Raw genomic sequence first — 144179 nt, 5'->3', positions numbered from 1 at the left:
ATTAGGGTTTAGCTTGTCGAAACCTAATTATCATGTATGGCACGTCGCATGGGGTGAGTGGCCATGTTTAGCGCGTTTCACATGTGCATCTGGCATGTGTGCCTAGTATGTGCATTTGGCATGTTTGGCATGCTGGTGCGGTTTTGGGAAGCCAATTGGCTTTGCGGCCATCTGGCGCGATTTCCTTCTTTTCAACACTGTGGCGATTTTAAAGTAACCTGATTGGTTAATGTAAGAGGGTCGTCCAGGCATGGGCGTGGCTACACTTCTGTGTGAGTGTGGCGTATTTAAAGCGACTTAATTGGTCGATGGGAAGTGGGGCCGGCAAGCTAGGGAGTGGCCACACTTCCAGTGCATTGTGGAGGATTTAATCGCCTAGTTTGGCTAAGCATAGTTTTTTCGACCAACGGGGTCTAGTTTATTGCGCGGGGCGCGAAACCCTAATTTTGCAAATTAGTCGGGTTTACGAGTTTTTTATGAGTTATCACAATAATTGGCTGGATTTCGTATCCTGCCATAAAAATCCTTATCTACAGAATGCAGTGTGCTTTCCGTTTGAGCATTTCGTGCGATGACCTTAACTTTGGTACTTGGAGGTTCATGCTACTCCGTTGCGAGTGAACACAATTCCGTCATGACATACCGATATTAAGGGTTCTGCCGGGGAATATAGCACATGAAAGTACTCAGTGAGTCTTGTATTGGCGAGGTGCCGAAATTTACAGAGTGTTTGGGATGGTTGCTACATTCGCCAGTCTGGATAAATTTCATGTAAATATATTGAATGGCTCAATAAATACGCTGGTGGAGAGGTTAGCACTCACGGCACCGTTTCCTGGAAGAGTGACGTCAGATGCAAGGTTTTTTAACCCTAAGCTAAAAACCACCATCAACATTAAGTCCCCTGCTTAGCACGTAATAGTGGCATTGTTGCGGGTAAGCATGAGATGGTGACGGACAAGAGTAAAATCGAAAGAGCAAGACGTGAAAAGATTTCCAAGGAAATTCAACTAAACTTTGGTGTAAGGCATGAGGAATCTGTGATCCTTGTGTTGGTGGATTTTGCATAAATTCGTCTTGGCCATGGGATGTTGGCACCAGTGTGGCATCTTTGGCCACTGGTTGAGGAATGGTTCATGGCACTGCTGGCTAGGCCATTGGTTAGAACGCGGTTGGAGTTGGCTTAGGCTGTGGATGGTACTTGTCAGGAGCGGAAAAGTTGGAGCTGAGAAGGATGCAGGTGCATCGGCTATCGAGCAGAGAAGCTAGCGCTGGGAGGATGCAAGTTGTTGGCGTTGGCTTGGCGTTGGCTTGGCGTGGCTTGGCCGTGACGCTGCTGGCTTGGCCGTGATGCTGCTAGCTTGGCTTGGCCGCGGAAATGATGCTGGCTTTTGCGTGGAGCCGTTGGCGCTGGCTTGGCTGTGGTGCCATTGGCTTGGGTTGGCGCGAGCTGCTAATCCACGTTCTCCACGGTCAAGGAAGCATCGTGGAACTGGCTTGGCCGTCTTCTTGCATGATTAATGCCTCTGTGGAAAGGAGAATACATTCCAGGTACGCGTCCATGCCAGGGTTCCGATCTAGGAAACGTATTCCTCCTTTGAATGTTTGACAAATTTTTTCATCTTCATTAAGGTTTCGACGAGAGATTTCAATGAGGCTGATTTTTTGGATGTCATGTAGGCTCATCGCGTTTGCTTAGCATCCGTTTCTCTCTAGGGTTTCCGCAGTATATATGCTGGTGAAACTGTACCATCCTTCCCAGTTCAAGGCAGAGGTTTCTATTGTTGAATCCATATTTCTTTCATCATGTCGAGCAGAAGTGAATCATCCTCGAGCCGGACAGATTCTTCAGTCAAGCGTAGGCGGTCTGGCTCTTGCGACAATTCCCCCATCCGGATTATCCGAGTCAAGAAGATCATACCGGTATGCTTTCGTTAACCAATAGATATTTGTTTATTATTTCTAGCGAGTGACGAAGGGAGACGTTCTTTTGTGCAGAGATATCCAACTGGGACATGTGTGACCATCGTTGATGATGATGATCTGACCGCTCCCTTTTCTTCGAACCTGAGCACACCGACCGCTGGTGATCTGAAAAATGGTGATTTGGGTATCTCTTGCCATGAATATCCAAATGCAGACTTGTCATTTGAAATCCGCATGAAGTGTTTATCTTCTAGCTACCGAAGCGTCGGCAAATTCTTAGTGCGAAAGGAATTCGTGACTCTGTATACGAAAATATGGAGAAGATATGTCCATATTTCCACCAGGATCGTGGTGAAGCATTGTTCGTCGGCTTTGGTTATCACAGTGAATTGTCTCCTGCATATGATTGTTGAAATGGAAGGCACATCCATCCGCGACGTCACAGAATCAACTATTGAAAGGTGGGAAAACATGGTGTCTACCTGTGAATCCCTTGAGTTTAATGTAAGTTGTCTGTGGCATCGCCTTGACATTGTGAAGGTTGACAGAGCCAGTATTCTTGCTAACGTCGTTCCTGCCACAAAAGCCATTTTGGAACGTGGAATCCCAAAAGGTGGGAAAGGCTATCCAGGACTTGAAGAGTAGGACTTAGAGATATCAAAACAGGTTGAAGATGATGCTTTCAAGAAATTACAATTTATTGAACGGGCTTTTCTGAGTTACGTAGTTGTGAGACGCCTGATTTTCTTTCTGGTCTCGAACATATGTATTTTTTTTTGTACTGGTTTTTGGAGAAATAAGATAATTTTCATTAATATGCTTTGACTAAATGAAATTTGATAACTGGGATGTGAAGGAAACAGAAAAATGCTTGGCTAGTTGTGCTATGAGACGGCGAGAGGTGGGGTAAGGGTTAGGCGTAATGTGCCTTGAGCCATTTTCCATTGATGACTGTTTCCAATCTGCCTCCATCTTTCTTGACAACCTTGTAGTATCCACTGTTATATGATTTGGTGACCACATAAGGCCCTTCCCATTTTGGGGAGAATTTTGGTGCTGACATATCTTGTTGGATGTGTTTGGAAGTCTTCAACACCAGATTCCCTACTTGAAAAACTCGAGGTTTTACAGCTTTGTCGTATGCTCGAGAAATTTTATTTCTGTATGCTTGCGCATGATCCTCTGCTTTAGATCTTCTGGAATCCAAAGTGTCTAGCTCCGCTACCCTGGCATTTGTTGTTTCGGCTTCATTCCATTGAACTCCGCTTTCTTTGACAATCCTAGCCGATGGGATTTCAATTTCTGCCGGGAGAATGGCGTATGCTCCGTAGACGAGGGAATAGGGGGAGGCGCCAGTAGAGCTCCTTGGTGATGTCCGATATGCCCAAAGCGTCATTGGCAGTTGTTCGTGCCATGTCCGAGGGTTATCGTGCACTGTCCGGCTGAGGATTCTAATTAGAGTCTTGTTGGTGCTTTCGGCCTGCCCATTCCCTTGGGGGTAGTAAATAGTGGAGAAGACTTGTTTAATTCCATATTCTTCAAGTAACTCCCGTACCTGCTTGTTGGCAAAAGGAGTGTCGTTGTCGGTGATGATGTGCTTGGGCACGCCAAAACGACAAATGATATATTCCTTAATGAACGCTGCAATTGTGGCTCCAGTAGTCCCTTGTAAAGGGATGACTTCGACCCATTTGGTGAAATATTCTGTTGCGGTTATTATATACTCATGATGTTTTGATGACAGCGGGTTGATTTTCCCAATGATGTCGAGTCCCCAGCTATAAACGGGCATGGACTACTTACCAAATGCAGGGGAGTAGAGGGTGCGTGGATAAGATTTCCATGAGTTTGACATTTGTGGCATCTTTGAACAAAAGAAGCCGCATCGTCTTCCATGGTCGGCCAGTAGTATCGCTCATGTATTTGGAGAAATAACTTCTTTTTCCCTTGGTGCTCGCCTTCGTGCATTTCTTTCAGCATGATTGGGATTTCTTCTTCGTCCAGGCATCATAACAAATCTCCTCCAAAAAAAATTCGATACAAGATTCCTTCATGGAGTATGAATCTCTTGGATCTTTGTTTCATCTTGGTTGCGTCTTTCTTGCTTGCAGGGAGTATTCCGTCGCGGAGATAACTGATGTACGGCTTTTGCCAGTCCCCAGCATGGTCAACAGAAAAAACTTCCAATTGATGCGGCGGTGCTTGGCAATTGGAGCAAGATCCTTGGAGCAATCGAGATTTAGTTTCCATTTCTGGCCAGTAGTAGCCAAGGCGTTGCAGGAGACGATAAAGTTTTACCACAAATATTTTTCCGCAAATCTCTCTATGAATACGGTTAAGCTGTCGTTGTGCCTCTTCTTCTCCGAGGCATCTTGACAGGGAACCATCTGAGTTCCGGTGGTACAACATCCCGTGAAGCATAAAGAAGTTTTGCAAGGTCTTGAGACTGAACTTTCCTTGGGAGAGCGAGCTGTTAAGCTCTTGGATAATCGGTATTCTCCAGTCGTTGTCTTCAGTCTCCTCAGGTTGCGAGAGCCATATCGAAGCTATGGTTCGTCTCTTCACTGTCAGGGTTTCCTCTAAACCTTCGAACTGCAGCTTCGATGCTAACGTGGCTAGGCAATTAGTTTGTTGCTGTCGCGGCCAACATGTGTTGTGGTCGCATCGGAGAAGTAATTTAGCAGCCTTTTTGCCTCGGATCTATATGGGTCCAATGTCACTTCCTTCAGTGTGTACACTCCATTCATCTGGTTGACCAGTAATTTAGAATCACCTCTTATTTCCAGACGCGTGGATCCGACTTGTTTGGCTAATGACAATCCTATGAGAAATGCCTCATATTCTGCTGAATTGTTGGTGCAATGAAAGTATAGCTTAAAGGAATGCGAGAAGACTTCACCCATTGTGGATACTAGAACCACGCCTGCTCCTCTGGTATTATTGCTAGGGGTGGCAGAGCCATCAAAAAACAATATCCACGCTTCTTCTTTGACAAAAGAGATTTCCGGAAAATCTCCAGGAAAGTCCTCGTGTAGCGCTGTGGTGCTCTCTCCTGGGAAAGTACTAGCAAATCCGCAATCGCTTGTCCTTTGATATCTCTTGGGGAAGCACACGTTATATCAAAATCTGACATGTGGAAGAGCCATTTGGCTGGCCTTCTTATCAAGGCTGGTTTTGAAAGCAGGAACTTCATAGGACCAGACTTAGATATCAACACCACTTTGTTTGAGAGCAGATAATGCCTAAACTTTTGGATGGAGTGAATCATGGCTAGGCACACTTTTTCTGCTTTGGTATATCTGAGTTCGGGATCTCTCAAAGTTCGACTGAAGTAGTATATATGGTGCTCAATTCCTTCGTCATATTCTTGGGCGAGAAGAGCTCCAACAGCAGTGTCACTGAAGGAAGTGTAGAGGCACAACGGTCTTCCTTGTATCGGGGATTTCATGATGGCTGGGGATGACAATATTTGTTGAATCTTCCGAAATGCCTCTTATTGTAGTACGGTCCAGACGAAGCTGGCTCCCTTTTTCAGCAAGGGGGTAAATGAAGCGACAAGCTGAGCAAAACCCGGTATAAAATGCCGAATGTAGTTTACCTTACCCATGAAGCTCTGGAGCTCTTTCACAGTCCGCGGGGGCGGCATCGTGAGGATGGCTTTGGTTTTGACTGGATCGACTTTGATTTCCTCGGCGGTCACCTGGAAACCTAGGAATTTGCACGAAGAAACACCAAAGGCACACTTCAACGGGTTCATCTTCAGTTTGTATTCGCGACACCTTTCAAACACCTGTCGCGGCACCTTTGTATGAGCCGCCCGAGTTTTTGATTTAACCACTATATCATCTACATAATCTTCAACTTGTTTGTGCATCATGTCATGGAAAATAGTGGTCATGGCGCGTTGGTAGGTGGCGCCGGCATTTTTCAAGCCGAAAGGCATCACAGTATAGTAAAGGTTTACGAGAGGAGTTCGAAAAGTTGTTTTACTTGCGTTGTGCTCGTACATCTTTATTTGATTGTATCCGATGTATCCGTCCATAAAAGAGAGCATACCGTGTCCACTGGTGGAGTCTACCAGCATGTCAATGTTTGGAATAGGAAAATCGTCCTTGGGGAAGCATTTGTTTAGGTCCCTACAATCAACACAGCACCTGATTTGGCCGCTCTTCTTCTTCACTGGAACCACGTTGGCCAACCAGGTGGGACGGTGGATGGGTTTGATGAAACCGACAGATAGCAGTTTTTGAATCTCTATCTTGATCTGTTCCTCCACCTCGCGTCTGAACTGTCTCGGAGATTGTTTGACTGGTTTGGATCCGGGTATTATATGTAGATGCTGAGTGACCAGCTTCTCATCCAAACTAGGTATTTCCTCGTATGTCCATGCGAACACATCTCAATATTCCCTAAGAAGGTCCACAAGTTTTGCGCGCTCGTCAGCACATAGAGCCGAGCTGATTGAGACAGGCTGCGGAGATTCCTCGCTTCCGATGTTGACAACTTCAAGTTCATCCGTGGTGGAGTTGGTTCCGTCTTGTAGTTGTCGAGGTGCATCTGGCACCTCCTCTTGTGGCTTGCTGCTGTGATTGCATTTTACTGGGGGGTAGTCTCTCCTGTTAATTGCTAACAGCGGCGCCGATATACGGTTTTCCCTTTTTCATCACGACTTGCGATAAAAGCCCGCTCCCGCTTGACATGAGAATGAGACAGATCTCCGCTTGACGAGGAAAAACTGGCGTGCTTTTTCTTTGGAGGGATTGCGTGAGATCGAGATTCTTTGTGAAATAATGTGAGCATGTCCTCCTCTTCGATTGACGCCCACGTCGGTAGTGGAGTGTAGCGAACCTTGCTTGTTGGACCCCGCGATTTTTTTTTTGGTTCGAACATCTCCATACCACAGATTGGTGCATAAGGAGATAATGATGCGGGGATGCGGATGAATTCTCTGTTCAACATGGTCATCAGGCACTGGTGATATGTCGAACAAATGATCATATTGTCGTGGAGCCATGGTCTTGCCAATATCATGTGGTAGTCTGGCTTTTTTTCGATTACTTCGATCTTCACCTTTGACTGCACTGGTCCCACTGAGAAATTTAGGTTGATGTATCCATACGTGCTGGTTTGGTTGCCTTCGAAATCTGTCATCATGGTAGGCTGCCGCACGACTTCGGTCGGCCGCTCCTTGGCTGTCCTGAGCGTTCTAAGGGTAATGACATTGGAGGATGCTCATGTTTCTATGAAGGCCCTTTTGAACTCCACATCCTTGATGCGGGAAGTGACGTGTAGAGCCCGGTTATGTCCTTCTTCTGCCATCATGTCGTCTTCAGTAAATGTTACATTGTTGACGGACACCTCTGACATTCTTGAAGTTTCTGGGCGTAAAGGAACCAAACACGCGTCTAGGGCTATTTGATTGATAGCAAATTTTTCTGCTCGCTGGTATTTTGAAAGGTGTAGAAGTTCACACAAGTTTTCCACCAACGCGGCTGCCTTCTGGTCTACCGGTTTCTGATTGGTGGTGAAGTTGTTAACTTGAGAGCGATCATCCGAGACGTCAGTCCCCAGTCTTGGAGTTTTCGGGATGGGCGAATCACTCAGATTCGATGTCATGCTGATAAGAAAGTTGAGTATGTTGTTGATCGCTTCCTTCATCAGGTCCATGTTCCTTGCGTGGATCTCCTGAACCCGTGCCAATTCGTCCAACCTTGGAATTTCCCTATCGGTTGCGCCATTAGGTGTCGTGTTGGGAGAGGGAACATCGCCATTCTCTAGAGCTCGAGCGGAGTTTGGGATCATGGATTCAGCTCTAAGACCGGCCATCTTCTGAGAATTGGGGTCGAAAAGTGAAATTGGGGATTGAAAATTGATATCGCAACCGAGAGATTAATCTCCCACTGTGGTCGCTAATTGTTTGTGGGTGAAAAATGTTTCTACTGGTTTTGGTAATTTTGGGTGTGTGGATGAGAAACAAATCTAAACCCAAAACAATGTACTGCACGGGAGTAATTTTGATTCGAGAGATCAATCTGTACAATCCTGGCCTAAACCAAGAAATGGCAGTTCCAGGCTTGCTTCGATGACTAAGTGAAGGAGAAGGGTTGGTCTTAGGGAGGGAAGCGAAGGAAGTATTGAGACCATAATAGTTGATTCCAGAAGTGTGGGTGTTTCATGACTTGTATCAGAAAGTTGAACTGGCTTTCTGAATGAAAAACTATCAGATGATTTGTGGATGTTGTATTGTTCTCCTGACCAAAACTTGTTGTTTGGTGGAAATAGGTGAGGCCTCTTTATACAAGTCCCAACAAAATGTACCCTAGTCTCGTAGGAAGTGGAAACGATTGAGTGGTGGAAGAATGGAGTAACGTGTAACCGTCAGACGTTATGCTTCCATGATGAGGGAAGTGAACTCGCGTAACCGTCAGTCATTACGCTTCTATGATGAAGGAAATGAATTGTTTACACCGTCACTTTTACCACCACTAACTGTTCTAATTCATGACACTCTCTTGTAACGGACGCATTGCACGCCACGTGTTGTAAACCGCCAGACCAATACCCTGATGAGTATCCCCCGGTTTATGTCATGTTTGATATCTCGAGTGTTTTCGTGGAAAACATGCAGCAGGTTGCTATGTGTGGCAAGTCAAAATCAAGATACTTCGCCATAGGAGAATAACATATGATGCTATTAGGCTTGCCTTGGTCGGCCGCCTAAAAGTTGCCACAGGTCCGTCAGCTTGGCGTCGAACTTGAATGGATGAGATTACATCTCATGAGGAAGGGTAGTCGTTGATTATGGCCGCATCTTGTTGTATGGCGAAGTGGTTGCATTGGCATAGTAACGCCTGGTGGAGCCATGGCATAACGACATGCTGGTGGCATGCCAATGGCGTATGCATGGCATAGTGGCATGCCAATGGCGTATCTGCGGTATAGCGACATGCTAGTAGCTGTGGTATGGCGGCATGCCAGGGGACGTGGCATAGCGACATGCTAGTATCTGTGGCGCGGTGGCATGCCAGTGGCCATGGCATAGCGACATGCTAGTATATGTGGCGTAGTGGCATGCCAGTGGTCGTGGCATAGCGACATGCTAGTAGCCGTGGCATGGTGGCACGCCAGTGGCCGTGGCATAGCGACATGCTAGTAGCCGTGGTATGGTGGCATTCCAGTGGCCGTGGCATAGCGACGTGCTAGTAGCCATGGCATGGCGGCATGCTAGTAGCTGTGGCATGGTGGAATGCCAGTGGCTCTGGCGTGGTGGCATGCCAGTGGCCGTGGCATAACGACATGCTAGTAGTCGTGGAATGGTGGCATACCAGTGGTCATGACATAGCGACATGCTTGTAACTGTGGCATAGCGACATGCTAGTAGTTGTGGCATAGTGTCATGCCAGTGGCTGTGGCATAGCAGCATGTCAATGGCATGGCCACGTATGTAATGTTGTAGCATGGCCAAGGTTAAGATTTGGCTCCGTGACTAAAGTTAAGGCTTGGCGGCATGGCCAAGGGTAGGGCTCGGCGTCGTGGCCAAGGCTAGGGCTTGGCGGCGTAGCCAAGGCTAGGGTTTGGCGGCATGGCCAAGGCTAGGGTTTGGCACTGTGGCCGAAATTAGGCGTCGTGTCTAAACTGGGATTTGATGTCGTGGCTAAAGTTTAGGGTTTGGCGGCATGGTCGCTCAAAAGTTACCACAAGACTGTTAGTTTGGTGGCGAACTTGGATAGCTGAGATTGCATCTCAGGAGGAAAGGTATCCGTCGGTCATGGCTACCTTTAATTGGCAGTGGCGCCTTTAACTTGCGCTAGCGTTATTGCGGCATGGCTGCTTGGCTCGTGCATGCCTTTGGCACGGTTACGCGCATAGCCATGGCCACTGAAATTTTGGCACGTTGGTGTGGAAATCATTCCTAAATTAGGGTTTAGCTTGTCGAAACCCTAATTAGCCTATATAGCACGTCACGTGGGGTGAGTGTCCATGTTTGGCGCGTTTGGCATGTGCATCTGGCATGTGTGCCTGGTATGTATGTTTGGCATGTTTGGCATGTTTGGCATGCTGCTTGGCATGCAGGTGCGTTTTTGGGAAGCCAATTGGCTTTGCGGCCATCTGGAGCAATTTCCTTCTTTTCAACACTGTGGCGATTAAAGTAACCTGATTGGTTAATGTAAGAGGGACGGCCAGGCATGGGCGTGGCTAAACTTCTGTGTGAGTGTGGCAGATTTAAAGCGACCTGATTGGTCGATGAGAAGTGGGGACGGCAAGCTAGCGCGTGGCCACACTTTAAGTGCGTTGTGGCGGATTTAATCGCCTAGTTTGTCTAAGCATAGTTTTTTCGACCGACGGGGTCTAGTGTACTGCGCGGGGCACGAAACCCTAATTTTGCAAATTAGTCGGGTTTACGAGTTTTTCGCGAGTTATCACAATAATTGGCTAGATTTCGTATGCTGCCATAAAAATCCTTATCTACAGAATGCAGTGTGCTTTCCGTCTGAGCATTTCGTGCGATGGATTAACTTTGGTACTGGGAGGTTCATGCTACTCCGCTGCGAGTGAACACAAATCCGTCATGCCATACCGATATTAAGGTTTCTGCCGGGGAACATAACACAGGAAAGTACTCAGTGAGTCTTGTATTGGCGAGGTGCCGAAATTTACAGAGTGTTTGGTATGGTTGCTACATTCGCCAGTCTGGATAAATTTCATGTAAATATTTTGAATGGCTCAATAAATACGCTGGTGCAGAGGTTAGCACTCACGGAACCGTTTCCTTGCAGAGTGACGTCATATGCAAGGTTTTAAGATTTTAACCCTAAGCTAAAAACCACCATCAACACTAGTATCACACATGAGGTGTGGGGATTAGGTTTCCCAGTTGATAGAGTTCTCCCTTATATAGTCTTCAATGGTGCACGACGAGGTCTTGGCATCGTGTTATCAAACAAGGAACGTAGTTGTCTCTGATACCAACCTGGCACAGCGTATCAACGGTAACTCAGCTCAATCTAGAAATTTAGGTTAAAATTTTCAGAGACCTGACTTCTTGAATCGAAGAATTGAATCAGATTCGATGCAAGGCTCTCGAATTGATGACAGAATCAAATCAATGCAAGGCTTTAGAGAAAAACTCTAGTTTATTATCTCTTAAAAACGGAATGACAAAAACTATCTTACAATCCCTTATTTATAATAACCTAACTTTCCTAAAAATCGAGCATCTAAAAAAGGAAATCTAAAAAAAGGCCAAAATTAGGAAAGGTATCAAGATGCTGCATCAGGTCCCGCCGGGGTAGAAGGATTCGACCACGAATCTGGAACTGGGTCTGGTGGAACAAAACGTGATAAATAACGAACATTGAAGACATCCGAAGTGTTGATGTTTGCTGGAAGTTGTAGGCGATAAGCATTGTCATTAATTCGTTCCACGACCGTGAGAGGACCTATTTTCTTTGCCTTGATTTTATTATAAGCATGAGCCGGCATTCGATCTTTAGTGAGAAATACCCAAACTTGATCACCTACTTCGAAGAGAACACGACGGCGACGAGAATCATACGCAGCTTTGTACTTTGAGGAGGATGATTCGAGATTGGCAATAACCTGCGTATGAACCTTATGAATGTTGTCTACAAAATCATCAGCTACACCATGAAGACGTGTACGGTCTGGAAGAGTAGATAAATCCAAAGGACCACGAGGGAGAAGACCATAAACGACCTGAAATGGACTGAACCCGGAACTTCTATTTAGTGAATGATTATGAGCAAACTCTGCTTGAGGAAGTTTTGAATCCCAGGTTTTAATAGAATCACCCACAAGGCAGCGAAGCAAATTCCCCAAAGATCTATTGGTCACTTCTGTTTGACCGTCCGTTTGAGGATGATAAGCGGAGCTCATGTCGAGGCTGGTTCCTAGTAATTTCCATAAAGACCTCCAAAAATGACCTAAGAAACGAGAATCCCGATCATAAACGATGGAAGTTGGGAATCCATGGAGTCTGTAAACCTCTCGAAAGAAAAGTGTTGCGACTTGGACTGCATCTGTTGTCTTTTTACATGGAATGAAGTGTACCATCTTGGAGAAACGATCAACAATGACAAAGATTGAATCGAAACCCTTTTGTGTACGACGAAGACCCATCACAAAGTCCATACTGATGTCTGTCCATGGTTGTGTTGGAATAGGGAGAGGAAGGTAGAGACTGGCATTCGTGGCATGACCTTTTGATGTCTGACACACTGTACAGCGTTCGACAAAACTCTCAACATTACGTCTCAATGCAGGCCAAAAATAAGACTGATAAAGTAAATGCAACGTCCGGTCGCGACCAATGTGACCTTCATTATGTGTTTCAGCAACAAGTTTAAGACGGAGGCTGCAGTCTGGAATGCAAAGACGACTGTCTCGAAAAAGAAAGCCATCATGCATAGTGAAATCTCGAAAAAGACCATTCTGAACGTCAAGAAGAACTCGACTAAAGAAATCATCAGACTCATACAAATCAGCAAAGGTGGAAAATCCCGGAACTGAGACATGAAGAACACTCAGCAAAGAATAGCGACGACTCAGGGCATCAGAAACTCGATTGGAAACACCTGACGTGTGTCTGATAACAAACGTAAATTGTTGAAAGTAAGATATCCATGATGCATGACGAGCTGAGACTTTATCTTGACTATTCAGGTGTTTTAAAGCATCATGATCTGTGTAGAGAACAAATTCTTTATGGAAAAGATAATGTCTCCAGTGTTTGATTTCTTGAACCACTGCATAAAATTCCACATCGTAAGTACTATAACGTAGAAGAGCTCCAGCCAGCTTTTCACTGAAGAAGGCGATAGGCCTGTTGCGTTGGCTCAAGACAGCACCAATGCCCAACTTAGAAGCATCACTATGTAGCTCAAAAACTTGAGTAAAATCTGGAAGATCTAGTATAGGTACTTATAACAATTTTGTTTTAATGATCTCAAAAGCTGTAGTTGCTTCGGTAGTCCAAGTGAAGACACTATCATGACGAATACAATCAGTGATAGGTGCCATCAAACTGCTAAATTGCGGCACAAATCTTCGATAAAAAAATGCTAGACCATGAAAACTTCGAGTTTCAGATAAAGTAGTAGGAGTAGGCCAAGATTTGATTGCTTCTACTTTGCCTGGGTCGACGGCTAGCCCTTCTGCTGAGACGATGTATCCAAGGAAGTGAACCTCAGGAGAGCCGAACTCACACTTTTTTAGTGTGGCAAATAGTTGATCTCGACGGGGAACAAGAAGTACTTCTCTCAAGTGTGCAAGATGTTCTGTTAAGGACTTACTAAATATGAGAATATCATCAAAATAAACGACTACAAACTTACCTATGAAGGGCCGAAGAGATTGATTCATAACGCGCATGAAGGTGCTTGGTGCATTGGACAAGCCAAAGGGCATGACAAGCCATTCAAAAAGTCCTTCTCGAGTTTTAAAAGTCGTCTTCCATTCATCTCCTGGACGGATTCGTATCTGATGATAACCACTTCGAAGATCCAGTTTAGAGAAAATCGTTGCAGCTCCAATTTGATCTAATAGATCGTCGAGACGGGGAATGGGAAATCTATAGCGTACTGTAATTTTATTTATAGCACGGCTATCGACACACATCCTCCAAGATCCATCCTTCTTTGGTATAAGCAAAGCTGAGACTGCACACGGACTCAGACTTTCACGTAAATATCCCTTTAACACAAGATCCTCAACTTGACGTCTAAGTTCTTCATGCTCACTCGGACTCATACGATAATGAGGTCGATTAGGAAGAACAGCTTATGGAATTAGATCAATATGGTGTTGAATGTATCTAAGGGGAGGAAGGTCGGGTGGTAACTCATTGGGAAAAACATCCTGAAACTCCTCCAATAGTCTTTGAAAGTGTTCTGGAGGTGATGGTAAAGGCTCTCTGACAACCGAATTGATCAATATTAGAACACATCCCTCTTCTCGAAGTGTTTGTTCAAAAGCCTTTTACTGCAAGAGAAGGACTGGAGCTGATGGTGTGTGATGTTTCTCGGACAAAGAAGGCTGTAGAGTGAAATGCGATTATTGTAACGAAAACTATAGATATTACGATAGCCATCGTGTTGTACTCGAAGATCAAATAACCAAGGGCGTCCTAAGAGTAGATGGAAAGCATCCATCAGAGAAACATCACAATGAATCTGATCCTTATATGAATCACCCACCGAAAAAGATATCAATGCTCGTCGAGTTATGAGTACATCGGTTTTCCGATCCAGCCATGTCAACTTGTAAGGGTTAGGATGTAGTTATGTTTATAATTGAAGCTTGTTTACAACTTCCTCAACAATGACGTTTTCGCTACTTCCAGAGTCAATTATGAATTTGCACACCTTGCCTCCAATAGTACACTTTGAATGAAAAAAATTATGTCGTTGAGGGTTGATATCTGTTCCATGCGGAGCTAAACACACACGTCGTAACATTAATGCTGGTCCACTATCAGCTGTAAGAACCTCCACTTCATCTTGTGGCTCCGCAGCTTCCTCATCGTAAATTACTTCAACGTCATTACCAGCAGTGTCAAGGAGGAGGCCTCTTCTGTTTCTAGTGGGGCAGTTAGACTGTCAGTGACCTATATCTCCACAAGAAAAGCAACGAAGTGAGTTTGGTCGAGTTTGCCGATTGTCAAGAGCTGGAACAATGGGTGTGTCTGCTTTGACAGAAACAACGTCATCTGTCGCAGTCGAAGTGTGATTTGGTCGAGAAGAACGAACAGTAGACCAGGATGAAAAGGATGATTTAGTTTGTGCCTCAATAGTCAAAGCTTGTTGATATTCTTCTGACAGTGTCAATGGATGGAAGAGATTGATTGTGTGTTGAATCTGTTGTCGTAATCCTGCTGTAAACCGTGCTACCAGTTGACGCTCAGAGTCTTGTATATCAGCTCGACTGAGAAGTAAAAAAAATTTAGTGGAGTAATCAGCCACAGATCGGGTGCCTTGGCGGATGGTATGGAGACGCTGAAACATAAGCTGGTCATAATTGTAAGGCAAGAATGTTTTCTTAAGTTTCGATGTAAGTTCATCCCATGACATGATCTTCGGTTTTCCGAGACGTGCACGAGTTGTCTTCAATTGTGTCCACCATGCAGCTGCTCTTCCACGAAAACGCATCGTTAAAACAGGAACACATCGATCCATTGGAGCTCGTTTGAACTCCAGAATTTCTTCCACCGTGACTATCCAATCGAGCAGTTCTTCAGCCGAATAATTTCCATGAAACTCTGGTATCTCGGTTTTGAATCTTGTTTCCCAATGATTATCCGCTGCTGCAATTTGGATGTTGTCTTGTGTCAGGGGACGGTTGTTGCGTAGATTTGCAAAGGGGTTATCTATTTCTGAAAACGGGTTTTCTTCGTTGTCACCATCGTTACTGTTATTATTATTTTCATGTTCAATATTTTCTCGAACTGGTGGTGGTTGTTGCTGAACAGCAAGGGCTTGGAGAGTGGTAGTGATCGTGGCCATCTGGGCTTGTAGCTCAGCAATAGCATCTCGGGTGATTTCTGCTTCAGTACGCAATGGTGCACGACGAGGTCTTGGCATCGTGTTATCAAACAAGGAACGTAGTTGTCTCTGATACCAACCTGGCACAGCGTATCAACGGTAACTCAGCTCAATCTAGAAATTTAGGTTAAAATTTCCAGAGACCTGACTTCTTGAATCGAAGAATTGAATCAGATTCGATGCAAGGCTCTCGAATTGATGACAGAATCAAATCAATGCAAGGCTTTAGAGAAAAACTCTAGTTTATTATCTCTTAAAAACTGAATGACAAAAACTATCTTACAATCCCTTATTTATAATAACCTAACTTTCCTAAAAATCGAGCATCTAAAAAAGGAAATCATAAAAGAAAAGGAAATCTAAAAAAAGGCCAAAATTAGGAAAGGTATCAAGATGCTGCATCAGATAGCTTTGAAACAAAGCAATCAATATTCATTGTTGGATGAAATCCTGATTTAAGATTCAAGCTAAGTTTGCTTAAAACTAAAGCAACATATCTCAAACGTTAGATGATCTTAGCTTGTTACCCACAAATGAAATATACCTGCATTTAGATATGGGTAACCGTACCTAAACGTGTATATTGAGTTGGCTCAACAATAGTTAACCGAAGTTAGCCATATGAACACTTTTCTATTAAACACATTCATCTAACACTTCTAGATCAAATGATAATCAAACGAATCTAATTTTTTTACTTATAGAGTTGTTCAATTGTTTATATTCAGATAGAAGCACGCAAGACACAATTGAAACAAAATTGGATTGATTCTCACTAAGCCACGATTTGGAAAGATTGCATTCCTTAATTTATATATGAGTATGAAGTCATTCTTAACCGATTTTAGAACTTAAACCAACTTAATTTGCAAACGGGTACGCAAACTTAAGTTTTGAACTTTGGTCTTGTCCGGCAGTTCGCAAACCGGTATGCATACTATCGTCCCGGACTTAACTCAGGTAGAACGTCATACTGGTATGCATACTTGGTTCTCGGACTTTAACAGTTAAAACCGTTCGCATACTGGTATGCAAACTTGGTTTCCGGACCTGAATCATCCTACAACAGTTTGCATACTGGTATGCATACTTTGTTATATCCAGACAATGGTTGATTGTTCTAAACTCCCATTTCAATCATTGAAACATCCTTAGAAGACGACAATAGCTATGTACACAAACTATTAGCTTATAAGTAATTTTCAAGTAATCAAATGATCAATACGAAACATTCCGAGTCGACATCAAATGACTATCTCACACAAATCATGTAAGATGTTTCAAGGCAATTTTCACATGATCATCTTTTGACTCATTATTTAATTTCCGACAAATAAATTGTTTCCAACTAAACTCGTCAAGAATAATGATGAATGTAGATAAATCAAAAAGCTTCCAACACATATTTCGAGAAAGATATAAGCGAGTTAAACTCAGCTCGAAATATCAAATGTGTATAATGTAAAAGTCTATAAAGCCGCACGACTTAGTTTCAATAGGAAATAGAATAGAAAAGACTTCTGAGTTATAGATAAGTTTTAGTCTCCACATACCTTTTGTTGATGAAGTTCCTCCAAGCTCTCCTTAGTAGATCTTCGTCTTCCATCGATGAACGCCGTGAAGTATAAAGCTCAACTACACATTCTATCCTAGTCAGAGACATAGCTATAAGAAGACTGGAAATCCAGACTTTTAGTTTTGATCACCTAAACTTGACAAATAAGCTTGAGATTGCAACGCTTGCGAGTTCGACCGATCAGTGCTCTAACAATCTCTCCCTTTGTCAATTTTAGTGAAAAAACTATTAATACATATAGATTATAAAATAAATAAGTTTGTAGCTTCTCATCCAACATGCTTGATTTCCTTGGTTCTTCAACATTCCTTGAATTTTTCGTCACTCCAAGTACTCCAGTGATTCTGAACGTTTTCAACTCAGCATCATTGTTGTTGAAGATCCGAAGCTATAACAATACGAAAACAATTATTCTCAAATATTGTTATACAGTGTCATAGTATTATTACACGGCATCAAAGTTCAATTGCATCACAACTTTGACAATAATACTATGGTAATATGTATCACTCCTCCTTAGTCAATACTTCATCTCACAATGAAAACCACTCTCCCTTACATAATGATCCGTAAACCATATGTATGTAATGTAAACTACAAAATAATTCTCCTTCTTTTTGTCAATATAAATTGGCAAAGGTACAAAAACTAGCGGGATCATAATGAAATTCTCAAAGAGATTATTCATGACTAAAAGAGAACATATCAACTTGGTTTCGATGATTTCACATTGTCAAAACTTAGTGAGGAGTTTATAAAGATACAAAAAAACTCTTACAATATTCCACAGCCGCACTCCCCACAAAGATTTGGCAATTAAGCACAAGTTCAATTAAGAACTATCCCCCATAAAATATAACTTCCGAAAGAACAACAAGAGCGACCCTACTTTTACAAGAAAATAAGGATTTCTTTGGACATTAACAAATCACATGATTTGTATCCGGAAAACTCGAATTAATTAATTACAATATAACCTTAATGATTAATTTAATCGGAAACACTCAATATAAGAAAACTTACGGAGTCATACAGTACTTTCACATAGAGTTGGATCAGGGAAAGATTAATACTGCAGAATATTCAAAAGTTCATTCTATCTTTTATCAATATTTGCGTAAAGACATAATAGACTTAACTTTTGACATATATGAGATAATCATAGTTCACGGACGTAAACACACATATCCCATAAATTTTTTGCAATATATAAAACCATAAAGATTAATACTGCAAAATCATCCTCCAAATAACTTAGAATTTAGATAAATAAATCTAAAACACTGCAAGATGAAAATCGTTGGCAATAGCTATATGTAATCACAATATTTGCTATTCCAAACCCTAGTTATCCTTCTTAAACCACAAGAATAAAATCTCATAAGAAGTTTCCTAGACAACAAAAAAAAAATCAAAGTACACTTCCGGAATCCTCACGGGTTTTGAGGCCTTTGAGCTTGTGATTGACAGCATTAACTGCTTCTTCGGAGAAGATATCCTCATTGAGAAGATCCTTAACATGTGTCTTCATGAGAAAAAGGTCAGAGTTAACCTTTTTCAACTCAGTACATAACACATCGAGACCTTTCATAGTATCAACGAGCTGTAGTTTTGCTTCCTCAAAGTATTTAAGAAAATCATGAACCACTTCAGCAGAAACCATTTCATCATGCTCTACATCTTTATGAGTATATACATAATAGCATCATACATCAGAATAATCTTCAGGATTTTGATCTTTGACATCGTCAGCATCCACTAGGGTTCTTTTCTTATTCCTTTTGGAACCGTAACCCATACCTTTATCAAGAAACCCACAAGTGCGAGAAGGAAACGACATTCTTGATATGAGAAAAATAACCTAAAGTAAGATAATTCAACATCATAGGATAGGTATATAAACGATTTCACAAAGAGTTACTTTAGGGTTTCTAAAAATTGGTTCATGACACGGCAATGTGGGTACCCGTACGAAAACCAATATAGTCCCATTGAAAACTTAAAAAACTGTGAAGTTCCTCTTTTCAAGGTAAAAAGAACACAACAAAATTTTTCTAAGTGAAAATTTTCTTTCACACATTTGAGGTCAATAAATTTTATATTCTCACCAAAGAAAAATTTAGAGCATAAGTGTTGCTCATAAATCAACAGTAAACAAATTTTTTCAAGAATAAAAAGTAGACACTTAAAGTGATTTACGAAATAAAAAAAAACAATACTTAGGCAAAGTTGTCCATAGGCAAAAGTTGTTAGAGCATAGATCAGTTGAACCCACCAAACGTTGGTATGTCAAGTTTGGTTGTCATATTTTAGTGAATCAAAACTCATTTAAAGAGACGCTTGATTATGTACTAGAGTCAACTTCGTATAGGTTAGCTTGAAATTATTAGGATATGAGACATTACAAGTATTGGGAAGACTTGAAGAAGTGAATAAGCAAGGAGCTATAACGACAACATCATCCTTCCACTTGAGGTTAGTGATATTTGACTTGAACGGTTTCATTCCCTAACGTATCTTTCAAGTCGTGCATATTGAAAACAAAACTGCGAAGCATGATTGAACTCTAGATAGAAATAGTATTAAGGAATACAATACGAGGTTTATTGATTAACCATTAAACTTTGTAGATAAGACATCGACATAATCGTTTAAATGCTATTGTGATTATGTATGGGTATGAGGTGAGGATTTCATCTTAGGAAACAATGTTTTACATATGTTTTAAGGAAGTAAATTCATGAACTTGTTTTTTGAATCGAAAAGAAAATTGCCAGGAATTATTGGTATTGTTATTCATTACATATCTTTTGAACAACCAATATGTGTGATTAGTATAACCTCTCATGACTTGTTTATGTTCTTGGTAAAACTATTCACAAAGGCCTGACTTTTGTATTGGTATGACTTTTATTAGTGAACCGATCTTAAGTAATCACCTGAGATGGTATGATCGAGTTTGTGATTGGTGTATGACCAACTCTGGGTAAAGGGGAACCGATCCTAGTAATAGGTGCAACACATCACAAAGGGGAATCGATCCTTGTATGAGGTGCAACAAGTTTATAGCAGAAAGGGGAACCGATCCTATGGACATGTGCAACATGTTTTTAGGCAAAGGGGAAACGATCCTATGGACATGTGCAACAAGTACAAGTTAGATACCATTTATATGTGGGGAACCGATCCTAGTACCTAGTCAACCGAATTTTGGAAATCTAGTGTGACTATGCACAGTACTAACATGGAGGTAGAACCGAAACTTATTTTGGTAGAACCGTTAAACCCATGATTTGCAATTGAGTGTTCTTGATCAATCACATAGTTCTTGAAAGTCAGATGAACCAATTCTAAACTTGTTTGGAAGTATGGCAAATCGGTTTCAAGATTGTAAGTATGAAAGAGGACTTACAAAGTAAGGATGTCGACATACTTTGAACACGTGTAGTAAATGTTTAATTGTTCAAAGTTATTCCTTATTAACTAAAGGAAGAAAATCCCAGGATCGAAACATATATAAGTTAAGAATCTTTTAATTAAGGTTGTTAATTTTATTTTAGGAAAATGAGAATTAGTAATGTGCATTTACTAGTTAGAGATTTTCCAAAGAGATTTTCGGTCAATATTTTGGACAGAGCATTTCCAGGAATTATGGAAACCGGATATGAGATTTAATGAATATCTTGAGAATATTTTCAGTTTTGGAAATTGCTTGGTGCCCAAACTTCCTTGTCAATACTTGAAGTTTGCATTAGCAAACTAACCCTTCGTGACAACAAACTTCCTCGGTTGTGTTGTTACTGGTGAAGCCGCCTATTCGGAGAGGAGAGTAACCTAATTAGACGAAATCTCTTATGGCAGCTCAGTTTAAAGTCCTCTTTGGGATTGAGAAGCTCTATTAGTACCGTTGGTGGGAAACTAGATAATTGCGGTTTATTTTTTGTTTTTGATTGATTTGATTGACTAACGGTGGTTGAACTTTGAATGCACCTAGTTTGTTTATGCTTGAGAATCTTCTATTCTGATATAAGATTCACTCAAACTATATCGAAGTTTCGACAAGGATCTTTAGACTGTTTGTAGATGTAAATACGTCTTGTGATAATCCATTGTTAACAGACTCCGTTCTTTGCGTGATTGATCACAAGAGATTCAAGTTGTTGTGTGCAGGTGTTTATTGAAGATCTAAGAAGAGTTAGAAGATTTATGATTTGGGGATCATAATCTTTGGTGTGCACAATACTTGTTTCGGTATAGATGATCCAACTATAATCGGTTTATCCTTGTGATAGATTAGATTGATTAGTTATGTATATCGGCATCAATACAATTCTTTGTGATTAAAAGTATTGATTGCAAAAATCTTAACAATTACTTCGGTAATTGAGAATAAGATAGATCTTAGAACCTGACGAAGGAGTTTATTGAGATAAACAGAAGAGCCTTTGTCGAACTCATATCACTTGGTTGAAGAGAGTTGCTACCAAACAGATTTCTTGTTCCTTTACTGTTTGGAATACGAACCAAAGGAATTGTTCCAAGTACGTAACTTATTCAACTATACGAAGTTGGTTTATTTTGTATAGCGGCTTAATCCTGAGAATATTCAATTCTGGACAAGGTCCCGGGGTTTTTCTGCATTTGCGGTTTCCTCGTTGAAAAAATCTTGCCGTGTCATTTACTTTTATTTTTCGCAATTATAATTGTCTTTATTATATTTAAAGTAAATTACACAAACGTTAATTCCTATTTACTTGATAAGTAATCCTATTGTGTTTGGTTAAATCTGAACCTTTTTATCAAGTAAACATACTTCGTTGTTGTATTGTCTCGATCTCGTATCCATAGACGATCACACAAAGTGTGAACTGATTAGTTGTATTGTCTCGACTCAGTCCATAGACAATCACTTTCGGAGAAAGGACTTATAGGTAGGAAAAGTTTTAGATTAAGGCATATTTGGGTATCCTCGTCTTTTCAAATGTCTAGCTATGAACGATAATAAAATAGCTCAACTAATCAGAATTTACCAATAAGTACACCTGATTATTAACATATCTTACTCAAGAAGATTTTTCATGAGTAAGATTTCAATCCTTGTGATTAATTAACACAAGTATAAGCTTTACGATCATCAAATGAAAATTGTTCATGGTTAGTCATCTTTTTCCTTCTAATTTTTGGAGGAAACCCTTTATGATGTGAAAAAGTATCATAAAATTTACTATCATCAAAGTATGAGACTAAGTTTGAATCCTTACCAGAAGAAGATTGTTTGGAGGATTTTGACAGCATTTTGATAAGATCCTTGTAACCTATAATTATCAGATTAAGGTTGTCCTTCATATCTCCATTGTTGTTTTCACCTACTGGTACCTTTCTCACATCATGAACATCATCCTTATCCTTGGGTTCAGAAGGACCTTTCTGAAATCTTCTTGACTGATTTGTATTAATGCTACAATTAGTCCGAACGTTATATGAGTAGATTGAACTGACCTTCTTGGAAGAATTCACAGGGTGAGTACTGAAACCAACTGGTTTAGACATCTGAATGTCAGTTACACCTTTGAGTATTAAATCTAAGGTATGTTGAAGTCGACCAAAATAGTTGTCATTCAACCTCAATTTGCTCTTCCATTGAACATGTCCTTTTGAATCATAAAAGAGACATACTTTATGATTACCGGAGTGATTAGAGTACGTAGGATTAGCAACATCATTAGAATATTTCTTCCGTAATATGTGGTGTTTCATTGATCAGAAGAACCAAGTACCTTTTTAGCAATAGGAAGGGTATGCAAATTAGCTTCTGGAACTGGTTTCATCAGAGAAGCGTGATTACATGTGGTCACATTTTCCAACATCAAAGTTGAGTATGAAGCAATTGGTGTAGTGTACTTCTTAGAACATCCTTTGCATTGAATATAAAGTTTACTCAATAGGCGTTCGATTTCCAAGGCATCCTCTTTGAGTTTAGCCTCGAGTAAAATTCGAGATGAATAAACTATGGCGTTTTCCTCACGAAGAATCCTTAATTGGGAATCACGATACTTTACCATACCAATGATCATATTGACCTTATGTTTCAGCCTATTGATTTTAACAGCCTGGATTCTAATACGACATAGAATTGCTGCACTCTCTTGGGCTACTTCCCTTTATACTTAAGAGTCAGACTCGTCAGTAACATAATCAAGGTAACACATATCAATACTTTTTTGTTTCGTAGGAACAAAATGTTCATCTATATGAGAGATCGACAAGTTTTTATCTTTAACAGATTTCAAAGAAACAGAACTTTTATTTCTGGTGATGCGTTTGTCAGAGATAGCACTTCTGTCCATAGAGTCAGATTGCTGCAAACACAGACTTATGGGGTCTTAAACGTGTTTGCCTGCTCTGATACCAATTGAAAAAACGACGGTCTAACAACCACACCTAATATTTTGTTCGGCAATCTGTATGGACTAACTCCAATATAATTCCAAGAGAATCAACTAGATAGTCAGACTCAATCAAGGAAAAACATCCAAGAGTTATATCTCAATTTCTCAATACAATCCGCAATCGAACAGATAGAAATCTGTGAGCCTGATTGATATGAGAAATAACTTGAATGGTATAAAAAACCAATGTTCAATTGTCAACCAATTTCAATCAACAACCAAAGGTTGGATTTACCAATTGATTGAACTACGCACGACCTGTGATATTTCAATCATATAAACAAAAAAAATGCATAAAAGAAATAACACAAACACCAGAAGTTTTGTTAACGAAGAAACCGCAAATACAGAAAAACCCCGGGACCTAGTCCAGATTTGAACACCATACTGTATTAAGTCGCTACAGACACTAGCCTACTACAAGTTAACTTTGTACGGGAATGTAGTTGAGCCCTAACCAAGTCTCAAACCGATTAAGGTACAGTCGCATTCCTTATGCCTCTGAATCCCAGCAGGATTCTACGCACTTGATTCTCTTAGATGATCTCACCCATAAATAAGAGTTTTTACGACCCAAAGTCGAAGACTTTATAAACAAATATGTCTCCCACAGAAAAGTCTATTCTGATAGATAAATCTGTCTCCCACAGAAATACCTACGAAGTTTTTGTTCAGTCTTTTGATAAATCAAGGTGAACAAGAATCAATTGACAATCCGATCTTATATTTTCGAAGAACAGCCTAGAAATATCAATCACCTCACAATAACTTAACTATATGGTAGTAGAGCAAGTTATTGTGGAATCACAAAGAATGAGAGGAAGATCTTTGTAATTATTTTTATATCTTACCTATAAGAAATAAATCTCGATCCAATCTTAGAGAAGATAGTACTCAATACGATAGAGAAAGTAAGAACAGAATACGCAACTACAGAGAAAATAGTTGGATCTGGCTTCAGAATCCCAATGACGTCTTTAATTCGTTAACCTATAATGGTTTCTAGAAAAACCCAGGTTAAAGGAGAATCGACTTTAGTACGCAACTAGTATCACACAGGAGGTGTGGGGATTAGGTTTCCCAGTTTCTAGAGTTCTCCTTAATATAGTCTTAAAATCAAGGTTTGATAGCTTTGAAACAAAGCAATCAATATTCATCGTTGGATGAAATCCTGATTTAAGATTCAAGCTAAGTTTGTTTAATACCAAAGAAATATCTCTCCATCGTTAGATGGTCTTAGCTTGTTACACACGAATGAAATATACCTTCATTTAGATATGGGTAACCATACGTAAACGTGTATATTGAGTTGGCTCAGTTAACCGAAGTTAGTCATATGAACACTTTTCTATTAAACACATTCATCTAACACTTCTAGATCAAATGATAATCAAATGAATCTAATTGTGTTACTCATAGAGTTGTTCAATTGTTTATATTCTCATAGAAATATACAAGACACAATTGAAACAAAATCGGATTGATTCAAGAAAATCAATTCATGAACATTAAGCCACGGATTGCAAAGATTTCATTCCTTAATTTATATATGTATTTGTTCATAAGTATGATATCATACTTAACCGATTTTATAACTTAAACCTACTTAGTTTGCAAACGGGTACGCAAACTTAAGTTCCGGACTTTGGTATTGTCCCACAGTTCGCAAACCGGTATGCATATTGTCGTCCCGGACCTAACTCAGGTAGAACCGTTCACATACTGGTATGCATACTTGGTTCCCATACTTTAACAGTTAAAATCGTTCGCATACTGGTAAGCAAACTTGGTTTCCGGACCTGAATCATACTACAACAGTTTGCACACTGGTATGCATGTCGTGCTATATCCAGACAATGGTTTATTGTTCTAAACTCCCATTTCAATAATTGAAACATCATTAGAAGACAACAATAGCTGTCTCACAAAACTATTAGCTTATAAGTAATTTTCAAGTGATCGAATGATCAATACGGAACATTCCGAGTCGACATCAATTGACTGTCTCACACAAATCATGTAAGATGTTTCAAGACAATTTTCGCATGATCATCTTTTGACTCATTATTTAGTTTCCAACAAATAAAGTGTTTTCAACTAAACTCTTTAATAATAATGATGAATGTAGCTAAAGCAAAAAGCTTCCAACACATATTTCGAGAAATATATAAGCGAGTTAAACTCATCTCGAAATATCAAATGTGTATAATATAAAAGTCTATATAGCTTTACGACTTAGTCTCAATAGGATATAGAATAGAATGGACTTCTGAGTGATAGATAAGTTTTAGTCTCCACACACCTTTAGTTGATGAAGTTCATCCAAGCGCTCCTCAGTAGATCTTCGTCTTCAATCGATGAACGTCGTGAAGTGATGTGTTTTCAAAGTTGTTGTAGTAATAAAATTCGTTCAAGACTTGTGAAAGCAGATTTTAGACTTAATTTTAAATAAAAATATAGGAAACTTAAATAAAAGTGATATGAAAAATATGGAGAAGACTGGGGCTATGGATTCCACTAATTACCGATATCAAACTGATTTTATATTCTCTAATTATAATTATGCAAATCCTTCATTCAAATTGATTCTAAATATTGCAAAAGTTGATTTTTTTAGAAATAACAATTGTAAATCGAAAGTATGGGACTCAAAACCCTAGGCTAGCATGCTCCATCAATTGAAATAACAATTGTTTAACAAAAACCATCTTTTTCTATTTATTTATCAAGGCAAATAATCATATAATAATTGCATAAATAAAATAAAATAAAATAGAGATTACCACATTTTATTGGCGAAATAGCTTCCTCCGTCGCCCCGGAGGATGGGTTTAGCTCATCATTGTATAAACTTGCTCAAAGTATTGATTCATGCTCAAAATTTGTTTCAAAGATGAAACGGAGAGAAAATAATGAAAAATCGGGTGTTTGCAACGTTTATAATTGTTGCAAAACACTGTTACAAAGAACGATAGAAAAGAACTGTTGTTGTTGTATCTCTGCGACCCTCGTGTATCTGTCGTTGTCACTGTTGATAAACGACTGCCTCTGGTGGTCTTTTTTTCTTCGTGTTCTTCCTAGCAGCAGCAGAAAAGTTTTCTCTGCAACACGATCAATCTCCTCTGTTGTTGTTCTAAACTCTCCCAAACTCTCCAGCCCCCGCTCTACTGATCCTCTACACCTTTTATAGCCTGTCATGCATAAGAAATCTCCTTCATAACTGCGAATGATTCTTCATTACTCGGCATTAAGGAAAATATTCTCGGGAATATTTTCTTACTTTTTTTTTAACTTCCGAGCCTTGATTTGATCCAAACACACTCCTTACACGCTCCAAAATATGTTTACAAGGCTGTATACCCATGCAGGGCTGATATCTTCACGCCACATCCACCAGAAAAACCGTGTTTTGTTCACTCCTCTGTTTTCTTCCACACGATATTGTAGCCAATTTTAACCGAAAATATCAATCATATCATGTCTGTTACGCTCCATAAAGTCATCCCCATGAATAACAACCATTGAATCTCTTCCTAAGATGTCTAGAAATCGAATCAAAATTATGTTCTTCACTGCCAAATTTTCCCGCCAAAACACGTTTTCAAACTGAAGAAGAAGGGGTGTCCCCCTATCCTGAACTGGTTTCCCTTTAGCACTTGCCTTATGGGGGTGCAAATAGTAATTATTGGGCGTAAATAGTAATTTTTCTGGGGTTTCTCCGGCACATTTTTGGGGTGCTTCCGGTGCATTTCTGGGGTGCCTTTAGTACTTTATCCTGGGGGTGTAAAACACCACTTTTCGAGCCAATTTTGCCGCAACAGCTTATTTCTCTATAAATACCTACAAATACATAAAATAACAAAATAAATACAAAATTGAGCACTAACAATACATACAATTGAGACATATTAGCAACATAAATGCATCTATCATAAAGTCTAAAGCTCAACTACACATTCTATCATAGTCCGAGACATAGCTATAAGTAGACTAGAAATCAAGACTTATAGTTTGATCACCTAAACTTGATAAACAAGCTTGAGATATCAACGCTTGCGAGTTCGACTGAGCAGTGCTCTAACACTATGTGTAATCACAATATTTGCTATTCCAAACACTAGTTATCCTTATTAAATACAAGAATAAATTCTCATAAGAAGTTTCCTAGACATTAAGATTCTTGAAAAAAAATTTATCGTCCCCGAACTCCTTGTTGTCAACACACATTGGAACATAAAGTTCATGAAGAAAGGAGTCAATTCCAACAAACCTTCTTGACTGATGTCGAACCAGGGCCTTCTGAATTTCAAGAGATCTTAGAAAAATATGCATTTATCTGCTGCATCTCCATCCTTGTTTCTTTTAACTCTTCAAGAACACCAGAAAACTTTGAAGATTTGAGGGGTGAGCCCTTGGTGTCTTCGTATTCTTCCTTTTTCTCTTCAAAGTTGTAGAGGAATGAGATTTACCTTTTTCCTTCATGATTTATGGCTTAACAATCATGTTAACATCTTTTCCATTAGAAGATATGATGCTTGGAGTCTCCATTCAGATATGGGATTGTGAGAGAACTACACAAAACTAGCTCCACAAGCAATCTTTTGATAAAAATAGTTTCCAGGGAAGGAAAAAGGGAATGTAGGGTTACAGAACCTATATACAGAGTAAGTATAATTCATATACAAACAACTCTCAATCCTAAAAAAGGTAGAATTTTCGATTTTAACTCTCTTTTACTAATTAAACAGGTAAACCTTTTCAATGCCATTTGAGGATATGAAAAGATCAACAAAATTCCAGGAAAAAATAAATAAAAATCTTTTCCTAAAACCCGATTGTGCATAACTCTTGTCTCTTTGAATTCGGGCATATGAGACAAGATGCACTTTCAGCACAATTAGGATGTGTTGGGGTGAACAGTAATCTGTTCACCATGTGATTTTTGTATGGAATTCTCAGTTTCTTTTTTCATATAACGTTTAGACCTAGTTCTTTTTTGTAGAGGTCTAACTTTTTCTATAGAAATTAACTTCTTCGGAGATGAGTTAAATTTTACATACCTCAGATGGATTCGACTTCAGAACAAGTTTAAGTCGGTTTGCTAATCGACTTGCTCTCCGTTGAATTTTGTTGACATATCTTGATTTATGTTTGTACTTGAAATAATTTGAGAGTTTCATGACCCTTAAAAGTACAATAAGAACATGTAAATGTGGAGGACGGTTCAGGTACCCTAGCCGAGCATGCATCTAAACAAATTGAAGTACCTGAAATATGTGAGATAGAATTTTCAATAGATAGAGTAAAATCCATTTTATCCTCCAAAGTGGTCGAAGAATTTTCTCCAGGAAGAACATCAAAATTGGTGTACGTATTGCTACAATTATCAAAATTAATATTTTCGCCAAGGAGTGCATACAACACTTGATTTTTTATGTTCATTTGAATCATAGTGCTCGGACATTTCATCAAGAGTTGCAGCAAGACCTTTGTTTCCAGTGTATTTTCTACGATTTGTACACTCATTAGCAAAATGATCAAAATCTTTACACTTGAAGCACTGTGGCATATCCTCATCATCAATATCGACAGTGTCCTTGTTTTTCGGAGGGGCACAGTCATGAGGTTTGACTGATGATCTGGGTTTATCTCTGGTGAACCGTTTACTTCTCTTCAAAAGAAGATCTCTAAACTGTCTTGTGATCAGAGAGACTGAATTTTAAAGATCCTCATCTGATGAATCATTCTCAATAGGATCATCCACAAAGTTTCCAACACTTTTACTTTTATCAAGTAATTTAGTCTTCTTTTGTGCTTTGAAAGCAATATCCTTTCCAGATTTGGATATATGATCATGATCAAAGATCTTTAACTTCCCAACAAGATTATTTCTAGAAAGTGTTTCAAGGTTATTTCCCTCAATGACGGCATGTTTCTTAGAATCGTATCTAGTTGGCAGAGACCTGAGAATTTTCATCACAATGTCCTTTTCAGGAATAGTATTACCCTAATGCAAAAGATGCATTAGCAATTTCAGACACTTTGTGATTAAACTCATCAAATGAATCTTCATCAACCATAAAAATATTTTCCCAATCAGAATTTAGGTTTTGAATCCTAGCTTCGTTTTCAGAGGTATTCCCTTCAAATACGGTTTCTAAGATATCCCAAGCATCTTTAGACCGAGTACACGTAGTCACATGGTGCTGAAGATCTGGGGTAATGACATGGATGATAACATTCAATCCGTCAGAATTTTGCTTTGCAGCAAGAATCTCGGCATGATCATACTCACCAATATCCTTTGGAATAGTTACACCGTTTACTGTAACCATCGAAGGATTATAGTCATTAACAATACGAACCCATGATTCAAAATCACGCGCTTGAAGAAAGGAACACATAACAGTTTTCCACCATAAGTAATTCGATCCATCGAAGACTGGCGGTATGTTTATAGAGATAGCACTTTTGTCCATATAGTCATATTGCTATAAACACAGACGTATGAGGTCTTCAACGTGTTTGCCTGCTCTGATACCAATTGGAAAAGCGGGGGTATAACAACCACACCCAATAATTCGTTCGGCAATATTTATGGACTAACTCCAATATAATTCAGAGAGCACTAACTTAAAAAGCGAGCTCAATTAAGAAATGTACCAAAGAGTTATATCTTAATTTCTCAATACAATCTGCAATCGAACAGATAGAAATTCGTGAGCCAGATTGATATGAGAAATAACTTGGACGGTACCAAAGACCAGTGCACAAGTGCCAATCAATTACTATCCAACAATCAAGGTCGAATTTACTAATTGATTGAACTACACACGACCTATGATATTCCAACTATATAAACAAATATAATGCGAAAAATAAATAACATAGACACCATAAGTTTTGTTAACGCAAATGCAGAAAAACCTCGGGACCTAGTACATATTTGAACACCACACTGTATTAAGCCGCTACAGACACTAGCATACTATAAGTTAACTTCAGACTGGAATGTAGTTGAGCCCTAACCAAATCTCACACCGATTAAGGTACAGTCGCGTTCCTTAAGCATCTGAATCCCAGCAGGACTTTACGCACTTGATTCCCTTAGATGATCTCACCCACAACTAAGAGTTTCTACGTCCCAAAGTCGAAGACTTGTAAACAAATCTGTCTCCCATAGGTAAGTCTATTCTGATAGATAAATATGTATCCCACAGAAGTACCTATGAAGTTTTTATTTTGTTTTTTGATAAATCAAGGTAAACAGGAACCAATTGATAATCCGGTCTTATACTTCCGAAGAGCAGTCTAGAAATATCAATCACCTCACAATAATTTAACTATATGGTAGTAGAAGAAGTTATTCTGGAATCACAAAGAATGATACGAATAGCTTTGTGATTACTTTTTATATCTTACCTATCAGATATAAATCTCGAGAAAATCTTAGAGAAGATAGAACTCAATAAGATGGAACAAGTAAGATCAGAACACACAACTACAGAGAAAATATTTGGGCTTGGCTTCACAAATCCCAAATGAAGTCTTCAAGTCGTTAAGCTATAATGGTTTTCGAAAAACCTAGGTTAAAGGAGAATCAACGCTAGTCGCAACTAGAACACAAGAAAGTGTCGGGATTAGGTTTTCCAGTTGCTAGAGTTCTCCCTTATATAGTCTTTCAAATTAGGGTTTGCTTTTAATCAAAGATAAGATAGCTTAGTAACAAAGCATTCAATATTCACCGTTTGATGAAAACCTGATTTAAGATTCAAGCTAAGTCTGCTTAAAACCAAGGAAATATCTCCCCACCGTTAGATGGTCTTAGCTTGTTACACACAAATGAAATATACCTAAACATGTATATTGAGTTGGCTCAATAAAAGTTAACCAAAGTTATCCATATGAACACTTTTGTCTTAACCACATTCACCTAACACTTCTAGATCAACTATGATGATCAATCAATCATGAAAGATAATCAAATGAATATAATTATTTTTCAAATAGAGTTGTTCAATTTTTCACTATTTCACAGAAATATGTATGAACCAATTGAATCAAGATCGGATTGATTCGTAAGAATCAATTAATGAACATTAAGCCACGGTTTGCAAAGATTGCATTCCTTAATTATTAAATGTATTTGTTCATGATTATGAAAAACATAGTTAACCGGTTTTAGAACTTTAACCACTAAGTTTTCAAAAAGGTACGCAAACTATAGCTTCAAGACTTTGGTCTTGTCCAACAGTTTGCAAACGGGTATACATACTGCTGTCCCGGACCTTAACTCAGGTAAAATCGTTCGCATACTGGTATGCAAACATGGTTCCCGGAATTTAACAGTTAAAACCGTTCGCATACTAGGTATGCAGACAAGGTTCCCGAACCTGAATCATACCAAACGAACTCGCGTACTAGGTACGCATACTACATTGTATCCAGACAAAGGTTTTTGTTTCAAACTCCCATTTCAATCATTGAAATATCCTTAGAAGACGACAATAGCTGTCTCACACCAACTATTAGCTTATAAATAATTTTCAAGTGATCGAATAATCAATACGAAACTTTCCGAGTCGACATCAAATGATTGTCTCACACAAATCATGTAAGATGTTTGAAGGAAATTTTCACATGATCATCTTTTGACTTATTATTTAGTTTCCAACAAATAAATTATTTCCAACTAAACTCGTCAAGAATATGATGAACGTAGCTAAAGCAAAAACCTTCCAACACATATTTCGAGAATAGATAACCGAGATAAACTAAGCTCGAAATATCAAATGTGTATAATATAAAAGGTTATATAGATATACGACTTAGTTTCATTAGGGGATAGAATAAAATAGACTTCTGAGTGATAAATAAGTTTTAGTCTCCACATACCTTTTATTGATGAAGTTCCTCCAAGCTCTCCTCAGTAGATCTTCATCTTCAATTGATGAACGTCGTGAAGTCTAAAGCTCAACTACACATTCTATCCTAATCCGAGACATAGCTATAAGTAGACTAGAAATCAAGACTTATAGTTTTGATCAACTAAACTTGACAAACAAGCTTGAGATAGCAACGCTTGCGAGTTCGACCGAGCTATGCTCTAACAAATCTTTTATTTTTCTCTTTTAAGTATTATATACATTTATATTGAATTAACTTACAATTGTCGTTTCATTCAATCCAGCAGGAACGTTATGATATAGTGGTATTTGTAGTGCTACAAATATTTTCACCTTCCTTTTAATTGTGGACACACGGGTTGATCATGATTTCGTAAACCGTCCATTATGATTTCCTACGGATACACTTAGCCCGCTTAACAAGCCTTTAAACTGATACGTGCCCCTAACGGACGAGTGTCGTACCGTTGTCGATGACCCCTCATAGCAAGACCACAATCATATGGGATGACATGTACAACAAGCATCACTTTAAAATATATTTTTCATATTTGTTTCTGCAAACAAATGAATTACATTTGATTAAATTTTTGAAAAAAACCTTCTCGATGTTGGGGAGTGTTATGTTTATGTAAAAGTTTGTCATCCCCGGAGAAATATTACTACATTCTTCAAAACTACTATTGCTCCCACCCTAATTTGCTTTCCATACTCCGGATATTCAACCACTTTCCGGTGGACGTTTGCTTGCATTTTACGAACACGAAATCGTGGTGATTAATTAAATGGATAACCAAATAGAAGTAGAGAATCACCTTCACCATTAAAATATAGTCTTCAAGATAAGCTCTTTGCTCCTCGACCAATAAAACCAAGCGGACAATTCCTTAGTGTGCTGGTTTCATAGACCCTAATGTGATTCTTCCATTTGCGTTAAAATTTTGTACAAGAAACCAAGGGTTACTTTGGAAATGGATATTGTTAATACCTCCAGTTTCATCCCTTGCTACTTGTTGGAGGATTTGTGTAGATACATCGGAAAATGTTGGGGTCTAACAACCCCACCCAATGTTTCGCTTAGCAATTTGTATGGACTAACTCCAATATACTTTCAAGAGAATCAACTAGACAGTCAGACTCAATCTTAAGAAAAGTATATCAAAGAGTTATATCTCGATTTCTCAATTCAATCTGCAATCAAACAAATAGGAATTTGCGATCCCGATTGAATATAAGAAATAACTTGGACGGTATCAAAAACCAATATCAAGTGTCAATCAATTTAATCACAAACCAAAGGTGGATTCACATTGATTGAATTTACGCACAACCTGTGATATTTCATTTATATAAACAAATATAATACGTAAAAGAAATAACGTGGACACCAGAAGTTTTGTTAACGAGGAAACCGCAAATGCAGAAAAACCCCGGGACCTAGTCCATATTTGAACACCACACTGTATTAAGCCGCTACAGACACTAGCATACTATAAGTTAACTTCAGACTGGAATGTAGTTGAGCCCTAACCAAATCTCACACCGATTAGGGTACAGTCGCGTTCCTTATGCATCTGAATCCCAGCAGGACTCTACGCACTTGATTCCCTTAGATGATCTCACCCACAACTAAGAGTTGCTACGTCCCAAAGTCGAAGACTTGTAAACAAATCTGTCTCCCATAGGTAAGTCTATTCTGATAGATAAATATGTATCCCACATAAGTACCTATGAAGTTTTTATTTGTTTTTTGATAAATCAAGGTAAACAGGAACCAATTGATAATCCGGTCTTATACTTCCGAAGAGCAGTCTAGAAATATCAATCACCTCACAAAAATTTAACTATATGGTAGTAGAAGAAGTTATTATGGAATCACAAAGAATGATACGAAGAGCTTTGTGATTACTTTTTATATCTTACCTATCGGATATAAATCTCGAGAAAATCTTAGAGAATATAGAACTCAATAAGATGGAACAAGTAAGATCAGAACACACAACTACAGAGAAAATATTTGGGCTTGGCTTCACAAATCCCAAATGAAGTCTTCAAGTCGTTAAGCTATAATGGTTTTCGAAAAACCTAGGTTAAAGGAGAATCAACGCTAGTCGCAACTAGAACACAAGAAAGTGTCGGGATTAGGTTTTCCAGTTGCTAGAGTTCTCCCTTATATAGTCTTTCAAATTAGGGTTTGCTTTTAATCAAAGATAAGATAGCTTAGTAACAAAGCATTCAATATTCACCGTTTGATGAAAACCTGATTTAAGATTCAAGCTAAGTCTGCTTAAAACCAAAGAAATATCTCCCCACTGTTAGATGGTCTTAGCTTGTTACACACAAATGAAATATACCTAAACATGTATATTGAGTTGGCTCAATAAAAGTTAACCAAAGTTATCCATATGAACACTTTTGTCTTAACCACATTCACCTAACACTTCTAGATCAACTATGATGATCAATCAATCATGAAAGATAATCAAATGAATATAATTATTTTTCAAATAGAGTTGTTCAATTTTTCACTATTTCACAGAAATATGTATGAACCAATTGAATCAAGATCGGATTGATTCGTAAGAATCAATTAATGAACATTAAGCCACGGTTTGCAAAGATTGCATTCCTTAATTATTAAATGTATTTGTTCATGATTATGAAAAACATAGTTAACCGGTTTTAGAACTTTAACCACTAAGTTTTCAAAAAGGTACGCAAACTATAGCTTCAAGACTTTGGTCTTGTCCAACAGTTTGCAAACGGGTATACATACTGCTGTCCCGGACCTTAACTCAGGTAAAATCGTTCGCATACTGGTATGCAAACATGGTTCCCGGAATTTAACAGTTAAAACCGTTCGCATACTAGGTATGCAGACAAGGTTCCCGAACCTGAATCATACCAAACGAACTCGCGTACTAGGTACGCATACTACATTGTATCCAGACAAAGGTTTTTGTTTCAAACTCCCATTTCAATCATTGAAATATCCTTAGAAGACGACAATAGCTGTCTCACACCAACTATTAGCTTATAAATAATTTTCAAGTGATCGAATAATCAATACGAAACTTTCCGAGTCGACATCAAATGATTGTCTCACACAAATCATGTAAGATGTTTGAAGGAAATTTTCACATGATCATCTTTTGACTTATTATTTAGTTTCCAACAAATAAATTATTTCCAACTAAACTCGTCAAGAATATGATGAACGTAGCTAAAGCAAAAACCTTCCAACACATATTTCGAGAATAGATAACCGAGATAAACTAAGCTCGAAATATCAAATGTGTATAATATAAAAGGTTATATAGATATACGACTTAGTTTCATTAGGGGATAGAATAAAATAGACTTCTGAGTGATAAATAAGTTTTAGTCTCCACATACCTTTTATTGATGAAGTTCCTCCAAGCTCTCCTCAGTAGATCTTCATCTTCAATTGATGAACGTCGTGAAGTCTAAAGCTCAACTACACATTCTATCCTAATCCGAGACATAGCTATAAGTAGACTAGAAATCAAGACTTATAGTTTTGATCAACTAAACTTGACAAACAAGCTTGAGATAGCAACGCTTGCGAGTTCGACCGAGCTATGCTCTAACAAATCTTTTATTTTTCTCTTTTAAGTATTATATACATTTATATTGAATTAACTTACAATTGTCGTTTCATTCAATCCAGCAGGAACGTTATGATATAGTGGTATTTGTAGTGCTACAAATATTTTCACCTTCCTTTTAATTGTGGACACACGGGTTGATCATGATTTCGTAAACCGTCCATTATGATTTCCTACGGATACACTTAGCCCGCTTAACAAGCCTTTAAACTGATACGTGCCCCTAACGGACGAGTGTCGTACCGTTGTCGATGACCCCTCATAGCAAGACCACAATCATATGGGATGACATGTACAACAAGCATCACTTTAAAATATATTTTTCATATTTGTTTCTGCAAACAAATGAATTACATTTGATTAAATTTTTGAAAAAAACCTTCTCGATGTTGGGGAGTGTTATGTTTATGTAAAAGTTTGTCATCCCCGGAGAAATATTACTACATTCTTCAAAACTACTATTGCTCCCACCCTAATTTGCTTTCCATACTCCGGATATTCAACCACTTTCCGGTGGACGTTTGCTTGCATTTTACGAACACGAAATCGTGGTGATTAATTAAATGGATAACCAAATAGAAGTAGAGAATCACCTTCACCATTAAAATATAGTCTTCAAGATAAGCTCTTTGCTCCTCGACCAATAAAACCAAGCGGACAATTCCTTAGTGTGCTGGTTTCATAGACCCTAATGTGATTCTTCCATTTGCGTTAAAATTTTGTACAAGAAACCAAGGGTTACTTTGGAAATGGATATTGTTAATACCTCCAGTTTCATCCCTTGCTACTTGTTGGAGGATTTGTGTAGATACATCGGAAAATGTTGGGGTCTAACAACCCCACCCAATGTTTCGCTTAGCAATTTGTATGGACTAACTCCAATATACTTTCAAGAGAATCAACTAGACAGTCAGACTCAATCTTAAGAAAAGTATATCAAAGAGTTATATCTCGATTTCTCAATTCAATCTGCAATCAAACAAATAGGAATTTGCGATCCCGATTGAATATAAGAAATAACTTGGACGGTATCAAAAACCAATATCAAGTGTCAATCAATTTAATCACAAACCAAAGGTGGATTCACATTGATTGAATTTACGCACAACCTGTGATATTTCATTTATATAAACAAATATAATACGTAAAAGAAATAACGTGGACACCAGAAGTTTTGTTAACGAGGAAACCGCAAATGCAGAAAAACCCCGGGACCTAGTCCATATTTGAACACCACACTGTATTAAGCCGCTACAGACACTAGCATACTATAAGTTAACTTCAGACTGGAATGTAGTTGAGCCCTAACCAAATCTCACACCGATTAGGGTACAGTCGCGTTCCTTATGCATCTGAATCCCAGCAGGACTCTACGCACTTGATTCCCTTAGATGATCTCACCCACAACTAAGAGTTGCTACGTCCCAAAGTCGAAGACTTGTAAACAAATCTGTCTCCCATAGGTAAGTCTATTCTGATAGATAAATATGTATCCCACATAAGTACCTATGAAGTTTTTATTTGTTTTTTGATAAATCAAGGTAAACAGGAACCAATTGATAATCCGGTCTTATACTTCCGAAGAGCAGTCTAGAAATATCAATCACCTCACAAAAATTTAACTATATGGTAGTAGAAGAAGTTATTATGGAATCACAAAGAATGATACGAAGAGCTTTGTGATTACTTTTTATATCTTACCTATCGGATATAAATCTCGAGAAAATCTTAGAGAATATAGAACTCAATAAGATGGAACAAGTAAGATCAGAACACACAACTACAGAGAAAATATTTGGGCTTGGCTTCACAAATCCCAAATGAAGTCTTCAAGTCGTTAAGCTATAATGGTTTTCGAAAAACCTAGGTTAAAGGAGAATCAACGCTAGTCGCAACTAGAACACAAGAAAGTGTCGGGATTAGGTTTTCCAGTTGCTAGAGTTCTCCCTTATATAGTCTTTCAAATTAGGGTTTGCTTTTAATCAAAGATAAGATAGCTTAGTAACAAAGCATTCAATATTCACCGTTTGATGAAAACCTGATTTAAGATTCAAGCTAAGTCTGCTTAAAACCAAAGAAATATCTCCCCACCGTTAGATGGTCTTAGCTTGTTACACACAAATGAAATATACCTAAACATGTATATTGAGTTGGCTCAATAAAAGTTAACCAAAGTTATCCATATGAACACTTTTGTCTTAACCACATTCACCTAACACTTCTAGATCAACTATGATGATCAATCAATCATGAAAGATAATCAAATGAATATAATTATTTTTCAAATAGAGTTGTTCAATTTTTCACTATTTCACAGAAATATGTATGAACCAATTGAATCAAGATCGGATTGATTCGTAAGAATCAATTAATGAACATTAAGCCACGGTTTGCAAAGACTGCATTCCTTAATTATTAAATGTATTTGTTCATGATTATGAAAAACATAGTTAACCGGTTTTAGAACTTTAACCACTAAGTTTTCAAAAAGGTACGCAAACTATAGATTCAAGACTTTGGTCTTGTCCAACAGTTTGCAAACGGGTATGCATACTGTTGTCCCGGACCTTAACTCAGGTAAAATCGTTCGCATACTGGTATGCAAACATGGTTCCCGGAATTTAACAGTTAAAACCGTTCGCATACTAGGTATGCAGACAAGGTTCCCGAACCTGAATCATACCAAAATAACTCGCGTACTAGGTACGCATACTACATTGTATCCAGACAAAGGTTTTTGTTTCAAACTCCCATTTCAATCATTGAAATATCCTTAGAAGACGACAATAGCTGTCTCACACCAACTATTAGCTTATAAATAATTTTCAAGTGATCGAATAATCAATACGAAACTTTCCGAGTCGACATCAAATGATTGTCTCACACAAATCATGTAAGATGTTTGAAGGAAATTTTCACATGATCATCTTTTGACTTATTATTTAGTTTCCAACAAATAAATTATTTCCAACTAAACTCGTCAAGAATATGATGAACGTAGCTAAAGCAAAAACCTTCCAACACATATTTCGAGAATAGATAACCGAGATAAACTAAGCTCGAAATATCAAATGTGTATAATATAAAAGGTTATATAGATATACGACTTAGTTTCATTAGGGGATAGAATAAAATAGACTTCTGAGTGATAAATAAGTTTTAGTCTCCACATACCTTTTATTGATGAAGTTCCTCCAAGCTCTCCTCAGTAGATCTTCATCTTCAATTGATGAACGTCGTGAAGTCTAAATCTCAACTACACATTTTATCCTAATCCGAGACATAGCTATAAGTAGACTAGAAATCAAGACTTATAGTTTTGATCAACTAAACTTGACAAACAAGCTTGAGATAGCAACGCTTGCGCGTTCGACCAAGCTATGCTCTAACAAATATTTTATTTTTCTCTTTTAAGTATTATATACATTTATATTGAATTAACTTGCAATTGTCGTTTCATTCAATCCAGCAGGAACGTTATGATATAGTGGTATTTGTAGTGCTACAAATATTTTCACCTTCCTTTTAATTGTGGACACACGGGTTGATCATGATTTCGTAAACCGTCCATTATGATTTCCTACGGATACACTTAGCCCGTTTAACAAGCCTTTAAACTGATACGTGCCCCTAACGGACGAGTGTCGTACCGTTGTCGATGACCCCTCATAGCAAGACCACAATTATATGGGATGACATGTACAACAAGCATCACTTTAAAATATATTTTTCATATTTGTTTCTGCAAACAAATGAATTACATTTGATTAAATTTTTGAAAAAAACCTTCTCGATGTTGGGGAGTGTTATGTTTATGTAAAAGTTTGTCATCCCCGAAGAAATATTACTACATTCTTCAAAACTACTATTGCTCCCACCCTAATTTGCTTTCCATACTCCGGATATTCAACCACTTTCCGGTGGACGTTTGCTTGCATTTTACGAACACGAAATCGTGGTGATTAATTAAATGGATAACCAAATAGAAGTAGAGAATCACCTTCACCATTAAAATATAGTCTTCAAGATAAGCTCTTTGCTCCTCGACCAATAAAACCAAGCGGACAATTCCTTAGTGTGCTGGTTTCATAGACCCTAATGTGATTCTTCCATTTGCGTTAAAATTTTGTACAAGAAACCAAGGGTTACTTTGGAAATGGATATTGTTAATACCTCCAGTTTCATCCCTTGCTACTTGTTGGAGGATTTGTGTAGATACATCGGAAAATGTTGGGGTCTAACAACCCCACCCAATGTTTCGCTTAGCAATTTGTATGGACTAACTCCAATATACTTTCAAGAGAATCAACTAGACAGTCAGACTCAATCTTAAGAAAAGTATATCAAAGAGTTATATCTCGATTTCTCAATTCAATCTGCAATCAAACAAATAGGAATTTGCGATCCCGATTGAATATAAGAAATAACTTGGACGGTATCAAAAACCAATATCAAGTGTCAATCAATTTAATCACAAACCAAAGGTGGATTCACATTGATTGAATTTACGCACAACCTGTGATATTTCATTTATATAAACAAATATAATACGTAAAAGAAATAACGTGGACACCAGAAGTTTTGTTAACGAGGAAACCGCAAATGCAGAAAAACCCCGGGACCTAGTCCATATTTGAACACCACACTGTATTAAGCCGCTACAGACACTAGCATACTATAAGTTAACTTCAGACTGGAATGTAGTTGAGCCCTAACCAAATCTCACACCGATTAGGGTACAGTCGCGTTCCTTATGCATCTGAATCCCAGCAGGACTCTACGCACTTGATTCCCTTAGATGATCTCACCCACAACTAAGAGTTGCTACGTCCCAAAGTCGAAGACTTGTAAACAAATCTGTCTCCCATAGGTAAGTCTATTCTGATAGATAAATATGTATCCCACAAAGTACCTATGAAGTTTTTATTTGTTTTTTGATAAATCAAGGTAAACAGGAACCAATTGATAATCCGGTCTTATACTTCCGAAGAGCAGTCTAGAAATATCAATCACCTCACAAAATTTAACTATATGGTAGTAGAAGAAGTTATTATGGAATCACAAAGAATGATACGAAGAGCTTTGTGATTACTTTTTATATCTTACCTATCGGATATAAATCTCGAGAAAATCTTAGAGAATATAGAACTCAATAAGATGGAACAAGTAAGATCAGAACACACAACTACAGAGAAAATATTTGGGCTTGGCTTCACAAATCCCAAATGAAGTCTTCAAGTCGTTAAGCTATAATGGTTTTCGAAAAACCTAGGTTAAAGGAGAATCAACGCTAGTCGCAACTAGAACACAAGAAAGTGTCGGGATTAGGTTTTCCAGTTGCTAGAGTTCTCCCTTATATAGTCTTTCAAATTAGGGTTTGCTTTTAATCAAAGATAAGATAGCTTAGTAACAAAGCATTCAATATTCACCGTTTGATGAAAACCTGATTTAAGATTCAAGCTAAGTCTGCTTAAAACCAAGAAATATCTCCCCACTGTTAGATGGTCTTAGCTTGTTACACACAAATGAAATATACCTAAACATGTATATTGAGTTGGCTCAATAAAAGTTAACCAAAGTTATCCATATGAACACTTTTGTCTTAACCACATTCACCTAACACTTCTAGATCAACTATGATGATCAATCAATCATGAAAGATAATCAAATGAATATAATTATTTTTCAAATAGAGTTGTTCAATTTTTCACTATTTCACAGAAATATGTATGAACCAATTGAATCAAGATCGGATTGATTCGTAAGAATCAATTAATGAACATTAAGCCACGGTTTGCAAAGATTGCATTCCTTAATTATTAAATGTATTTGTTCATGATTATGAAAAACATAGTTAACCGGTTTTAGAACTTTAACCACTAAGTTTTCAAAAAGGTACGCAAACTATAGCTTCAAGACTTTGGTCTTGTCCAACAGTTTGCAAACGGGTATACATACTGCTGTCCCGGACCTTAACTCAGGTAAAATCGTTCGCATACTGGTATGCAAACATGGTTCCCGGAATTTAACAGTTAAAACCGTTCGCATACTAGGTATGCAGACAAGGTTCCCGAACCTGAATCATACCAAACGAACTCGCGTACTAGGTACGCATACTACATTGTATCCAGACAAAGGTTTTTGTTTCAAACTCCCATTTCAATCATTGAAATATCCTTAGAAGACGACAATAGCTGTCTCACACCAACTATTAGCTTATAAATAATTTTCAAGTGATCGAATAATCAATACGAAACTTTCCGAGTCGACATCAAATGATTGTCTCACACAAATCATGTAAGATGTTTGAAGGAAATTTTCACATGATCATCTTTTGACTTATTATTTAGTTTCCAACAAATAAATTATTTCCAACTAAACTCGTCAAGAATATGATGAACGTAGCTAAAGCAAAAACCTTCCAACACATATTTCGAGAATAGATAACCGAGATAAACTAAGCTCGAAATATCAAATGTGTATAATATAAAAGGTTATATAGATATACGACTTAGTTTCATTAGGGGATAGAATAAAATAGACTTCTGAGTGATAAATAAGTTTTAGTCTCCACATACCTTTTATTGATGAAGTTCCTCCAAGCTCTCCTCAGTAGATCTTCATCTTCAATTGATGAACGTCGTGAAGTCTAAAGCTCAACTACACATTCTATCCTAATCCGAGACATAGCTATAAGTAGACTAGAAATCAAGACTTATAGTTTTGATCAACTAAACTTGACAAACAAGCTTGAGATAGCAACGCTTGCGAGTTCGACCGAGCTATGCTCTAACAAATCTTTTATTTTTCTCTTTTAAGTATTATATACATTTATATTGAATTAACTTACAATTGTCGTTTCATTCAATCCAGCAGGAACGTTATGATATAGTGGTATTTGTAGTGCTACAAATATTTTCACCTTCCTTTTAATTGTGGACACACGGGTTGATCATGATTTCGTAAACCGTCCATTATGATTTCCTACGGATACACTTAGCCCGCTTAACAAGCCTTTAAACTGATACGTGCCCCTAACGGACGAGTGTCGTACCGTTGTCGATGACCCCTCATAGCAAGACCACAATCATATGGGATGACATGTACAACAAGCATCACTTTAAAATATATTTTTCATATTTGTTTCTGCAAACAAATGAATTACATTTGATTAAATTTTTGAAAAAAACCTTCTCGATGTTGGGGAGTGTTATGTTTATGTAAAAGTTTGTCATCCCCGGAGAAATATTACTACATTCTTCAAAACTACTATGCTCCCACCCTAATTTGCTTTCCATACTCCGGATATTCAACCACTTTCCGGTGGACGTTTGCTTGCATTTTACGAACACGAAATCGTGGTGATTAATTAAATGGATAACCAAAATAGAAGTAGAGAATCACCTTCACCATTAAAATATAGTCTTCAAGATAAGCTCTTGTCCTCGACCAATAAAACCAAGCGGACAATTCCTTAGTGTGCTGGTTTCATAGACCCTAATGTGATTCTTCCATTTGCGTTAAAATTTTGTACAAGAAACCAAGGGTTACTTTGGAAATGGATATTGTTAATACCTCCAGTTTCATCCCTTGCTACTTGTTGGAGGATTTGTGTAGATACATCGGAAAATGTTGGGGTCTAACAACCCCACCCAATGTTTCGCCTTAGCAATTTGTATGGACTAACTCCAATTACTTCAAGAGAATCAAACTAGACAGTTCAGACTCAATCTAAGAAAAAGTATATCAAAGAGTTATATCTCGATTTTTCTCAATTCAATCTGCAATCAAACAAATAGGGAATTGCGATCCCGATTGATGATGAATAAGAAAAAATAACTTGGACGATATCAAAAACCAATATCAAGTGTCAATCAATTTAATCACAAACCAAAGGTGGATTCACATTGATTGAATTTACGCACAAACCTGTGATATTTCATTTATATAAAAACAAATATAATACGTAAAAAGAAATAACGTGGACACCAGAAGTTTTGTTTAACGAGGAAAACCGGCAAATGCAGAAGAAAAGGAAAGAAAAAAAAACCCCGGGACCTAGTCCATATTTGAACACCACACTGTATTAAGCCGCTACAGACACTAGCATAACTATTTATAAGTTAACTTCAGACTGGAATGTAGTTGAGCCCTAACCAAATCTCACACCGATTAGGGTACAGTCGCGTTCCTTATGCATCTGAATCCCAGCAGGACTCTACGCACTTGATTCCCTTAGATGATCTCACCCACAACTAAGAGGTTGCTACGTCCCAAAGTCGAAGACTTGTAAAACAAATCTGTCTCCCATAGGTAAGTCTATTCTGATAGAATAAATATGTATCCCACATAAGTACCTATGAAGTTTTTATTGTTTTTGATAAATCAAGGAAAACAGGAAACCAATTGATAATCCGGTCTTATACTTCCGAAAGAGCAGTCTAGAAATATCAATCACCTCACAAAAAAATTAACTATATGGTAGAGAAGGAAGTTATTATGGAATCACAAAGAATGATACGAAGAGCTTTGTGATTACTTTTTATATCTTACCTATCGGATATAAATCTCGAGAAAATCTTTAGAGAATATAGAACTCAATAAGATGGAAACAAGTAAGATCAGAACACACAACTACAGAGAAAATATTTGGGCTTGGCTTCACAAATCCCAAATGAAGTCTTCAAGTCGTTAAGCTATAATGGTTTTCGAAAAACCTAGGTTAAAGGAGAATCAACGCTAGTCGCAACTAGAACACAAGAAAGTGTCGGGATTAGGTTTTCCAGTTGCTAGAGTTCTCCCTTATATAGTCTTTCAAATTAGGGTTTGCTTTTAATCAAAGATAAGATAGCTTAGTAACAAAGCATTCAATATTCACCGTTTGATGAAAACCTGATTTAAGATTCAAGCTAAGTCTGCTTAAAACCAAGAAATATCTCCCCACCGTTAGATGGTCTTAGCTTGTTACACACAAATGAAATATACCTAAACATGTATATTGAGTTGGCTCAATAAAAGTTAACCAAAGTTATCCATATGAACACTTTTGTCTTAACCACATTCACCTAACACTTCTAGATCAACTATGATGATCAATCAATCATGAAAGATAATCAAATGAATATAATTATTTTTCAAATAGAGTTGTTCAATTTTTCACTATTTCACAGAAATATGTATGAACCAATTGAATCAAGATCGGATTGATTCGTAAGAATCAATTAATGAACATTAAGCCACGGTTTGCAAAGATTGCATTCCTTAATTATTAAATGTATTTGTTCATGATTATAAAAACATAGTTAAAACCGTTTTTTAAACTTTAACCACTAAGTTTCAAAAGGTACGCAAACTATAGATTCAAGACTTTGGTCTTGTCCAACAGTTTGCAAACGGGTATGCATACTGTTGTCCCGGACCTTAACTCAGGTAAAATCGTTCGCATACTGGTATGCAAACATGGTTCCCGGAATTTAACAGTTAAAACCGTTCGCATACTAGGTATGCAGACAAGGTTCCCGAACCTGAATCATACCAAAATAACTCGCGTACTAGGTACGCATACTACATTGTATCCAGACAAAGGTTTTTGTTTCAAACTCCCATTTCAATCATTGAAATATCCTTAGAAGACGACAATAGCTGTCTCACACCAACTATTAGCTTATAAATAATTTTCAAGTGATCGAATAATCAATACGAAACTTTCCGAGTCGACATCAAATGATTGTCTCACACAAATCATGTAAGATGTTTGAAGGAAATTTTCACATGATCATCTTTTGACTTATTATTTAGTTTCCAACAAATAAATTATTTCCAACTAAACTCGTCAAGAATATGATGAACGTAGCTAAAGCAAAAACCTTCCAACATATTTCGAGAATAGATAACCGAGATAAACTAAGCTCGAAATATCAAATGTGTATAATATAAAAGGTTATATAGATATACGACTTAGTTTCATTAGGGGATAGAATAAAATAGACTTCTGAGTGATAAATAAGTTTTAGTCTCCACATACCTTTTATTGATGAAGTTCCTCCAAGCTCTCCTCAGTAGATCTTCATCTTCAATTGATGAACGTCGTGAAGTCTAAATCTCAACTACACATTTTATCCTAATCCGAGACATAGCTATAAGTAGACTAGAAATCAAGACTTATAGTTTTGATCAACTAAACTTGACAAACAAGCTTGAGATAGCAACGCTTGCGCGTTCGACCAAGCTATGCTCTAACAAATATTTTATTTTTCTCTTTTAAGTATATTACATTTATATTGAATTAACTTGCAATTGTCGTTTCATTCAATCCAGCAGGAACGTTATGATATAGTGGTATTTGTAGTGCTACAAATATTTTCACCTTCCTTTTAATTGTGGACACACGGGTTGATCATGATTTCGTAAACCGTCCATTATGATTTCCTACGGATACACTTAGCCCGTTTAACAAGCCTTTAAACTGATACGTGCCCCTAACGGACGAGTGTCGTACCGTTGTCGATGACCCCTCATAGCAAGACCACAATTATATGGGATGACATGTACAACAAGCATCACTTTAAAATATATTTTTCATATTTGTTTCTGCAAACAAATGAATTACATTTGATTAAATTTTTGAAAAAAACCTTCTCGATGTTGGGGAGTGTTATGTTTATGTAAAAGTTTGTCATCCCCGAAGAAATATTACTACATTCTTCAAAAGTACTATTGCGCCCACCCTAATTTTCTTTCCATACTCCGGATATTCAACCACTTTCCGGTGGACGTTTGCTTGCATTTTACGAACACGAAATCGTGGTGATTAATTAAATGGAAAACCAAATAGAAGTAAAGAATCACCTTCACCATTAAAATATAGTCTTCAAGATAAGCTCTTTGCTCCTCGACCAATACAACCAAGCGGACTTAATCTTAAGAAAAGTATATCAAAGAGTTATATCTCGATTTCTCAATTCAATCTGCAATCAAACAAATAGGAATTTGCGATCCCGATTGAATATAAGAAATAACTTGGACGGTATCAAAAACCAATATCAAGTGTCAATCAATTTAATCACAAACCAAAGGTGGATTCACATTGATTGAACTTACGCACAACCTGTGATATTTCATTTATATAAACAAATATAATACGTAAAAGAAATAACGTGGACACCAGAAGTTTTGTTAACGAGGAAACCGCAAATGCAGAAAAACCCCGGGACCTAGTCCAGATTTGAACACCACACTGTATTAAGCCGTTATAGACACTAGCGTACTCCAAGTTAACTTTGGACTGGAATGTAGTTGAGCCCTAACCAATCTCACACTGATCAAGGTACAGTCGCGTTCCTTACGCCTCTATAACCACGTCGGATTCGGCGCACTTGATTCCCTTAGTTGATCTCACCCACAACTAAAAGTTGCTATGGCCCAAAGTGGGAGACTTGATAAACTAATCTGTCTCACACAGAAAAGTATACTGAATAGATAAATCTTTCTCCCACAGATAAACCTATGTGTTTTGTTCCGTCTTTTGATAAATCTAGGTGAACAGGAACTAATTGATATACCAGACTTATATTCCCGAAGAACAGCCTAGAAATATCAATCACCTCACAATAATCTTAATCGTATGGTAGCGAAACAAGATATTATGGAATCACAAACGATGAGACGAAGATGTTTGTGACTACTTTTTATCTTGCCTATCGGAGATTAAATCTCGAGCAAATCTTAGAGAAGATAGTACCCAATTACGATAGAAAACAGCAAGATCAGAACACGCAACTACAGAGAAAATAGTTGGGTCCGGCTTCACAATCCCAATGAAGTCTTCTAGTAGTTAACCTATAGGGTTTTGGAAAAACCTAAGGTTAAAGGAGAATCGACTCTAGTCACAACTAATATCACACATGAGGTGTGGGTATTAGGTTTCCCAGTTGCTAGAGTCCTCATTTATATAGTCTTCAAATCAGGGTTTGCAATCAATTTTACCCTGGTAACAAAGCATTCAATATTCACCATCGTATGAAACATGATTAGACTCAAGCTAATATCTTTCAACCGTCAGATCGATCTTAGCTTGTTACACACCGTACCTAAACGTGTACACCTTTGTTAGCTCAACAATAGTTAACCGAAGTTAGCCATATGAATACTTTCATATCAACCTCATTCATCTTAACCATAACTAGTTCAAATGATTCAAATGAAACTAGTTCTAGAGTTGTTCAATTGTTTATATTCCTATAGAAGTATACAAGACACCATTGAAGCAAAATCGATTTTGATTCACTCGAATCAATTCATGAACATTATATGCACGGTTTGCAAAAGATTGCATTCCTTATTATATATAAACCTATTAGTTCATGAAAAAACCATTTTTAGAACATTATCACTCAAGTATGCAAATGGGTACGCATACCTTAGTGGTTGGACTTAGTTTGGGTTCGCCAGTATACGAACGGGTACGCATACCTTCCAATCACAGCAGAAATTTCTGGAACTGAACCTCACGCCAGTACGCGTACCGGTATGCGTACAAGGTTCCCGGACTTTCACTAAACCAACCAATATGCATACGGGTAAGCATACCATGATTCCCGGACTTGGACTATATATATACAAGTACGCATACTATGCTTATATCTAATTATTCTAAACTCTCATTTCAACCATTGAAACATTCTTGGAAGACGACAATAGCTGTCTCACGCAAACAATTAGCTTCAAAATAATTTTCAAGTGATCGAATGATCAATACGAAACATTCCAAGTCCACATCAAATGACTGTCTCATAGAAATCATGTAATATATTACCAGGCGATTTTCACACGATCATCTTTTGAATTTTGTCAAGAATATAAGATGAACTTGGTTAAAGAGAAATCTTACCAACACATATTTCGACAAATATGTAAGTGAGTTAAACTCGGCTCGAAATATCAAATGTGCATAATTGAAGTCTATATAGCTATACAACTTTTGTCTCAAATAGGAGATAAAGTAAATAGACTTTTGAGTGATAGATGAGTTCAAGTCTCCACATACCTTTTGTCGATGAAGTTCCACAAGCTACCTTTAGTAGTTCTTCGTCTTCAATCGATGAACGTCGTGAAGTCTAATGCTCAACTACACTTTCTATCATAATACGAGACTTAGCTATAAGTAGACTAGAAATATGTCATATACCTAAGTACCAATAGCAATGGGTGCCCTTATTCCTTTAAGCCATATGGTGGCCCGGATCAGTTAGTTAGCTGTAGTTAGTTCTTTTCTATTTGATCACTCAGATCCTTACACGTGTTGAGCAGAGAATGGCTCTTACCCAGATAGGGTTTAATCTGTTTTCAGTTATTTTAAATGTGTAAGAACTCTGCCCTTTTGCGTCCAAGTTTAATGAATAGAAATCTAATTCAATTTATCCAAAAATTGGCTAGTTTTCCACAAACTAGAAAGCTCAGATCGTGAGGTTTGAGAGTTTATCTTCCTAATTTTTGTATTAATCAAAGCTAGGATATAACAATTGGTATCACGAGTCGTTTGTCTTCCTGGTTCTGCAATGGGAGGGAGTGGTGATCCAACTTGTAAAGATCTACAGGATAAATACGATGCACAACAACAACAAATTGTTTCGATTCAATCTGATATACACTCGATCAAAGACTCTATGATTACTAAAGACGATCTCAAAGCTCAGATGGAGTCTATTGCTGAAAAAAAATCTCAACGAATGAATGAAGATCATGGAAGAACAGAATCATCTAACAACAGACAGCACCATGAAGATGATAGATCTGTGTTTGGTTTATTCTCAGGAGGTCGTGAAGTACATCATACACCACGGATGCCTAAGATCGATTTTCCACGATTCACTGGCGAAAATTCAAGAGGATGGATTCAGAAGTGCAACCATTACTTCCAGCTTCATGACATCAGGGATGAGACACAGAAAATCAAGATGGCATCTATGCATCTGGAGGGTAAGGCTGAAAAATGGCTCTATAACCTTCAATCTTTTCGTCCTGTTATTACTTGGTTTGAACTTATTGAATAGGATTGCATTCAATTTGAAAATCCTGCTAATGAGAATATTGTTGGGAATTTTAATAAGTTGCTTCATACAGCAACTGTTGACGATTTTTTTTGAAGAATTTGAATCGGCTAAAGCCCTATTACTGAGCATACACCCTAATCTCCCTGAGAGTTATTTTGTCAAAAGTTTTATTGGTGCTCTTAAGGAGTATATTCAATATTCTGTTTTAATGTTCCACCCAACTACCCTGATGAGAGCTTTCTCCTTAGCTAAAATGCAAGAACAAACTGTGTTGGCCCAAAAAATACTATATAAACCACCACCCAAGCCTTACACTAACACTTATTCATCTTATAAACCTTTCGGTGCTACTCAAAACCCACCCAAACCAAACCCCACTCAATCTTCTCAATTCAAACCATCTCCAGTCCGACCACCATCCAAACCCACTACCTCTTCCCTCCCTCCTTTCACTAGACTTACTCCTGATCAAGTTAGAAAAATGAGAGAACAAGGTCTCTGTTATAACTGTGATGCAGTTTATAGTCCAGGACACGTTTGTGCCAAACAACATCTCTTTATGGTTGATACTGCACCACCACCAGAGCATGAAGAGATTCTTGAAAATCATCCTTCTGAGGATATCACTTCCCCAGTAGAGTCAGATATGGAAATATCATTGAATGCTCTTGTTGGAAAAGTTAATGGGGAAACTATCAGCATTATTGAGCTTCTCAAAAAGCATAATATATCAGTACTCATTGATACTAGAAGCACACACAGCTTCCTTGACACTGCTCTGGCCAAGAAACTGCAATGTCAAGTTGAGCCCACAGCTCATATGCTAGTGGTTGTAGCAAATGGTGAGAAGACCATCAGTTCTGGAGTGTGTTCAAAGCTGGATTGGAGTATGAAAGTGTACAAATTTGGTGCACCACTTAGACTCTTACCACTTGGTGGCTGTGACATGGTGCTAGGAGCAGACTGGCTCAAACAACTAGGTGATGTTGTTTTCAATTTTTCTAAACTAACAATTTCCTTTAAGTACAATGGGAAAAAAATTACCCTCACTGGCTCTCATGGGAAACCTTCCTTGTCTATGATGAGTGGTAGTGCACTCAGATCTTTTTTCAATAAACATTCGCATGGTCTTCTTGGTCACTTATTCTCTATTTCCACCACCTTGTATCCTACCCCAATACCACATCAGATATCCTCTCTTTTGTACCATTTTCAAGATGTTTTTTCAGAACCCACTCACTAAGCTCCCACCTCAGAAGAGTTTGGACCATACTACTCCACTCAAACCAAATTCTTAACCACCTAATCTTAGACCTTATAAATATCCCTATGTTCAGAAAGCTATGGTGGAGGATTTGATCAATGAAATGTTACACTCTGGCATCATACAACCTAGTCACAGTCCTTTTACTGTTCCTATCCTCTTAGTCAAAAAGAAAGACAATACTTGGAGGTTTTGTGTGGATTATAGAAGACTCAAAATCATTACAATCAAAGACAAATTTCCCATTCCAGTTATAGATGAACTCAAGGGTGTTGTTTGGTTTACAAAGATTGATTTAAGGTCTGGGTACCACCAAATCAGGGTCTACTTTGAAGACATTTACAAGACTGCTTTCAGAACACATCAGGACCATTATGAATTTAAAGTAATGCCTTTTGGCCTCACCAATGCAGCAGCCACTTTCCAAGCTCTTATGAATGACATCTTTAAACATCACTTAAGAAAGTTCATTCTTGTGTTCTTTGATGATATTCTGGTATTTAGCCCCATCTTGGAGGATCATATCAACCATTTAGAGTTAACCTTGAGCATTCTGAGGAAGCACCAACTGTTTGCCAACTTCTCCAAATGCTTCTTTTCTCAACAAGAATTAGAGTATTTGGGACATATAATATCCGCAGAGGGTGTCAAAGCTGACCCTACAAAAGTTTCAGCAATGACTACTTGGCCTACCCCTTCAACTATTAAGGAGTTAAGAGGCTTTCTTGTACTGACTGGATATTACAGGAAATTTGTCAAAAACTATGGCATCATCAGCAGACCACTGACTGACTTGCTCAAGAAAAATGCATTTCAATGGACCCCAGCTGCTTCCATTGCTTTTCAACATCTCAAGACATCCATGTCTACTACTCCAGTTTTAGCTCTACCTGATTTCACCAAAGATTTCATTCTTGATGCTGATGCATGTGATAATGGCATTGGTGTTGTTTTATTACAAGATGGAAAACCCATAACATTCTTTAGCCAACCTTTGGGTTCAAAGGCTGGTGCTCTATCCACATATGAAAAGGAGATGATTGTCATTGCTCAAGCTGTCACTAGATGGAGACATTACTTACAGGGCCATCACTTTATCATCTCAACTGACCATCAAAGTATTAAGTACATTCTTGAACAGAAAATCACTACAGTACTCCAGCAAAAATGGGTAATCAAATTACTGGGTTTTGACTATGAGATTAGGTATAAAAAGGTGCTGAAAACAAGGTGGTTGATGCCTTATCTAGAAGAACTCACATGTCTGCTGAGTGCAATATGTTGTCAACTTTCACTCCAACTTGGGCCTTGGACATTATTTCAAGTTATACAGATGATCCCAAATTTCAACTACTTCTTCCTCAGCTAATGGTGAATACTTCCGCAGTGCCATACTTTACATATGTTGATGGTATCTTAAGATACAAGAACAGATTGTACATTGGCAGTGGAGCAAATACTAGAACCACCATCCTGGCTTCTGTGCATTCATCTTCAGTAGGTGGCCACTCTGGTATACAAGGTACTTATGTTAGAGCAAAGACTTTTTTTTTTGGCCCAACATGAAAAAAGATATTCTGCTTTTTGTTTCCTCTTGTGACATTTTCCAAAGAAACAAAGGAGATCACACACACCCTGCTGGCTTGCTGCAGCCTATCCCAATCCATGACACAGCCTGGAAGCACATATCAATGGACTTCATTGAGGGCCTACCTGCAAGTGAGAGAAGAACTATGATTCTGGTGTTTGTTGAAAGACTAACAAAATATGCACACTTCATTGCTCTGGTTCACCTATATACTGCCATCACAGTGGCCAAAGAGTTCATCAACCAAATTTTCAGATTGCATGGCCTGCCTGCTTCAATTGTTTCTGATAGGGACAAGGTTTTCACCAGATTATTTTGGCAAGATCTTTTCAGAGCTCTCAGCACAAGTCTCAACCTTAGCACATCATATCATCCTCAATCTGATGGCCAAACAGAGAGAGTTACCGCTTGCTTAGAAAATTACTTAAGATGTATGACTGGCCACAAGCCTAAGCACTGGTTCAAATGGCTTCCACTAGTAGAATGGTGGTATAACACTAACTTTCATACAAGCATTAGGATGAGCCCCTTCAAGTCCTTGTATGGATATGAACCACCTCATCTTGCCTTTTCCTCCACAACCACCACTTCTATCAAGGCAGTTGAAGATTACTTGAAGTATAGAGATGCAACCTTAGATATTTTGAAGGAGTCTCTCCACAAAGCACAAGAAAGTATGGTACACTATGCTAATGAGAAGAGAGTTGACAAGTCCTTTCAAGTAGGTGATGCAGTCTACCTCAAACTCCAACCATATAGACAATCTTCTATTGCACCCAGAAAGAATTTGAAGCTCTCTGCCAAATATTATGGCCCATTCTTGGTTCTCCAGAAGATAGGCTCAATAGCCTACAAACTTCAACTGCCTCTTAGCTCCAGAATACACCCTATCTTTCATGTCTCCCAGTTGAAAAAGTTCATAAAAAGTCATACATTCCTTATGCTCAGTTACCAGTGGTGGATGATGCTGGTTAGATTGTACTTCATCCAGCTATTATCCTTGACACTAGAAGCATCACAAGACATGGCAGAACTGTGGATCAACTGCTTATCCAATGGACTAATTCTACAACTGAGGATGATACTTGGGAGGATACTACAGATATCTCTGCTCATTTTCCAAATTTCAATCCTTGAGGACAAGGATTTGGTAGAGGGGATGGTATTGTCATATACCTAAGTACCAATAGCAGTGGGTGCACTTATTCTTTTAAGCCATCTGGTGGCCTATATCAGTTAGTTAGCTGTAGTTAGTTCTTTTCTATTTGATCACTCGGATCCTTACACGTGTTGAACAAAGAATGGATCTTGCACACATAGGGTTTAATCTGTTTTCAGTTGCTTTAAATGTGTAAGAACTCTTCCCTTTTGCGGCCAAGTTGAATGAATAGAAATCTGATTCAAGTTATCCAAAAATTGGTTAGTTTTCCACAAACTAGAAGGCTCGGATCGTGAGGTTTGAGAGTTTATCTTCCTAATTATTGTATTAATCAAATCTAGGATATAAAAAAATCAAGACTTATAGTTTTGGCAACTAAACTTGATAAACAAGCTTGAGATAGCAACGCTTGCGAGTTCGGCCGAGTAGTGCTCTAACAATAATCTCCCCCTTTGTCAATTTTAGTGACAAAACTATCAACACATATGGATTACAAAATAAATAAACTTTGTAGATTCTCATCCAAATGCTTGACTTCCTTGGTTATTCAACATTACTCGAAATCTTCGTCACTTCCAAGTAATCCAATGATTCTGAATGTGTTCAACTCAGCATCATAGTTGTTGAAGATCCATAGTTATAACAATGAGGAAACAATAGCTCTCAATCATTTTTATACAGTGTCATATTATTATTGCACGACATCAAAGTCAAATTGTATCAGAACTTTGACAACAATACTATGGTGATATGTATCACTCCCCCTTAGTCAATACTACATCTCACATGGAAACCTTTCCCCCTTACCTAATGATTTGTAAACCATATGTATTTGTAATGTGAACTACACATTAATTCTCCCCCTTTTTTTCAATATAAATTGGCAAAGGTACGAAAACTAGTGGGATCCTAATGAAATTTATATAGAGATACTTCATGACGAAAAGAGAACATATCAACTTTGTTTCGATGATTTCACATAGTCGAAACTAGTGTATTCATCAAGGAGTTTATAAAGATACAAGAAAACTCCTACAATATTCCACAACCGCACTCCCCACAAAGATTTGGCAATTAAGCACAAGTTCAATTAAGAACTCCTACCCATAAAATGTCATTCCCGAAAGAACAACAAGAGCGACCTTAATTTCACAAGAAAAGAAGGATTTCTTTTGGACATTAACAAATCACATGAAACATGAATTTGTAACCAAAATACTTAATTAAATTAAACCGAAGAGAACCCATGATTAATTTAATCATAAATGCTCACATAAGAGAACTTACGGAGCCGCACAGTACTTACACAAAGATGTGGATCAGGGAAAGACCAATACTTCGGAATATTCATAGATTCATTCTATTTTTCATCAATATTTGCTTAAAAACATGTAATATACTTAATATTTATAGACAAAAGTTCATCCTATCTTCCATCAATATTTGCATAATGACATAATAGGCTTAACTTTTGTTGTCAAAAGTTCATTCTATCTTTTATCAATATATTTGAATAAAGGCATATGATAGACTTAACTCTTGAGCAAATATGGGACAATCATAGTTCACAGACGCAAACACACATATCCCATAACAAGTTGCAATATATAAAACCATAAAGATTAATACTGCAAAATCATCTTTCAAATAAACTTTAGAATTTTAAATAAATAAATCTAAAAACATTGCAACATGAAAATCGTTGGAAATAGCTATGTGTACTCACAATAATTGTTATTCCAAACCCTAGTTATCCTTCTTAAAACACAAGAATAAATTCTCATCAGAAGTTTCCTAGAAAAAATAAATAAGACAAGGGCAGTTAATCATCATCTTCATTATGGGAGATCATCAAAGTGGATTGAATCTTATCCATATATTCCTTGATTTCGGGAAACTTGGTAGCAAGCACACAAAGTTGTTCTTGCATACATTTTACCTTAGAATTTATCTTACACACGCCCCCTTGTGAATTTGATGAAGAAGACTCAAGGTGGTGGGATTGCAAGAACCATCAAGGATATCACACCTTTGTCTCTTGCTTGCATTCTCCTTCATATGTTTGAAGGTACAAGGACGAACAAGCTTGGGAGTTCCAATTGAGTTTCCAATAGGATCAATGGAATGAGTGTGACAAATTCGCTCAATCAAACAAGGATATCTTAACTTCTTGTTGGAAGATGTCATCGAAAGCATTTGAAGAATGATGAATCCACAAATATCGAGACTTGGAGTACCCAATTCAAGGAAATAGACTAACTCCGCAAACTCACGACTCCACCGAGAATTCTCAATTGTGAAGGGACAAAGATTAGATATACCAAGTTTTCCAAACGACATCAAGGTGAAGTTAAGATAATTAGTAGGAAATTTTCCTTCAATCCAATCAACACTCTTACCAAAAAGACCATTAGAAATGGTTTCATAGGATGGTCATTCTCCACTTGGTCTTGGAAGGAGAAAATTGCCCAAAGGGATTTTAGTAATTTTTGAAATCAACTCTATATTAACAAGAATCTTTTCTGTTTTTATCATGGTCTTGAATTTCATGTCCTCAGGATCAACATCATGGATGCTAGCATGGAAGATTCTTGTAAGAGTATCAAAACCTTTACCAAGACCATTAAAGATGTTTCCAAGATTAAATTTTTCAAAACAAACCAAATCTTCTTTATGGCTACTAACCAAATCCAATTTCTTTTCTAGAATAAAACCACTAAAACAAATCCTTTCAAAGATCTTACTACTAGCATCATTGACAAATCTAATTCTAATAAAATCTTGATTTTGAGGTATAGTCATGCTAGAGGATGATGAATCCAAAGTTTTTGAAGCCTTCTTTGAACCATTGAAATTTCCCATGAGACCTAGAAATTGAGAGTACAAGAAGAAGGAAGAACTTACTTGATTTGCTTCTTGAAGAAGAATAAATCCCTTAGTTACTTTTGAGTCTCCAAAGATGAACTTTAATGGAGAAGATACATGAACCCTAGAAAATTTCACGTACGCGGACAAGAGAAGGAAGAAGAAAGGTACGCGTACCATGCTTCTTATAGACCCAAAGATGGGCTTGGAACTGTTCATGAACCGCGACCCACAAAAGGAAAGTAGGATTTCTTAAGGCGTTCAAAAGCCAAGGTTCGCATACTAACAAGATCTGTACCGTGCAGTAAAAAGATAGTAGAAAAACTACACCTCTTTAATTAACCTTGGGTAGAGAAAAAAAACATGTCAAGGAATTTTTCTCAAAGAAAAAAGATTAAAAATTAAATTAACCCAAACATAGAAAATAATCAAACTGTTACTTGCCCCATCTCAAGTTATATACAAATGGGGTAGAGCCAAGCTTGTTACCAAGTGGAAAGATATGCAGAGAGATCCTCATGCAACTTTTCCGGTTGATATTTGTGAAATGTACCAGAGGTATAATCACAGTAATGATTACTCAGGGTTAATACAATTTTTTGAAACCTTTTTCTTATGACCAAGGAATGACGTTTTCCGACAATTAGAACCTACGCCGAACTCACCAAAAATCTTTTTATCAATTTCACATGAGTTGGTAGTAAGCATTGTTCGTACATCATGAATACATGATTTGACAGGTACAAAACTTTTATCAGAACGATTCTTTTCCTCAATCGGAATTTTTTTTTTCTAAGAATTTAAAAACGCTTTCAAAAGCTCTAAATAGATCTTTATTAATTGATCCATCACGATAGTATTCCTCAAAAAGATTAAGAGTTAATCTAGTGAGATTCCATAGCTTTCAGTGTTGACCACATTTTCTCGAATGATTTTTCTTAGAAGAACTTTTATTTTTTCCTTTAAACTGTTCCTCATCATCTAAGTTTCCCGTGGTTTTAGATAGACCGAAATTATCATGAGATACCAGAGGTCTAATAGATAAAAAGCTCTGGACAATCTTTAAGGAATTCTGGCGTGCATTACAGATGCCAAGAGCAAGTTTCCCAAAGAATTTTTCTCATAGGGACAGACTTTAGAGATCATTCAAACACAAACTTATTAGGTTTATAGTGTTTGCCTGCTCTGATACCAATTGAAAAATCGGGGTCTAACAACCACACCTAATATTTTTCCTAACAATTTGTATGGACTAACTCTAATATACTTTCAAGAGAATCAAATAGACAGTCAGACTCAATCTTAAGAAAAGTATATAAAAATATAATATCTTAATTTCTCTATTAAATCTGAAATCAAACAAATAGGAATTTTCGAGCCCGATTGAATATAAGAAATAACTTGGATGGTATCAAAAACCAATATCAAAGTGTCAATCAATTTAATCAACAACCAAAGGTTGAATTCACAATTGATTAAACTTACGCACAACCCGTGATATTTCAATTATATAAACAAATATAATGCGGAAAAGAAATAACACAGACACCAAAAGTTTTGTTAACGAGGAAACCACAAATGCATAAAAACCCCGGTACCTAATCCAGATTTGAACACCACACTGTATTAAGACGCTACATACACTAGCCTACTCCAAGCTAACTTTGGACTGGAATGTAGTTGAGCCCTAACCAATCTCACACTGATCAAGGTACGTTCGTGTTTCTTACGCCTCTAGAACCATGCCGGATTCCGCGCACTTGATTCCCTTAGCTGATCTCACCTACAACTAAGAGTTGCTACGACCCAAAGTCGAAGACTTGATAAACCAATCTGTCTCACACAAAAAAGTCTATTGAATAGTTAAATTTATCTCCCACAGATAAACCTATGAGTTTTGTTCCGTCTTTTGATAAATCAAGGTGAACAGGAACCAATTGATATACCAGACTTATATTTCCGAAGAACAACCTAGAAATATCAATCGCCTCACAATAATCTTAATCGTATGGTAGCGAAACAAGATATTATGGAATCACAAACGATGAGACGAAGATGTTTGTGACTACTTTTTATCTTGCCTATCGAAGATTAAATCTCGACCAAATCTTAGAGAAGATAATACTCAATCACGATAGAAAAAATCAAGACCAGAACACGCAACTACAGAGAAAATAGTTGGGTCTGGCTTCACAATCCCAATAAAGTCTTCAAGTCGTTAACCTACAGGGTTTTGGAAAAACCTAAGGTTAAAGGAGAATCGACTCTAGTCGCAACTAGTATTACATAGGAGGTGTGGGGATTAGGTTTCCCAGTTGTTAGAGTTCTCCTTTATATAGTCTTCAAATCAGGGTTTGAACATATGTTACCTTGGTAACAAAGCATTCAATATTCATCGTTAGATAAAAACATGATTAAACTCAAGCTAATATATTTCAACCGTTAGATCGAACTTATCTTGTTACACACAATTGAAAAGTGACTTCATTTAGATATGAGTAATCGTACCTAAACGTGTACACCTTTGTTGGATCAACAATAGTTAACCGAAGTTAGTCATATGAACACTTTCATATCAACCTCATTCATTTTAACCATAACTAGTTCAAATGACTCAAATGAAACTATTTCTAGAGTTGTTCAATTGTTTATATTCTCTTAGAAGTATATAAGACACAATTGAAGAAAAATCGGTTTTGATTCACTCGAATCAATTCATGAACATTATAGCAACGGTTTGCAAAGATTGCATTCCTTATATATATATATATATATATATATATAAATGTATTAGTTCATGAAAAAACCGATTTTAAAACATTATCCGCTCAAGTATGCAAACGGGTACGCATACCTTAGTGGCCGGACTTAGTTTGGGTTCGCCAGTATATGTAAAGGTATGAGTACAAGGTTCCCGGACTTTCACTAAACTAACCAGTACGTATACGGATATGCATACCATGGTTCCCAGACTCGGACTACATATACGCAAGTATGAATACTATGCTTATATACAATTGTTCTAAACTCTCATTTCAACCATTGAAACATTCTTGGAAGACGAGAATAGATGTTTCACACAAACTATTAGCTTCAAAGCAATTTTCAAGTGATCGAATGATCAATATGAAACATTCCGAGTCCACATCAAATGACTGCCTCACACAAATCATGTAAGATGTTACCAGACGATTTTCACATGATCATCTTTTAACTTTTATCAATAATATAAGATGAACTTGGTTAAAGCGAAAGATTACCAACACATATTTCGAGAAACATGTAAGCGAGTTAAACTCAACTCGAAATATCAAATGTGCATAATTGAAGTCTATATAGCTATACGACTTTTGTATCAAATAGGAGATAAAGTAAATATACTTTTGAGTGATAGATGAGTTCAAGTCTCCACGTACTTTTTGTTGATAAAGTTCCACAAGCTCACCTTAGTAGTTCTTCGTCTTCAATCGATGAACGTCGTGAAGTCTAATGCTCAACTACAATTTATATCCTAATCGGACACTTAGCTATAAGTAAACTAGAAATCAAGACTTTTAGTTTTGGCAACTAAACTTGACAAACAAGCTTGAGATAGCAACGCTTGCGAGTTCGACCTATCAGTGCTCTAACAACATCTTTCTCTCCCATTACTCTCTTTTTATGTCTAAGATCTTCCAAATCTTTGTGTTCTCCGACCGGACCAACAATTTTTTGTCGGCTACTAGAGGCACCATGGGAGTCAGGAATGAAAGGCTCTGATTTTGTAACCATTGGAAAGGGGATGAGGTCAACGATAACCAATTTATTACGGTAATCATATGGGTTCCATGTGTCCCCCACAACCGGTGTGTTTGTTGCGAATCATATTGAACTTTGACGACTAACGTCCGAGTAAGTATCTAGCACCGCTACAAGCTCGTCTTCTTCAAAACCTTCCCAAGTATCAGCATCGGCCATGTGTTGAGGATGAATATGGTATTACTAAGCCCAAAAAAAAATGTGTGAAAATATTTCTTATTTGAGACTTTTTGTTATTGGAAGCAGTTGTGATTCTCATTATCGACAAGTTTGGCTTTTTATAACCAAAAAAGAAAATATAGGTAATGTAGACATTGATGAATATTCCCAAACACATATTGACCGTCAAGATAAAAAAAATTAATCATTCACTTGTTCGAGACGTTGATAGATGAGACCAGACTTGGCAACACCATGTTTGAAAACTCAAAATGAGTATGGGAGGTCTGCAGAATTACCTTTAGTTACGTAACGTCCTGAAAAATATATTGTCGGTTACACAGTCGATATCTATTTAAAAAAAGGTCATTGTTACCATAACGTCAAAAAGTTTAACGGTAACGTCTCACTCGCATCCTATAAAACCACATTAAACCATGTGAGATTTTGTTATTAAACTTACATCTCACTCAAACATAATTTTCTAGCAAAAACCTCAACCATGTTCACAAGTCGAAAGGGAAGCAAATTGTGTATGTTGAATCAAAAGAGATATGTCGCTATGTTTCATGGATACCCATAGTTTCCTTCAGTGTCCGTGGTTGTATTCAAAATGTCCACAAAGAGGGTGTTTAGGTATTAAAATGGCAGCTGAAACAAAACAAAAAAAAACCCAGGTATTTACTATGTATGTATGAAAACTTCCGCGAAGAACCGATGCTTCTGGTTGATGCAATGAAAGCGAAAGAAGCAAAAAATGTTGAAGAACTGTGCAAAGACTTTAAGAAAAAGGGAAAAATTAAGATTGAATCTGGAAAAATAGCTTCTTGCTCAACCCCAGATTGTCATTATTTTATGAATCTGCATCGTTCCAGTGGTAGCAGCACTTATGGTGAACGATTCTGGAAATGTTCTGGGTGTGATTTGATACAATGGGCTAAGTAGGTATCGTTCAGCCGTTTTAGTGCAACAAAACGATATTTAAGATTTTGTGTTTTCTTTTGTGTTCATAATCATTTTTGTTTGTTTTTTATCTTTTTTTTTTTAAATCTTTTTTATGTTTGAGTTTATTCCGTCGCTGGAATACGATCTATTGTGTTTTTACCTTCAAAGTTTATAATGTCATGGGTGTGAAATTATTTAGATGAAAAAAAGTACAATAATTGCAGCACATATAATCAAATGACCACTTTATCGTAGGAAATGTTGATGTCGGCTTCGGTTAGGTATAAACAAAGGTTTCTGCAAACTGACTAGGAGCAGGTATGTTTGGAATGAAACGAGAGCTTCCGATGTGACCAAGACCAACCTCTTCATGGTTCTACAGACGTATCAAATCTGGCAACAAAAGTCCCATGCTACTAGATTTCCAAAAAGCAGAATACTCAGTCTCATTTTCTATCAAGTAATGCACCCTTTCAACAATATCCTCCGTTTTAGTGTTGGCAAAATCAGGAGGCGGTCAAGGATTTGTAATCAAACCTAACACCTCCTCAAACATCTCTCCCCAAGATAAAGTGCCTCATCTTTCTTATCGACTATTATCGGGAAATATATTCTCTTTCGACTAACCTCTCTTGTTAAAACTACATCCTGATCTCCAAGTGCGCATTGCTGGCTCATGGTTTCCAAACGACTACTCCAGGTGACACTCTCAAATCCATATGTCTTTTAACGTAGTTCACAGAATGTTTGCCATCGTCTATTTGTTGTACACCCTCTTTATGCTGTGATTTAACCATATTAATCGCATGTACATGTCTTCCGGTACAAATGATCCCATCTTGAGTGATAGTTGACAATTACATAAGTAAATATAATACCAATACTCTGATATCATCCACATTGCTCTTGTCCAAGTAGTTTACAATCTACCATAAATAAATGAAACCCAATCATACCTGCCAAGGTTTTCTAAACTTTCAGAATCTCCCAAAACAAGCAACCATGCTTTTGAAACGTTAGACGAAGTGGTTCCGGTGAATACTTGACCAATAACCCAAAGAATAAAAATCCTTGTCAATTCCTGCCAGTTCTCAGAGTTGTCCAAATCCTTTCTACCGCTTATATAAGATGGAAGGTAAGATATACATACAACCGAGGATTTACTATCCCAAGGTCTTTTATATGCTAACCTATCTTCGGTGGGACGTTTGGCATCATCTTCAGAATTTGAAGATTGACGTTGTAGGTTGGCGATCACACCACTGAAGCATAAATCATCTAAACTTTCACAAACTTCTCTAGGTAACCTCCTCGGGAAAGTGATATACTCACCTTTACATATGGGAATTCCAATTGATATTACAAAGTCTAAAGGTGTGAATCCTATTTCAAATCCCGGGAAATGGAAAGTCTTAGTTGTATGCCACCATCTAGATCCCAGAGCATTTGTGAGTTGCACATCCTAATTCTTAAAATTAAATGAAAATATCGACGAAAACCCACAATTATCTAGTACCTGAAGTGCGCGAGGTTTATTCTTAACAAAGATTTTGTAATAAGTATTTAGGCTTCCTCAACTAGTGCTCGTTTTCATCTTCGGTCCTTCTTGACCCGATATATGGACATCTCTACCTTTTTCGTACAATTTTAGACCCGTGGGGTACTCCATTATTATCTAATGCACCAAACAAACAAATATAACATTTGAATATAATTGTTTGAACAACACCAAAACATATGTCAAGCTTTTGGAGCAAAAACTTAAATTGATACTCAAAACCATGTCTTTCCAACAAATTAGGCCTCCAACATTATAAATAATTGTAAATTATCAAAATTACAAGACATGCAACATTATTAGGTTATTTACATATCAATGTCACTAAAAATCAAACATGTTCATCAATAATTAACCAAAACTTATCATGTTAAACAAATTAAACAAACACAAAGCAATAACTAATAGTGGTTGCATTCTATATATGTTATTCAGCTCTAAATTTATTAAAACCAATCTTAATTGAAAAGAAAAATGAAAACTAGGGTTTAAGGTTCCATTGATTACCTTTGATGATTGAGTTGATAAAACGCCTTAAAATCAAGTGCAACTACAAATTTAACGGTTCTTCGACAAACCCAAGCAATAATTTGAGATGAAATAGTGGGAAGACAATAGTTCTGGGATTAAGGGAAGAGGCTGTGAGAAAAATATAAAATTGGAGAAGAAGAATTGGACTCTATCGAGTTCTCTGGATGTTTTTAGGCCAAATTTGAAAATGGGTAATGGTTAGCCGGTGTAATTGGGGTGAACTGGTCAAGATAAGTAAAACGGATAATAACCGTTTAGGTTAAAACGGTTAATGAGTACCCGTTCTGAAGATAGCGGTTAATGGCTTTCCGCTTTTTTTGCTTAAAACGGCTAACCATTAGCTCTCCCTTGGTTAGCCATCCCTCGATTTTTCAGGGAATTGTCGCTAATGATAGGCCTTTCCCAGAGTGATGTGTAAAGACATTTGGGAAGAGGCTGAGAACCTCCACAAGACCCAGTATTTTTTTAATAGGAAATAAAATTCATTAAGAAACTTAAACTAGATTTTCATAAGAGGAGTATTTCATAAGATCTCCAAGCTCGTGAGCGGCTACTTGAGAGTCGGATTACTGGACAACTGAACTAACCCCAGATGGTTGACAAGACCCGGTCTAAAAGAGTCTAAACACACGCCAAGAAGAGGTCAGACATATTAATCAACTCTTGGAGTTGGGTCCTCCTCTCCGAAATAGGGAAAAAAAATCACATTAGTTCTTCATGGAAGAGTAATTCTAGGCTAACCTTCAGGTGATTAACTGGTCATGAGCTATGAGGGGCGGATCTGAATGTTTTTGATTGTCAAAGTGGTGATGACATTTTAGGTTTTTAAACTTGTTTTTCGCTTTATTTGCTTTATTCTTAATCCTATCTTCTATTCAGGTTTGAGAAATACAAGTCGTGGTTTCAATTGGCACAGGTATTTCCTCAGATAGTTGGTTCATTTTTATGTCTTAGATTGAATCTCTTCGGTTCGGGTAAGTGAAATACAAGATGTGGTTCCAATTAACACAGGTATTTCCTCGGACTGTTGTTCATTTTTATGTTTCTTATTGAATCTCTTCCCCCTCCTTATGGTTGTTGGGGTTTTTGCTGTATTATGTACAACAAAATCAGGGGATCCTCTTTTAAGTCCTAATTAGTTTGGCCCTGCATAAAATCATCAATTTATTTTGCTTCTTCTTCCCCTTTTAGGTTGTTATTGGTATGGTAATTAGTGATACAGAACAACGGGGGAGTAGAAATTTAGAATCTATCATGGACTGACATCATTAAGCTTGTGATTTTATTTTCTTTAGTTTGCACCTGGAATGTTGTTCAATTAAGTAGTTGTTGGTATCCCAATTGAGATTGGGTCTGTGGTTTTGAGTTTTCCAATCCATTTTTCTTTGTCTAAATTCCCAATCTTGATTGGATCTGTTTTTTTCTTTGTTGCATCTATGTTGTTTGGTAAAAGTCCTTAACTGTTGTCTTCATGTATGTGGCTTCTGTTGCATCCTCTATTGAATGTTTTTGTCTAAAATCTTTAGGATGGATGCATCATCGAGGTCTTTCGTCTCTATAAGTCCTTCAAGTTTTAACCCCATGCCTTAATATGAGTAATCTGTCTTACAATTTATTTGGTGTTGTTGAACACTTGGGTAGGGCATTCTTTTCAAAGAATAGTTAGTATCTTAAAATAAGTAATTCATATCTTAGTAACCTATGTTCAGGTGTTTGTGCATCTGTTTCGTGTTAAAATTTCAAATCTTTTCTGTTAGTCGAGTTTTATAAAGCAACTGTATGTGCACTTTATTTTAAAGGAATTATGTTGGCCTAGCAGCGATTCTGTCTTTGTAATCTAATTCCCCCATTTTCATTAAAATCAGTATAAATTATCCATCTTAAAACTTTTTAGGTGTTGTTGAACACTTGGGTTGGAAATTTTGTTCCAACAGTGGTTGGTATCCTAAAGTAAGTAATTCAAAAAAAAAAAAAATTCAGTCATATTCAGGTGTATGTGTATCTGTTCGTTTTTAAAATTAAAGTCTTCTTCGTTAAGTGTGTTTATAAAACAACGTATGTGCATGTTGCTTTAATGGAATCACGTTTAATATCCGAATTTCAGATATTAGTTAGTTCTTAGAGAAATAGAGCCTCGCGCTTCGGAAAAGGCGAAGTGGCTTATTGAAAAAAAGGTTCTTCATTTTATTCACCTTCATTTATAGTAGGGGTTTCTTTTTAAGAAAATTAAGAGAAATGTTATGTCTTTTATTAGAAATTTCAAACAAAGGTTAGATCAGGGTGTTTTTTGGTAGGATCAGGCGTCATCCTTAATAAGAAAATTGATAGAAGTAAAATTTTGGGGGGCATGTTACTTTTCAGGCGATCTCTTTCTAGTTATAAGTTGGTTTTTAAGGTACACACATGTAGTTTCATAAAGAATTTAGGACTAGGATATTGGTGATTAGTGGGTATCAGCTAGTGATAAGGTGTTTTCCATCTCTAGTCAATTTGCTCTATTATTGTTAAATTTTCGATGCGTGTCTTCGCCTTGGCTTGATTGTTTTCCATTTAGATCCAATGGTAACCCCATTGTTTTTGCATTCTTATGTCTACGAATTTATAAATTAATTTGAATAAAATCATCATCACAATTTTGGCCAGTCATAAAACCACATCTAAACCTGTGCTCTTCTGACCAGATAAAACCTAAAGGTAAGCTGACTTCATCTTCTGATTTCATTCATTCAATTTCCTTCCATCTTAATCTACATTTTCTTTCATCGTAATTTATTCTTTTCAAGATTTTAGTGTATGATTTCTGGCGATTCTATCTGAAGTGCTCTCCACTATTTCAAATAATCAAGAATTGACAGTAAGAATTCAGGTAACAAAAGCTTGAGGGTTGTATTCCACTCAAGCTTTTGACTTCTAACCTCTTATTTAAGATAGTCCATTGTCTTATCAATTCCATCCTTCTTCTGCTATTTCTTATTATTGTTTTCAACCCTTTGTCTTTCATTAGATGCTTTTATTATTTACCCTCAAATTGATATTAGATGTGCTAATAATTGTTGTTCTGCTAATGGGTACTATTTTGTCTTTGAAATTTCTGTTTTGGTTAATAACAATCATGAAAATATTTGGATGGAATATCCAAGGATTAGCGAAAGTTTTCAAAAGATCATGTTGCTGTTTTAATTAAAAATCAAAATCCGGATTTTATATTTTTCTCTGAAACAAAATTTGACAAAGATAGGATGTTAGCTGTTGCCAGTTCCTTGAATTACTGCAATCATGCCAGCATTGATAAAATAGGATTGGCTGGTGGTCTTCTCCTAATGTGGAAAGATGGTATAAATTGTGAGATACAAGAGGCTTCGAATAATATGATCCATGTTGTTACAAAAATTCATCCAGATAAACCTGAGGTGCTTATCACCTTCATGTATGGTTCAACCTATTTGGATAATAAAAAAGAACAGTGGGAATTCATGACAAGAATTAGTTAAAACAATATGCAAACTTTGGTTAGTTTTAGGTGATTTAAATGTTCATTTACATAGTTTTTCGGATTCTAGTAGTGCTACTACAGAGGATAAGTATGTTCAAGAAAAATTTAATTTCTGTTGTCTTATAGACCTAGGTTTTGTAGGTAGAAATTTTATTTGTTCTAGCAATAAATTTGGCACTGGTAAGAGGAAATCTAGGATTGATATGGCTTTAGGTAACCTAGATTGGACTAGAAATTTTCCTCAAGAAAAACTCTTTCACTTAGTTCAAGCTGGATCAGATCATTGTCCCATCCTTCTTACTTCCGAAGAAGAAGCTAGAAGTAGTTGGAGACCTTTTAAATTGTTTGCCATGTGGATGAAACATTTTTTTTTTCAGATCTCATCTTGAAATTGCTTGGAATTTGGATGTTAATGGCTCCCCAGCATTTCAATTGTCCTCTAAACAACATTGCACTAGAAAACGACTTTCCTTGTGGAATAAGGTTGAGTTTGGTGATATTGATATAAACATAAATTCTTTGAAACGCCAATTGGATTTGGTTCAACAAGAGAACTTCTCTAGTACTCAGCATGATAGAATTGTTAATATCACTAAGAATTTGGATAACTGGTTTAGTATTCAATCTGAATTTTATAAACAGAAATCTGGAGATAAATTCATTACTGAAATGGACAATAATACCAAGTATTTCCACACCCTTTCTAATAGAATAATGTTTAGGAAAAACATTGACAGTTTGTGTGATGATAATGGTGTTTGGCATAATGATAGAAATGACATCTCTAATATGCTTGTTTCCCATTTTAGTGCTGTGAGTAACACGTCTAATCCTTCTTTTTCTGATAATACTTTTGATATTATTCCTAGCATAATTTCTGTCCAAGATAGTATCAATCTCAGTAGAACTCCATCTAGTGATGAAATTCACCTTACTTTGAAACATATGACTGCTTGGAGCTCTCCAGGTCCGGATGGCTTTCAAGCTGGATTTTATCAATCTAACTGGGACATAGTTGGTAACTCTGTTGTTGAAGTTGTTCAAAGTTTTTTTGAAAATGGTTATATGCCCTCTGAATTCAATAGGGCCTTTCTATCTTTGATCCCTAAAACTGATGATGCTAAGAGTCCGGTAGATTTTAGACCAATTGGTCTATGTAACACTGTCTATAAGGTGATATCTAAAATTCTAACTGATAGAATTAAACCCCATCTCAAGCACTTGATCTCACCCTATCAAGCTGTCTTTGTTTCTGGGAGAGCAATTCATGATAATATAATAGTGGCTCATGAAATGATTCATACCATGAAGCATAAATAAGGTTATAGTGGGACTATGGCTGTAAAACTTGATCTTTCAAAAGCTTTTGATAGACTAGAATGATCTTTTTTACTAGGTGTCCTTAAAATTTTTGGTTTTGATGATAAATTCCTCAAGTATATTGATTAATGTATATCTACCACTCAGATTTCCATCATCTTGAATGGTTCTCCTTGTAATAGTTTCACTACTACTAGGGGTTTAAGGCAAGGGGATCCTTTATCCCCTTACCTCTTTATCCTTGGCATGGAATATCTTTCGAGACTTCTTTTTAATGCAGGAACTAATCATATGATTTTCAGGTGTTAAAGCTGCTAGAAATGCTCCAGGTATCACCCATCTTATGTTTGCTGACGATATTCTCATCTTCACTAAGGCGGATGTGCATAACATAGCTGGTATTATGAATGTTTTAGATCAATTTAGTAAGGTCTCTGGTCAAATGCTAAATCTTGGTAAGTCTAGTGTTTATTTCAGTAACAATATTTGCCCCGGTGCTAGACATGATCTTTAAAATAGCTTAAAATGTCTGAGATGTTGGATACTGACAAGTATTTGGGCATCACTCTCCTTTTAGGTAGAAACAAAACTAAAGATTTTAAACCTATCATGCATTCCTTTGGTTCTAGGCTTAAGACTTGGAAAGGGAAGACTATGAATCATTCTGCTAGGTCCATTATGGTTAAACATGTTCTTAATGTATTTCCATCACATCAAATGGGGAGTTTTAGATTTCCTGAAATCATGATTAGTCAAATGAACACAATTCAGAGACAATTCTAGTGGGGTCATAAAAACAATAGAGGTATCAATTTTATTGGTTGGGATATACTTAGTATTCCTAAAGCCTTAGGGGGGTTAGGTTTTAGAAATCTTGAACATTTTAACACGGCATTACTTACTAAACTTGCTCGGAAAGCTTGTAGTGATGAGGATGCCCTTTGGATGAAAATTGTTAGAGCTAAATATGGCAGATATGGTAGTATTCTTCATTTATAAAAAATCAAGGATAAGTGCTCTTGGCTCTGGAGAAGTATTTATTATGGTCTTGAAATAGTCCAACTTCACTCTATGTGGGCAGTTAGGTGTGGTACTAAAATTAACATCTGGTTAGATTGCTGGGTTATTGGTTATAATAGCCCACATGTTCCAGTTACTGGATTTTATAGCCTGTTTTCTTATAATCTTGTATGTGATTTGTTTCTACCTGACACTAGAGTTTGGAATATTGATCTCATTAACTCTTTATTCTCTCCGGATACTGCTAAAGCTATTCTCAATATGAAATACCTCCTTCTGGTGAGGATTCCCTTTTATGGAAACCTGATAGAAAAGGAAAGTTTTCAGTCAAAAATGCTTATAATACTATTTGCAGCAACTATATCAATGATCATGTTCATAGGGACTTTATTCCTAGCGATGTGTGGAAAAACCTTTGGCATGTTAGAGCCCCTCACAGAGTTCAATTGTTTGTTTGGAAATGTCTGAAAGATATAGTGCCCACTAGAGATAAAATTTCTAGATACAAACAAGATATCGAGTTGCATTCTAGTTTCTGCAAGAATAGTATAGAAACTGTTAATCATTTGTTTATGGAATGTACTTTTGCCAGAGCTATTTGGATGGGTATGGATGTGAATATCTCTGCCATTATACATAACTTTACTACTTTTCATAATTGGGTTAAAACTTGGTTTACATCTAATGATATGCACTTGAATGATAGTTTTATGGATCATGAAAGAAATATTTGCATATAATGTGAGCGGTTTGGCATATTTGGAAAGATAGATGTATCTTGGTGTTTCAGAACACTAAACCTAATCCACATGGCACAATAATCAAGATACATAATTTAATTCAGCAATGCAATCTTACTACTTCAACTAGTAACACAAAAACAAATTATGCTATCCTGATCAAACAATGGTTACCACCCGACAAGGAATTCGTAAAGATTAATTTGAATGCTTCATATAAATCTGACACCAAAAAGGTAGTATTGGCCTAGTCGTTCGCGATTTTGGAGGGAAATGCTTAGGAGTTAAAGGATTCAAGCTGGAAGAGGAGGTGGATGCGGAATTCGGAGCTGAATACTTTGAATGCAAAGCTCTGGAGAAAGCTGTGGAGTGGATTGAAGAACTGGGATACATTCAAGTCGTTTTTGAGCTGGATTGTGATAATGTTGCGATGTCTATTAACTCTCACGAGTTGCAAGTTCACTGGTTCAATCAAGGCTTAGTTTCTGCAATTAAAAACAATTTTTCGAATAATAAATTATGGTTTTGTAAGTTAGTTAATAGGCAGGGAAACAACGTAGCTCATTCCTTAACAAAAAATGCTAGAATAGAAGACAGTAACTTTTATTTCTTAAGTAATTATCCAACTGAAATAATCAAATGGATAGAAGAAGACCATGTAACATTTACCACCAAAAGAAAACGCCCCAAGAAGAAAAGAGTCCTAAACACACGCCGAGAAGAAGCCTACAAAATCAAAGCAGCCGTCATTTTGTCTCGTAGGACATGGGGAGACTGGTACTTTGACTACTGTTAAGTCACAGCCGATCACAAGTGGATTCTCGTCATTTTACTCCGAAAAATCTTGCATTATAACACTACCCGAAAATACAGGAGAAACACACGGCCCAAACGTTATTTTCTTTCTCACTTTCCTATATTGATGAACCTTAATTTTACAGATCAACAACCATAGAACCAAATACAGAACAGAAACAGCATTCACCCATTAACAGACAAATAAATTAATCCCAGAAACAAAGAAAGAAACCAAGAAAGAAATCTAGACAAAGAAAGAAGCTTCTTTTGAGAGAGAAGAGAAGAGAGAAGAAACCAATTCAATCTCTCTCCTTCTCTTTCTCTCTGTATATTGTTTGTCTTCTCTTTGGGTATTTTCTCTCTTGAAAAGATGTTTTCGAAGCTAAGAAAATTAGATGCACACCCAAAAATAAATGAGGATTTCTACAGTACAACTCTTTCTGGTGGTGTTATTACCCTTGTTTCCTCCGTTGTTATGCTCTTGTTATTCCTCTCCGAGCTAAGTACGTATCGTTTCTTTTTCTTTTTCTTTTTTAGGGTTCTTTCTTCTTCTTGTTGTTGTTTTTACTTTCCCTTCTAATTTAGGGTTTCGTTTTATTCATCAATCTTTATTACTATGTGGTCAATTTAATGTATTTTTTATACTAGTTTTAGTTTCTATGGGTAGCAGTAATTTCTTCTGTTTTGTTGGGGAATATTCTTCACTTCCGAGAAAATGACATAAAGACTATGAATTGCATCCAAATTAAACAAAACAACAGCAGAAAAACATTAGTTTTAGGGGAAAGAAAGTGTCAATTTGACGTACCCAAATGGGAATTATCTTTTCTTATGTTTAGGGCTTGATTCATTGAAGTAGGAAAGACAAGAAATAGGTTTGTGGGACGTATGGATGGTTAAGTGTGAAATTGGACAATCTTGACTGGAATTGTTATGGTAAACATAGGAGTTGTCATTTAGAATGGGTGGGCAAGAAACACATTCCTTGTTGGTGAGCGTATTCTTTTCCTTCACCATTTAATCTTTCTATCCTTGGAGATTTCTTGTTTTTGACGGCACTTCACATAGCAGACTTGATTTTTTCCTGAAATTTTTGTTATCTAACCTACTATACTACCAATGGATTGCAGGATTATATCTCAGAGCAACTGCTGAAACAAAGCTTGTTGTAGATACATCCAGAGGAGAAACTCTTCGTATCAATGTAACAATATTTTTCCACTTGGGTTGTCAGACGTCTACCTAAATTAAGGCTTGTTTTTATAAAAACTTGCTTCAGTAGTTTCTAGTGGGTTGTTTTTGCAACCGAACGCTTTGATATATACTTCGTTTGGATCACTTTACGTAGTACATTTAGCATCATAAATTGATCTGTTTCCCATTTTATTTCTCTTTCTGAAAATGCAGTTCGATGTTACTTTTCCTTCCTTGGCATGTTCCATGCTCAGTGTTGACGCGATGGATATTAGTGGAGAGCAACATCTCGATATAGTATGTATCCATTAACTTAATGATTACCTCTTTTAGTAGAGGGATCATATTTCTAAACCTTTCAAGATCAAGTATGCGTTCTGCTGTTTTTCTTATATATGTTTCTTATTCTTATTTCTATTGCAGAGACATGATATAATTAAGAAAAGAATAGATTCACATGGCAATGTTATCGAGTCCAGGCAAGATGGAATTGGTGCTCCAAAGGTTAATCTATTTCTCAGCCCTTTCATCTCTATTTAGAAAGAGAAGATTGTACAACTTCTTAAGTATAGTTAGGTCATTATTTGTATATAAAAGATGTGAACTTTTTCTCTTTCATGTAAGTTTAGTGTTCGTTTGTCTATATCATAGAACAGAGTATGGCTAAGTTAGCCTAGATAGTGACGGTCCAGATTTGTCCTTGCAAAAAGATAAATCTACTGCTATGGTTGTTCATATATTGTGAAGCACATTACTTCTCTGGTGTGGTCACGATGACACCATCTAATCTGAACATTGATTGTTGGTTTGCCATGTTGTTCGTGAGGGATAGAATTTATAAATGTTTTGCTTCGGCATTCTTCTAGATCAACTGTGTTTGTCCACTGGTTGAATTTTTCTTTGCTTTTGAAATTATTGCCCTTTGCTGATGTTGCAAAATTACAAGTGCATTGTTTACGAATTCAATCTTATAAGCTAGACCATTTGTTTAAACCTTTGCAAGAGGTTGCATCTTCAATCTTCTTTTGATACAAACTGTTTCTTTTTGTTGTTTCGTACAGATTGAAAAGCCTTTACAAAGACATGGCGGCAGGCTGGAACACAATGAAACATATTGTGGTTCATGCTATGGAGCAGAAGTGGTATGCTTACTGTTTTCTTTTGAATATAGATATATAGCTGTCTTTTATCATGAAAGTTAGAAACATTTAAGCTTGCACTTATAAAAGTAATAAATCTGATTATACAGCTGTTGAATTTTGTAATTCGTGAACCTGAAAAAGATAATAGCGGCAACGATTTCCGTGTCCACTGTATGTACATCTTGGGCAAATTTGGTGGCAATAACTAAAATGTCAATAGTGTCGCGGAATGTTTTTAATCTCGTGACATGATACTTGTGTAAAGTATCCTTGCATAAGATCTGGTGTTGGCTTTCTTGCTGGACTTAATAAAACAAAGGAAATGGCTTCTCTGCATTATCATACATAAAGTTATTGTTTACTCTATGTCCATTTGAAAAGCTTTTGTTTGATCATCTGGGAGCCTTTTTCTTCTTTATTTACTGACTATTAATGGCTCCCTTTAGTGTTACTGCTGAGCTAATGATGCTTGCATTTCAACATAAAATACATTAACAAAACTAAGCATGTTTGTTGTGTTAATCTTAAGCATCTGAGTACTTCATTCCTTTTGCAGTCAGACGAAGATTGTTGCAACTCATGTGAAGAAGTCCGTGAAGCATACAGGAAGAAAGGTTGGGGCCTCGGCAATCCTGAATTAATTGACCAGGTTTGTCTGGTTGAACTTCTTTTCTGTTTCCACTACTCGACGAAGTATTATAATATCCTAATTACATACTGACGAATAATTAAGTTATGCACAATTGACGTGTTAAAGCTAAAGTGACATTTTAATAAGATAACTACCATTTAGTTTGCTATTTGTAAGAGATTACTGTCCAGTTTAAAAAGATGCGTCTATTCTCTTTGTCAAAAGGTTCAATAACTATTTTGTCAAGGGGTTCAATAAATATAGATTACTTGCATTCATGTCAACTTGTGCAATGTGTGGCTCCTGGATATCTTTGTTTTAGTACATATATAGTTGAACCCATGACCTCATTGAGTATTTCTGAACTTCTCCCAACTTTTGATATTTATGTAGTGCAAAAGAGAAGGTTTCTTCCAGCAGATAAAAGATGAAGAAGGTGAAGGATGCAATATTTATGGGTTCTTGGAAGTAAATAAAGTAGCCGGGAATTTTCACTTTGCTCCTGGGAAAAGCTTCCATCAGTCAAATGTCCATGTGCAAGATTTGCTGGCTTTCCAGAAGGACAGTTACAATGTAAGTTGTGAACAGAAAATTGTTTATATCTTCTCTATTTTCATATCAACTTTGTCATATCTATTGAAGCATTTGTCTTATAAGTTATTTGGGTGTAACTAGATAAGTCACAAAATCAACAAATTGTCTTTTGGAGAGTACTTCCCTGGAGCTATGAATCCTCTTGATGGGTAATTGTCTTTACCCCATCTTCCTAATGCTTTTGATAAATGAAATTGTTATCCTATATCTTGATGGGTTATGTGAACGTTGTATGCATTTTTTTGCTCTTCCCCGCTGACACTATCTTTCAGGGTGCAATGGATGCAAGAAGTGCCGAATGGAATGTATCAGTATTTCATTAAGGTTGGTATTCATAATGACTTCACCTCTTCATTTATTTTGTTTACGGATCTTGGTTGGTCTTTGAAAACTCAGTTATGAAAACGTGTGCAATTTGTGTTTTGAACTACTATTGGAAAGAGTTGCTGATTAGCAGTAGCTTCGGGAAGTAGTGTAGGATTATTATAATTAAATTCTTGACAAAGAAAATTGTTTGTCCGGAACTGAGACTTTCAGGTTTTCTGTTTGTTTTTCAGGTGGTTCCTACTGTATACACTGATATAAGTGGTCACACCATCCAGTCAAATCAGGTAACAGTGATTACTTTGAAGTTTCATTATGTATGTCTCTGAATTGTGTTTTATTTGGTGGTTGATGAAAATGCACTTCACTGGTTTACACAGTTTTCGGTAACGGAGCACTTTAGGGGCGCTGGATATGGTCAGTCTCGGTCTATTCCTGGAGTTTTCTTTTTTTACGACCTGTCTCCAATTAAGGTACCTATTGTTTCTTGAAGCTATATTTATATATTGGCGTGTGCTTTAAGAAGTTCAAGTAATTGTTGTTATCCTCAACAAATCTTGCATGTTGCAGGTGACGTTTACCGAGGGTCACGTGTCATTCTTACACTTCCTGACAAATGTGTGTGCTATAGTTGGAGGTTTGTAACACACCCATCCTTTAACTACAGTGACTGTGTTTCTCTGATACTCAATTATTACCATGTTTTTCTTCAGTACAGAAAAAAAAAAAAAAAATGAACTACTGTCATTTGTGAAGCAATTTTGTATGCGTGTACATAAGCTGTTCAACACAGCGAATACACTTGAAGTCCATTTCTAGTTTTAGAACTTCCAGTTTTGAGATCCCATATGATTGTTTCCCCTAGAAAATATACCCCTTGCAGATTCTGTTGCAAATATTAAGATATATTGATTGCCTCGATCATTTTTTTTGTGGTCATATGTGTGCAGGCGTCTTTACAGTTTCTGGGATAGTTGATTCGTTCATATATCATGGTCAAAAGGCGATCAAGAAGAAGATGGAAATCGGAAAATTCAGCTAAGATCATACCATCCCTCTGAATCTGCATATATTTGGCTCAACTTTTCTTGCCAGTCAAAGGCCTCTGGTTGAACGCACGAAGGGTGGGAGCACAAAATGATACATAGATACATCCTTCGTAAAAACGGTGGGCTAATTCATTCACAGCTAAACTTAAAAAGTTCTAAAGATTGACAGATGAGTTGAGAAAAACTCTCACTTTTTTTGCTGTTTACAGACCACACTTCAGTTTTACCAGTTGTAATTCAATAGTTGAGGATGATTTGTTTAAAAAGGTGACAAGGAAGTTTTCAAATCGCCTAGAGGTTCTCATAACATGCAATCATATAGTTACAGAGTTTAATTATGCTGCTGTACCAATCTCTTTGTTGTGCTGCAATCTGGATGCTTTAAATCCCAACCCATTTGCAGTTCATGTGAGATTTAAATCCCCAAGTCATGGTCCTACCTTTTGATCGTGTGGAGATTATGACCTCACTCTTGTACTGCTCATAGTTCGTGTTTAGGCCATGAACTTGTAGACTGAACATTGGTTGCAATAGCACATTCAAGTTTACCGTTGAGAGTGTAGCCTTTTAAGGTCCATTTGGGATATGGGCCTGATACCAAAACATACATCTTAGGAAAAACAGTTCAGAGTTTGGAATATTTTGGAAACCTATTTTGAGGCAGACCGAGTTTTTTTCGAGGCATACTCAACTTTCAGCCGATCCTATGTTTATGCTTAGGTTCGGCTGATAACGTATGCCTCAAAACAAAACAGGTTTCATATTTTGGGGAAGCTCAGGTTTCATATTTTGGGGAAGCTTTGTAATGTCAAACAAGTTTAGCATCTTAGAGAAAATTAAAAGGTGCATTCCACCATATCACTTGTTGAACTAAAACCTTATCAGGATAAAAAATAAAATAAAGCGAAGTGGATGTGGTAGTTAGCTTCACGAAGCTTCAAATTTCTTGGTGAATTTGACAACACATACGGAAACATGTTCATCATCACTAATTATCTTCATAATTTTTATTTGTTATATGCGACTATGAAAAAGCCTTGGTTTCTCAATTGTAGTTTATGTTGATAATTTTCATCCCCAGTATTATCTATATTATCTGCATTTCTTCTACAGTGTCGACATTTTATTGCTTCCATTTAGTAATAAAATATCGGAACATGAGAAGCATCTCTAATTTGCATAAATTTATTTATTTCCTGGCTAAACTGGGGCCTATGCCACGTAATTGGGGCTTATAGATTACTTCATCTACTTAATACACAATGATAAGGGGGTGTCTAAATTTATGGAAACTACCAAAATTACCCTCAAAAAAATATTAATATTACTAAATTATCCCTATGAATCCTTAATAATAAACCTAACTAACTAAAATCAGTTATCATTTCTAATCTAAAAACCAATTCTTCATTCCTCTACTCCCTCTTTTTTCATTTTTTTGAAACCAAAAATCGTTGATGATCGACGATCCAAAAATGATTAATCGTTTTGTTTCTTCCATAAAATGTCTAAATCATCAAGAATGAAGCATCCTACTAACAAGAATTATTCTAGTGATAACGATCCCGGAATTGTTGAAGCGATTCGAAAGAAAACGAAGGAAGTTCACGAGGAAGCCGAAGCGTCTCGTATCGCAAAAGAAGAGGAAATGGGTCGAATCAGGTACTTTCTTATCAACCCAATCCTCTAAACTAGATTTTAGTAACATGCAATAGGTTAGAAATCGAGAATTTTTAAATCAAAAAATTTCAATGTTCGCAGAATCGGGTTACGTTAATGACGAAGTAACCCGATGCTTGTTAAAAACGGGTTATGCTCTTAAACTTATAAAACGATTGTTCTGCATGTGAAATGGAATGGGGGAACGTTAATGTATAAATAGCCCGATTGTTATAGCCAATATTCCTGGATCTTTATTTTGTTGGAATCGGATTACATACGTCTTCACAAAAAACCGATTGTGTAGTTTAGAATCGTACTTTATATGTATATCGAGTAAACCGATTTCTGGAATCAATTTACATTAGCACTTCACAAAATCCTATTGTGAGTTATATTATGTTAGGAATCGGAATTTATATGTATATTGAGTAAACCGATTAAGTACCTTGACTTTGAAAATGCATTCTATTTCATTGTTTTTTGTCGCTTAATCCGTATTCTATAGGAAAAAAAATCAAGCCGAAAAGAAATATAAGTGGAAATATGACCTTGCTACTCCTAAGCCTTTGGGAACTCATCAAAAAGACGGTAAAAATTTGAATGCTTCCCACCGAAACCCAAGGGGCATGTGGATTAAAGCCAAGGGATCATTATCGATGACCCACCACCTCAAGCGGAGCAACCAACACATGAAGAATATGATTCTGAAACACCTACTGAACAAGAAGGTGATGATAGATAAATTGAAGAAGAAAAAGGTGATGAGGAAGGTGGTGGAAAGGAAGGTGGTGAAGAAGAAAGTGATGAGAGTGAAAGTGATGAGGAAGGTGGTGGCAAGGAAGGTGGTGAAGAAGAAGGTGAGGATGAAAGTGATGAAGAGATAAGAGAAGTCATTCAAGAACAAGAAGTTCAACAACAAGACCAAGGAGGAGATGCTAAAGAAAAAGGTAAGAAGAAAGAAGGATAAAAGAAGAAGAAAGGTGACCACATGCCTGACCCGCTGAAGATGTTTGCTCGCGGCCCTGATGATCATGATCCAACTTTAGGGATACCCGGTGATGGAGGAAAGGTATTATGGGGTTACAAAGACAGTTGGGCCTCCGTCGTTTACAATACCATAGTAAGTACCTAAACCTTATGCTATGTGATGTAAACATTAGTATCCGTGTACTTTTTTGATTGTTGTCCATCGTGGTTGTTTTGTTTTATAGGATCACAAGGATTCCGTTCGTCTTATGAAGCCATGAACGTCAATGAGTATGATGAGGAAATGGCCACTGGAAGAAATAGAAACAACCATTGGAGAAGCTCCGTAAGTAATCAATCTAGTCAATTCTACGGGGTTGATACCTGCGGTCGAGAATTTGGACCTTGGTTACGACGGACCTCTTTGTTCCGCCTTTGCCGAGAGATACTACGGGGAAACAGATACTTTACATCTTCCGTTTGGAGAAATGACGATAACTCCAAATAATGCGAAGTTAATTACCAGCCTAAGCATATACAAGGTAAAACCGTGAAGCACAAAGGGTACGAGCCAGAGCTTGGGTGGGACAAGATTTATGCGTGGACCAAGAAAGTGTTCCAATGGGATGAGGAGAAGACCAAGAAGGAGATGCTAGTAGGCAAGACAAAGCAGAGGATATTCCATCTCTCGAGGCTGAGGGACAACTTCATGGGAACAAAGAAGCTTCGTGCTGAGGGAAAAGAGGTGACGTCGCAACGTATCATCGCCACGGCTAATGCGTATGTCCTCTATATCCTGGGAGCTGTAATCTTCCCCGACGTTTCCGGTGTCCGTGTGAGCGCCAACTTTATCCAGATTTTGCAACCATTTGGAAAGATTCGCGAATACTCTTGGGCCACTTCCATCCTTGCACACTCGTTGAATGAGTTGAGAAAGGCTTCTAGGTCTCAAAGGAACCAAATAGGAGAGAATATGGCTTTTCTGCAGGCTTGGATATATATGCACTTCCCAATATTTTCTAAAAGGGCTTTTGAGAACAAGGATTGGGACAGAGAGAATTATGGAGACAAGTACAACTACAAAAGTAAGCCGAAGAAACAAAAAATGGATTTTCTGAATTTGAGACGCCAGTTAGACAACTTGACGACGAAAGGATATTGTCTTTGATACTTACAAGGAGGATTTGGCTAAAGGAAAAGGAAAAGGAAAGAAGGTTGGCTGCCGAGAGCAAAGTGAATATTTTGGGCCTTTGTTTCACCCAAGAGGATATGTAATGTACAACCCGACGAGAGTCGAAAGACAATGCGGTTACGTACAAAAAATCCCAAAGGCGCACAAGATGTTCAACATCAATGAGACAAAAACCAAATCACATGATAATGATATTGTCATTATTCACAAGCCTTTCCTATCATGTGATTATTGGAATGACAGAGCGTTCCACAGATATCCTTTGGATGGTCCATCTCCAGTAGATGACGCGGCAATTCCGGGTTACATATCGTGGTACCTCAAAGTTTTGCATACTCGAGTGATACGAGTAGATGAGAGGCCCAAGATAGAGGACAAAGATACGGATCTCGATTACTTGGTGCGTATTGTTACTCAATTACGATTTTCTTAATGGTTTTAGCATTATGTATTGAATGTTTCTTATTTGAAATTGAAACAGAGAAGACGAGTCGACACTTGATAACCCAAGAAAAGCTAGAAATCAGGAAAGGGAAAAATGTGAAGGCCAATGAAAAGATAATTGATGAATTGAATGGTCTCGAAGATGTAGAAGATGGTGCAAAGTTTGGGGAGAAGGATGATGATGAGGAGGAAGAGATCCCCCCCCCCCCTCCCAAAAAAAAAAAAGATGACTGAAGGTGCATTGAGCAGCGCTCAACCTGGTAAACGAGGACGTGGTGGACGTGGTGGGGATGTTCATGAATGAATGGTTATATTCATGTTTATGTCTTTAAGGATGGATAATTATGAAGTCAAAATTTATGTCTTGTCTTAAACTTATTGTCGAATTATGTTTGGTTACATTCCTAGTTTATGAATGACTTAATCTGGTTTCTAGTTTATGAATGACTTAATGTGTGTGGAAAAAATGGAGGATTCTAGCATTCTTTTGTCAGAATCGGTTTACATATAACTATATGTAATCTGATTCTAACAGTTTCCCAAATGTTCAGTTTCAGAATCGGGTTTCATGTATAAATATGTAATCCGATTTCTAAGAAGAAAAGTTCTGTAACTTTTAGAATCGGTTTACATGTATAAATATGTAATCTGATTTTTATGAAGAAAAGTTCCGTAACTTTGAGAATCGGTTTACATGTGCATTACAAAAGCCCGATTTGTTAGAGGCAAATTTATATAATTTTGTAAGGACAAAATCGGTCTATGTGGTAATATATAAATTCCGATTGTTTGAATTGAATTAAAAAAAATAGTCGTTGAGGCTTCATCTATATAGGGACAACCTCTTTGAGCCACTCCCACATCACACACTTAGCCTTAGAAAATGGAATGGGAACCGTTTGAAGATTTGTGTCTGGTTAATCCTTTGCTAATACGTTCCGCGAACGTCCGAATGAAATCTATTCAATGTTTTGGAAGAGAGTTAAAGAGTTCTTTTACGGGCACACCGCGAATCCCAATAACCGAAAATGGAGAGATTTGGCTTTTCGATTCAACTACATAAAAGGTGCAATGCGAGAGTACGTAATAGTTAGAAATATGGTGTACCACTATCATCCACGAGCTCCTATTAGGGAAAAAGTGAGTAATGCGATCATTTTTATACCTATTTCAACTACACTAGTTCACATACTAACATATAAGAATTCATTGAATTTTAGCTGGAACGTTTCAACGGGCTATGGAGAATTCGTAATGGGGAAAGAAAGTTCATTCACCACAAAGAATACACGACGTTGTACCGACATACTCAGAGGTTCATTGACAAGCATTTGATGTGTCAAATTCCAGAATTCCTATACTTAATCCTATATATATGTAGTGGGATAATTTCCTAAACTATGTAATGAATATCTTGTTTCTGAAAGTAAGGAATGATCGGTTTACATGTGCATTACAAAAGCCCGATTTTAGGAATCGGTTTATGTAGATATTAATCAAACTCCGATTCTGGGTTTACATCTTCCCAAACATAAAACTCAACCCTGAATCGGTTTACAAATGCACTAACATCAACCGATTCTGGATCAAGTAAAAAATTTTTTTTACAGGTTTTGATTATGCATTAATGAAAGTTAATCTCTGGATTAACTTGATTAAAGACTTTTTAATTTTTAGAATTAGCACTAATTTGACAAGGGCATATAAGGCATTAACATAAATAGTGGGTAAAGGGTTTCTATGAACGGAAAATGGGTCATTTGTCCAAATATTTTTAAAACATGATTCAAATGGACGAGTAAAAATTAGTATGGATGAAATGGAGAAAAAAAATTTAGCAAGGATGAAACTGGATTCATCTTGGCTTAAACTTAAAATATAGCGAGGATGAAACTGGATGCATCCTGTGTAAATTAAAAAATAAGAAAAGTATTGGAAAATTGGCAGGATGAAACTGTTTACATCCTGGCTATTTTTACATTTTTGTCCATTTAAACAGTATCAAAATCTAAGTGTCTTTTTCACCCAGGAATTATTGATTTTGGTCTTTTTAACCAATTTGTGATCTTATAAATTATTTCTTAATGACCCTATTTTATCACGTAGCCATAGTAAGTCGCAAATGCCCCAATTTAGCCGGGATTTATTTCTACTATAGAAGCAATGTGTCGAATCCTGCATAAATCATTTGTACTATTGCATCCATACCACCCTATTTTGACGAGGTTTTGTTTAGAGCCATACAATCAGTACAAGTTTTTGTGAGCAGAATTTCAATTTCAAAATTTTCATCGTATTCCCACTGTTCTATAGAAAAAGGTCTTTCCACTTTCTCCAACAGTGGAGACATTTGGGAGAGAGTACAAATCACTCTCATTCAATAGTTAAAATCTCCTCACATGGGATGTCCGACTCCAATGGTCATAAAGTTGGAGTTGTTCAGATTTTTCTTTCATTTTTTTTTCTTGCTGGTTTTGGTACTTCGGCCATTCATTTAAGTATGCTTTGCAAGATTTGTTGAAGTATTTTCGACATGAGTGCTGAGAATTCACAACTTCTTTGAAGTTTCAAACACCATCACGTCCATGTTTTCTACCAAAACTAAAAGCAATGAAAAAACCATAGATTCTTAGACCTAAATTACAATTGCAATTACAATTACAAAATAGAGGTCTTTTCTTTCTTACAATCCAACTGATCGATGCAAGGAAAAAACAAGCAGATCAACTGAAGAAGAGCAGGAATATTATCTCCTTTTACATATTAACATAACCCTGACTAACAATCTACAATGATAAATAAACCGAACAACTAAATACTCTAAATAAAAACTCTCTGCAAATGTCAAAAACCCATTGCAGTAGAGACTATTTTGAAACTGAATTACAAACAAAATAATCAGGAAAGGATGGCTTCCCAATCAAAATCCCATGATGGATATTTCTTCAAATTGACATTCTCTGATTGTTGTTGATGCGTAAACTCAGGGAATTTAATATCAGATTCAGGTGATGATGATGATAAAGAACTTGCAGATTCATCACTCTCCAAAAACATTGGTGATGATAATGAAGTCTCTTCCACCTTACAATAACCCTGATTCTGAAACACTAATGTTTGATGGTTGTCAACGACCATATTTGGTTTCGAAGAACCCTCCTCTATTTGATTCTTAGAGGGAAGTTTCTTCTTGCCCAAAGTCTTCTTCTTCCCCTGTTTCTTTTGATCAGCTAAGCTTTCACAAATTGCTTGAAGCTTCAAATCAACAAGAGAATTAAGAGGTTTTCTGTCATCATGAGAATGGCCAAGATGAGGGAAATTAAGTCTAGCAAATTCACCCCTCAACTTATAAGCAGCACTATCATAAGCTAAAGCTGCTTCTTCAGCAGTATCAAAAGTACCAAGCCATAACCTAGTTCTATTCTTAGGTAAACGGATTTCTGCAACCCATTTTCCCCAATGCCTTTGTCTAACACCTCTATAAAGCTTTGTAGGTTTTCCTAAACCTATTTGTTGCTTCATTGGGATTGATTTAGGACTTAAGTTACTTAGAATAGTTTTCTCTGGTTGGTGTTGTTGGGTCCATTCATGTTGATATTGACTCTGAATTGAATCAATCCCAGAATTAGAAAGACCCATGAATTGATGATGTTGCTGTTGTTGTTGTTGAAGGTGAATTTGAACCTGAATCTGTTGGATTTGAAGCTGGGTAAGTTGATTTAAACCTAGTAAACCAGATTTATCATGACCAAAAATACTTGGACTAGACCCCCCTGGATAAAACATCTGGGGTGTGTTTGATGTTGAACAAAATTCCGGAGTGTAAAAATCAGATTGAGAAGTTGGGAAAGGAGAGAAAGAAGTAGAAGGAAAAGGAGAGGTAGAAAAAGAAAAGGGATTAGGGGTTGAGGAAAAAGAAGAAGAAGAAAATGGAGATGGAGAGTCTGGAGAAGATGATGAAGCACCTTTGATAAAAGGTTCCAGTGCTTTCATTAATTCACCTCCTCCTGTAAATAAATCTGAAAAATCATTACTACTACTTCTATTACAACTACTGTAGATATCTAATGCTGTTGCCATAATATATAATCTTGATGATAAACTAAGCAGAAAAAAGAAAAATTATAAGAAATTGTGAAAATCTAACCTGGTTCTTAACAAAATTAAAGAACAGGTTATAGTTTTACAGATAAAGAAAACTGATTACAAAATGAAAAAGGTACCTGAAAGAGAAAATATAGTATAAATTCTTTATACTAATGAAACTAAGAACAACTTCAGAGATATAAAAAGAAATCTCTGCAAGTTGATTTATCAAAGCTAAGAACAAACTGAAAAAATTATGTAACTTAAATTAATAAAAAAACTGAATCTCTATTCTGATAACCACCTGAAAATTCTGAAGAAAGCCATTATACAAGTTTGATTTTTCTTTTTTCTAAAATTTTGAAAAAAAGAACCAAAACAAACCGAGAATCAAGTTTTCGTAGAAACTAACAGATGAAATTACAGAATGGGATACAGAGAAGCGGGATTGATAGAAAAGGGGGGAGGGAAGCTGAAGAAAATCACTCACAATTTTTTTTTAAAAAGAATTTAGAATTTTTTTCCTCACAATCGCTCTTTTTCTGAACACCCAAACTCACCTTCACTCTGTTTTGAAACGCTAGTTTACAACTTCTTTATATACACAACACAAAGGGCATCAAGTGGTAGAGTAACCAAGTGTGGAAAAAAATCATGGAATGTCAAGTCTAGTGGCTTCGAGTCTTCCACAAAAAATTCAAGCAAGATTCCACGATTTTGTGGAAGGGTTCGTGGAATCCATCTGAACGCCAATAAAAATAGCGTTAAACGCAATTAAGAATAGAGCTAAAAAAACGCAATTAAGAGTTGTGTTTTTTTTATCAGTAGATTTAAAATGAGTTGTTGAAATCTAACGGTTGAAAAAAAAGCTCAATTCTTAATTGCGTTTTTTTAGCTCCATTAAGAATAGCGTTTCTACTATTCCACCATTACACTTGCGCTTCCATCCACAGTTCAAAGTGCTGAGGTGGCGTGGAAGATGGAAGATGGATGGATTCCACCTTAAGACTTGCTCTAATTAATTAAGAAGTTAATTACGAAATTAAATTTGAGGGCTTGCATTTCATTTAATTAATTATCTCGCTCTTCATTTAAGTCAAACCTTTTATTTATTATTACGTACTAATCCAGTATTATTGAAAAATTGTTCAATTTAATACAACCAGTTGTAATGTTACTTACACTGCAACGGTACCTTAATCCAGAAAGTCAAATGGTTGAGTGGTGTGAGATTTTTGTTGTTTAATGATTTATAGTTAATCAAGATGTCATCCAGTGGTCAAGATTGAATACAGGTTGGATTACATTCCGTTCAATGGATTAAGTTTGCGTAATTAGTCGAAGTTTTGATATTGGTGGAGATCTTACCGCCGTGCCATCAAATCTCAAGCTCACATGCTTCTCGTAATCGCAACTAATTTCAACTTTTAAGCTGTTTTATTAATTAAACAAGCAAGACAAAATATCAAATCACGTGGCGCAAGAAGCACCCATCTGGACCGGTACATGTGACGCTACATATGCTTTTTGATTAGCATCCCAGGTAAAAGTTTACCGGTAAGCTGTGGCCAAAGTGTAAAGCTGTAAACGATGCATTCCAATGCAGATGGTGCTCTGTCGCTAATTAACATTCACCAGCTGAGTTCAAATTTCTATTTGGAATTCTGCTGGAAACATGAACATTTATTAACTATTGAGTGATTCCACGAAGGTATGTCATGTTCAAAGTGTCATTTATTACACTTTGATTAAGGAAAGAAGGGATTCGAGCAAGACTGCTAATGGGGTGTACCATTTTGTTTGGGGTGTATCAATTTAAAGGCAATTTTTTTTTTATCGTATATGTTCGTCCTATATGTATATTGGTATACCTTCAAGCAAAATGGCATCCCATTAGCAGCCTTGGATTCGAGGGTCTCAAACGGTTGTCGAGAAGTTTTAGGCTTGATTTCCATCTGCTGCAGAGTTTCCAGCCCATGCACAATTGTATTACCTTTATAATAGTTGTGTTAGATAACTCATTGGGGAATTTGGCATGTTCTCTATTTGATTTCACAAATTACTCGTGTTATATACAACGGCGTTTTAAAATTAGATTTTAGGAAGAACCTAAGCAGGTTTGTTGAGTCAGTTTGAATTGAACTTTCGTCAAATTCCATTAAGGTTCTTGACGCTATCAACATGGCCCACGTCTCAGGTTCAGGGTTCTAACAGCTGTTAGAAGGGTGGCTCACGCTATCAAAAAATTATTGTAGCATTGACTCAACAAATCTATTCTTGCCTCTGGGTCCCTCCATATGAATTCTGCTCCAGCAATTCCCCAGTGTCCTCTAGCTGCCCCATCTGTATTGATCTTGATCTAATCTATGTTGGGATTGATCCACCCTACTGAGATGGATTTTTTTGATCTGATGTTGTTTGATGCCTTTGTTGTTAGAAGCATCCAAGGTAAGACAAGAGGTAAAATCTTTTCATCCCAAGTGAATCCCCGCTGGAGTTTGCGTGTCATTTATATTATATTTTCTGGACTCTGTTGCTTTTGGAGATATATTAGCTCATTCCTAATTATCCCTGTGGACCAAAATAAAAAGCATAATGAAGTAATAATCGAGGGACGGGCATTCATTTGTAAAAGTTGTGGGATTTTTGCTTGGGGGAATATTGTTGGGTCGCGAGGATGAATTTGAACACCTAAATCAAATTTCTAGGTCAAGTTTGAACAGAAGCATCTCCTCCCATAAACCACTATTGTTGTCTTCCGTAAGTGTCTTTTAGAGATAAAAAGGCATCTCCAATAGACACAAATTCCCTTATAAGTAGTAAATATGCTATCTTATTCAAGACACATCAAAATCTTTGTGTTTTAATTTCTCTCTAAGCATCATCAGAAACTTATAATGTGTGTTTGATTAGATCAAGGGTGTACAAACCTTGAATTCAATTATGTTGTTAGGGTTTTATTGCATCCTGAAGATAATATTTCCCTAACACGTTGTACTTGCCAATTAATTCAGAAGGTTCGAAATAATGTGAAAATGAATCGAAAGGTCTTGAAGTTATTGTTACAACACTTTTTTGTTCGTCTTTCATTAATATTTTAAGTATAAATTTTCCAACAAATATTTGGAGGAAAATGGGTGGTATTTGGGTCGAAAAACGAGTTAGAAGGGTTCCCATCAAGTTGTAGCGACTTGACATTGTAAAAGAATGTGTATGGTAGTTTCCGAATCATTATTGCAAATTTGCAATGTAGGCAGAGGTTAGAGCTGGCGAGTTAGATAAAATTCAGAATAATGGAGGTCTGGTGTCATTCATTAGTTGCTTTTCAAAAGAAAAAGTGAACTTTTTTGAGGGAAATGGTAGTGTCCATGTTGGTGATTGGGAGGGGGTTGTGATGTAACTGATCTGATATTCAGGTTAGGCATTTATATCCTAAAGTTATAAGATATAGTGTGCAACCGGATAGTTTAATTTGGATATAGGATATTATCCAAAATCATCGAAAAATCAGAAAAACAAAGGTTTTGTATTTTTACAAAGCTTGATAGTACATATAATAAATAAATTAGGTCAATAAATTATGACTTTTTTTTTTTAGAATCTAATTGCCTGCGAGTTGGGAAAACAATAGACGAGAAAAATGTGGAGATTTTTTTTTTTGTGACTGCAACAATGTGATAAACTACATCAATAACAAGCTTAACTCTTGTTCTTGGGAAGCTACTAATATCTTGAAGGAAATTACGACATTTATTTATTTTTTGAATCATTCAAAGTGTTATCTATAAATGTGACTCCCCAAATCTTAAACCTGCTTAACCACTAGGATTACAACCTAGCTGGAAGTATCAAATCTAAATTATTGATTTTAACAATCATAATTACATTAAGCAGATCAAAACAAAGCTCCAAACTCTTTGACACATTCTATAACAAAATCTCTTAAGTGATATGAATATATTAATCTAAATAAACAAAGAATGTTTATATATAAAAGATATGTCACGTTCTTAATTTGCTAAATATTTTAACTATGGAAACGAATATCTTCAAGCGCGTCATTTCTTCTGATAACTGAAAAACACTGTAGTCGGAATGAGTGAGCATATCATCCTGAAAAGGGTCCCCAGTGGAAACCAATAGTATCAAGTAATAATTAACATGCATCACATTTCTAACATAACAATAGAATCAAAATACAAGTAGAAAAACGTATAACACTTTATAACACCCGGCACTCAGCACAACATCGTACTATGACATTCGTGAAATAATGTTATTCTTGTTCCATCTCCTCAGATATTGCGTCCATAATAAAAATATCTATAAAAGACCACCACCAGATGATTTACATAAATGATGCTAGATCAACTAAAAATATGTTACTCAGACCTCGCCAAATTCATTGGAGAAGACGGCAACAGAATATTTCCAGAATTTAATAATAGCTCTATCCACACGAAATGCCCATCCATCATGTGCTTTAGGAAACTATCGTAAGAAGTCCCAAAGGTTATAAAATAAAATATGATATGCACACAAGCAATTTCCAAAGATAATATAATATATAATATCAAAACATGAGAGGGGGCCGGGGCTGCCATCCTACTAATAATATTCAACTGAGGGATGACGACCTACTAAATAAAAAAGTAAAAATAATAATATTCAATCGAAGGAATGTCGACCTACTAATAATATTCAAATCGGGGGATGCCACCTACTAAATAATATTCAACCAGGGGAATGCTGGCTTACTCGATTAATGTAAGAATCTGTGGGTAAAACAACATAAATTCCTAGCAGGGAAAATCATATAACGCATATCATACAACATACATATTCAATTACACACAAACATGCTCACAGATAATTTTAAATACATCATGATCGCATTAGAAAGAAAATTTAAACATTACAGGAAGAATATAGAGTTCCCACATGTTTTGATGGAAAATCGCGCATACTTCAAGATTCCAGTGTATAAGTCCATATTATCGTCATCATCATCATATTCATCAGCATTTGAAATAAATTTATAAATTTACATCAGGTTCTCCTCAATGATCTCTTTAGTATTCAATGATCTCTTTAGTATTGGATTTTTATAGAATTTTGTGTCCAAATTAGTTATCGGAGTCATAATAAATGGTCGGAAGTTGGTCGGTAAGTCGACGAAAAAGTCTACAGGTGACGGACAAAATTACCCGTCAACTAACGAACAACTGTAAAATTACCAACAAAGTTAACAACAAAGTTAACAGTCAACTTCCAGGTCCAGTCAGGTCAGGGTCAGTTCAAGGTCCAACTTGGTCAACTGAGCCAGATCGGGTAAATCAGTGAGTCACGTTAGGTTCAACTGAGTCAAATCGGGGACAATGGCTCAACGCAGAGTCAACTCAATCAGATTGGCAGAGTCAGCTGATCTGTATTTAGTACTCCTTCAAGTAGAGTTTCCCCTTAACACTGAATGGACTCCAGATAGTGTTCGCATATGAAATGACAATATTGCCCATTTCGCACAAATTGGGTGATTTCTTCTTCTTTTCCTCCGTGCGACTCCAAAATACCTAAAACACTCAAAACAAACATAAAATACAGAATTCACAAGAAAAAATAGCAAAGAAAGCATAACTACTACATAATAAATTAGGTGTTTTAGAAACCTATCACTCTCGACTTCACAGCAACAGAGTTCTCACGCGAATTCTTCAGAGGTGAAGAAACAGAAGAAGAAGAAAAGGAACAGAAGAGAGAAGAGAAAAGAAGAAAGAAGAAAAGAAATGTGAGTTATCTGCTCGGTTTGGTTACATAAGACCAAGGAAAACACTAAGGTACCCACGAGATTTGATAAGGGGAGGCAAGACGGTTTGTCTACAAAATGACTAATCTGCCATTCATACTCAACTGATGATAACTTCTTCGTCCGGTATCCGAATGACACGTTCGAATAGTCCATTTCGTCTAAACTTTTGAGACCTATCCAATGATACAAGTATCGTATCTAAATCGTTGTTAGATTAATTCCTATTAATTAAAATTTATATTAGCTAATCGAGTCATTATCGACTAAATCGTCTCTTGACTATTGCTAAACCGGTCAAATAGAGTTGACGTCCTTGAGGGTCCTTACAAATTGGTTCAGGCCAATTGGTTCTGTTGAGCCATCATGGAACACACAGAACATGCTTGAAATCAAATGCATTACCTGCATTGATGGATGCATTCCTATCTTTAATTCCAAAACCACCACAACCACACTACCTGAAATATTTTCATCATATCCAAATCATCCCATAAATTAGGGTTGTCAATGGGTACGCATTACCCGGAACCGGAGTTGTATCTGGTAAATTCGGTTCTGTGTTTGGGTCTTAAAGTTGAACCCATTAACAACTTAGGATCCGGGTACCCGGTTATTCATTCTTTTATTCATCTTTTAAAAAAAATTATAAGTATTTTGCTAGTTTTGGGTTTGATTTCTTTTTTCATTTTTGATTTTTCATTACATTTAATCTTTATTTAGTACATTGATAAATAAATAATGATAAACTTTTATAAAAATAATTAGATTCATTCCAAAGAGAGAACGATATTAAGTTTTTGAGATTTTTTTATAGTTTTCTTAGTAAATAACGGGTACCCGGTATTTTTAATGGGTCTGGTTTTGGGTCCACAAATTTAGATACCGGACCTAACTTTTATAATTAGGGCCCCGTTCTGAGTCCAGTGGTACCAGGACCCGTTGCCGGCCCTACCATAAATAATGCAATTCAACTCCATTACCATCTCAACTAATTTATGCATTATACAATACTCAGCACCATCACAACTATTTTTAGAACACTTAACTCTGAACACAATCATCACTACCAATTTGCATTACCTCCTCAACAGTTTCTGAATTGCAAATATTTTACCAAACTCAATCTAAACTCCTTTGATCAAAAGTATGAAATATCTAAATCACAGCTAATGCAGTAAATACTTGAATCCATTGATAACAATCACCACCATGTTTTATAAGAACATAACAGAATTTAGATAAGTAATGAAGAGTTTGCCTTGGATTGAAATCCTTAAGTGAAGCAGATGGTTCTGATTTCCTTGCTTTACTTAAATAACAAACAATTCAACCCATAAACAACCCCGTCATCTTCTTAATAAAAAAATCAAACCCTAATTTTCAATTTTGGGGAAGAACATGAACTCTAATTTCCAATTTGTCTATGTTCTCTCCTACAATCAAGATATTTGAATCTAATTACATTTTTAGGTAATATTTAAATATTTTTAATACGAATTTTAAAAAAAAAATCGGCATTTTCTTAGCTTCAAGGACTGGCACCTTAGTTGTAGCAAAATTAACAATTAATTTTGTTTGGGTGGGAATATTTCTTTATCGTGCGCATCTATTGAAGAATTGTTAAAATAATTACATTTTTTTACCCTGCGTAAATAATAACCATTGAGGAATTTTTTTATTTCCTATGGTACTATTTCTAGCAACGAAACCGTCATTTTAAAATTGAAGTTAATCTTACATCGTTATCTATGTGAGAAATTAAGATACCAGGTGGACGTAACCATCATTTCCCATAAAGATTAAGCACACTCGCAGTGTTTTCTAAAGCATCAGCAGGTTTATTACAACTCGATAAACAAACTCACAGAGACTAAACAAAGTTAATTGTATATTGATTTACACATTTCCGAAGGATAGGAATACTCTGCCAAAGAGGAAGTGAAGAACTATTTGTTAGATAAGAGCTTATATTAAGGTTGTCAGTTTCAAAAAATAACCCGAGACTAAACATATGCAGTTGTCATTTCCATAGCTTCTAAAAATACCAGGCTTCAACACTTGTGGCTTTCGCTGCGCAACTCTGATATGTCTCTGAAAACTGAAAGTGGGAATCATTAACATTTAACTTCTAAGTAATCATAAACAAGATTAAGAAAAACAATAATGTTTTTCCCGGACATTAAATAGTGACCAAGTCACTGAGATACACAAACACGAATATGGACAAGCTCTTTCTTCAAACAATGTATACTACGGTTGTGCAATTCCGAACTCGCAAATCCACACCTAATCGTAAATATGGATGTCATCGACCGATATAAGCATAAAAGCTGAATTCATGTAGATATAAATGTGAAAGAGCATATCCTCACAGAAGTAAACAAACATGTATATGGACAAACTCCTTCTTCAAACAATGTATACCATGGTTGTGAAATTCCGAACTCGCAAATCCACACCTAATTGTAAGTATTGATATCGATAATTCCGAACTCGCAAACTGCCGACCAATATATCATAAAAGATCTAGATATAAATGTGAAGGAGCGTATCCTATATACCACACGTGGAAATTCTTATTTCCCATAACAATTCATATTGACCACAACACATTACAGGTCCTTCCCAAACCATGGAAAGATTAACAAAAACAACAGAATTATCGTAAAACAAGTTAAACAATGCATAGAACGCACAAACAGAAATACATGAGTTTGTTAAACATAAACTGTTGTAAAGGAAAAACAATAATGGTTACCAAAGAGTCAAATGTATTCCCACCTCTTTTGATGACAAGCCACGCCTACCTCGAGATCCACGATCCGTTGGTTCATCCTTTGAATCTATCGTTGTTAATATAGACTAACTGCAATTGCAGTAGATGCATTAACTCTCTTCTCAACTCAAACAAACCAGCACAACTATACTGCCACTGCATCTCTAAAACTCTCAAACACACAAACAATGCTACTATAACTGCAACTGCAGTTCCATGAACTTCAACAACACTACCAGCACCTCATTACATCTGCACCAATCCCATTGCTTACACTCAAACATACTCCATTCCTATAACTCAGTCCCATAATATATCATTCCACTTCTTTAGACATAACTTCTATGACTTCACTACACTCAACTCTTCCCTGCAATACAATCTGATTCAATTCTGTTCGACTCTTTCTTTTCCCCTTCCAGCTATAACTGTCTAGTTCAACATCACCAACACCTTCAATTCCATCTTAAGACAATCACCATCTTACATCCACCAGACTCAACCAATACAACCACTAAACCTCCTAATAATCTATCTAAACTCATACATATCTTATAACTCATTCAAAACCACATCTCTTCTTACAGAACCTGTAATACCACCAATTATTTCACCTACATTCTACAACAATCATACACTACTGAAATCCCATCATCTGTTTCTTCACTCAATTCCACACAATTCCAGTTACGATAATTTCAAAGTCAACATCTTCTCATCCATAATCCCAGTTCCATTCCACGAGTATCTCAATCACAAATTAATTGCATCTTCAATAACAACTCATAATTCATAAACTCATTAATTAAAGCAGTTCAATTCAAATTACTTAAGTTCAGAACAATTAAAGACTCACCCAACCAATAGCGTCTTCTGAATTTCTAATTTCTCAAATCAATTCCGCTAAAACTCTAGTTCATAAATTGGGGAAGAATATGAACCCTAATTCTTCAAATTTCTTAATCCATCTTCTTCCTTGTAGCCAAAACCCCAAATTAAAACCATAACAATCTTCTTTAATCACGTTCCTCAACACCCATCCTCTAATTTCTTCTTAATCATCACCTAAATTGAACTTCCATTGAAACCACAGAAACCCCAACTCTTTGTTTATTCACTGAATCAGCTTCATAACTTTAATTGAACTACCACCCTCATGTTCTTCAATCTAACAACAAGCCATCCTTGTTCTATCTCTTCTTGTTTCGATCCCCAACTCCAATTTTACACAAACTTGAAACCATCTCAGAACCCTAATTCTCAATTCATCTCAGATTTGAATTTGAATCAACAACAAACACAGGCACCACCACCACCAGCATCTATCAAACCCTGATGTTCCTGCTACGCTCTCTGATGCGTGTCATAACCACAACAAATTAATTAATGTTTTTCCACCTAATTAACAAGTAATATAGTGTAGTCAAGTTCGTTCCCACGAAGAGCAAGAGATTTTTAGTTGTAAAGTTGTCACGAAAAGGGGGGTGGGGGGGAGGTTGGTTTTGAAAAGCAAAAGAAATAAACAAAGCAATTAAAAGTGTATGTTGAAACCAATAAGAGAGATTAGATCAAGGAATCCTTCTTCGTTGCAAAACAATAAATCAAGTTATGTTCTTTTCCACTTTTTATTAGTCACAGATTATCACCATCCGTAGGTAAAACATCTAGCTCAGTGCTAAACCCCTAAATCCCTAGTATCACCAGATACGAAAGTTCTCGACTACCAGATTCTATTCACTAAACCACCTAGTAGTAGCTCACTCAAGATGTAATTTAGTTAAACGCATTAAGATTTATGAATTTATTAGGTTGATATTAATAGTTAGACTCTTAGTTCAAGGTCTACTTGCTAACGTTGTTTTCACACACAATTGCTCCACGGAATCCCTCTGCAAGGTCTCGTGTTTGCTACTCGTGTAAAGAGTCAAGAAACGATTACTTATCCCCTAACTTTCACTAGCTTTAGATCAATTAACAAATCAATTTAGTTGGTCACCTAAACAATCTATCAATCAACCATGAATGTGTAAACATTCCTATTAGTAAAAACAAACGATAATCATGTGAAAAACTTCAAAGTAGATTTAAAAACAAAACTCAAAACATGTTAAGAACTAGGAATTCATCCTCAATCAATAAGAAAATTAGCTACTCATGTTTTTGAAATTCACACAAATAATTAAAGGGAGAATTTTTTAAAGTTCACACAAATAATTAAAAGAAGAATTTTGAAAAGGCAAGCAAAAACACAACTGTTGTGTGTGTAGAGGTATAGAAGTGTGTGTAGAGAACTTCTCTTATTTATAGGCTTCAATTTTCTTTAACTCCTCTTAGGAATAGAATCCCTTTCCCTTTGTAGCTCAACTTCCAAATCCAAGTCTTTCTCAAATCTTCCATCTTCTCTTTCCAAATCCAAACCCAATTCTTCAAACCCATGAGTCTAAAAAATTCTTCACTAGTTGAGTCGCCTGAAGAGTTCTCGGGATCACCGGAATCCTGCCTGAAATTCACCGCCGGCTACCTGAATATCACTTCCGGTCAATTGAGGAATATACCGTCTGATACCGTTAATGAACGGTAAAACTAACAGTCGTTGGTAGTCAAGGAAAGAGAGAGTCAGCCACTCAGTCAGCAACGAATCAGATGACTTGACTTGGCTGAATGGTCGTACTGGCTTGGTTGAATCGGCTCATCGGCCGGTATTGAGTTGACTCAGCCGAGAAATGATTTCAGCAGAGTCTCGTTTGTTTTCTGGCATTCCTCAGGCCGAATTCAGGCCAATTCCTGTAACAAATCCTAGCATACATCTAATCAAATTTCATATAGCTTCATCTGTTCTTCACAACACCAGTACCCATCTCTGCAGTGAATGGCAGCATCAGAATTCTTTCAATCTACCAATTCTTTCTCGATCTCAGACCATCAACCACAACAATCTCCTCCATAGCAAACTGCACATCCATCATCATCAATCTCGCAATTTCAACCGCCAACAAACTCTTCCGGTTCATATCTCCGTTTTTAAATAAAGTGACGGCCACCACCAGAATCTCCAACTCTTCTCATTCAAACTCAGAGAGCAACAGAAACTCAAACCCCTATTTCTTCTTTGTCTCTGCACCACAGCTCAGATTCATCAATTCAGTCAACCCCTATCTCCCTCACCATCTTCTTCTCGATCTGTAACATGGTTGAACCCTAAATCATCACAAACCCATCAATTCCCTTCTCTGGTCTCAGTTCTTCTTCAATCATCTCATTTGTCTTCATCGCCATTTCTCAAAACCCAATCTTCTCATTCGAACTCAGAGAAACATCCACAACCCATCTGTTCTTCTCCATCTCAATCTCATGTTCTAATTCACAGCAACACTTCCATTTCTGAGATCAACAGCAACTTCTCATTTCTCTCTACCAGCTTCGATTCCTTCTTCAGTTCAATCAATTTCCATCTGCAATATCTTCTCAAACCCTAAATCACCTTCAACAGCACCACCAACCCATGAAAATCACCATCTTCTCTACAATTCCATCTTTCATCGAAACAACGTCAATACCTTGCTTAATGCTCTCTCAAATCGAGCCCATCTTCCATCATCTCAGATTCAGAATAAAACCCATCTTCAATTAACTCACAGATTCAAACCAAAAACCCATTTTGAATCAAACCCTATCCTGTTTTGTTCTTCAATTTCAGTTATCGGACTCCATTTATCCTCCACAGCAAGACCTAATCAACATCTCTATCTGTCGACTTCAATCACCAAACAATCTTCAATCACAGAGTCATCCTGCTAATCTCTGTCTCGATTTGTCACGACCATCAACCCCTTTATCAGATTCAGATCCTCAGCAAACCCATCTCTCAATTTCTTCATATCTTCTCGATCTGTTATCTCGGAAGTAACAGCAGCAGCTGCTGCCTCTTTTCTTTTTCTTTGAATTTTAAGTTTGCAAATGATTGGGATGAATGAGAGACATCTCTCTCGAATTTAGGTTTAGGGTAAGGATGGATAATGACAGCCGGTCACTTCTAATAAGGGTCAACCAAAGTCCGTCCCCTTATCCTCAGCTGATATGTATTTAGTACTCCTTCAAGTAGAGTTGCCCCTTAACACTGAATGGACTCCAGATAGTGTTCGCCTATAAAATGATAATATTGCCCATTTCGCACAAATTGGGTGATTTCTTCTTCTTTTCCTCAGTGCGACTCCAAAATACCTAAAACACTCAAAACAAACGTAAAATACAGAATTCACAAGAAAAAATAGCAAAGAAAGCATAACTACTACGTAGTAAATTAGGTGTTTTAAACACCTATCACTCTCGACTTCACAGCAGCAGAGTTCTCAGCGAATTCTTCAGAGGTGAAGAAACATAAGAAGAAGAAAAAGAACAGAAGAGAGAAAAGAAAAGAAGAAAGAAGAAAAAAAATGTGAGTTATCTGCTCGGTTTGGTTAGATAAGACCAAGGAAAACACTAAGGTACCCACGAGATTTGATAAGGGGAGGAAAGACGGTTTGTCTACAAAATGACTAACCTGCCATTCATACTCAACCGATGATAACTTCTTCGTCCGGTATCTGTATGACACGTTCGAGTAGTCCATTTCGCCTAACTTTTTGAGACCTATCTAATGATACAAGTCTCGTATCTAAATCATTGTTAGATTAATTCCTATTAATTAAAATCTATATTAGCTAATCGAGTAATTATCGACTAAATCGTCTCTTGACTATTGCTAAAACGGTCAAATAGCGTTGACGTCCTTGAGGGTCCTTACAAATTGGTTCAGATCAATTGGTTCTATTGAGCCATCATGGTGCACACAGAACATGCCTAAAATCAAATGCATTACCTACATTGATGGATGCATTCCTAGCTTCAATTCCAAAACAACACCACAACCACACTACCTGAAATATTTTTATCGTATCCAAATCATCCCATAAATTAGGGTTGTCAATGGGTACGCATTACCCGGAATCGGAATTGTATCTGGTAAATTCGGTTCCGGGTTTGGGTCTTAAAGTTGGACCCATTAACAACTTAGGATCCGGGTACCTGGTTATTCATTCTTTTATTCATTTTTTTAAAAAGATTATAAGTATTTTGCTAGTCTTGGGTTTGATTTCTTTTTCATTTTTGATTTTTTTATTATAGTACATTGATAAATAAATAATGATAAACTTTTATAAAAATAATTAGATTCATTCCAATGAGAGAACGATATTAAGTTTTTGAGATTTTTTTATAGTTTTCTTAGTAAATAACGGGTACCCGATATTTTTAATGGGTCTGGTTTTGGGTCCACAAATTTAGATACTGGACCCAACTTTTATAATTAGGCCCCGGTTCTGAGTCCAGTGGTACCAGGACCCGTTGACAGCCCTACCATAAATAATGCAATTCAACTCCATTACCATCTCAACTAATTTATGCATTCTACAATACTCAGCACCATCACAACTATTTGTAGAATACTTAACTCTGAACACAATCATCACTACCAATTTTGCATTACCTCCTCAACAGTTTCTGAATTGCAAATATTTTACCAAACTCAATCTAAACTCCTTTGATCAAAAGTATGAAATATCTTAATCACAGCTAATGCAGTAAATACTTGAATCCATTGATAACAATCACCACCATGTTTTATAAGAACATAACAGAATCTAGATGAGTAATGAAGACTTTGCCTTGGATTGAAATCCTTGAGTGAAGCAGATGGTTATGATTTCTTTTCTTTACTTAAATAACAAACAATTCAACCCATAAACAACCCCGTCATCTTCTTAATAAAAAAATCAAACCTTAATTTTCAATTTTGGGGAAGAACATGAACCCTAATTTCCAATTTGTCTATGTTCTCTCCTACAATCAAGATATTTGAATCTAATTACATTTTTAGGTAATATTTAAATATTTTTAATACGAATTTGAAAAAAAAATCGGTATTTTCGTAGCTTCAAGGACTGGCACCTTAGTTGTGGAAAAATTAACAATTAATTTTATTTGGGTGGGAATATTCTTTTATCGTGCGCATCTATTAAAGAATTGTTAAAATAATTACATTTTTTTACCCTGCTTAAATAATAACCATTGAGGAATTTTTTATTTCCTATGGTATTATTTCTAGCAACGAAACCATCATTTTAAAATAGAAGTTAATCTTACATCATTATCTATGTGAGAAATTAAGATACCAGGTGGACATAACCATCATTTCCCATAAAGATTAAGCATACTCGCAGTGTTTTCTTAAGCATCAGCAGGTTTATTACAACTCGATAAACAAACTCACAAAGACTAAACAAAGTTAATTGTATATTGATTTACACATTTTCGAAGGATATGAATACTCTGCCAAAGAGGAAGTGAAGAACTATTTGTTAGATAACAGCTTATATTAAGGTTGTCAGTTTCAAAAATAACCCGAGACCAAACATATGTAGTTGTCATTTCCATAGCTTCTAAAAATACCAAGCTTCAACACTTGTGGCTTTCGCTGCGCAATTCTGATCTGTCTCTGAAAACTGAAAGTGGGAATAATTAACATTTAACTTCTAAGTAATCATAAATAAGATTCAGAAAAACAAGAATGTTTTTCCCGGACATTAAATAGTGACCAAGTCATTGAGGTACACAAACACGAATATGGACAAGCTCTTTCTTCAAACAAAGTATACTACGGTTGTGCAATTCCGAACTCGCAACTACACACTTAATCGTAAATACGAATGTCGACAATTCCGAACTCGCAAACTGTCGACCGATATAAGCATAAAAGCTGAATTCATGTAGATATAAATGTGAAAGAGCATACCCTCACAGAAGTAAACAAACATGTATATGGACAAACTCCTTCTTCAAACAATGTATACTATGGTTGTGCAATTCCGAACTCGCAAATCCACACCTAACCGTAAGTATTGATATCGACAATTCCGAACTTGCAAGCTGCCGACCAATATATCATAAAAGATCTAGGTATAAATGTGAAGGAGCATATCCTATATACCACACGTGGAAATTCTTATTTCCCATAACAATTCATATTGACCACAATACATTACAGGCCCTTACCAAACCATGGAAAGATTAACAGAATCAACAGAATTATCGTAAAACAATTTAAATAGTGCATAGAACGCACAAACAGAAATACATGAGTTTGTTAAACATAAACTGTTGTAAAGGAAAAACAATAATGGTTACCAAAGAGTCAAATGTGTTCCCACCTTTTTTGATGACAAGCCACGCCTAACTCGAGATCCACGATCTGCTGGTTCATCCTTTGAATCGATTGTTGTTAATATACACTAACTGCAATTGCAGTAGATGCATTAACTCTCTTCTCAACTCAAACAAACCAGCACATCTATACTGCCACTGCATCTCTAAAACTCTCAAACACACAAACAATACTACTATAACTGCAACTGCAGTTCCATGAACTTCAACAACACTACCACCACCTCATTACATCTGCACCAATCCCATTGTTTACACTCAAACATACTCCATTCCTATAACTCAGTCCCATAATATCTCATTCCACTTCTTTAGACATAACTTCTATGACTTCACTACACTCAACTCTTCCCTGCAATACAATCTGATTCAATTCTGTTCGACTCTTTCTTTTCCCCTTCCAGCTATAACTGTCTAGTTCAACATCACCAACACCTTCAATTCCATCTTAAGACAATCACCATCTTACATCCACCAGACTCAACCAATACAACCACTAAACCTCCTAATAATCTAGCTAAACTCATCCATATCTTATAACTCATTCAAAACCACATCTCTTCTTACAGAACCTGTAATACCACCAATTATTTCACCTACATTCTACAACAATCATACACTACTGAAATCCCATCATCTGTTTCTTCACTCAATTCCACACAATTCCAGTTACGATAATTTCAAAGTCAACATCTTCTCATCCATAATCCCAGTTCCATTCCACGAGTATCTCAATCACAAATCAATTGCATCTTCAATTACAACTCATAATTCATAAACTCATTAATTAAAGCAGTTCAATTCAAATTACTTAAGTTCAGAACAATTAAAGACTCACCCAACCAATAGCGTCTTCTGAATTGCTAATTTATCAAATCAATTCTGCTGAAACTCTAGTTCATAAATTGGGGAAGAATATGAACCCTAATTCTTCAAATTTCTTAATCCATCTTATTCCTTGTAGCCAAAACCCCAAATTAAAACCATAACAATCTTCTTTAATCACGTTCCTCAACACCCATCCTCTAATTTCTTCTTAATCATCACCTAAATTGAACTTCCATTGAAACCACAGAAACCCCAACTCTTTGTTTATTCACTGAATCAACTTCATAACTTTAATTGAACTACCACCCTCATGTTCTTCAATCTAACAACAAGCCATCCTTGTTCTATCTCTTCTTGTTTCGATCCCCAACTCCAATTTTACACAAACTCGAAACCATCCCAGAACCCTAATTCTCAATTCATCTCAGATCCGAATTTGAATCAACAACAAACAGATTCACCACCACCAGCAGCATCTATCAAACCCCGATGTTCCTGCTACGCTCTCGACTTTACAGCAGCAGAGTTCTCACGCGAATTCTTCAGAGGTGAAGAAACAGAAGAAGAAAAAGAACAGAAGAGAGAAGAGAAAAGAAGAAAGAAGAAAAGAAATGTGAGTTATCTTCTCGGTTTGGTTAGATAAGACCAAGGAAAAAACTAAGGTACCCACGAGATTTGATAAGGGGAGGCAAGACGGTTTTTCTACAAAAGGACTAATCTGCCATTCATACTCAACCAATGATAACTTCTTCGTCCGGTATCCGAATGACACGTTCGAGTAGTCTATTTCGCCTAACTTTTTTGAGACCTATCTAATGATACAAGTCTCGTATCTAAATCGTTGTTAGATTAATTTCTATTAATTAAAATCTATATTAGCTAATCGAGTCATTATCGACTAAATCGTCTCTTGACTATTGCTAAACCGGTCAAATAGCGTTGACGTCCTTGAGGGTCCTTACAAATTGTATATTGATTTACACATTTCCGAAGGATAGGAATACTCTGCCAAAGAGGAAGTGAAGAACTATTTGTTAGATAAGAGCTTATATTAAGGTTGTCAGTTTCAAAAATAACCCGAGACCAAACATACGTAGTTGTCATTTCCATAGCTTCTAAAAATACCAGGCTTCAACTTGACGCACATTGATTTCCTTTTTTATTACTCCTTTTCCCACCACATATTGTCCTGCATAGTTTCTGGTATTAATACCCATTTCCGCTAGTAAATATAAGGACTGGAGGAAGCATAACTGTTAACTTTATAAACATGCATAGGAGGAGGCTGCTAAGTATTATTCATAGTATTTCTAACTCTAACTGAATGATGCAGACTATGACTGTTATCAGAAATAATATTTAAATGATACAGAGTAATGTAATGACTGACCTGATGAATCACTGTGTTTAAGTTAGGAGTCAGATTACTAAAGATTACTTTATACCTATGTTTCCAAATAAATTACATAATGCAGACAATAATATGAGTTTGGGGTAGTATAGATGTTTATAAGAGAATCCTACAACTGCCAACTTTGAATCCAAGATTACAGTGTATAATGTTGCATTATAGCAGAAAAATGATGAGGCAGAAAATTTCTCCGGACAGCTTGAGAAAAAGGATAATGAAGAAGCATATGATTAATATCCTCTGTATGACCAGTATTACAAAGAATACATTGTTGATCAAAAGTATCCAGATGACGAAATAATCGAGCCTTTACAGACAGATCATTGTGAAAACTTTTCCATAGAAAACTTTGAAATTTATACGACATCTTCAACTTCCAAAATTTAAGACACAATTGCAGAGTCATGTTTAAAGATACATTATCGTGAGAATACTTATCACATAATATTTTATAAGTTGAATATGTTGTAAAGATACATGTTATAATGATAGGCCAAACAAGAGTGTCATGTTGATCAAGTTGAATGGGTATAGTTAAGATTGAATTCACCTGTTCAGTAGTAAAAAGTTGTCGCAGAAGATTAATATTCCATTGAGCAGAAGGTAAGTCAATGTATTGAGAAACCCATTGTAAATCATTAAGATGCAGAGCATCCAAATCTTGAAGAGCAGTAGACATTGAAGGATTCCAATTTGAAGTCCAAATATTAACAGTCAAACCATCACCCACTTTTCATTTAACATATTTTTATTAAAATTTGAAGACCATCACAGAAACTTTTCCACAACCAACTTGAATTTTTTGTCTCGTGAGGAGGAGAGTACTGCATATCAAAAGATTCAAATTGTTGAATCCACATTGCTGAAGTCTTAACCGAAAGATTCAAATTTTAAGGGTAAAATATAAATTATATAATAACAAACTAGTTTGACCAAAATTTTAGTTTGTTGTTCATTAACAAATGGTTTGTAAAAAGAAAGTTGATTAGACTTGAACAGAAAAGATAAATTGGGTATATTTCCCAAGAATACCAAAAACATGGTTATAATGGACATATAAACATTAGGAATTGGTGAAATGGACACCAAAATCCTATACAATAATGTCCCTAATCTAAATTTAAAAACAATCACAAAAAAAAATCATAATTTGCAAAATATAAGTTGGAGTTTCATAAAATTTATATATTTGGAAAGGATTTTTGATCCACTACAAAACAAGATCCATTTTTCAGCTGAAATCTTTTTTTCGATAAAAAATAGATAGTTAGAAACTGGTTGCATCCTAACTTAAACTAAGATAGAACATTTTTTTTTGAAAAAATAACTAGGATGAAACTGGTTGCATGTCATCTTAAACTAAGATATTTTTTTTTTCAAAAAATAACTAGGATGAAACTGGTTGCATACTGACTTAAGCTAAGATAGATTATTTTTTTTTGAAAAAAATCTAGGATGAAACTGGATGTATCCTGAATTAAATTAAGAAAATATGTTATTTAAAAAATAGCTAGAATGAAACGAATGCATCCTAGCTTACACTAATAGGTATGCAAATTATCCATAAAATTGTTAGGATGAAACTGGATGCATCCCCACTTGAACTAAAAATTAGAAGGATTATTCAAAAATAGGTAGATTTTGAAACTGATTACATCCAAATTTAAACTAGGATACAACAAAATCATGCAAAAAACAACTAGAATGTAACTGATTGTATCTTGGCTTAAACCAGATACATCCTGACTTAAACCAACATAACATCTTTCTTTACAAATATTAACCGAGATTCATCCTTCTATAATAACAATCGTTGCCACAACTTCCAACACAAACAAAAACTCCGACCGCCACCACTACCAAACACTACTAGGTACCACCACCACCTTCTTCAATATTAAGAAACCTTATAATATGCAACACCACTACCAAACGTTACTGCCACTATTTCGTACCACCACCAACTCCAATTGTAAGAACTTTACTACCACTAGTTCGGGCCATAAAAACTTTGTTCACACAAAATTTCTCTCTCTTATACATGTGAAGCGATTCACAGATTTTGTATAATTTTGACATAATTTAAATTTATATCCACACTATTCAATATACAGGACCTTTCCGGAGAAAAGAGAAAGAGGGTTATGTATATTTTTCGTAAGATTGGATTTTCAATCAGTTTCAATATCAATCTCTAAGCTTAAATTCTCTTGCATTTGTATTTTTTTAGTGTGTTACTAATCCTTAAAGTTTCGCCTTAGATGGGTACGAATCATTTGAAGGTTCTTGATTCTCATAAGGGGTAGACTTATAAGGCTAGTTAAACCTAAAGCTAAAATTGGCTTCAACTTTTTTGGAAATCGGAAATAACTGTTTAAAATGGTATAATTCGATGGATGGTAATCTAAAACCGATATTAATGGGGTTAGCTGTTTTTAATGGATTTTGATGAAGTTGATATTTTTTTTAAATAAGATGATATGATTCATCGAATTGATGGGGTTAGATATAGAGATAAATATTCGAGGAAGGAAAAAGTTAACGGATCGACAATAACAAAGAATAAGAGAAATTTAAAGTTAATTCATAAAAGGAGAGTATTTTAGTCTGCTGTAGAAAAATCAGACATAATGTTTTGGGCTAATGTTCTTAGACATAAAAATAACATTTATTTTTAGTCGTCTATGATACCTAGAAATAAGATTACAAGGATTATTGGACCTATTTTGCGAACAAAAGTTATTAGACCAATTTTGTTAATAAAAATTTGAAACTGAGACAGTGCATTCTTAGAGCAACCACAGTCATGACCAAATTTGGGGACTATACCCAAATTTGGTCCCAAATTCAGCCGCAGTGGTACTGACTAAAACCATATTTAGTCCAGTTAATTAGGGTTTGCGACCAAATGTGGTCGCCAACCCAGACTAAAATGATTAATAGTGGGACGGTAGTATAGTGGGCGTATGATTTCAGACGGAAGTATAGTGGACGCTCCACATCGGGCGTACGTATAAATAACGTATGATAATGGGGCGGATGTATATAGAGCGTTTGAGTTAGGCGTTATTATAAACACCGCCGGGCCATACGTAGATAAAACCTACGCCCCATACCAGACGCAGTTATTAAAAACGCCTGGTTTGGACGCAGTTACTAAAAGCGCCCGGTCCGGGCGCATGTATTATGACCGTATGCGGGAGACGGACGTATTATTAACGTCTGTGTGAGACGCATGTTTTATGGGCGTATGAGTGAGACGCATGTTTTATGGGCGTATGAGTGAGGCGCATATATTACGACCGTATGGAGTGGGCGCATGTTTTAGAAGCGTCTGGGATGGGCGCATATATTAGGACCGTCTGGAGTGGGCGCATGTTTTACGAGCGTCTGGGACGGACGCTCGTATTATGAGCGTTTGTTCGGAGCGCATGTGTTACGAGCGTCCGTTACCAGGCGCATGTATTACGTGCGCCAACGGTTATATTTTGGAATTCTGATTTTGGTTTTCTGATTTTCCGACCGTTTGATAGATTGCAACGGCTCTTTCGTATATCTATATATAGCATTTGACAAACTTATTTCTGCATAATCTTATCATTTATAATTTCTATTTCAAGAAATATAGAAATATGGCACCACGAGGTCCCAATTTTACAACAGAAGAAGATACAATGATATGTAGAATCCATTTAGCCATATCTCAAGATTCTGCTACCGGAACCGATCAACCAGAAAGAGTATTATGGAGTCGGATCAAAGATAAGTTGGAAGAAGCCCTGCCTTGTAAACCAAAACGTACTTGGACTTCTATCCAGAGTCGATTTCAGGGAATCAGTAGACAGGTTTCACTTTATTCTGCAAAAGTGTTGGAAGTTGATGGTGAATATCATAGCGGATGGAATGAAGTCTTGAGGGTAAGTAATCGTCAATTTTTGCACCCTTAATAATTATATACATGTAATTGGAACTGATGAGTATTGAAAATAATAACAGGTTGAAGAGATAAGAAAGCGATTCAAAGAAAGTAATGGTAACAAAAAATTTAAGCACGAAGAGTGCTACGAAATTCTAAAAGATAGTATCAAATATTCAGGACGGTCGACGTTTGTGTTTGATTCAGGCCAAGAAATGGAAGATTCTCAGAGTGGTGAGGAAAACGCTGATATTGAGGAAACAATTCCAGGCGAGTCCAGTGATGATCTAGATATTGGAGATATAGAGAACACACGTAAGCGTCAGTTGGGGAAGAAAGCATCGAAACAACTAAAGAAAACAGGGAGAGCAAAATCCAATGCCCAGGAGGAAATGCTAGAGGATATAATTAAGGAGCATCAAAGTTTCAATGAACATTACAAAGCACAATCACTAATGAAGATGGGACAGAGACAAGCTGAGTTTGAAGCAATACAAGCTAAGTCTGCGGCAAAGTTTGCGGCGAAACAAGCTAGGCAAGAAAAACTCGATTTAAAGAAAGAAGCGGACGATGACTTGGCCATAATGTTGAAGGATGTCTCTACATTGGACACTGTAACAAGAGAGTACTTCGAACTTCGAAAGATGGAAATACTACAACGCAAAAGAAACCAATCTTAAAGCATGACCGAATTAGTTGAACCTTAATATTTATCATTAATAAAAAAATTAGTGAGTTTTAGTCAATTTTAGTGAATTTTAATTTTTATATGATAAATAGTACATTAGTAAGCAACGTTACAACATATTTTCCGATGAAGAAATACGATACAACATATTTCCATCCCAACTTAATAATTATCTCCAAAATTTGACCATATGTGTTCGATTAAATCTTGACGCAAGCGAAAATGTGTTTCTTTATTGTGTATAGCATGACGCCGATGTGCAGCTCTCATTCTGGAAAGTTCCTCAGTACCTACCCTCGATATATTCACCGGTGCCGACCTGCTACGTGAGTCATATTCATGTGGCCAATCACCGGGAAGACGCTCATCCTCCACTATCATATTATGTAAAATAATAACCGTTTTCATTATATAGGCAAGCACATCCGGGTTCCACATTCGTGCAGGTTGTTTGACAATGGCAAATTGTTGTTGCAGTACACCAAATCCACGCTCTACATCTTTCCGTGCTCCCTCTTGCATCGATGAAAATTTATATTTTTTCGGTGTATCTGGTTGTTTAATGGCCATCACAATAGTAGCAATCTGTGGATAAATGCCATCACCGAGATAATATCCCATATCATATGCATGCCCGTTTACTTCAAAGTTCACCGGTGGTGTTTTCCCGTTGATAAGTTTTCGAAAAATATAAGAACGATTCATTACATTAATATCATTGCAGGAGCCGGGCATACCAAAAAACGCATGCCAAAACCAGAGATCATGTGACACCACTGCCTCTAGCACAATACTTTCACTCCCTTTATACGCGGTGTATACTCCTGATTCTGCTGACGGACATCTATCCCATTTCCAATGCATACAATCCACGCTCCCCAGCATCCCAGGAAATCCCCTGTCTTTGTTTTCTTTCAGCAACAGTTCAACATCACCCGCAGTTGGTGAGCGTAAATATTCTTTCCCATATAATACCACAATCGTCTTGCAAAACCGACGGGTTGCTTCTAAAACGGTGGTTTCTCCAATGCGTAAATACTCATCTATTGCATCTGCTGCACATCCATAAGCTAACATTCGGATTGCTGCAGTTACTTTCTGATGAGGGGATAATCCAAGAATGCCACAAGCATCTCTTTTTTGAGCAAAATAAGGATTTCTAGACACCACATCTGCCAATATTCGGTTGAACAATTCTCGCCGCATTCTGAATCTCCTACGAAATATGTTAGCTGGGTAGGTGGGGTTGTCAGAAAAGTAGTCATTCCAGAGAAGTATATCTCCGGCTTCACGATTTCTTGGTATTTTTATACGAGTATGAGACCATGTCATACTTGTAATGGCAGTTCCCAAACTAACTGCTAGATTATTTCGGCTCAATGCAACCGCATCTTCATCTGATGAGTAAAAGCTGTTATCAGAGATCGCAGAAGAAGTAGAAGAAAATTCGGAGTCCGAAGAAGAAGAAGATTCAGCGTTATTGTCACAGTATTCCATTGGAATGTATAGTTTGAGAAGTGATTGGGAGAGTTCGAAGAAGAAGAATATTTGCAGTGTTGGTTTGTATTCACCGAGATATGTAGTATTGGTTTTATAGACACATGATAGACACTTATGGCATTGCAGATTGAAAATGCGAGTGAAAAGAATTGACACTGCAAAGACTAAGACTATAGCTAAAAAGAAGCGACACTGACCGATTGAAAATGAAGGCTTAAAAAGAAATAACACTAATTAAACTACAAGTACCGAAACGGAGGCTGAAAAGAAATCAACATGTCAGAATGAAAATGGAGTCTGAAAATGGAGGCTAAAAAGTAACCCTATATAGAGATAAGATAGGATATTGTAGGAGTATCCAAAGTGGAGGCTAAAAAGTACATATCCAAAGTGGAGGCTAAAAAGTTACTTATTCATCAGTAGGAGTATGCGATGGTGTTTGCCGTGGTGGGATAAACGTCATTCTCGGATGGGGGTTAACAGACGACATTGTTGATGCTTGACTCACTGGAGCCCACACCCCTGGTGGGATAGTTTCAGAAAAACTGCCGAATCCAATAGGGGGACGCGGCGTTTGTTGCATACGGAATTGCATCTGATCCTCCAGGTAATTGTTACGAGCTGCAAGGCCTCGTATTACTTCATCTTTTGCCTTTAAACGTATCATCCTGTCTTCCGTTTCATATAATACAAACTCGCGAAACGCACGATTAAAATCGGCATGTTCTTGAACTAGATTATAAGCTTCAGGCTGTCGTTTAAAAAAAAATAATTAAGAAATGAGATTACCATATATTTTAATATAATGACGGGATGTACTTACGTATGATAATTGTTGTGTGGTGGAATAGGTACATGCTGAGCAGGTCGTTGAATAAGGTGTTTAACACGGTCACCATCAACCCCGTGTAATTCAACTACCCAATCGACTTTGGTCACGAATTGATGGAAGTTAGTTACATGTCGCCAATATCGCAGATACATATTATATGAAACAGCTTTCACAAACATATTTGCATCTACCCATCCAGCTTCTTTCACAAGTTTTGCTTTCTCATGACTGACCTCGCCAATTTTAAATGGTGGATTTCTAGGAATTCCAAAAGTAGGATGATTTTGCCTCCAAGATCGTTCTCCTAGGTACCACATATTCTGTCAAATTACCAGTAATCAGAGAAAATAAGTTCTTCAACTTAGGATAAAATGATAACTTTGAAGTAATAATGTTCATATAAAAACAACGTACTAACTGACCTTGCCAATCCAAGTAAATATAACCCTTTTGTTTGAAAGCTCCACAGCCCTGCGACCAACATCAGAGTCAAGAACACCAATGGCGGATTCCCACGGTCTCCATGTCACGATGTCTGCAGTCAACTGATTAAGCGCATTCCTACAGTGAACAATATCGATAGTCTTTTTCTTCGCTTTCCACCGGAAGTTCTTGGCCATTTTTCTTCACTAGTTGGGTCGCACGGTCTACATATGCCCAGATATTCATATCCCCAAAACTACTCCATCATAACCAACCAAATAAATCAACTGCCAAAAAATATACATTTAAATGAAATAAAAATAAATAATAATTTACCTCTAATATTTGGAACGGCCCAGTAATGACTTCTGTCCCCTACCAGATGCGTTGAGTGCCACATACAATTTTGCAAAAGCAGGACCACCCCAGTCATACATATCAACTGCATTTAGATCCTCAAAAGCAGCTAACCAAGCCGCATCAATGTAGTTCTTTGCATTGGAAAAGAAAAAATTTCCCAAAACATACATAAAAAAGGCCCTCGCCACTTTTTCTGCAAGTTTGTCATCCAAATTAGCTGCAACCAAGATATCTTCTTTGAAATACGTAGTCAAAAATTTAATTGTGATTGCATCTGAAATCCACTGTGCCGGGGGGCGTTTTTTTCCAGAGATTGGGGGATCTTCATAATCTAAGGGTTCTTCTATTTCTGGAAAAACATGCTCACGGACATAATCAAATTTGTACTTGACTGGGTTATACGGAACATCATCCCCAATTCCAATACTCAATCCTGTCAACACTACCCAATCAAGCGGCGTGAATCCCATTTCACCAAAAGGGAAGTGAAAAGTATGCGTTGTATCCCACCAACGTTCAACAAGATAATCAATCACTGGGTGTGATGCTTCTCCTATTTCCATGGCTAATAAACGTCCCCATCCTGCCTTGTCGATAATGTATTTAATTTTTGGACTATGTTTTGTTATCTCCTTATAATAAACAATGACCGAAAAGAGTGAACCACGATGTTGGTACCTGAATTTTGGATCGCTTGAATATGTAATATCTGTAGAAGCGTGTTTGTCACTATCTTCCAGGCAATTGTAGTTATCTAGGGATACCACGGACGGTGTTGTTTCATCTTCGCTATCTTCATCGAACCCGGTATCTGGAACTTCCAAATCTCCAACATTAGGGTCTATTTCAGGCTCCATTGGACCTTTACCTTTGCGTTTCTTATTATTCATCTTTTTTCCTTGTGCAAATCTCGACGTTATTCTGCTCAACATCTGAGCACGATATAAATACAAGTTAGTAATTGTTTTTTCTGAGTTTACAGCATCCATAAGAAGTTCTATTCTATATTATAGAAGATCAAAATTTACAGTATAGAAGATCAAAAAAATTTACAGTAAAGATTATTTTTTATTTACTTACAGTATAGAAGATCAAAATTTTTTAAAGTAAATAAATACGAAAATTACATTAAACGAGTTTGAATCTCACTACATACACCGTCTATATCACAGAACTGTTTAAAATTTTGTATCTCCCCTTGTGTGAGCAACAACAATACATGTTTAATGAATTTGAGTAGAGCTGGCAAACAAGCCAAAACCCGCGAGTTAACCCGTGCCCGGCCCGTGAAAACCCGAACCCGGCTCGGCTGGTTCCAAAACAAGCCGGGTTCGGGTTGGAGAAATGTCGGCTTGTGAGTAAACGGGTTAACCCGTCCCGGCCCGTGAACCCGCGGGTACAACCCGTAAACCCGTCTAAATTGCTTATAATAAGTTATATTTAATCATAACCGTCGGATTATCTAGGGCTAATCATATCCTTACGTTTAAGGTATAAAAAGGAAAGGCTAAACCTAAAACATCATTCTCTTTTTTTCTTCTGCCTCTTCTGCTCGTTCTCTTCTTCTGTGTTCTTCGGCTGGAGGAGAATTAGAAATGATAGTGAGAGATTGAGACCGAGAGTTGAGGGGAAAGGTTTCGTTGGTGTTAATAATAGTGTTACTGATGTTAATTAAGTAAAAAGAAGATGATGAAGAAGTTGTGAATTAAAAAGGAAAAAAGTTGGGTTTTCTCTGTGGTTAAGATTGAGTTTGAAATTGAGGAAATATAGATCGAAGTATGGTTGTTGGTAGTGATGAGGAAATATACTTCTGTGGGAAATTTCAAGATGTTTCATATCTGGTCATTAATTCGAATCCAGGAGGTATTGTAATTATCAATGTGTGTATTAAAAGTTCTAATTTTATTTTAGCAGAGCAATGTTTTAGTGTGTGTCAGTTTGTAATTCTTGTTACTTGTTCTTCTGTACAGTAATCACTTTGATGATGCTAACAAAAATCAGATGGTTGTAGGGAAGAAAGAAACACCCCATCTCGTAAGCAATCTTATTTTATCTATTCAGTTAATGTTAGATGTTCCTGAATTGCTTCATCTTTTGCTTCACCATTTATGGAAAATTTGGCCTAGTCATGTATTCATATTTTTTGCAGGTACAACGTGGTAAACAACTAATTGGTAACTATCTTCTTCAATCGATTATTTCTAATATTGATCTACGAGAAGATCTTACTGATGCAGTGAAGGAATTTGTGAAATTTTGGTTTAAAATTGGGGACTCTGTGGGTTAAGAGTAGAGATTTGGAGCGTCGAGTTGGTTCTGCTGGGTTTTTCTAGTGCTAGTTAACTTCATCCAAGAATGCATGAGATCGTTCAGATAACATCACAATCAAGAGTACTCAACACGGTTTTTGAAGGTAATACCAGTAGATTATGACTCTAGATTGTTGTGTTTCGATATTTATTGAACTTACACAGTCCTGCTTGTAACAAGAGGAACTGAGACCTGATCACCTAATGAATCTTACGGTGAATTCGGCCGTGGAAAGCCTCAGTTGTTCTGTGCTTTGTGCGTCATTTGTCCTTTTTTCACTACGTCTTTCTCTTGAAAATTATTTCGTCTACAGCATTTAAACCGACTAAAGAGTTGTTCAATTAACTGAAGTAGCAATTAGCAGCATTTTAAGCTGTTCAATTAAAAGCATTTTGAGCTGTTTAATTAACAACATCTTGAGCTGTTCAATTAACTGAAGTAACAATACGCAGTAGATTAACTTAAATGATGTTTTTTCTTTTCAAAGTTGATCAATGGTCATATGCATATATGATGTTTGAATATTTTCAGCTTCACCAGATCCAATGGAGTGGTAAAGGAGAAGCAGCGTCCACTGATGCCAGGGCACTTTCAGGCCATGACTCTTAAAAATTTCAGACGGGTATTATTGGAAGCGTATGTTTGGACATTTCAGCTTAACAAAGACCATGGTTTAATAATGTTGAATTGCTGATGCTTGCAGGTTTTATGAATTATGAGCAAACACTGATTAGAAATCGACACAGATGAACTGCAGAATGATACTTGACAGAAAATTTGGCCTAGTCATGTATTCATATTTTTTGCAGGTACAACGTGGTAAACAACTAATTGGTAACTATCTTCTTCAATCGATTATTTCTAATATTGATCTACGAGAAGATCTTACTGATGCAGTGAAGGAATTTGTGAAATTTTGGTTTAAAATTGGGGACTTTGTGGTTTCGGAAAAAGCATCCCGGTCAGTTCTTTAATATTTAGATCACTTGTTATAATGCAGTTCTGTACCTTTTAAATCCTTACTCTAGTTAAAGATGTGAAGATTTTAGGTGTCGTCTGGTTGAATGATTTAATGCAGATAAAACTTCAGTTGACTTATCATTTCATAACTTGAGAAAGTTAGGGGCTCCACAAACTCGACACACTCTGACCCCAAGAAAGAACTCTGTGCATCATCCCGCCACATTGAGCACCAGTGCAACAACCATGCCGCACTCACCCTTCTCCACAAACACCCCTCAGCTTGCATTGTCCAAGACAAGGTGGTTTATAAGGTTGAACCAGAAGCATTGGGACCATTCTTTGCAAAACATAGCCATCTGTGGACCCATCCAGATGATTATAGAGGTATAGAGGTTAAAGCACTAACACCAGGTGCTGGACGGAAGAGTGTTGGTCATATCAAAGTCTTATCCGAAAGGAGATCTGTGAATAAGGTTATTTTTTTCACGCATTTTTGTTTCTGAGTGTCTTCTGAATGATCATCTTTTAACCTGAAGTAATTATCAGCTGCTCAATCCTCATTGTTCATCTTTTGAGGACAATGTTTATTAAATCCATTTGATATGAACTACTCACATGATTCTTTCAGATGTTTCGTCTACCAAGTTCAGAAGTATTGGTTCATTGATTTATTGTTAGTTAGGGTAATCATCTCTTAGCTATATTTGTTTGCAATCTAAGAGTATCATGTGCTCTAATTTATGTATCAACTTGTATATTATAATTGAATTTGAAAGTATGTCGAAAGTATATCTATTAATCTCTTTTGGGTGAATCCTGAAGCCCGTTTCTTACAGTCTTCAGGATTTTTTTATTATGTAGGGATAAAGTTGGGAGAGTTGGTACACAGATGTATCTACGCAGCTAATGGTGCTCAGCCATCAGTGATGGTGCTCAGCCATCAAGTCTGGATAGAGGAGACTATTAAGAGTAGAGACATGGTTCTTCTGCATGTGAGTGGTTATTTTAAGGAAGATCAAAAAGCAGGATATGGAGTTATGATCCGGGATGTTCATCTCAGGCCTATAAAAAGCAGGAAGATCAAAAAGCAGGATATGGAGTTAAGATTGAGTTTGAAAAGCAGGATATGGAGTTATGAAAATGGACTGATTAGATGTATGTTAGGTGTTATAGGGAAGGATTTGGAAGGATTTGTGTTTGTTTATTGTAATACTTGTGTTTGATCTTTGTAATTTGTCCTAAATTAACTTAATTAAAATTTGATTTGATTTTTAATCTAACAAGCCGGGTAACCCGTGAACCCGCAAGCTTTACCCGTTACGGGCACGGGTTGAAGAAATGACTACCCGTGAAGAATATCAACCCGCGGGTTTTGGCCCGTATTAACCCGAACCCGTGTAACCCGTAACAAGCCAGCCCCGGCCCGCCCGTTTGCCAGCTCTAAATTTGAGTGAACTACTACAGGTGATAAATTAGAATTATTGTATTCTATCAATCATGTTACAGTGTGTTATTTCGCTATTAGATGATGATGCGGAAGTATATAACTAATCAAACAAACAAACTAATCAAACAAACAGTAATCAAATAAACAGTACATAATCAAACAAACAGTAACCTCACGGTATTCTTAATGAAATCAACATGCAATCCACCGATTCCACCCAAACACAGCCTAATTAATCGTAACTTTAATCTTTAATCAAATTATCCAACCAAAAACAGATTACCCCAAAACAAACCATACCTTTAATCTTCAATCAAATTTGCCCGCACCCGATTAACGAATAAGATTAGTCGTTTCTTTCACAAGAACTCGTTTCTCCGCACCCAATCAAATGGCCGTCACATGAGATTTAGGTATTGCCCTAGATTTTTACTTAGGTTTCGTCGTTTTTTTTTCTTCTGTAAAAACGTAGGTTATGTAAAAAGAGGAGGAGAAGAGGATAAAAGAAGTATATATTCAGACGCTCTTTCCTAAAAGCGCCCCACACAAACGCTATTCCTGTGCACGCCCCATCGAAACGCATTTATTAACAACGTCCCAACTAGACGCACTTATTAACAACGTCCTAACCAGACGCACTTATTAAAAACGTCCCAACCAGACGCCTCTTTCATGCACGCCCCACACAGACGCTTCTTCAATGCACGCCCCATTCAGACGCTCCTTCTATAAACGCCCCAATCAAACGCATCTTGTATAAACGTCTCACCCAGACGCATAAGCCATTAACGCCCGAAACATACGCACTTTATATCTCCGTATGAATGGGACGCACTTTTAATCCCCGTCCCTGTAGACGCACTTTCCATCCCCGTCCCATATCCGGCGTTAATTATACCTACGCCTCAATCAAACGCGCATTATACCTACGTTTCACTCAAACGCATAATATAAAGCCGCCTAATCAACAAACGTGAATATAATTTCCGTCTGACATCGGGCGTGTGTATAAGTTACGCTTCACCAAATTTGGTGTTCTACCACTGCGCTTGAACACCCAGAATACCAAATTTTTTTGGTTTTTAGTCTTACTTTTGGTATTTGGTCCGTCTCATGGCTGTGGTTGCTCTTAGAGCGTCCACAGTGGTGCGAGCATAACTAAAGACCAAAGACTAAAAAAAAAGATCAAATTTGGGTTTAGTCCGTCCTGTGGCGTAACGGGTGACGAGTAAATTTGGTCGCGCGTTGATATAAAGTCCGCTTCATCGTCCAGCGTAGATAAAGATTACGCCTGGTATGGGGCGTTGATAAAGATAACGCCTGGTATGGGGCGTTGATAAAGATAACGCCTGTATGGGGCGTTAACTATAGCAACGCCTGGTGTGTGGGACGGAGATTATACGTTTGCTGACAATTCAAAAAAAAAAAAAAATGGGGCGTTGATAAAGACAACGCCCCAAGCAAAGTTTTCAAAACTTTGTGAACAACAGTATATGACTATATCAACGCCTGGGTGTCGGGCGTTAACTTTACGTACGCCCCATCCAGGCGGACATTATACCAACGCTCCATGCCAGGCGGACATTATACCAACGCCCCATTCAGGCGGACATTATACCAAAGCCCCATCCAGGCGGACATTATACCAACGCCATGCATCAGGCGTTAACTTTACGAACGCGCGGCTACAGGCGGACATTATACCAACGCCCGTCTGGTAGGCGGACATTATATAAACGCCCGACTATATTTGGATTTGGTCTTAATCGCCGACCAAATTTGGTCAGAGTTTTACTCTTTGATCAAATTTTGATCGATGGTCTGTTCCACTACGCCAGCCAACTCGACACCAAATTTGGGTTTAGTCGTCCACTGCAGTTGCTCTTATAAGACGATAGTTGCTTTGTCAGCGACCAACCTGTCTAAGCAGAATCATGGCTTATTTAACAAATCATATGGTTAGTAATATTATCCACGATTTAGCGAAGTACTTTAGAATAAAAATGGTAATAAAAGTAATTCAGTTTCTTGGTTGATAAACCGTTGGATTTGAATTCCCAGGTTTTGAAGATACCCAAAATATTGGCAATGTTCTAATATCCAAAAATCTTAATATAGTGTTCTAATATCTAGAATCGGGTAATTCACCCAAAATGTGTAACTATTTTTAAACTAACAGACTAAATTATCCCTGATATGAGTTTTTATCGGAACTGATATTGGTAATGGATGTGTAAGAAAAGAGGAGTTAACCATGAAACTGAACTGCTGCCATTAACTTTCACTGATGAACATAGAGGATTATGAGTTCATTCTTGAGTTCGAGTGAATTTAGAAACATCACAACTATTCTTGAGTTCGATTAAACCTTTGAAATCGAAAACTTACTAATCAATAAAAGCCAATTCATTGAAGAAAAAAATGGAAAAGAAAAGATTCTGAACCAACTCAAAGAAAATTCCTCAATGGAGCCAAAGTTGAGGTAAATACATGATTGGTTGATTGATTGATTTTTTTAGGGCAAAAAGAAAAAAAAAATGTCTCTATTTTTTTATTTGATTTGCGATTTTGGGGATTTCTTTTGCGGGTTAAAAGTTAAAAGGAGGCATTTAGTGGTTCATTTGGAATCTATATCGTGAAGTTGCTCGGGATTGCAACCAAAGGTAGCCGTAAATTGATTGATTTTCTTATACTTATTGAATTAGTTTCTGGTGGTGATGATGTATTTATCCGTCGGTAGTAAGAAATCAGTAAGGAGACTGTATATTGAATGGGTTTTGATTTGATTTGGTTCAACTAGTTAGAGGGGTAGAGAAGGCTATGGTGGGTCTAGGATTAGATTGTGATTGTTTGTTACTGGATGTGGTTTTGAAGGATGATTCTTTCGAGAGTTTATGAATGTTAAATGATGATGGAGATATGGGTTTGTTATGTAATTAGATTATGTGCAGGAAAGGAAATATCGGTGTTTAAAATCACCAACAAGTCCATGTTTAAAGCACTTGCAGAATGCATTAAAGGTGTTTGCGAAAAAGCCACAAAAATAGTTTCAACGTTATTCAAGTTAATGGAGGTGATTACTAGGATAAACCTAGATTTATCAACGAAATACACAAAATGCATTTGGGTGCATAATATACATTCTGATAGAAGAATATTTTTTAGCCCGGATACACTCGAGTGCATAATGTATATTTTTTTTTGTTCCTCTTATTTTTATTATTTAGTAGTACTTTATTTGGTGAATATAATGGTAATTGCGGCATGTTTTTTTTGCTTGAGATCACGAACTAGTGTTTTAGGTTGTGTATAATATATATTGTTGGTGATTACTAGGATAAACCTAGATTTATCCATGAAGTACACAAAGTGCACCTGAGTGCGTAATGCATATTTTGAAAGGAAATAGGTTTTGGCCTGGTTACACCCGAGTGCATAATGCATATGCATATTCTGAAAAGAAATAGGTTTTGGTCAGGTTGCAACCGGGTGCATAATGCATGTTTTTAAAGGAAAAAGGTTTTGGCCAGTGGACAATGCGTATTCTTATAGGAAGTAGATTTTGGCCAGGTTTCACCTGGGTGGACAATGTGTATTCTTATAGAAAATAGATTTTGGGCAGATTGCACCGGGGAGTATAATGTGTATTCTTATATGAAATTAATTTTGACCAGGATCTGGGTGCATAATATATATTCTTATAGGAAATAAGTTTTGTCCAAGTTGCATCTGAGTGCATAATGTAACCTCGGTATGGTTTAAAATAAATTTTCCTCTTCAAATTCCTATCAACAATGGGTCTTATTTTGTAGACTTTTTCGAGCCCTTCCCTTATATATATATTTTATTAAAATCCGTCTTATATTTCGAAAGTTAAAAACTTTCTTGCAAATTTATTTTTAATTGGAGAGAGAGAAAATAAATAGGAGAGAGAAGGATAAGAAAGAATAAACTTTAAACCAAATGTCAATTTACTCAATAAATACTTTTAGTGATTTTTATGACTTTAACGAAATTCAAAAGTACTGTGTTATTGGTTGTCTACTTCTAAAAGCTCCTTCAAAGTTTATGTTACTGGTTATAGATTGTTAAAAGGTCTTTTAAAGTTTGTTTTACTCGCAGTAAAGTTAAAAATTCAAAGACTCTGTGTACTTGCCTATTTTCAAGACTTTAAGTGAATTTTTTATATAAATTTGCCTTGATGAAAGTCTTGCAAAATATGCAAGATTTTGGAAGACTTTCAAAAAAAAAAAAAAAATTTCTTATTCTCTTTATTTTATCTCGTAAATATATAATCTATATAAAACCCATATCATCTTGAATCTTGACTTATGTTAAAGAAATTATTAAAAATGTTATATAAAATATAATCACTAAACAAGTTCACAATTACACCATTCACTTTGCTAGTATTTACAAAATAATCACATATTAACCCTAGTTCTTTTAGAAGAAAGAGAAAGCCCATTTTTTCCTTCCGAAAACCCTTCATCGCCACCACCGTCAATTTCTCGCTCTAACACTACCACTGCAACATCATCGCAATCACCATCTCACTTTCCCTGTCTGTTTTCTATTGTCAACCTATCTTCTTTTGCATCTGCAAACCTCAATATTTTCTCTTATTAGTTTCTAAAGTTCATAAATCAAGTTCGATGATTAGCCAATTTATTCATCAATAAAAACCATCATCACCAGTCATCCGTAACCAGCACAACAAAAATTGGGTTTCCATTTAGTGAATTAGGTTTTTGATTCAGTAAAATTGGGGTTTCAATTTCAAATTTCGATTCAGTGAATTTGGGATTTTGATTTGGTTTCCTAGGTTAGGTTTTATTTGATTCAGAAACTTGGGTTTAGATTAGTGAAATTGGGGATTTCGATTACAGATGGTTGAAAAGGTTTCGAATTAGGTCGTTTAGAATACAGATCTAACCAATCTAAAGCTGCTTCTCCCATTTCATCATCGTCTGACAATGAAAATTCTTCTTCCGAATCAATTTTAGGGTTGCTTCTACCTGTGCTTTAGGGATTCTTTGCAGTAAATGTTGTTGATGATAAGAACGAAAAGCAGTAGTATTGTGACTGAACAGATAGAAGTAGACTGTGCTTTTTGAAGACTGTACTATTTAGGGTTTCAGATTCAAAACAATAACAAGACGACACTAATTAGGTTTGGCTTGGGTTCCGGATTTGTGAAGTTGGTCTGAAAATACGATCGATTGAAGTAGAAGAGTTTACTTGAAATTGGTAAATGGGTTTTGATCGACTCAATGTGGGTTATGATCAGAATATGATTTGAACCAAAAATTAAAGACATCAAGATTTAATTTAGGGTGTTGGGGAAGATTGGATTAAGATGAGGAAATGGTAAGATTCGGTTAAATAATGAATGAAAATAAATGGTGATCGATCTTTCTATTGTTGTATAAGTGGTACTGATAAAGCTATTAAACAAGAAAACGATTATGTTCAGGAGTGAAAGCTTGTACAAAGAAAATTCCCAAACTGGTTTAGATGTTTTTGGTGAAGAAATGAAGAAATTAAATGGTGGTGACTAGGTCTCGGTTAATTTTTGGATAATCTTTTTTGATTGATGAATGAATTTTTTTTGTTTTTGATAGTTGATGATTGTCGATGGATTTAAGCAAGCTTCTGCTGGTTGAAGGATGGTGGTGGTAGGGATGGTGTAATGTCGGTAGATGAAGAGAGAAGAAGGAAAGGTGGAAGAAAGTTAGATGTAGAGTTTAGTTAGGTTAATTTTGAGGCGTGTAAAAAGTATGTGTGAAGGATAATATAGTAAATGCATAAATTTTTATATGATAATTTAATTACAATTAAAGGTAACGGAGTCGATGAAATTCAACGTCATTTCTGAGTACAAACCCTAAGTTGGACAAATGTTAGACCAAACGCTAATTTTGGACAAAATGTAAGTACTAAAAACCAAATAATCATATTATTTATTATTGTGTTTCAATGAACAAAAAACAGATGCTATCTATATAATTTTTATTTATTTAGTTGAAGTTAGTATAATAAATAACTTATGATTAAAATTTATATTTATAATATTAGTTTTTATGTAATTATTTAGATTTATGCAAATATTTATAATATTAGTTTGTATATATAAAATGCTTCTAAAAAAAATCTATATAAATTTGTTTTACAACTTTTCAAGACCGTATAAATATCTGTAAGACATTATATAACTGTTCATGACTCCGCAAGATTTTCTCTAATTATATAGAACTCTGAGAAAGTTATTAATTTTTATGACTCTTTTAAAAGAACGCGCAATTGGGGGATACTTTTTCTAATTGGGGATATAAATTACTATCCCAATCCAATAATGACTGCTAAGGGGTGTTTTTTGGGGGCAGAATACGAAACTACCCTTTGAAAAAAATAAAATCTATATCAAACTTAAATATTCCCCACTCCCTTTCAAATTCTAAATATTCCCCATTCCCTTTCAAATTCTCTTCTCCTTCCCTGCCGGCTCCTCATTTTGAAAACAATTTTTTTTTACTTCGGAAGTAATGAAGACTATGCCGGAAGTGATGAAGATCATGCCGGAAATGATGAAGACCATGCCGGAAGTGATGAAGACCATGCCGGAAAATGGTGCCTACATGCTCCATAAGTAACTTACAATGACGACATCGGAAGTTGGGAGTACCATTTTTTGGCGTTGATTTTGTTGGCATTTTGTAAGTTGGGAGTAGTCATTTTTTAACCAAATTCCTATTACTTCAAAAAAATTCCTTATACTCTCACACAAGTGAAGTGATTATGATTATCAAACTAGTCTATTTTCTTATCTAATTATAATTAACCATTAAACATGATTAGTGAGGGGTAAATTAAGAATTATATAAATTACATAGATAAAGAGTGATTCTGATTTACTATTTAAATCCCATTTTTGTCTTTTTCCTATATCCCAAAATAAAAAAAAAATCCCCCAATAGCACGTTCTTTTAAAATGCTAAGGGCAACTCTTACGGGCCACATCAATTGTTTTTTTTATAACTGCTAAGGGAAACTCTTATGGAGCAAAAAATTGTTAATGTCTCTGTGATATACATTTTATGTACCAAAAAATACTACTATGGTTGGTTTTAATATCCATATGTTTGTGAAGTCAAGAGGCAACCCCTCAAATATGTGGAGGATGCTATGAAGAGTCCATCCGGTCATTAAGTGTCCGGATCTTTTTTATTTTTTTTATTTTTTTTCTCATCCGGTCATTGAATGACCGAGTGAGTTTTTTTTATTTTTGGATTGAAAGTAGTTAGGGGCGTATATAAACGTTGCTGATTCAGTTTAGTGTTTCGCTCCAATCAACAACGTTTATAAGCGTTGCACAATGTCATATTTTTCATTCCGACCCCTTAATGGCTATATGGATTCACTTTTTTGATTTTTCTCCATAGTGGGTTTTTGCTCCACTCTTTGCTGATGGTCCACATATATGTGGACACTCCTTAAGTTATGTATGATTTTACCTCCATACCATATGAGTTTCCCTAAGCGCAATTTATCTCAGACGCAATTAAGAGAGATCGCCAAATTGCTTTGTTCTTTTCTTTTTATATTTTCTCTTTTTGAGGGAAAATAAAACTCATCCGACTGGGTTATTCCCAAACTAATCGGAGTATATAAAAATTGATGGGTTTAGTTAAAAGGCTAACGAGTATCTAAACATAGTAAAGTTATGAAACGACAAGGTAGAGAAATCTGAAGTTTCTTATTATGAAAAGCTTGGTTACAAAACGAGTTATCCGTGTGCCTAAATAGGATGATACACCGTTACATGTTTGGATAGCAAGCCGCACAAAATAATATTTTCCCTAACATACTAAGATACAACCTAACAATATATAACAAACCCGTATATACAAATATATGTGAATCGCTCAATACACCGATTCGAGTTGGAGCATGAAGATTGTGAATGCTCAACTTGCGAAGAAGTAGCTCAAACTTAGGACGTCCAAGAGCTTTGGTGAAGATATATGTAAACTGAGCAGTTGTGTGAACATAAGAAGTGACAATAGCACCAGACTGAATTTGATCGCATACATAATGATAATCAATCTCAATGTATTTGGTGCACTCATGAAAAACAAGATTGACAATAATATGAAGGGCGGATTGAGTGTCGCAGTAAAAGCGCATAGGCTGAGAGTGAAACAAATCAAGAGATTTTAATAAAGTCGTTCGCCATGTGAGCTCACTACAAGTATGAGCCATATAACGGTACTCAGCTTCAGTAGAAGAGCGTGATATAATTTGTTTCTTCTTTGTTTTCCAGGATATACGTGAGCCTCCCTGAAAAATAAAGTAACTAGTAAATGGACGACGACTAAGACGGCAGGAGGCCCAATCATAGTCACAATAAGAAGTAAGTTGAAGAGCAATGTCCTTGCGTAGAACAATGCCTTGACCAGCATGACTTTTAAGATAACGAAGAACTCGGACAACATCTTCCAAATGAGCAAACCGAGGATACTGTATGAATTGATCCAATATGCGCACCAAGTAACTCAATTCAGGACGCCTAATGGTTAATAAATCAAATGTCCAATAAGTCGACGATATTGAGATGAATCAGAATACAGAAGTCCATCATCTAGAGCTAAGCAATGATGCTGATCAATAGGTGAAAAAGCTGGTTTGGCTCCAAGAAGTCCAGTTTCAGAAAGTATATCCAAGGTATATTTTCGTTGAGATCAAAACGGACCATCGGTACCTCGAGACATTTCAACACCAAGGAAATACGTGAGATGACCCAAATCTTTCATATGAAAACACCGGCTTAAATATGCTTTCAAAGTAGCAATAACATCGTAATTATTCCCAACAATAATCAAATCATCAACATAAACAAGTACATTAATGGAATTCTCACATCGTCGTAGGGTAAATAGAGAGTAATCAGTATAAGACTATATAAACCCAAAAGTCTTAAGAGCACTTGCAATCTTAGAAAACCAATTATGTGGATCTTAAGAAGACCATACAAAGATTTCTGACGACGACATAATTCGCCCGAAGAAGTAGTCAAATAATCTGGAGGAAATTGCATATATACTTACTCATCAAGATCCCCGTGTAAAAAAGCATTGTGAACATCCATTTGATGTAAATCCCAATCACGAACAATTGCGACTGCTAAGAATGTTCTAACAGAAGCCATTCTGGTTACGGGAACAAAGCTATAAGTTTTCGTAAGATATTCTTTAGGGATCGACTTACTTCCTTAATTGCGTCATCGCCAGGGAATAACCGGTGAACTTTAATCTCTATGTTCGTACATGGCTAGAGAAGTTATAATTCTTATGTTGAGTCATATCACAGTAATTGTTCTCTTATTGGTAACTGGCGTAGAGAACAGTTTTTGTCGATGATTATTTTTCTCAAGAAAATCTTGCATCTTAGTGCCTCTAACATTAAGATAGCTATTTTTAACTTCTTTGTTCATAACTAGCGATAAGAGAGAAAAATATTGGGATACTTGTTTACTTTGTTCGTAATTGGCGAGTAAATTTGTATGTACATGGAAAATCCTTCTCTTGTGATTAGAGTTAAGGTCACTCATGTTACCCTATTCGGGAATGACATCAAATGGGAGAGAGTACTTTTGAACTTGTGCTTAATGATAATATCTTTGAGGGGAGAGCGGATGTGGAATTATAGGAGATTCTTGTACCTTTACATCTCCTCGACCTGAACCGAGTTTACTTGGTGAAATTGTCTAAACTAAATGTTGGTATATGTTCTCTAGTCTTGAATATCCTTTTAACATTGGTACGGCTGGCATGGTTGGCGTGCCTTGGCGTGGAGATGTGGTTGGCATGGAATGCCTTTGGCACAGTGGTGCGGCTGGCATGGTTGGATACCTTGGCGCGGATATGTGGCTGGAAAGGAATTCCTTTGGCACAGTGGTGCGGCTGGCATGGTTGGCGTGCCTTGTCGCGAAGATGTTGCTGGCATGGTTGGCGTGCCTTGGCGCGGAGATGTGGCTGGCATGGAATGCCTTTGGCACAATGGTGCAGCTGTCATGGTTGGCATGCCTTGGTGCGAGATGTGGATGGCATGGAATGCCTTTGGAACAGTGGTGCGGCTGGCATGGTTGGCGTGCCTTGGCGCGAAGATGTTGCTGGCATGGTTGGCGTGCCTTGGCGCGAAGATGTGGTTGGCATGGAATGCCTTTGGCACAGTGGTGCGGCTGGCATGGTAGGCATGCCTTGGCGCGGAGATGTGGCTGGCATGGAATGACTTTGGCACAGTGGTGCGGCTGGCATGGTTGGCGTGCCTTGGCGCGGAGATGTGGCTGGCATGGAATACCTTTGGCACAGTGATGCGGCTGGCATGGTTGGCATTCCTTGGTTTACCGTGTCCTATGAGCTTTGACAGTGAAGGGATTCCGTGTAGATTCTCAGTCCCCAAAGTGTGGTTTACATGTTTCCATCTTTGTAGTGATCGTTGCTATGGTGAAACACCAGTTCTTGGCAACATATGTGATCGGAAGAGACTACATTGTCGTGGGAACAAAGTAGGTAGTCTGTAATTGTATGGGCGTCCGCGAAAGTAATGGGATTGGCTGGATGCATAGGCGAGTAAAATTTGCAGGAAGGAGTGGCGGCTACGGCATGATCCTCGGCAAGGAAGAGCAACGACTACGACATGATCCTTAGAAAGAAGGAGTGACGGCTACGACACGGTCCTTGGTAGGAAGGAGGCGTTGAAGCGGATTCGGTTCTTGGAGAGGACGTTGAAACTTATGGAGAAAAACGATGAAGCTTCGTCTTCGGATCCTGAAGCAGCTTATGGAGAGAACGCTGAAGCGAAGCGGCTGGTGGAGCGAACGTTGAAGCGGAGCCGCTCTTGGAGGACGTTGAAACGGAGCCGTTGATGGAGGACGTTGAAACGGAGCGGATGCGTCAATCAGTATGCTGTCAAACTGGACACCCTTCAAGCGAACAGTGGTTAGGATTCCCCAGTTCCATCTATCAATCGTTCTTTCCAGGAGAGGTTAGGGTTTGGGAACGGCTTCCTGGATGGAAACAACTGCTTTCCTGATGCAATGCGGTTGAGGGCTGCAAATATGTCTTGATGATGCGCCTTGGGGAAATATAGAATCTCCCATAAATGTTTCATCATAGACTGCACGATTTTGTGGATGAAGTCCCCAGAAATCATGCATCCTATGAGAGGAAGAGAGTCTTTGTGAACTCAGGAGGGTTGCTGATTTTATTTGCCTTGATTTTGGAGAAGACGTTACTGATCTTCACGTGTGATGAAATTGGATTGTTGAATCTCGTTTACTGGCGTTCAAGAGCAACGCGAGCTTCTTCATCTATAAACGCGCGTCCTGCTGAAGTGCCTGCGCCGATGTTAAGAGTATTCCTTGTCAGCTCCATCTGGAGTTGACATGACTCTTGTGGTGGCCGCTCCGTTAGTGTCTTGAGGAAAATAGGTATCTCTTTCTGAGTTGTATCCATGTCTGTCTGAGCCTTACGAGAACCTTTTGTCTTTCCATCAAATCAACAGTGGTAAAAGGAGGTCGGCTTCTTCTGGATCCTCCAGTCTCTCATCCTGATAGTGGAGTAACGGAGGCTCTGGGGACGGTTGGAGCTTCCATACTTAAAGAAACGTTGGGGGTGGTGAAAGCGAATCTGGTTCTGGTGATCGTAGGTGTATCGTGCAGAGATGGCGCGGTTTTGATCACGGAGTGCTGGAGCCATGGTGCTATTTTGAAGGGAGAGGATGGCGCTGCTTTGGCTGGTTGTGGAGCGGAGAAGATGGCGCTGGACTTTGGATGGCTGTGGGGCGAAAAGATGGCGCTGTAAGGGTGAAAGCTGTTAGCACTGGAAAGGATGCAAGCTTCTGGCGCTTGAAAGATACAAGCTGTTACCGCTGGAAGGATGTAAGTTTCTGGCGTTGGAAAGATGCAAGCTGTTAGCGCTAGAAGGATGCAAGTTGTTGGCGCTGTCTAGGATTGGAGGGGATGCGGAGATGGCGCCGGCTAGGATGTAGAGATGGTGCCGACTGGAGCGTGGAGATATCGCTGGCGGTCGCTTGGCGCTAGCTTGGCCACGGCATGTTGGCGCCATGGAGCGTTGCTAGCGGTCTCGGTTGCCTCTTCCCATGTGTAACCAAAAATAGGAAACCTTCCTCCATTCGAGTTCCAAAAACATCATGCCTATAAAAGGCACTACCCATATTCTTTATCCCGTATCATCAGTTTTATTCCCTCGTCTTGGAGCTAGTAGCAACACAACGAGCATACTTCAGGTATATATTCCAACGTTCCTCCTTTAGCTTGTTCTTCCATCTTGGTGTAAACCCTATCCATGGGCATGTCCGCCGTAGTTTTATGGGTGACGCCGTCCTGACCGCGATAAGTCCCTAGTCACTCATCGTCGTGTGATAACTGATAACTGAGACATTGATTCCCGAGCGGATTGTTTTCTTCTACCATCTTGAGATCTGAATTGAAAGATGAAATTGGAAATTGGAAATCGACATTGCAACCGAGAGATTGACCTCCCACTATGGTCGCCAATTGTTTGAGGGTGAAAACGATTCAAAACCTTAAACAATGTACTGCAAGGGAGTACTTTGATTTGAGAGATCAATCTGTACAAATCCTGCCTAAACCAAGAAATGGCCGTTCCAGACTTGCTTCGGTCACAAAGTGAAGGAGAAGGGTTGGTCTTAGAGAGGGAAGCGAAGAGAGTGTTGAGACCAGAATAGTTGATTCTGGAAGAGTAATTGTTTGATGACTTGTACCAGAAAGTGAAATACTAGCAGATTGGGAAGCTAACAAGTGATTTCTGAGTGTTGTATTCTCCTGACCAAAACTTGTCCTTTGGTGGACATAGGTGAGACCTATTTATACAAGTCGCAATGAAACGTACCCTGGTCTCGTAAGAAGTGGAAACGATTTAGTAAATGGAAGAAAGCGGTAACGGGTAACGCCTGGAATTGATGTTTCCATAATGAAGGAAACGTTTCATCATTACTCCTTGTATTTACTAACCGCCTCACTCTTATGACACTTTCTTGTAACGGGCGTAGTGTACGCCACACGCTGTAAACCACCAGACCAATACCCTGATGAGCATCCCCCAGTTTGTGACATGTTTTGATGTCCCGAGTGTTTTTTTGGAAAACGTGTAGCATGTTGCTATTGTTTGGTAAGCTAATATTGAGAGGCTTGCCGGTTCGGTGGTGACCTTCGACGGCCGAGATTTTGCATCTTGAGAGGAAGGTTAGCCGTTGATTGTTGCAACCTTCCGTTTGGCAGCCAGCGACATGGAGGCATGGATGGCATGGCTTTGCCGTGACCAAATTAGGGTTTTGGCACCGTGGCTAAGAGTTGGCACCATAGCCAAGAGATTCCGACAAGTCGTTTGGTGGCAAGTTTGTACGGCTGAGATCTGCATCTCAGGAGGAAGGATAGTCGTTGATTGTTGCAACCTTTCGTTTGGAAGCCAGCGGAATAGAGGCATGGCCGGCATGGCTTTGGCAGGTTTTAGGCGCGGTCAAGCTAGGATTTTGGCATGGTTTAGGCGCGACCAAAATTAGGGTTTTGGCATAGGGCCAGAAGTTGCCACGCGTTTGGTGACGAACTTGTATGGCTGAGATTTGCATCTCAGAAGGAAGGGTGGCCGTTGATTGTTACAACCCTTCGTTTTGGCAGCCAGTGTCATAGAGGCATGGCCGGCATGGCTTTGGCAGGTTTTAGGCGCGGATAAGCTAGGATTTTGGCGTGGTTTAGGCGCGACCAAAATTAGGGTTTTAGCATTGTTTAGGCGCGGCCAAAATTAGGGCTTGGAATTGGGCCAGAAGTTGCCACGCGTTTGGTGGCGAACTTGTACGGCTGAGATTTGCATCTCAGAAGGAAGGGTGGTCGTTGATTGTTGCAACCCTTCGTTTTGGCAGCCAGCGGCATAGAGGCATGGACGACATGGCTCTGGCAGGTTTTAGGCGCGACTAAGCTAGGATTTTGGCAGGCGCAGCCAAAATTAGGGTTTTGGCATAGGGCCATAAGTTGCCACGCGTTTGGTGGCGAACTTGTACGGCTGAGATTTGCATCTCAGAAGGAAGAGTGGCCGTTGATTGTTGCAACCCTTCGTTTTGGCATCAAATAGCATAGAGGCATGGCCTTCATGGCTTTGGCAGGTTTTAGGCGCGGCCAAGCTAGGATTTTGGCGTGGTTTAGGCGCGCCCAAAATTAGGGTTTTGGCATAGTTTAGGCGCGGACAAAATTAGGGCTTGGCATTGGGACAGAAGTTGCCACGCGTTTAGTGGCGAACTTGTACGGCTGAGATTTGCATCTCAGAAGGAAGGGTGGCCGTTGATTGTTGCAACCCTTCGTTTTGGCAGCCAACGGCATAGAGACATGGCCGGCATGGCTTTGGCAGGTTTTAGGCGCGGCCAAGCTAGGATTTTGGCATGGTTTAGGCACGACCAAAATTATGGTTTTGGCATAGGGCCAGATGTTTCCACGCGTTTGGTGGCGAACTTGTACGTCTGAGATTTGCATCTCAGAAGGAAGGGTGGCCGTTGATTGTTGCAACCCTTCGTTTTGGCATCCAGCGGCATAGAGGCATGGCCGACATGGCTTTGGCAGGTTTTAGGCGCAGCCAAGCTAGGATTTTGGCAGGCGCAGCCAAAATTAGGGTTTTGGCATAGGGTCAGAAGTTTCCACGCGTTTGGTGGCGAAGTTGTACGGCTGAGATTTGCATCTCACAAGGAAGGGTGGCCGTTGATTGTTGCAACCCTTCGTTTTGGCATCCAGTAGCATAGAGGCATGGCCGTCATGGCTTTGGCAGGTTTTAGGCGCGACCAAGCTAGGATTTTGGCGTGGTTTAGGCGCGCCCAAAATTAGGGTTTTGGCATAGTTTAGGCGCGGACGAAATTAGGGCTTGGCATTGGGCCAGAAGTTTGCATGCGTTTAGTGGCGAACTTGTATGGCTGAGATTTGCATCTCAGAAGGAAGGGTGGCCGTTGATTGTTGCAACCCTTCGTTTTGGCAGCCAGCGGCATAGAGGCATGGCCGGCATGGCTTTGGCAGGTTTTAGGCACGGCCAAGCTAGGATTTTTCCATGGTTTAGGCGCGGCCAAAATTAGGGTTTTGGCATAGGGCCAGAATTTTCCACGCGTTTGGTGGCGAACTTGTACGGCTGAGATTTGCATCTCAGAAGGAAGGGTGGCCGTTGATTGTTGCAACCCTTCGTTTTGGCAGCCAGTGGCATAGAGGCATGGCCGGCATGGCTTTGGCAGGTTTCGTGGCCAAGCTAGGATTTTGGCGTAGTTTAGGCGCGCCCAAAATTAGGGTTTTGGCATAGTTTAGGCGCGGCCAAAATTAGGGCTTGGCATTGGGCCAGAAGTTGCCACGCGTTTGGTGGCGAACTTGTACGGCTGAGATTTGCATCTCAGAAGGAAGGGTGGACTTTGATTGTTGCAACCCTTCGTTTTGGCAGCCAGCGGCATAGAGGCATGACCGACATGGATTTGGCAGGTTTTAGGCGCGGCCAAGCTAGGATTTTGGCATGGTTTAGGCGCGGCCAAAATTAGGGTTTTGGCATAGTTTAGGCGCCGCCAAAATTAGGGCTTGGCATTGGGACAGAAGTTGTCACGCGTTTTGTTGTGAACTTGTAAGGCTGAGATTTGCATCTCAGAAGGAAGGGTGGCCATTGATTGTTACAACCCTTCGTTTTGGCAGCCAGCGGCATAGAATGCCTTTGGCACAGTGGTGCGGCTGGCATGGTTGGCATGCCTTGGCGCGGAGATGTGGCTGGCATGGAATGCCTTTGGCACAGTGGTACAGCTGGCATGGTTGGCCTTCCTTGGCGCGGAGATGTGGCTGGAATGGAATTCCTTTGGCACAGTGGTGCGGCTGGCATGGTTGGCGTGCCTTGGTGCACAGATTTGGCTGGCACAGAATGCCTTTGGCACAGTGGTGCGTCTGGCATGGTTGGCGTGCCTTGGCGCGAAGATGTGGCTGGCACGGAATGCCTTTGGAACAATGGTGCGTCTGGCATGGTTGGCGTGCCTTAGAGCAGAGATGTGGCTGGCATGGAATGCCTTTGGCACAGTGGTGCGGCTGGCATGGTTGGCGTGCCTTGGCGCGGTGATGTGGCTGGCATGGAATGCTTTGGCACAGTGGTACGGCTGGCATGGTTGGCATACCTTGGCGCGGAGATGTGGCTGGCATGGAATGCCTTTAGCAAAGTGGTGCGGATTGCATGGTTGGCATCCCTTAGCGCGGAGATGTGGCTGGCATGGAATGCCTTTGGCACAGTGGTGCAACTGGCATGGTTGGCGTGCCTTGGCACGGAGATGTGGATGGCTTGGAATGCCTTTGGCACAATGGTGCGGCTGGCATGGTTGGCATGCCTTGGCGGGGAGATGTGGCTAGCATGGAATGCCTTTGGCACAGTGGTGCGACTGGCATGCCTTGGCGCGGAGATGTGGTTGGCATGGAATGCATTTTGCACAGTGGTGCGGCTGGCATGGTTGGCGTGCCTTGGCGCGGAGATGTGGCTGGCATGGAATTCCTTTGGAACAGTGGTGCGACTAGCATGGTTGGCGTGCCTTAGCGCGGAGATGTGGCTGGCATGAAATTCCTTTGGCACAGTCGTGCGGCTGGCATGGTTGGCATGGCGCGGAGATGTGGCTGGCATGGAATTCCTTTGGCACAGTGGCGCGGCTGGCATGGTTGGCATGCCTTGGCGCGGAGATGTGCCTGGCATGGAATGCCTTTGGCACAGTGGTACGGCTGGCATGGTTGGCATGCCTTGGCGCAGAGATGTGGCTGGCATGGAATGCCTTTTGCACAGTGGTGCGGCTGGCATGGTTGGCATGCCTTTGGTGCGGAAAAGTGGCAATTAGGGTTTAGCATGTCGAAACCCTAGTTTAAAATATGCGGCACGCATGATTGGCATGTTTGGCTAGCATGTGCGCCGGCATGTGCAGAGATGATGCCAGTCAGTAACGTGGGCTCTTGCCGTGGAACATGGCATTTACATAAAAAAAAGGTACCTCGGTAATTTTACATAGACGGGTTGAATGATTCAATAAATGTGCTAGTGATGGGAGTGACGTCATGTCAGATGCAAGGCTTTACGATTTCAACCCTAAGCTAAAAACCACCATCAACATTAAGCTTCTTGAAGTGATTCGGAGAATGAAGATGAAGATGATGCTTAGCTCCTTCATATGTTTTCACTAGTTAACTCCTTGTAGGAATTTTTATTCTTATTGTTTAAGGAGGAACACTAGCTTTTGGAGTAGTATTTATATATTACATTAGCTATTCCAAATATTATCATCTTGCATGTTTAAAGTTTATTAATTAAATTTTATTTTGGAAGATGACTTGCAATACCTAATCTTCATGGATTATATATTTGTATTGCTTATTTTGTGAGATTTGTTCTTTGCCATCATTCTTTGGTGATTAGAACATATATCTCATATGTTCTCATAGGTTAAGCTCTTTCACTCTTGCAAAGAGGAGTAAACTATTTTGAGAATAAACTGCTACAAGATTTCGTAAGATATTCTTTAGGTATCGACTTGCTTCCTTGATTGTGTCTCCACTAGGGAATAAAATTCTATAGGATTCCGTAATATTTTCTTTAGGGATCGACTTACTTCCTTGATTGTGTCTCCACCAGGGATATGAACTTACTGATATTTCTACTCAAGGTAGACTGGTGAACCAGTTCATAAATCATAGATATTTGAGTTATAGAAATACAGGAAGGTTGGCGAACTAGTTCGCAAACCGCAAGTTCAGTTGGGAATAGTTCACGAAACCGATTGGTGAACCAAGGTCAACTGAATTTTGTAAGTTGGATAAATAGGCTAGCAGTTGATAAACCCAGTTCACGAACTGTGGTCAACAGAGTTTGGTAGTCTAGTAGGGTTGGCGAACCCGATTCACGAACCATAACACTCGTGAGCAATCCCTGCGGTTCACAAACCGTTGTACCGTCCCAGTTTTTATTTTAGTGTATGCTTAAAGACTTATTTTCATAATATGTTTAGCATTACTAGAACTCTCTTAAACACTTCTAAGATTTCATTGATCACTTAAACATTTATGTGTGTATATCATGATTATATTCTTAGATGTTTAAATGAACATCAAATAACTTTTAGTTCTTTGGCTAACTTGCCAAACCAAACAGTCATTATACACGCTTCCTTAACTGAACTTGTGTGTATACTCTTCTATTGTATTTTGAAGACCTAAAGTGTTTGCTTGAATCTCAAGTTATCTTAGCGTGATTTCTAAGGTAACCCCGGTCTTTCAAAACTATAAATAAAGATGCTCTTTCAACTGGGAAAATAAATCCCTGATACTTTGTGTCTTATATAGTCGTCCTCTATTGACATAGATTTCCTCTGAGAAACATTATTATTTCTACGACTAAAAGACTTTGCTTTGGGGATTCGTGAATCCATGTGCGACTATCTTTACCTTGATAGTTCGTGAATCCTGATCTTGCTTTTTTGATATCGAGGTTTTCGTGATCTCTTTCGGCAAGATAGACAGTAATCGCAAAGTTATCTTTATCTCAGACTTTGTTATTCCTCAAGATAGATATCTAAAGACTGATCTTAGTTGATATTTCGAATACAGATTGTTTTTGAGAGGTGGTTAAGAATCTAGGATGCTCTTTGGAAGTCGTAAGTTCCAGATTTGTGAGGTTTGCTACATTTGTATATTGCAAACATATTTCCACACCTTGATCTTTGATCTAAACAGAAATCAAATAGGTTTATCTGTTAGAGGAAGATGGTATTAAAAGTCTTCACTTCGGCTGAAGCAACTCTTAGGCTGTAAAAGACGTCATCTAAGGGAATCAAGTGCGTAGAGCCTTGCAAGGTTCAACAGACGTAAGGAGTGTGATTCTAACTGAATCGCTTGGAGTGTGGGTTCGATCCCAACCACATTTCCAGTTCGAAGTCTGATAGTAGGATAGTGTTTATAGCAGCTTAATACAATATAGTGTTCAATCTGGACGAGGTCCAGGGGTTTTTATGCTATTGCGGTTTCCTCGTTAACAAAATTTCTGGTATCTTGAGTTTTTCCTTTTTCGCATTATATTGTTTATATTTATAATTAGATTTACACAGATTTGTACGTATTCAATCTAGGTAGATACGTCCTTTAATTATAATTGATTACGATACTTGTTTCTTGTAGAACTCGTATCTCGAAAGATAGATAACAGTTGAATCACTTGGAGGAATTCTGACTAGATTATTTGGATACGATTAGATTGATCTTGGATATTGATTTTTGAGATCGTCCGAGTGCTCTGCTTAACAATCAGGTTCACGGACCTAGTGTCTATATACATACTGATTAAGTAGAGGTTGAGATATAAACTCTATATACATATTGTCAAGGATCATCCAGTTGGTTTGCTTGCTATTGTGTTAAGTTTTGACTATACAGGTCGCTCAACGAAAAAATTGGGTGTATTTGGTATCCCATGCATTTCCAAGGAGAATTATTAAGTAGCATCTTACTACTTTACAGATGAATTTTCGGAGCATCATGTAAGGGGGAGTGGATTATTATCTATGGGTTTTACCTATTTTGCTAAACGAGTAAGTATTGAATAAGGGGGAGAACATATCACCATAGTATTGCCTCGATGTTATGGTGCAATTTAACTTTCGGGAGGGTAACAGTATTATGTTTCTGTATAACAATTGATGGGTAGAGTTTGATTACCGCATTCTAACAAATGTATTTTTGAGTATTATCATAAGTTGTTACTGTAATGAATCTTCAACAACAAAGGTGTTCAAGGAACACATGTAGAACCATAGAAGAACTTGAAATACGAAGAATTCAAGACGTTTGTTGAAGAACCAAGGAAATCAAGCATAGTGGATTGACAAATGAGGAGATTTTTAGAGCATTTCTCGGTTGAACCCACAAGTTTTTTTATATCAAGCTTGTTTCTAATGTTAGATGGTCAAAACTACATCTTGATTTCTAGTCTACTAAGTCAAGTCTCGGACTAGGTTAGAATTTGATAATTGAGTATCAGATATCACCCTCGAAGACTGAAGATTGATGATGACATTTGGAGAACTTCTGTATCAGGTATGTAAAGACCGAACCATTCCATTTTAATCACTATCTTACTGTTGTATCTTTTTGAGACGATGTCGTATGACTTCTAGTAGACTTACAAAGAATAAATTTTGAGTCAAGCTTGTCTTGTTAAAAAATCTCAAAATATGATTCTAAGAGAAGATGTTCAACAATCCTTAACAATATTAGTTCTAAATAATTTATTGTGTGCATTAATTTGTGAATCAATTGAAAATTTACCATGCTTTACGCGGGAATGTTTCAAACATCATAAGAGAGAAATATTGAAATTTCTGATATTTTTGCTTAGATGTTTAAAGGAACATCAAATTTCTTTAGTTCTTTGGCATACTTGCCAAACCGAACAATCGTTATACACGGTTCCAGAACCGGTTCCTAGTGTGTATTCTTCTATTGTATTTTTAAGACCTAAAGTATTTGCTTGATTCCCAAGTTATCTTAGCTTGAATTCTAAGCAACCCCTGGTCTTTGAAAATCTACAAATAGAGATGCTCTTTCAACTAGGAAAATTAATCCCTGACATTATGTGTCCTAGTTGATTCTAGAGTCGTATTTTATAGACTTAGGTTCCCCCTGAGAAACATAATTAGGTCTACAACTAAAAGACTTCACTTTGGGGATGCGTGAGTCCAGTTCCGACTATCTTTATATTGATAGTTCGTGTATCCTGATCTTACTTTTCTGTTATCGAGGTTTTCGTAATCTCTTTTAGGCAAGATAGATAATAATCTCAAAGTTCTCTCTGTCTTAGACTTTGTGATTCTTGAAGATATATGTATGCAAACTGATCTTAATTGATCTTTTGAAGGTTGTTCTTAAGAGGTGGTTAAGAATCTGGCTGCTCTTTGGGAGTCGTAAATTCCGGATTTGTGAGGTTTGCTAGCTTATCTATTGCAAATAGATTTCCTCATATTGATCTTTGATCTAAACGGAAATCAGATAGGCTTATCTGTTAGAGGCAGATTGGTATCAAAAGTATTTACTTAGGTTGAAACAACTCTTGGGATGTAAAGGACGTCAACTAATGTAATCAAGTGTGTCGAACCTTGTGAGGTTCAAGAGATGTAAGGAGTGCGACTGTAACTGAATTACTTGGAGGATGGATTCTGTCTCAACTACATTCCAATCCGAAGTATGATAGTAGGCTAGTGTCTGTAGCTGCTTAATACAGTGTGGTGTTCAAATCTGGACGAGGTCCCTGGTTTTTCTGCTATTGCGGTTTCCCCGTTAACAAAATTTCTGGTGTCTTGTGTTTTTACCTTTTCCGCATTATATTGTTTATTTTATAATTGGATTTGCACAGGTTCGTGCGTATTCAATCTAAGTAGATACGTCCTCTTAATTATAATCGATTACGAGACTTGTTTCTTGTAGAATTCGTATCTTAAAATATACATAACAAGTTTAATTACTTGGAGGAATTCCGATTTGATTATTTTCATTCGACTAGATTGATCTTGGATATTGATTTTTGAGATCGTTCAAATACTCTTCTTAACAATCAGGATCACGGACCCTGTGTCTATGTATGATGAGTGCTAAAAAGTGCATATTTCTATATATTTTTCTTGGCATTTAACTCATCTTTTGTGCATTAATTCTACATTTTATCCCATATCTGTATTTTCATTGTTTTCAAGAATAAATATTTTTCTTAATTAATTTTGCATTTTTAGGTAATAAATAAAGTTTGGATGAATAGCAGAGCGGAAAAGAGCATAAAAGTAGTGAAAAGCCGGGAGGAATTACACAAGGAAGCCGCGAAGAATGTTGTGCACAAGACCAAAAGGCTAGAAGTGGGCTTGAAGAAGAAGAATTGTCCTTAAAGAAGATATGGGCTTGGCATACCCAAGGCCCAAAACCCTTACTCAAACACATTTCCACTATCCAAGCCCGTCTCGGATTTCAGCCGTCAGATCGAAGCATTTCAGCATCCTACGGTCGCTCCATCATCGCACATCAAACTCCGAAGCCCCCGCTTTACATCGCAACGCCCATCTCCATCTTGGGTCGTCCGTTTTGCTACATCCCTTCATCCGACGGTCGCTCCACGCTTACCTCCGTATCGCCGTTGGATCCACCTACCATCTTCCCATCCATCGCTCCTTGTCACAGATCATCAAACTCCGCTGCACCTGTCTCACACCCTAGCAACCGAACACCTACACCCCAAACAAACAGACCCTAATCCCATTTCCATCGAGTTCTTCCCCTTCTTCCCAAAAATTTGCAGAGCTCTGCAAATCCATCACCACCATCTCTTCCATCTCCACCTCGAACACCACCACTACCACCTTCCCCCGACAAACTCAGGAGTCAATCACCACCCTTGTCTCTCCCTTTCTCGTCTGTAGCATCGAGTCCTGATGCTGCAAACTCGACAGTGAGAGAAGCTAGGGTTCACAGAAGTCTAGGGCTAGGCCAACAGCGCAACAAGAGCTAGAGGAGGAGCAGTAGAACATCAACAGGGCATGGGTCGAGCAGAATTCACACATGGGTATGTCGAATTTGATTTTTCCCCAAAAGTTACGGTTTACAAATTTAGGGTTTTGTGAAATTAGGGATTTGGTTGTAAACTATAAATAGGAAGTGATGTAGGATGTTAAAGGTTGTTCTTGGTTAGCCGAGAAACCCCCTAATTGGGTTAATTTAATTTCACTATTAATTTTTAGGGTTCTTGTTTTGCAATTTTCATTCACTGATTAGTAGTTTAAATGTTGTGTTGTTCCTGTTAAATGTGTGTTGTTCCTGTTAATGTGTGTTGTTTACATGTGTGTTACTGTTTTGCCATTCTAAATGTGTTCCTGTTAAATGTGTTGTTCCTGTTAAATGTGTGTTGTTTAAATGTGTGTTGTTTAAATGTGTTGTTTAAATGTGTGTTACTGTTTTGCCATTGTAGTTTAAATGTGTGTTGTTTCTGTTAATCATGTTTAGTTCCATTGTAGTGTTAATTATGTTCTGAGTTCACTGTTGAGGCTCAGATGAAACCTTAGTGCACTAATGAATGATGAATTGCTAGGAAGGCCTGTTTTGCTTGAGTAATGGGAAGAAGTTGGTGCTCTGATATGCCTGTGATTGACTGTGCTTTCAAAAGACAGTCAATGCTAGGGGCAAATCAGTGAGCAAGCTGATTCTCTTCCCATTCTAGTTGGATGCTTAAGTTTTTGCATTGTTTAGCTAGGACACAAGGTGGATTCTAAGCCTTAGCTTAGCCACAACTGCAACCTCCTCTCTGCCCTTGGCTCATAGCCTTGGTTTACTTCAATACCATTGCTTCACATCATCTTCACTGCCACCTTTCTTTTACCACTTTCTTTTGTAACTTACTTTGCTTCGTTGGCACTTTGCCACTGTTAAAAATCACCATTTCACTGCCATTGTATATGCTTCCATTGTTTCATTGTCTTTACCACTGTCACTTTAGTGTTTTTGTCTCACTGTTTTCTTATTCACTTCATATGTTTTCTTTCTCTGTTTCTTTTCTGTTTTCATTTCACTGTCACTCTTTGATACACTATATCTTTGTTACTCTTCACTACTGTTTCTCTACCTTCACTGTTCTTTCTTTGCCATTGTTTTTTTGTCCTTCCTGGTTTGTTCTCTGTTTCTTTGTCATTGTAGACTGTTAGGTTAAGGCCAAAAGCCCAGCTCATTGCTAGGGTGAAGCAAAAGCCCAGATCACTGTTAGGGTGCCCAAGGCTCAGTTCAGTCCATCTGTAGTCCAAAGGCCCAAAGCCCAGTTCATTCTTATAGAATAAGGCCAAAGCACAAACTCAATCAAGAGCCCAGTGCACTTCAAAACCAAAGCCAAGCCCACTGTGCCTAGAAGTTACCAAAGCCCAATAGCAACTTAGAAGCCCAAAATAGCTACACACTCCAAACACCCCCAGTCTCTGTGGATCGACCCGTACTTGCACGAGCTACAACTGACGACCGTGCACTTGCGGTATTACTGTAGGCCCGTTTCATTTCGCTTCAATTTTCATACGCTTTCCCGGGGCCACCAATGTACATACTGATTGAGTAGAGGTTAGACATAAAACTCCATATACATATTGTCAAGGATCATTCAGTTGGTCTACTTGCAATTGTATTGAGTTTTTTCCATACATGTTGCTAAACGAAAAGTTGGGTGTTTTTCCCCCCCGTTTTCAGTCTCCTCAAGACAGGTCAAAAACTACCAGAAATCTGGTGTTTATTTTAGTAAAAAGTTCAAAATAAACATTGTAAAATCCTAGCTAGAATTCTTAAAGTTAATAGGATTACTAAAACTGAACCTACCTAGGTGCCCCTCTTTTCTTTAATATAAATAAAAGCTTTAACTATCAAAATATATTAGATAAGTCTCCAACAGAGTTCATGGATGGAAAGCTAAGATTTTATCCCAGGCAGGTAGGACAACTCTAATTAGGTCTGCCACTAATGCTATGCCAGTGTTCCAAATGATGTATTTTTCTTTGCCTGAAAAAACTCTAGACAGACATGATGCCTTAAAGAGGGACTTTTGGTAGCAAAAAAATAAAAACAATAGAATAATTTACATAAAAGTCTAGTATTCTGTTTGCATCAACAAATCTAATAGAGGGTTGGGTATTAAAAATCCTCATAAGTTTAACCTAGCCCTTCTCACTAGACTAGCATGAAGGATAATTGATTGTCCAGATAAACTTGTGTCATTCTTAGATATAAGTACTTTCCTAAATTTGATCCTCTAAATTATAAGAAAAAATCGGTCAGGTCCTGGGTTCAGACTGGTATTTGCAAAGGAATTGATATTATTAAGGAAAATCATAATTGGGAAATAAGAAACAGAATGAATATTAGTGTCTGGAATGACAAACGACTTCCTAATGATGGGATTCCAAAACCTAGTACAAGTCCTTCGGGTAATCTTAAAGTCTCTGACTTAACTGATGATCAAAGTAAATGGAACTTTAACTTGATGTATAATCTATTTGATAATAATACAATCCAAGAGATTAAAACTTTAGAACCTAACAGTAATATTATAAGAAGGTATGGAATCCTAAAATTCCTTTAAAAGTGTGTTTTCTGATTTGGTCTATATGTCATGACGGAGCGCCTACTCTGGATAGGCTATTACGAGCTGGTTTAGTTCAAAATGACATTTGTTTATTGTGTGATACCGAGCAAGAAATCCAAAGTTGCTTGTTTTTACACTGTTCCAAAACTAGAAAGCTTTGGCACTACTTTCTTGACAGCTTCAAACTGCTTTGGGTATTTTCTGATTCTGTTAAGAGGAATGTATGGGAATGGACTTCTATTAAGTGTAGAAGTTTCAAGAGGGAATTTTGGAGTATACTTCCGTTTGCTATATGGTGGTCCGTCTGGAATGAGCGCAACAATAGATTATATAGGAATCAAAGAAGGAATTTTGACCGGCTAATCATCTCAATAAAATGTACTCTATATAGTTTGTCTTTACACACTAAGCTCTTTGAAGGTTACTCTTTGAGTACCTTCGTTTGTAACTGGGAGGCAGTAGTTGGAAATATCTAATTCCGCCTTCTCTTTGTAGCCGTAAACTTCATCTCTTTGATGAAGCTTATTTTTAATTAAATTTATCCTTTCTTGTCAAAAAAAATGGGTAGAAACTCTTGATGGTAATATGTCAGTTAAATCTGCCTATAACTATTTGTTCAATAGAAACCACCTAGATAGTAAAATTGAATGGTTTGATATTTAGAATCTTAAAACATCCCTAAAGTTCATATTTTTCTTTGGAAAATTTTTAGTAAATGTCTGCCGGTCAAGATGAGACTTGGGAGATAAATTTTTCTCTGTGTAATAATCTAGAGAATTAAAGTACTGATCATCTCTTCTTAAAATGTCCTTTCTCTGAGGCCATCTGGACAGGTCTATATTTATTTTTTTGACTCAAAAAGGGCAAAGTTTATTAAAAATCAGTCCATCACTAAGGTAGTAACGCAGCTGATACAAAAGTTATACAGAAAAAAAAAATCACAAAGCAAAGACGTCAAAACAAGCATATCTACTGCAAAGCTAATGCATGACTGCCTCCCAACTGTTCAACACAGTATTCAAAGAGAAATCCCTAAAAATATCGGTTCCTACACACCAATTGTAGATCAGAGCCTTAACACTGTTTTTCATTATGTCAATAGAGTTGTATTTTCCATTAAAAACTCTATCATTCCTCTCTAACCAAACTGCCCACCAGATCGCAAATGGAATGATATCCCAGATATTTCTTCTTATATTGTTGTTAATATTCTTCTTCTGCTTCCACTCCCAAATAGTGCTTCTCACCGAATCTTGAAATACTCAATTTAACTTGTATATAGATAAGAAGTAATTCCAAATTTCTCTAGTTGTCTCGCAATGCAAAAATAAATGTTGGTTTGACTCGCAGATCTCTTACATAACAAACAACCATTGGTCATAATAGAACCTCTTATAGTATCCATAATTGGAGCAGCATTATAACAAAGAGTCCAAATAAAAAAGACAACTTTTTGTGGTACCTTTGGATTCCACACACATTTATGAAGAAAAATAAGCAAACCATCGTCTTCCAGACTTTTATAGCATTCATCGAGGTTGTTCTATCTTTATGTTCAATTTTCTACAGTGCTTCTTCTTTAAATTTCAAAAATTGGTGTCTATTGTGGTTAAAAGATAAGAACGTCAGGGAAACTTATGCTTATATCTTTGGTATATGTGGAAATATAGATATAGATATAAGTGTTGTCTTTGACGATATCAAACCTAGTCCAGAAGATCTCATTAGGACTATGCAAAAAGAACTTCCCTGTTTTCTTAGGAGTCGAGGAATATCTTCCGAAGATCTTAAAAAGATCAGCGACTATGATTGTGCTCATCGTGGTTGTAAATTTTCTAATTAAAACTCTAGCAATAATGTTCACTATGTAATATTTGATGCTGCTTTCAAGAAGAACATTAAGTCTTTTTCTTTCGCCATTATTTTATTGGATGGAAAAGGTCTAATTTTCGGTTTTGCGGGTTACTTCGGGTACTAAACAGTTCAGACAAAGCAGAATCCATAGCTTGCAGAGAAGCTTCAAGATGGACCAGAAATTATGGAACGGATAGAGTGGTCTTCGTCAATAATAATGTAAACGTTATTAATGCTACGAAGAAGAATCATATTTCTTTATATTAGATAAGTTAAGCTATTTCGCATAGAGCCATGAACTTCAACAATTCTTTTGCTTAATGTTAACATATAGTTTAACCAAGTATATGATCAAGTTTACTGATATGTCTGTAGATTCCAAATCATGGGAAAAAAATTAGGAAAGTAAGAATCATATAAACCTTTGCTTATAGTTTTAATGAATTGGACTTTTATAAAAAAAAGATATATATTTATATCCACTGATCCAAAGAAAAGTGAATTAGGAGAGACGCATATTAGATAAAAGTTTTATCTAATGTGTGTCATAAAACTGATTGAGAAATCTTATACTCATGAATATCAAGAATTATTAAAAACTTAGAATGTGAAGAAATCCAGAGAATTGTATTACAAACTTGTGAAGAAGAAAACATAAAAGATAAAGATATCAGCTCCTCTCAGACACAGTTAATACATGACTAAAGACTTGTCTGAAACAGACAGACTGGCCGAGCTATTCAGACACTGAGTCAAGTCAAATAGGCTTGACTTGACACTATTCCTATTAGACCCTCTCAAACTGATAGAGGGTAGCTCAAAGAAGTTTGTAATAGCACACAAGAATACAAAGCAAAAGAAAGCTCAACATAGAAAAGAACTAAAAAGAAAGTTGTCTGGTATGATAAGGAGCTAAACAAGAAGTTGGTGTAGTAACAACAGCAGCTGCAAGTTCTTCAGTATCAGCCAAAAGAGAAGCATCAGTAGAACTCTGTGAAATAGAAGTCCCCAACAGTTGATGCGGTAATGAAGTAAATACTGGAGAACATAAACCCTTTTTAAAAAGATCATCCAAGTGATTCTCTGAAGCAATGTGTTGTACTGAAAAAATTCCACTTGCAATTAATTCCCTGACAACATGGTAGTGTATTTTTATATGTTTTGCCCTGGAATGAGAAATTGGATTAGCTGACAGGTAAATGGCTTGTATTGTCACAATATAAAGTAACTGGTTGAGCTAATGAAATATGTAACTCAGAAAGTATTGAAGAAAGCCATTCTAATTTAGCAGTTGCTACTGACAAGCATTTATGCTCAGCTTCAGCTGTAGACCTAGAAACAATAGGTTGCTTTTTACTTGACCATGAAACCAGAGAAGAACCTAAAAAGATTGCATAACCACAAGTAGACCTAGATGTTTTTGGAAAATTACCCCAATCTGAATTGTGTAAGAAGTTAAAGTTGTAATATCTCCTTTCCTCATAGTAATACCAAGACCTATGAAACCTTTTAAATATCTTAATATTCTCTTAACCAACAAAAGATGAACAATTGTAGGATAATGCATATACTGGCTCACATAATTAACCCCATAGCATATATCTGGTCTTGTCAAACATAAGTACTGAAGCATTTCCACAATAGTTCTGTACTCAGTAGCATTTGACAACAAAACTGTAAAGACCCTCAAGCTCGCCAACGCAATTAGACTAGTCACGAGACGTCTTAGCCTCTAATTACTCGATTTGTGTAACTCGAACGTTAATTATTAGGAATTAATCTCACAATGATTTAGATACGAAATTAGTATCATAGAGTAGGTATCGAAAAGACGCAGAACAGACTACTCGAACGTGTCAATAGGATACCGAACGAAGAAGATATCATCAAATTGATTTGAAGGGGAAAATAGTTTTTTCACAGAACGACCGACCGACCTGGGATTCCCTTAGCGAAGCGAGTGGGTGCAATAGTAT

At 37.3% G+C, this 144179-nt stretch overlaps 5 protein-coding genes and 2 long non-coding RNA genes across 7 annotated transcripts; 4 read left to right on the top strand and 3 right to left on the bottom strand.

The window, feature by feature from the left end:
* The first annotated feature begins 51439 nt into the window (after window positions 1–51439).
* LOC113350907 lies at window positions 51440–54128 on the top strand. Its single transcript, XM_026595010.1, has 3 exons — window positions 51440–52576; window positions 52726–52882; window positions 53035–54128. The coding sequence occupies exons 1-3, from the start codon at window positions 51440–51442 to the stop codon at window positions 54126–54128; spliced, it is 2388 nt and encodes a 795-aa protein (XP_026450795.1).
* Window positions 54129–71452: 17324 nt separating this feature from the next.
* LOC113347511 (endoplasmic reticulum-Golgi intermediate compartment protein 3-like) lies at window positions 71453–76821 on the top strand. The gene is made up of 13 exons (XM_026591187.1): window positions 71453–71837; window positions 72465–72538; window positions 72742–72825; window positions 72952–73032; window positions 73590–73670; window positions 74227–74319; window positions 74695–74874; window positions 74977–75044; window positions 75168–75219; window positions 75453–75506; window positions 75600–75692; window positions 75790–75856; window positions 76170–76821. The coding sequence occupies exons 1-13, from the start codon at window positions 71705–71707 to the stop codon at window positions 76259–76261; spliced, it is 1152 nt and encodes a 383-aa protein (XP_026446972.1). The 5' UTR covers window positions 71453–71704; the 3' UTR covers window positions 76262–76821.
* Window positions 76822–77821: 1000 nt separating this feature from the next.
* LOC113353174 lies at window positions 77822–80805 on the top strand. The gene is made up of 4 exons (XR_003361121.1): window positions 77822–77930; window positions 78436–79050; window positions 79142–80488; window positions 80570–80805. It is a non-coding gene; the product is annotated as an uncharacterized LOC113353174 (long non-coding RNA).
* A 2329-nt stretch (window positions 80806–83134) lies between these two features.
* On the bottom strand, window positions 83135–85181 carry LOC113347510 (ethylene-responsive transcription factor RAP2-4-like). The gene has a single exon (XM_026591186.1). It carries the CDS (start codon window positions 84610–84612, stop codon window positions 83431–83433), a length of 1182 nt encoding a protein of 393 aa, XP_026446971.1. The 5' UTR covers window positions 84613–85181; the 3' UTR covers window positions 83135–83430.
* A 14232-nt stretch (window positions 85182–99413) lies between these two features.
* Window positions 99414–101899, bottom strand: LOC113347509. Its single transcript, XR_003359005.1, has 2 exons — window positions 100445–101899; window positions 99414–99739 (listed from the first exon to the last, which is right to left on the bottom strand). It is a non-coding gene; the product is annotated as an uncharacterized LOC113347509 (long non-coding RNA).
* Window positions 101900–105530: 3631 nt separating this feature from the next.
* On the top strand, window positions 105531–107292 carry LOC113350906. Its single transcript, XM_026595009.1, has 3 exons — window positions 105531–105555; window positions 106317–106613; window positions 106693–107292. Exons 2-3 carry the CDS (start codon window positions 106329–106331, stop codon window positions 107290–107292), a joined length of 885 nt encoding a protein of 294 aa, XP_026450794.1. The 5' UTR covers window positions 105531–105555; window positions 106317–106328.
* A 2041-nt stretch (window positions 107293–109333) lies between these two features.
* LOC113353173 lies at window positions 109334–110217 on the bottom strand. Its single transcript, XM_026596862.1, has 3 exons — window positions 110055–110217; window positions 109624–109952; window positions 109334–109551 (listed from the first exon to the last, which is right to left on the bottom strand). Exons 2-3 carry the CDS (start codon window positions 109947–109949, stop codon window positions 109533–109535), a joined length of 345 nt encoding a protein of 114 aa, XP_026452647.1. The 5' UTR covers window positions 109950–109952; window positions 110055–110217; the 3' UTR covers window positions 109334–109532.
* Window positions 110218–144179: the final 33962 nt, after the last annotated feature.

The sequence above is a fragment of the Papaver somniferum genome, chromosome 2 (assembly GCF_003573695.1).
Source record: "Papaver somniferum cultivar HN1 chromosome 2, ASM357369v1, whole genome shotgun sequence".
Classification (NCBI taxonomy): domain Eukaryota; kingdom Viridiplantae; phylum Streptophyta; class Magnoliopsida; order Ranunculales; family Papaveraceae; genus Papaver; species Papaver somniferum.
Note: the sequence above shows the minus strand (reverse complement) of the source record. Positions and strands in the feature narration are given on the sequence as shown.

Coding starts and splice junctions, on each gene's coding strand:
- LOC113350907 (XM_026595010.1), top strand. CDS start 51,440: ATGGTGGAGGATTTGATCAATGAAATGTTACACTCTGGCATCATACAA. Junction 52,577..52,725: donor ATGAGATTAGGTATAAAAAG/GTGCTGAAAACA, acceptor CTTCTTCCTCAG/CTAATGGTGAATACTTCCGC. Junction 52,883..53,034: donor TGGCCACTCTGGTATACAAG/GTACTTATGTTA, acceptor TCCATGACACAG/CCTGGAAGCACATATCAATG.
- LOC113347511 (XM_026591187.1), top strand. CDS start 71,705: ATGTTTTCGAAGCTAAGAAAATTAGATGCACACCCAAAAATAAATGAG. Junction 71,838..72,464: donor GTTATTCCTCTCCGAGCTAA/GTACGTATCGTT, acceptor AATGGATTGCAG/GATTATATCTCAGAGCAACT. Junction 73,671..74,226: donor CATGCTATGGAGCAGAAGTG/GTATGCTTACTG, acceptor TTCCTTTTGCAG/TCAGACGAAGATTGTTGCAA.
- LOC113347510 (XM_026591186.1), bottom strand. CDS start 84,612: ATGGCAACAGCATTAGATATCTACAGTAGTTGTAATAGAAGTAGTAGT.
- LOC113350906 (XM_026595009.1), top strand. CDS start 106,329: ATGGCACCACGAGGTCCCAATTTTACAACAGAAGAAGATACAATGATA. Junction 106,614..106,692: donor GATGGAATGAAGTCTTGAGG/GTAAGTAATCGT, acceptor AAATAATAACAG/GTTGAAGAGATAAGAAAGCG.
- LOC113353173 (XM_026596862.1), bottom strand. CDS start 109,949: ATGTGGTACCTAGGAGAACGATCTTGGAGGCAAAATCATCCTACTTTT.